At 42.9% G+C, this 144,179-nt stretch overlaps 1 protein-coding gene and 2 pseudogenes across 7 annotated transcripts; 2 read left to right on the top strand and 1 right to left on the bottom strand.

Moving 5' to 3' along the window:
- The first annotated feature begins 37,980 nt into the window (after positions 1 to 37,980).
- Positions 37,981 to 38,097, top strand: LOC136650152 (5S ribosomal RNA; annotated as a pseudogene).
- Positions 38,098 to 67,299: 29,202 nt separating this feature from the next.
- Positions 67,300 to 129,540, bottom strand: ZNF644 (zinc finger protein 644). 7 transcript variants are annotated; one of them, XM_066626267.1, is made up of 9 exons: positions 129,475 to 129,540; positions 127,779 to 127,841; positions 111,948 to 112,003; positions 86,158 to 88,200; positions 85,191 to 85,737; positions 84,398 to 85,000; positions 81,807 to 81,929; positions 70,255 to 70,357; positions 67,300 to 68,938 (listed from the first exon to the last, which is right to left on the bottom strand). In XM_066626267.1, the coding sequence occupies exons 4-9, from the start codon at positions 88,162 to 88,164 to the stop codon at positions 68,746 to 68,748; spliced, it is 3,576 nt and encodes a 1,191-aa protein (XP_066482364.1). In that variant the 5' UTR covers positions 88,165 to 88,200; positions 111,948 to 112,003; positions 127,779 to 127,841; positions 129,475 to 129,540; the 3' UTR covers positions 67,300 to 68,745. The 7 variants fall into 7 exon arrangements, with proteins under 7 accessions (XP_066482364.1, XP_066482358.1, XP_066482360.1 ...); XM_066626261.1 differs by having other exon boundaries at positions 85,191 to 88,200; XM_066626263.1 differs by having other exon boundaries at positions 85,191 to 88,200; positions 127,779 to 127,837; positions 129,475 to 129,509.
- Positions 108,329 to 108,448, top strand: LOC136650070 (5S ribosomal RNA; annotated as a pseudogene).
- Positions 129,541 to 144,179: the final 14,639 nt, after the last annotated feature.

Below are 144,179 nucleotides of genomic sequence, written 5' to 3'. Positions count from 1 at the left end.
TGTAAACGTTACTGAGCCATTGGGGAACAGTGATCATGCTGCGATCCGTTTTGACGTGCATGTTGGGGGAAGAATACCAGGCAAATCTCTAACAAAAACCCTTGACTTCCGACGGGCGGACTTCCCTCAAATGAGGAGGCTGGTTAGAAGGAGGTTGAAAGGGAGGGTAAAAAGAGTCCAGTCTCTCCAGAGTGCATGGAGGCTGCTTAAAACAACAGTAATAGAGGCCCAGCAGAGGTGTATACCGCAAAGAAAGAAGGGTTCCACTAAATCCAGGAGAGTGTCCGCATGGCTAACCAGCCAAGTTAGAGAGGCTGTGAAGGGCAAGGAAGCTTCCTTCCGTAAGTGGAAGTCTTGCCCTAATGAAGAGAATAAAAAGGAACATAAACTGTGGCAAAAGAAATGTAAGAAGGTGATAGGGGAGGCCAAGCGAGACTATGAGGAACGCATGGCCAGCAACATTAAGGGGAATAATAAAAGCTTCTTCAAATATGTTAGAAGCAGGAAACCCGCCAGAGAAGCGGTTGGCCCTCTGGATGGTGAGGGAGGGAAAGGGGAGATAAAAGGAGACTTAGAGATGGCAGAGAAATTAAATGAGTTCTTTGCATCTGTCTTCACGGCAGAAGACCTCGGGCAGATACCGCTGCCCGAACGGCCCCTCCAGACCGAGGAGTTAAGTCAGATAGAGGTTAAAAGAGAAGATGTTTCAGACCTCATTGATAAATTAAAGATCAATAAGTCACCGGGCCCTGATGGCATACACCCAAGGGTTATTAAGGAATTGAAGAATGAAGTTGCAGATCTCTTGACTAAGGTATGCAACTTGTCCCTCAAAACGGCCATGGTGCCAGAAGATTGGAGGATAGCAAATGTCACGCCTATTTTTAAAAAGGGAAAGAGGGGGGACCCGGGAAACTATAGGCCGGTCAGCCTAACATCTATACCGGGTAAGATGGTGGAATGCCTCATCAAAGATAGGATCTCAAAACACATAGACGAACAGGCCTTGCTGAGGGAGAGTCAGCATGGCTTCTGTAAGGGTAAGTCTTGCCTCACAAACCTTATAGAATTCTTTGAAAAGGTCAACAGGCATGTGGATGCGGGAGAACCCGTGGACATTATATATCTGGACTTTCAGAAGGCGTTTGACACGGTCCCTCACCAAAGGCTACTGAAAAAACTCCACAGTCAGGGAATTAGAGGACAGGTCCTCTCGTGGATTGAGAACTGGTTGGAGGCCAGGAAGCAGAGAGTGGGTGTCAATGGGCAATTTTCACAATGGAGAGAGGTGAAAAGCGGTGTCCCCCAAGGATCTGTCCTGGGACCGGTGCTTTTCAACCTCTTCATAAATGACCTGGAGACAGGGTTGAGCAGTGAAGTGGCTAAGTTTGCAGACGACACCAAACTTTTCCGAGGGGTAAAGACCAGAAGTGATTGTGAGGAGCTCCAGAAGGATCTCTCCAGACTGGCAGAATGGGCAACAAAATGGCAGATGCGCTTCAATGTCAGTAAGTGTAAAGTCATGCACATTGGGGCAAAAAATCAAAACTTTAGATATAGGCTGATGGGTTCTGAGCTGTCTGTGACAGATCAGGAGAGAGATCTTGGGGTGGTGGTGGACAGGTCGATGAAAGTGTCGACCCAATGTGCGGCGGCAGTGAAGAAGGCCAATTCTATGCTTGGGATCATTAGGAAGGGTATTGAGAACAAAACGGTTAGTATTATAATGCCGTTGTACAAATCGATGGTAAGGCCACACCTGGAGTATTGTGTCCAGTTCTGGTCGCCACATCTCAAAAAAGACATAGTGGAAATGGAAAAGGTGCAAAAGAGAGCAACTAAGATGATTACGGGGCTGGGGCACCTTCCTTATGAGGAAAGGCTATGGCGTTTGGGCCTCTTCAGCCTAGAAAAGAGACGCTTGAGGGGGGACATGATTGAGACATACAAAATTATGCAGGGGATGGACAGAGTGGATAGGGAGATGCTCTTTACACTCTCACATAATACCAGAACCAGGGGACATCCACTAAAATTGAGTGTTGGGCGGGTTAGGACAGACAAAAGAAAATATTTCTTTACTCAGCGTGTGGTCGGTCTGTGGAACTCCTTGCCACAGGATGTGGTGCTGGCGTCTAGCCTAGACGCCTTTAAAAGGGGATTGGACGAGTTTCTGGAGGAAAAATCCATTATGGGGTACAAGCCATGATGTGTATGCGCAACCTCCTGATTTTAGGAATGGGTTAATCAGAATGCCAGATGTAGGGGAGAGCACCAGGATGAGGTCTCTTGTTATCTGGTGTGCTCCCTGGGGCATTTGGTGGGCCGCTGTGAGATACAGGAAGCTGGACTAGATGGGCCTATGGCCTGATCCAGTGGGGCTGTTCTTATGTTCTTATGTTATGTTCTTAAGATGCCGCTGAGGAAGTGCCAGAAATTCACAATGCTGGAGAACCAAGAGCCCAATCCTCTGGAAGTCTACTCAGAAGTAAGTCCCAGTATAGTCTTACTCCCAGATAAGTGTGGCTAAGATTGTGGCCCAAGATAGCCAAATCACCCAAAATGAGTGACAACAGCATTCCTGTTATATCCCAAAAATTAGCACTTACAAACCCAAAGGTGTGAGCACTCTTTAGAAAAAAGCCCTTCTTTCACTGTATAGTACAGTACAGGTATGCATCACTCAATGAGGGGATATGTTCTAGGCTCCCCGCTATTATGCAATTACATTGTTAAGTGAACATTTAGCCCAGTCTAGTCCCTTTATTGTGTAAAAAGATACTCCCGGCCAGACACTCGCTGGTTGCGCAGGTGAGACCAATTGCTTCTTCCTTGCATTAAGAGCCTCTTTGTTGTATAAACAGACACTCTGCTGCCGGCTATGGGAGACATGACTGCCTCATTAAAAGCTTCTTTGTTGTGCTTAGACTGCCGTTGTATATGCAGTCCGTTGTTAAGCGAAGAGTTGTTAAGTGACATACGCCTGTATTCTATATACAGGTGTGCACCACTTAACAACAGGGATACATTCTCTGATCCCCGTTAAGCGAACATTCAGCCCAATCTTGTGCCTTTGTTATGTAAACAGACACTCCCTGCCAGACACACTGGCTGCACAGGCTACTGGAGACCAATTGCCTTTTCTTTGCATTAAGATCCTCTTTGTTGTGTTTATTATTATTATTATTATTATTATTAACAGTATTTATATACCGCTTTTGTGTTTACAGTCTATGGGAGTCCCAACTGCCTCATTACAAGCCTCTTTTTTGTGCTTTGACCACTGTTGTATATGCGGCCCATTGTTAAGCAGAGTGTATTCTATGTACAGCTGTGTACCACTTCACGACGGTGAAGAGCCTCTTTGGTGTGCTCTTACCACCGTCATATATGCGGTCCGTCATTAAGCGGGGGGTTGTTAAGTGGTGCACGCCTGTAATACGCTCTCACATAGGAGACATAATGTAAAAGACGAATACTGCACTACTGCTAATTTATTACTGTTATTGATTATGAAAGGCTATTTTTAATTGGCTTTCAATCGTTTGGGATCCAGGGTGGGGAGGAAGGAAAGAGCTCCTGCTGAAACTCCATTTCCAGCTATTTTTCCTCCTGTCAATCCACAAGTCTCCCTGGCTGCTTTTGTCAGGGGGTTAATTTAGCAGGAAGGTCTGAGAAAAACAGTTTTTGAAGAGAGGCTTCAGATTTTAGTGCGGATCTTCTGACTGCGGCTTCCCCCCCCCCTTCCGTCACCCCCTTGTCAGAGACAGAGGCTAATGGGACGTGTGGTCAAGATTTGGGGGGATCCATCACTGCCTCTGCCTCTCCCCTCTCCAGGCGAGAAACGAGCCTGGCCCCGATGCAGCAGCAGCAGCAGCTGCCAGAGCTGTCAGGCTCTCCTGCTCTCATCTTCATTAGAGCTTCCCGGCGCGCTGCTGCCTGTCTTCCGCGGCTGCTCCTCCAGCCCTGACAAAAGGGGCCGCCACGCCCTTCAGATGTCAGCCCGGGGAGGGGAGGGGAGGGCAGGAGGTGGCGCTGCGGTTTTCCCACGCCAGCCCTGCTGCTGCTGCTGCTGCTGTGGCCCCTCTCCACGGAGAGGTGGGGCGCTCGCTGCAGCGCAGCCTCCACCTCCCAAAGCTTTACAGTGGGAATTAGCCCATTAAAAGCCATTAACATAATTAGGGAGCTCCCCTGCCCTCGCCACCGCAGCCGTGGTGAGAACTGGGGTCTCATTTGCACCGCCTGACCCTCCTTGGCTCATGGGGGGGGGGGGGAGCTGCTTGCTGGGGGCTGCTGCTTTCCCTTCCTCCTTCTGTGTGTGTGTGTGTGTGTGTGTGTGTGTGTGATTCCCCCCCCCTTCTCCTCCTTCTCCCTCCACAGATGATCTCAGCAACAGCTAAGAAGGTCATGATGAAATGAAAAGGCTGCACCGGCGAGAGCTACAGCTGGGGACTTCCCTGCTCTCTCCCTTCCCCCTGATTAGCCAATCAAAGCCGCCTGAATGATGCACACTTTTCACCTGATTTTTGTCCTTTTCACTAATCATGTAGCCATTTTCCCTTGACTGACAGTTTTCTTTATAATTGGCCCTGATCTCGTCGGGTTCTAATAACCAGAAAATCCCCTCTGAGGTCCCAGAGCCCTCCAAACGAGGCGCCTCTCCCTGGGCCATCTGTGGGCTGCGGTGGGAAGGCAGGCAGGCAGGCTGCCTCCTCTCCATGCTGGGGGGGGGGGGGAGAGAATATTGGAGAGAGGACTTGGAGGGAGCAGATTCTAATTACTGTTCATTTGCTAGAGTATCAAAGCCTAATTACTGTTCAGTTGATGCTCCTGAGGAAAGCAGGAGTCAAAGCAGGGTTCTGGGAGCTCCCCCGGAGAGCTGCAAGCAAGGCCTTGATCCGCCTCTCGGTTGAAATCGGCGCAGTGCCATCCCGGGAGCAGGCGCGCCTCTGCAAACAAACCCGCGTGTTCCGCAGCATCTGTGGTCCTGGACGGGCCCCTGCGCCTGGTTTGAGCGCCTGCAAGAAATCTCCGGCAGAAACTCAGCCCACTGCAGCCTGCTCCTCTCCCTGCTTAAAGGCAGCAGTTCATCTTTGAAAGGATGTTCACACCTTCGGCGGGGGAAGCTCCCCCCAGTCGCGATCTGCCGCTTATTTGACAATTTCTGTCACCAATTAGCAGCTAAATCAACATCAGCACAAACAAGAGCTCGGAAGCGGGCTGGGGCGCCTTCCCCCCCCCCCCATATATTATCCAGCGTGGCTGTGTTTTCCCATTGCCCCATTAGGAAAGCATCATATTGCTATCAATTCACCGCAGCCCTCAGCAATAGATCAGTGTGCGAGGAGGGGGATTGATGGGCCGGATTGAATTGTCTCCTCGCCTCGCCTCCCCTCCCCTCCCCATCAGGAACTTTGTCAGGTAATCTGCTGGCTGCAGCCAGGAATTTACAAGCCGCCGACAACAACCTAATGAGGCAGGCAAGCTGTTAGGCGGGCTGCTCGCTCCATGATGAGATGCTAAATGAAAAGCTGGTGCGACACACGCCGTTTGTTATCATTCAATCTGCTTGGAACCGCAAACTGGTCATTATCCAGCCATTATTTTGCGTTGATTTACAATCGGAGGAAGCCATCGCGGTGGCTTGTTCCCAGTCCCCTGGCGGGGAGATGGGAACCAGCTTGTAATTTGCATTTACACGATCTGACTGAGCAGCTTATTAGATCTGGATATTTATTTTCCACTTAACCGATGTTTGATTACACTTTAATAAAGTACAAGAAAACTGTCTGGCTGCATGCGGCTGATTGATCCTGCCGGGTGGCTTCAGCTGGGAATTGGGGATAATGAAACCAGAGAGAGAGAGAGAGAGAGAGACCAGCCAAGGACTGTTGCCTTTTTTTATAGACATAAGACAAAGTGACAATGAAATGAAATAAAAGTCAAGGACTCGGGGTGGGGAGGGGGGAAAGAGGGAGGGAGAGCACTCCTGGGGAGGTGAGAAAGGCCAAGTGTCAATCATGGCACCACACGCCCATCCAGTCACCATCCAGTTCTAGTAAGCACCAGGGATGTGGGGAGGCAGGTGAGGCAGAGCCTCCCCACGGGTGTCCTTCAAAAAGCACCCAAGCACCAACACCCACGCACCCCGTACTCCCTCCCTCCTCGCTCTGTGCATGAGTTGTGGGTGCTTGGGAGCCTCATAGGACTCCCACACTTACTTACCTCCCCACTTACTTACTGTGCACTAAAGGAGCAGTTCCCTGATGGCATCCACCAATCCTCCTTTCACAAAGGGCTTGCCCATCACAGTGTATTTGGAAAGGGGACCAGCAGGGGGCGCCCTGTCAATGCAATAGATCAGTGGTTCTCAAACTTTTTAGCCTGGGACCCACTTTTTAGAATGACAATCTGTCCAGGACCCTGGAAGTGATGTCATTAATCTGGAAGTGATGTCATGGCCAGAAGTGACATCATCATGCATGATCCACATTGGGGCAAAAAATCAAAACTTCACATCTAGGCTGATGGGTTCTGAGCTGTCTGTGACAGATCAGGAGAGAGATCTTGGGGTGGTGGTGGAGAGGTCGATTTTAGACAGGTCCTGATTTTAGAAATGGGCTATGTCAGAAAGCCACATGCAAGGGAATGTCAGAATGTCAGAAGGCTATGTCAGAATGCCAGATGCAAGGGAGGGCACCAGAATGAGGTCTCTTGTATCTGGTGTGCTCCCTGGGACATTTGGTGGGCCGCTGTGAGATACAGGAAGCTGGACTAGATGGGCCTATGGTCTGATCCAGTGGGGCTGTTCTTATGTTCATGCAGGAAAAAAATGTTTAGCAATCCTAGGCTGCAATCCTAGCCACACTGACCCAGGAGTAAGCCCCATTGACTATCACTGTTAAAGGCATATACACTGTAGCCTGTTCAGAGTACAGATCTCCCCAAATACAGTCACATGTCATTTTGGCATCAAGCCTACTATACTAAAAGTAAAATACTGAAATGAATGGGGACCCACCTGAAATTGGTTCGCAACCCACCTAGTGGGTCCTGACCTACTGTTTGAGAAACAGTGAACTAGATAGAATGCCTAAACCAAGAGTTATTATGGAGTATTTATATACCATTTTTCAACCAAAAGTAGTTCATAAAGCAGTTTTATGTAGAAGAAATCAGCATTTCCCAACGTTTGTCATATCACTTCACATGATCCACTTAATCAAAGTACCACTGAAGTAACTGGTGATGACATCATTGCCAGCTACTTCTGGATTGAGAGGCCAGATGCAATGTGACAAACACTAGTAAGAGGCTCAGGGTGGTCGGGAGGACTTTTTTTGAGCCCAGAAGGCATGATTTGGAGCATCCTAACAGTTTGTTGTGCCATGTTCAAGTCTCGCTGCTGGGTAGCAGGTATCCAGGGGTCCCGTAAGTACCACCAGACACCACCGCAAGTACCACTGTTGGTACCCGTACCACTGGCTGAAAAACACTGGCATAAATGGTTCTGTCCCCAAAGAACTCACAATCTTTAAAAAAAAAAAAAAAAGACAAGGCAGAGTCACCAGCAACCACCACAAGATAAGACTCCATGTTTCTCTCCCTCTGCTATATATAACAGGACACCACTTTCAAAGGTGCAATTTGGCCCAGTTAGCAAGGTCAGTTACCATGTTACGTGAAAATCCCCTTTTTCCTTTTAAGTTGTGATTTTTTAATATCTGGTTATGTTTCAAAAACATCATGCAGGCCACATCTCCCCCAGCACATGTTTCCAAAGGCCCTGGTCCAGCCACAAGCACATGAATTACACAACCCCCATTTCCTTGCAGGTCAATGTATTGTTTTAAGAGCTTGCAGGTCAATGTATTGTTTTAAGAGCTATATGCAAAAATGCCTCCTGATCCAAACACTGTTATGCAAAACAAGAATGCACCTCCGGAGGAAGAAGTCTATTGTTCTATTGATGTAGCTTAATCACTCTTAAGTACCGTACTCGAACAGCCAGCCTCTCCCAGAAAGCCAGCCTTTGCTGATAGCTGCTTTCTGGACCCTTCCACTGTTTTACATACTCCACGTGTCCCACTGTGTATACTGAGCATGCGCATCTAGATCAGCTCTAGGACACATCCGGGTCATTCTAGGTCAGCCACAGCCCTTTAAGAGAAAGCTCCGGCCACATGGTCTCTCTCTCTGACTGCCCTCCAAGGCACAGGTCCTCCATAGGACTCTTCCCCCCTCCTATCCAACTGCTCCTCAGGACAGGTAACTATATCTTGCGTCTGGAACCTTTTCCCTGCTTCCCCCCCTTTTCTCCCCTTCTCTCCCCATCTTAGTTAGCAACTGGGTTATGCAGACCAGGGACCCCTAAAATCCTTCCCTACAACCTATCCTTTTCTGATTCCTTCTCGGATGCACCGAATACACAGCACATGCAACCACCATAAAGCTAGGTACACAAGATCCAAGTACTAGGAACCAAGAAACATATACTTACCATTTTCCATGTGCATTATGTTTACCTGTGTGTTTTTTGTAATAAAAATATAATCGTTGATTGAAAGTTATTTCTCCCAGTCTCCTCTTTAAGCTGCAAGGGATTATCTCTGCATTACGCTGTTTTGTTATCTAGCCTGCGATCCTGAGGTTTCCAAAAGGGTAATATAATAATTCCCCTTAAAACATAACAGCCGTTTTTGGTTACAACCAGAGTTTCTAAATCAGGCCCAGGGCTCACCAGCAGGGCCACAGATCAAGGGGCGTTGTTTTCAGGAGCAAGTGGATCTCTTCCCCCATGGGTTCTGGTAGTCATAACCCCAGTAGCTGATGGAGATCTCTCAATTCTAGCTGATGACGTCCTACCTGGATTCAAATGTGAAGTTAGTTACCACTTGACGTGGAGTCTCTATCTGTGCAAGTTATTAACAGTTTGCCATCTATAAATTATTATTATTATACAGGATGTATTTACCACCTTTCTCTCTGACTACTTGTGACCTGTCTCTAGAGTTGTCACATCTTAACTCGAGGGCTTCTGTGCCTTCTGCAGTTGCATAACTGGCTTAGAGGAGAAAAGCTGTACCAGTGTCATTGCTGGAGCCTGGCAGTTTGACTTTGTTGACCCACTCCTTCAGCAGCTGCACTGGCTCTTTTCCGGGCCCAATTCAGGTTGCTGGTTTTGACCTTTAAAGCACTTTATGGCTTGTGCCTACCATATTTGAGAGACTGCCTCCTTCAGTAAAATCCAGTCCATCCACTTTGGTCATCTGAGAGGAACCTTTTGGAAGTGTTGCCATTGAGAGAGGTTTGGGGATGGCAGGCAGAAATAGGGCCTTCTTGGTAGTGGCTCCCGTTCTGTGGAATTCCCTCCTCTTTGAGTTGAGAACTGCTCCTTCTTTGGAAGCCTTCTTCTGGTGGAACCCAAAGATTTTCCTGTTTAAAAATGTTTTCTGGACTAGTATTTTTACAGATATGTCTGCTGATTACACACTAGTGTTTGATTTTTTTTTTTTAATTAACTGCTGCATATTTTCAGACCAATGGGTTCTTTTAGTTGCTGCTTGCCACTGGTAGGCTTTTAACACTATGTTCTGTATCTATGTATTTTTTAAAATGTGTTTTACAGTATATACATATAGTTTTAGTGTTTTTCTAAGCCACCTTGGGTGCCCTTTGGGGAGAAAGGCAAGATATAAATAAAATAAATAAATAAAAATAATTTCAAGAGAATTTGCGTGTGTGTGTGATTATGATGACAGCCTAGGAGGGTTTGACACAGGACAGCAGAAAATGAGCCCCTTTGAGAAAAGATCTGCATCAGGTTACTAGAGTAAGGCATGATTTAAAACATACACACAATTAAAAACCCAGTTTAACACTTCATGTCTGAAACTTCAATGATGCTTAGATCAATGGAAGATGTTTATCACCTTTGCGAATTCAGGTCTAGGATATTGTAAAAGATAGGAGCCAAAGCAGTCAGGTAACCAAAATTCAGGGACACTCGGCATGTTGAGCCTAGTTATTACCTCAGAGGCCTCAAGTGCACACAATTCCCACTGAAGCCCATGGAGAACAAAGCCCCATGTTGCTGCTGAGGGATTGTGATCATTGTTGTTATTTATGTTAACTCCCCAAAGATCCTAGTCAAGATCAAGCTAGGCGCTGTGGAAACATGTGAAAGAAACATCACCATAAATCCCAGCTTCATTGAAGTCAGTGACACAGCTTTAGCAGAAATAGGGTTTCACCTGCATAATACAACGAAGTAGAACATCAATATCACAGAACATAATATGTAGCACATGCAAACCAATGATGGTGACAAACAAAAGGCAGAGGAAGGGAGAATTATAGAGCCAATGATACACAGTAAAGAATCTTAGTGCACACACAAGGCAGGTTCAGAACAACCAAAGAATGGGTCATGCCAAATTATATCAAAGGCTCCTCTTCCTTTTGTGGAGAAAGGGTATCTATTTTGAACCAGACAACCCATGCTGTGAGATCAAATGTTTAAATAAGTACATAAATAAGAAACCCTGTGATGAAATTGACTCTGGGCTCAAGTCACTACAGTGATGATCCTCCATTCAGCAAGTGAGCCACAAGTCAAGCCCAAAGCTAATGATATTTTAGTGCATATAGAATATATGCAGTCCTTTTGCCTTTAGTCAACTGAATTGGGGGTAGCAGAACAGCTGTTACAGAAGCAGAAGCTTGGCATCGCCAGGTCAATGGATCCTCCATTTATTGTCCACAGGATCAAACCACATGTTTCTGCAGCCATGTGATTGGCCCTTGTGTGCTTAGGTTTTTTTCTTTTCTAAAATTAATTAATTTTTAAATTAACCTTTTATATATAGATATAGATATATATATAAACAGGAACAATAGAAAGGGCTTTCCCATTGGGAAATAAGAATAAGGGTCCAATTCAGTCCAACTTGCCAGTGCTAATATAGCCATAGTGCAACCCTGAAGTAAGGAACAAACATTCCCTTACCTTGAGGAGGCTTCCGTGTCTCTCCCCCCCCCCTTTGCAGGATGCAGCCATGATGGCATGGCTGCATCAGCCCTGGAGAGTTGGATAGGATTGTTCCCCTAAGAGTCCTGGAAAATTAAATGTTCAGGGATGGAAGACAAGTAACTTGGGTCCTTCCACTACTAGGTGATGTCTAGCATCACCAGAGCATTGACTTTTGATACAGCCCCACAACACCCAGCAGACTTCTCTAATCAGAGTTCCTGAGCACCATGGCAAGTGCTGTTGACTCATGGCAAGGCTGCAAATAAGCTGCACAGGTGAGCTATTTGAAGGAAGCACACATCACTATAGCAGCTATGCATGTAGATGCCAAAAGTCAGAACTGACCCTTAGGAAGGGGAACACAAGAAACTTCTTTGCAATCAACAAAGCCTTGGTAGGCAGCCCTTGGTAGGCTTTGATAGATACTTTAATTTGATAGGCCTCTTTCATTATCTGTCTGTATTGGACCCAGGGGTGGAACTAGTGTCTGTGTTGGGGGGGCCATGAGCACTACCCATTTTTCCCCAGCCCACAGGTGTACACATTTGGTCCCTGTTGCATATATGCAACGTTGGGCAGATATGGCCTAACTCCAGAGCCCAGGTCAACCAGGCAGGTAGACTTGGGCTCATGGTTGAACTCTGGCCTCCGCAGCCAAAGTTTGCTGGGTGCGTAGACCTGGGCTCCTGCCCAGACTTGGAACCCAGATCTACCTGCCAAGTAGACCTGGGCTCCCATTCTGCCTTTTCCAGGCAAGTTGCTGGAAGGTTCCCAGCTGTGCTTGGGCTGCTCCTCATCTGGGTGGGCACCCTTCCCTACTGGCATGACATTTGGGGGGTTCACACACCCATGGCCCCCCTTTGATCTGCCCCTGATTGGACCTGTGACATTTCCAAGGTGAGCTCTCCTGACTGAAACACAGCGCCTGAACTCTTTTTATATATTGCAGGGGTTTATTTATCACCCTATTTATCCCTTTTACTCTGTTTAACACTCAGAAATTTAAGACTTGGCTACAATTAGCAATTCCTTGCCTCTTCTCCCTCCAGACCCTTGCAAACCAAACACTTAATAGAGCTGAATCATACGTTAGTTGTGGATAAGATTTTGAGTTCTGGGTGATAAATAGGTGGCAGGCTTTCCATTAGGGAAGCTTAATTACAGCAGCTTTGTGAAGGAAAAAAAAGCTCTGAGGGCTAATATTTCTCAGGCTTCTTCTCAGCCAAAAGGTGTTTTTTTACAGTTTTTGGCACAGACGGGAATAAATATTCTATTTTGCTTTTTTAAAATTGGGAGTGTTTCTCAGTGAGGGTTTTCTATGCAGACGTGCCGCTGAAGTGAGTGGGAGCTCGTCAATGATTGGATTGGGCCCCAGAAAGTGAAAAAGGCATTTTCACACTTTCACACATTTGCTGATGCTTTCTTTGCATTCAGAGAGCTATAGCAGTTTTATTTTTAACATGCCATTCTTGGCAAAGTCTTAGGGTCTGATCCTACATTTAGGAAAACAAAATATTTCATTCACCACAGCAGCATTTGTTTTAGCAAAAACTATTGCCCATGTTTATACTGGAAACCAGGATGGTATAGTAGTTTGGGAGTTGAATTTAGACATGGAAGATCCAGGTTCAGATATCTGTTCGGCCATGAAGCTTCCTGGGTGATGTTAAGCTAGTCACTATCTCTCAGCCTTACCTACCTCACAGGGTTCTCGTGAGGACAAAAGGAGGAAAAGCACCATGTATACCACCCTCCACTCCTTGGGAGAAGGGTGGTATAAAAATGTGAAAAATAAAATAAATAAACCCGTCCCCTGAATCAACAGGGACTTATGACAAAAACTTCGATTTGGTTCACAAATATGCATGTACATCACTTGTCTTCTCTCTAACCTTGATGACTGAATATGTGCACTGACTTCACTGAAAAGCACCAAGGTTTGTGTAATGTGATATAAGTTTGATCTAAGGCTGTGATGTGTGAGGATGACTTAAACAGTGAGGTCAGAAACCCAACTGTCTTTTAACCCCCACTGAACAAATACCATGAAATGATTCCAAAATCCCACCCACTTTCTTAAATGTAAGGTAATTTCTTTTTAATGGTAATGGAGGAGGGACTCCTACCCAAAAAATCAAACAAACAAACCAACAAACAAAAAAAACCCAAAAACCCTTTCTTCCCCTACTCTGGACTCTTTTGTTCATCCCCCACTGCCACCATATACTAAAATTATTTCCCCTAGTAAGCTGGAAGGGCACAGATATGGGAGTGATCACACAACTCAGTATTATATGGAACCAACAAAACAAACTTTTTTTCTAAAAATAAAAAACAGGTAGATTTATTGGCTTTGATGTGTTTGTGAGATTATTCTAATACCAGCTCTCACAGATTACTAGACCTTGTGACTAATTCAATTCGTTGAATAACTTAGGTAGCCAATTGCCCCCTACTGTTTCTACCCCATCACACTGATCCACTGGAGGACATCGCAGCCCAGCAGGCTGGCTCCAAACTTCAGACAAGCTCAGGACTTAGGAAGCTCCTTCCTGAAGTCTTCATTCAGGTTCTCACACCAAAGATCTCAGGAAATTCACACTCCTGCTGAATCACAACTTGAAGTAGTAGTCACCTAGTAGTCACCTAGTAGTCAACTCTTGGCTCTTTATTCAGAAGCAACTTCTGGAAAGCCCTCCTTAAGCTTCCTCCCACAGCTTCTTTGGTGATTTTCAGCCACAAGTTCTGATCTTTATGACTTCTGCCTCTTCCTCCTGGGAACACTGTCTTATTGCCTGCCTCTCAATTACTGCTAACCAACAGACACTGGCCCTGCAGTCACTTTTATTTACTCCTTCTCAGCATCTGTGACCAGTCACATGATGCATTATCTTAATACTATTGACCATTGCTCTATAGTTATAAGACAATAAGAACCCTTGAAGAGAATTTGGAATAACCCATTGGAAGTGGTCACCTATGGACCGATTAGAACTGCAGATTTACAATGCCTTTTGGACCATATAAATAGTGTCAAGGTGTTCAAGCCTCCACAGTAGTGTCACCTTTGAGTAGTAGTTGTAGTACATTAGTATGACAAAAACTCTACCTTCTCTCTCCCTTCGCAAAACCTGTCAGCAGAAGGTCCATTGAATGTACACACTTTCTCACAATCCTCACCTATTCAATTTGGACTTTTCAGCCATTTCTGCCCAATGTTGCATATACACAACAGGGACCAAATGTGTACACCTGTGGGCTGGGCAGAAACAGGTTAACCTGAGGTTCTGTTTACAGAGTTACATCCAAAACCAATTCCTTCATAATGACCCATTGACACATGTGACATTACCAGCTGCAAGTGAGGAACATGCATGCAAGAACCCTTCCTTGTCTTCCTGAGAGTGACATGAAAGGCATTCTCAAGCAAGAGTCTTCAGCTCAATTACTTTGGGATTAGTCCAACTTCTTAGGAGATGGCTTCTTGATTAGGGCCTGGATATCTGAAAGGTTAAGGCATCCAGTATCACAATCCTCCTGCATAAGGCTCCCATTTTTAAGGTGTCTGGCCCCAAGTTATTTGGTTCTACATTTCCTCGCTCCCAATACACACTACTGAATGTAGAGCCAGTAACAGAAATCACAGGTATTTTATTTATTCTCTGGTATTGCATTATATATCATAGTGCATTTAAAATCTCTCTCTCTCTCCCTTCTACTCCTGAATGGTTTAGTGTGAACTGGGACCAGGCCCTCCAGATACATCAAGAGGAAAAAATAAGAACCATAGCACAAAACCTGCAAACACCAGTATCAGCACACTATGAAAAGATACCCAATTGAGATTAGATCACAGACATTCACCTTTCCCTCCCAGATACATTTATTCGTGCCACTCATCACTATAGAGTTTTAGGCACAATGGATTATGCACGGATCCTTCCATGTCCAATTCAGGCTTCATTGTAATGCTTCTCATTTGGTTCCAGGGGACAAAATTCACAGGTTGTAATCTAGGGAGGAGTAAATATTTTATTCTCCCTGCCCCCACCCAAAAAAAAGACAGGGGTCACCAAGAATAGCAAAAAAAAAATTAGCTTCCATGTCAGCAGTGTTCTTGAGTACACACATTTAGTTTCTCTCCCTGAAAGTTCACAGCTGGCCCACACGTAAAGGAAAAAGTATAACACTTGGAGACCAACTATAAGGAAAGAAGGGGGTAAAGCGGGTACAGCACCTAGCAGTTAGCAATGCCCTCACCACCCTGCTTCAACTGGGCAAACTGGGATTTGATTGGGGAAAGGCAGTCCTTTCTACCACCACCCAAAGCTAACAAGTTCAGATATCATCATCAACAACAATTCAAGAGAGGTGCAAGAGGTTCCATCCCTGAAGGACCTCCACTGGTTAATGAAGGTGTTTTATACCATCTTGCTTTTAATGTGCAGGTGCTGTCTTTTACCTAATTTTAATAGTGGGATCTGAGTTTTTTTTTAAGCTTTTTTTTTTTTTTTTTTGCTGCAACGGCCTCACTGCAGCTTTATTGCCTATTTGTTTTATATAAGATTATTTGGTATATAAATGCCCACTAAATAAATACATTCAGGGCCCAATCCCTTCCAACTTCCCTGCAGTGATTTAGCTGTGCCAATGTGGCATCAGCTGCATCCTGCAGTGGTGGTGGGCACTCACAGGTAAGGGAACACCTATTGCCTTACTTTGGAGTGGCACTGCAGCTGCACCATTGCTAGAAAGTTGGATAGGATTGGACCCCAAATAACATATATTGTACAAATGTATTGTACAAAAGACACTGAAAAATATTTTAAACCTTAGAATATGTGTTGCTAGTACTGTTCTTGCAACTCTTTAGGCTAGTTATAGTCACACTAATTGAGCAGAAGAAATATTTCAGTTAACACGAAATATTAACATCTCCAACAATTATCAATATGGTTGTTTTGTCAAACAGGGATTGGAAAAAAATGCATCTTTTGGGTGCTTCTAAAACTCCTGATCTCAGATTTCTTATCTGAATTGTTAAAGTTTTACTCTCTGGCTACATGCATGTTCCTTTGTACATGCAGAACTGTCTCCTTCCTGGAAATGATGAGAACAGTCTACATGCATAGGAGCTCCAGATGCATACGGGTGTACCTGCAGAACATTTCAATGGAAGAGGTAGCTCTGCATATGCAAAGGGATGCGTATGAAGAGATGGTCTCTCCATTGAAGTGAATGGGGCAGCCCTCATGCACAAGATACATGCACGCATGCATGCTTAGAATTTAGTTAAGAGTCATGAGGAAGGTGCTTTTGACAGAAAAGAAATAATACTGTCCAACGTTCATCATTCCATTGCCTGAGGATGGTGAACTGCAGTTTCATGTGGAGTGATGGACCTGCACTGTTCATACTGGAGGCTGACAAGCAGAGAATCTACACTGTTGGAATTCTGTGAAAAAAGACTCAAACATGGAAAACTGGCAGCTACATGCATTCACATCTCTCTTTCAGCAGCAGACATGGTGTCTACCTAAATAAGGATAAATGAATGGAAGTTGGGATCTCTATTGTCTCGTATGGGGCTTGAGTCTGATGCACTCAAATCAGTGGAAGTTTGGCCATTGACTTCAGTGGACTGTGGGCTGCACATCCACATTTGAGTCTCCAAACAGAAACTGTACCTCACATTTCTGTAAATCATAATGTTGTTTAAACTTGTCCAAAATACAAACCCTTTAATTCCATATTTTAACACTGTGATATTTACAAGATTCAACATGCCAAGCTACTCTCTCATGTAAGTGCTGGGATTTCAGAATTCCAAGGGCTGAACATCACCAAACTTGTTAGGAAGACTGCATATATACATGTGAGGCAGCCAGCACATGTTCTCCTCACAACAAAGATCCTGGGGGTTGGGTAAGTTTCATGAAGTGGTGACAAGCCATATGAGGTGGTGATGAGCCACAAAAGACTCCATTGTTTATGCTGAATTTGAACCAGTCTCCCTAGCCTGATGCTCTGTATTCTATGACCATACTAGTCCGTTGGCGCGACTTTATTTCCAGTCTCAGGAAAGCCTCCCAAATATGATAACAACCAAGGGTCATCAATGTACTAAAACATTTCAGGGGAAATGATCCTGTATGTAAAAGGACTGAGTGCTTCAGAAAGGCTAGAGAACAATGCACAAATCTCCAGGCTTTCCCTTTCAAATGTCATTCTTCTAATGTCTTTCCTCCTTTACTACTAGGGCCACAGATCTCCCTCATTAACGCCTCTCAATTCTGTAGTTGTTTCTGTTTAAGGAGTCTTTGGGATGAATTGTTTCTTTTGTTTACGATCTAGCAAACGAGTCTTGCTAATCCTTATATTTTATCTCCCCAACATATGGAAAAGCTATTTATTCCAGCCAATCACAATAAAGTGAAAGAAAACCCCATTTTATGGAAAGGTATATATCACAAGTTTGTTCATCATTAAAGATATGATTACCAGGGAAAAGCCTCCAAAAGTGGCACATTTATGATGCTGCGAACAGATGGGGACATCCATTTTCCTTGCAAATACTTTGGAAATTGCTCTACTGGTAGCCATATAAAAATGATATACAGATGTAGTTCCAACGGGGCTGGGACAAGAGGTCCAGATTTACACAGTAAAAGCTTCACATGCACCCTGTCAGCTGTGATTGATCTGTCCTCTACCGCAGGAAAACTTGTTGACAGGAGAAGAAGAGCTGGCAAATAATTCACAACAACAAGCCACCTCCTTCACCTGCTTTGTTGAGCTGCTGGCTACAAATCCTCATTCCCAGCAAGGGCAGTGGTTAATTTTTCGTGATCAAAGGGATACCTGGCAGTGTTTAATTTCTAAAAAGAAAGGTGTGGGATACTAGGCCTTTAGGCTCAGAAGCAGGCTGTGATTTGTTGACAGTGAGGAAAAAATACTTTGTACGTATTCAGAGACCATGCCATTTATTACTTCAAGAGAAAGCAACTGGGCACTTTAAAAAAAGTATCTAGTTCTAGGTCGGTTTCATACGAATCATACCTGACTCAGTTAAATTCTGTTACTGGGCATTATTTATTTATTGCATTTATGTCATGCCTTTTTTTCCATGACGGAAGGTTTCATAATGTTCCTAGCCAAGTAGAAAGCAGGCCTGTCTGCTCAGCTTCTGCAAAGAGGTTGTAGCTTGCATTCTTGGCACACATGTTGGCCGTGCACCCTGGTACACAAAAACTTAAACCCCCCTATACCCAATATCCTCATAATACTCCCCCCCATAAGACATGTTAGAGGCCTCTGAAAGGCACTTCCAGAGTTCACTGAAAACCAGAAGTACCTTTTGGAGGCCTCCAGGAGGCCTTCTGAGGCCCTGGGTATCAAGCTTTGAGGGAATATCTTAGAGCCCAATCCTATCCAACTTTCCAGTACTGATGCAGCTGTGTCAATGGGCTAAGTGCTGCATTCTGCGCTGGGGGGCAATCATGGAGGCCTCCACATGATAAGGGAATCTTTGTTCCCTTACCTCAGGGCTGTATGGCAGCTGCATCGGTGCGGGAAAATTGGATAGGATTGTGCCCTTAAGGGCCTCCAAAAGGTACTTCTGGCTTTCATGTGGAACCCAGGACAATGTACCCCCTTGCCCCTCTTAGTTACATCACTGCGTGCTGGCACCTTGCCTGCATGGTTTGTGCAGCCTGACAGCGCTGCCCACCCTACTCCCAGGCAAATGGACTAAAATGGACATTTTGGTCCAACATGGACTCAAATGCTCAAGGGCTCTCTTTTCTGTGTATATGTATTATTTTGTCAGTATGTTCCAGGCCTCAGATGAAGGCCTCCTTCTAAGATGTCTTCCTCAGATCCAAGGTCACTGAGGAAGGCTTGGTACGGGGAAAAAGAAAAGGGTACTAGATAACCTGCACCCCAAAACACAAAGGCGAGCCAAGGAGAAGTGACTCGGAAGAATGAGTGCAAGTCACTGTACCTGAGCCTCTTCTCTTCGATGCATACACAAACACACACACACCCAGGCCAGCCAGTAAGCCCCAATTGTCATTATCATATTGATGAAGTTCATCAGAGTGCAATTTTGGGTTTAACACCAACAGATTGGGAAAAAGGAGCAAAGAATTATCTAAGAAGAGAGGAGCATTCTTGCCCAGGGACGTTTCCCTGTTCCAGTTCATTGATGGAGTTGATTAAGTTTAAATGAAGCAGACACTGGATAAAAGTAAGGGTATTGACCACTGGGGCAGCGCCGGGCTGTGCTTGAAAAGGCCTGATACATGCAGAAAAGCAAGATTTGCTAAATGCTCTAATCTTCAATCAAATCTTACATCAATACAGACAAAGTTTGGTAATGAGAGATTCAATGAAGCATGCGGGAGAAAGAATTAATCCTCTTGGTCTAAACTGGGTTCAACTTTGAAGCCTGCTCCAAAAGGCAAGGCAGTTATCTAAATGCTAAATAAGAAACTTATTGTACTTTTCAGGGCAGCCTAATCTTTTGTCTATTTCATCTCCATGATTTGTATGCTCATAGATGACAAGTTGTCATGGTGATTATATCAAGCTACTCTGCAGCCCAGGGGCCTACAAACGCCAACCAAGCACAAACTGGGATGAGGGAAGCCCATCTGGCCAATCCCTCAAAATTAGCTGGAGGAGGGAAGGTGGGATTCTCCATGATAGCTCCCTATACCTTCCCCCCCAAGACCACCATGTTCCCTCCAAGGAGGGCATTAGCTCTCAAGCTCGCCCTTCCAGTCAATCCATGGTACCTTTAGGGTTTGCTCTTCCTATGATTTTGAAGATGTGTCTCAATCAAACGCTGGTCTGGGAGGAAAGAGGTTTCTTTGGAAAATGACAAATACCCACATCCTTTGACTTGTGGCCCTGATACCTCACCCCAGCTGGGGGAAGGAGCTGATTGTGACACTCACTGGTAAGTGATAGTTTCTCAGCAGCAGTCACTCCTCTGAATTCCAGACAAGGCTTGTTTGGTCAGGAGGAACAGTTGGGAAGCTTCACCTTGGGAGCTAGTATAGCATGGGGGTATCAAGGAGCCAGCAGGTACATATATTCAAGATTAGATTTGGAATAGGAGTCTGTTTTAAGGGCATTTGTTTGCTATGCTTATTGTTCAAGTAAGATAACATTCAGTCCTGAGGAGAGACATTCAAATGAGGAAGAACTGGCTTGATATTCAGAATGCCACAGGCCTCAAGATAGAGGGGGTCTTGGAAAAGAGCAAATGGTCTCCACTTGGGGCTTCCTTTTTTCTCAGATGTTTTCCTGCTCTCTTCGGATCACGAGCGCTCAAAGCTCTAAAGCAGGGGTGGCCAAACTTTTTGGCAGGAGGACCACATCATCTCTCTCACACTATGTCAGATGCTGGGGAAAAAAAGAATTAATTTACAATTTAAATTTGAATAAATTTACATAAATGAATATATTAGAGATGGAACATGTGAATGAATGAAGGTCTTGCAGCAGCTCAAGGCTTCTAAAAGGCCTTGTAGAAAGCAAGGCTGGCCTTTCCGTCATTGCCGCTGCTGCATCACAGATGTGACACAGCAAGTAGTGAGGGGAGCCCTCATCCCACAGCTCACACAAGAGGTTGAACAGTCGCCCTCATGCTGAGAGCAGTTGCATCCAGCCAGCACAGGCTCCAACAAGTCTCTGGAGGGCCAAAGGCTCATTGGAGACTGGGGGTTCCCTGTGGGCCAGATTGGGAGTCCGCTACAAGTGGCCTCTGAGCCAGGATTTGGGCACCTTACTCTAAAGAGTTTGAAAGGGCCAGAGGGTTGGAGTGGTCATTGGTAGGAGGGAGGGAGAGAGAGAGAGAGAGGGATGGGGTGGAGGATGAGCAGGGAGGGCAGGAATGGAGCTGACCAGGAACCTGAGAAAATGGGTCATTTCTAGCCACTGCCCACCGTCAAGAAAAGGGTTTGCCTGCCTCAGCCGACTCTTCAGAAATGCAGGAGAAGTTCAGGCCATTGTGCAAAGCTTAGGCTTGCTGGTGATGCCGGATGTTGGTTTTGTGCCATCAGGTGTATGTTAAGGATTGCTGGCAGGGCATAGATATTCTTGGTTGGTGCAGTGAGATATGGTGTTTAGAAATTGTGTTATTTACCTTACTCAAATGTAAGCCCATTGTGTTCAGTAAGGCTTAGGCCTGTGGTTTTCAAACTCTCCGGGAGTTTGAAACCCGCAGTAAGTCTTTGCAGGGGGGGAGGCAGCAGGGGCAGGGGGAAGGCTGTGACGTGATCCCCAGGATCGTATTGCTTAGGGGGCTGCAGAGACTGGGATGCACTCACCAGTCCCTGCAGCAGCCGTCCCTGTGTGCGGGGAGCCCTGCGTGAGCGTCTGCAGGGCACCCCAGGTCAGGGAAAGGGAGAGTGGAGCAATCTGCTCTGCCTCCGCAAAAGCGGAAGTGGAGTGCGATCGCTCCACTCTCCCTTTCCCTGACCTGTGGCACCCTGCAGGCGCTCACGCAGGGCTCCCTGCACACAGGGACAGCTGCTGCAGGGACTGGAGAATGCATCCCAGTCCCTGCAGCCCCGTCAGAAAGGAAAGTGGAGCAATCGTGCTCCACTTCCTGTTTTGCGGAGCAGGGCGCAATTGCTCCGCTTTCACTTTTCCTGACCTAGGGAGCCCTGCCGAAGGTTGCGCAGGGCTCCCCGCCTCCCCAGGAGGCTGCAGGAGGCTTGGGCAAGTGCACTCAAGCCCCTGCAGCCCCCTGAGCAGCGCGATCTGTCTCCTGGCTGCTCCCGCCCCTTAAGGGGGCAGAGGCCAGGACCCACAGGCTGGGGTGTCTTGATGCCCCAGTTTGAATACCACTGGCTTAGGCTGTAATCCTATCTTGCTCACTAGAATCAAACGCCTCTGGCTAAGTCACAAAGTCCCCAGTTCAAAATGCAGTTCAACCACTGTGCTATCTCTATGTTGTGTAGATGGAGGGTGCCACTGTAAGGACAACTGAAATTACTGATGGCAAGTATAGCGTAATGACCCGTGGACTTAGACCAGGGAGACTTGGATTAAAATCTCTGCTCGTTTGTCCAGAATTGTCTTGTACTAGTCTTTCATTCTCAGTCTAACCTCACAAGGCTGTTGTGAACATAGAAGGGCAGGGGAGAACATGTATGTCATCCTGAGCTCCTTAAGAAGAAAGGCAGAATCAAAATGTAATAGTGTTCATAATGGCTCTGAAGCACAATGAACATGTGAAATAGCCTAAGCTGTTGTTCAATATCACAATTTTTAGGGATCTTTCATTTTATTAAAAGGTAAAATCACAATTACCAGTAGCAAAGGCACCCTGGAACCTTACTATAGGTTGGCACCAAGGAAAGCATACTTTGAAAGGTTCCTTGAGTGGTTCAAATCACATGATCCAACTGCATTGGATCCAAGGGAAAAACAGAAGTCACTTGGGCAAGAAGACAGAAAAATCACTAATACCTTTTGTGAAACTTTCAGAAGTACCGGAGTTTGGAGCATTTGACACTATTTATTCCAAATTTACATATGTTTACTCTTTCTGTATCTGGCGTACTGTCCTCAGCCTTTATCCAATGTACTCACTTCAGCCAATTTACAACTCTGGTGTTCCTCCTACAGTCAGTCTTCCATTTCATACCCACTTTTGATCAAATCAATGTACCTGACCATTTCAAAATCAAAATATTGGATCACATAGAAGGATCCAAAATATTGGATCCCAAAACAGGACTAAGATGGACAAATAACTGGCCCTTGCTAATCACACATGGGCCCTGCTGACTACATTGGTGTGTGTGTTAAATGCTGCCCACCCTTCCCAGGCAATGTGCCAACCTCTGCAGTCCCTAGATTAGATGAGGATGGAGCAGAGTCCCCCTCTTCCTTTTCCAATCCAGAACGAGAGGGAGGAGCAGGGCAGGTAAGTGGGCAGACTACAGTGGGCACCCACTGCCAATTTGCTGCCTGAGAAGATCACCTCAGCTGGCCTCATGGATGGGCCATTCCTGATGCATTCTCATGAATGGAAGGAGGATGGGGCAGGCAGATTGACTGTTGCAAAAAAAAAACAAGCTCTCCTCTCTGTAAAGCTGGATGTATAGATCAGATTTCAGATGCCAACACCAGGTGAGACAAGGGCTAGCTAGAGCAGCACAAGTGACAAACACACCAAGTAGGGATGTCATGGCATATTCTGGGGATTCTTTCTAAAAAAAGAAGGATCAGGTGCATACTGAACAAATGCTCTACACACCAAAGATCCCAGACTCCATCCCCTGACTTCAAATCAGGCAGCTTCATATCTTCAACACCATGCCACCAAACATGGCGAATGATCCCAATCCAGCCAAGCACTGATCCACAAGCAGTTCTGGCATCACATGGAGAAACTCCATTTCTCTGCTCCAGTGTACTACGACCACTTGAAGGCACATGGAAAGTCCATGCAGTAACTGTATCTAAACTACAGGGCCTTGGAGGGATTACTTGCCCCAGTGATGCTATCTGGCAGCAACCCTGTGGTGACAGCCCCAGAAACACAAACAAACCAGATCAGAATGGAAAAAAAGAGAAGGGGGGGGGGAGAGGAGAGATAACTATGCAAAGCCCCACATTCTTTTCCTAGGTCAGCCCCACATTCCCTCCCTTGGAGGTGGCATTCCTTCCCTCCACCCCACACCATCTTTTAGAAGAAACTCTAAAATGTAAACTGGATTCTCTCATATCCAAGCCAGAGAAAGTGAGCCAGCAAGACAGCAATGAGAACTTGTGGGGTGGCAGAGGTGGGGAGGGGAGAACCTTCCTGTGGGTCTTTTCTTGGCTCTGATGGAGTCATTTGAGCACACAAAAGTTGAACCCAGGCTTTCATGTGTTTTACAAAAGTTGCCAAATTAAGGTTGGATTAAGGGTCCCTTCCATCCAAACTTTGGGGGCGGGGGGAGCCATGGCTCTAACCAGGGAATGGATCTGAAAGTTAATCAAAGGGGGGGAGGGAAGGAAAGAAAGAGAGAAAGTAACATGTATAATTCTTTATTAAAGGAGGAGTGAGCAGGGCCATTGCTGTGAACTTGAATAACAGGTTGAACTTTAATTTGTTCATTAACAGGATTTGCCCCTCACTGTGAATGTTATTAGTTTCCCTAAAAGCAGAAGGACAAACTGCAAAGCCACAGTGAAAGCGCCTGGCAAAAAGTTAAATGCCCCCTAATTCCACTTGTCGCCTTGTAAAGAAGCCAATGTGATGGGGGGGGGGGAGATCCCAGGGCTAGGGCAGGGCCTTACCCCATCCTCAGCCAGAGAAGCTGAAAGCTTAAGGGCTTCTCAACGGGAGCCTCAACTGAGTTCAAAAGGAGCACAGAAAGTGGATGCAGGAATTACAAAGGCTCCCTCCCGTGCAGGTAAGCACAAGCCACCTTGTATCAGTGTGGACACATACAGTACACTGACTATAAACCCAAGTGGCCAAGTGCTGATTAAATGATCTTCCTCTCTCCCTCTCCAGATATATCTATTTAAACAGCTTTTGCACATGGAGACATAAACATGTGCCCTCTTTCATCCATGTGCCCTCTTTCCATGATACTGGCGCATCCAAGCTGCCTCTGCTATAAAGAGACTGATAGGTTTGAATGTAGCTTCCTACACTGCTTTCAGTTATCCACAAGGCAGCCAGCCAACAATCTAAAGCACAAAACATTCATAAACACACAAACCAACCACACAAAAAGAACCCACAAGGCAATCCCTTTGAAAGTAGACATTAGCCGGTGCATGTAAGAATACACTCTATCATATGTAGCAGGGATGCCAAACTCATTTCATACAGAGGGCCAAATAGCATTCATTGTGTCTGCTGAGGGTCAGAAGTGATGTCATTAAGCAGGCCATGACCCAAAATTAGCACTTCAGAACTCGGCTGCAAATGACAGAAGAGAAAATTCGCAAATCTTGATCAAGTTTTCAAGATATGGGAGAGTCCGATTATTGTGCGGGCTGCCCTCTCAGCAGTGACAGCTGAGCACAGCTCAGCAGCTGAGAGCAGCTGATGGTGGCGCTGGGAGAGCCCAAGGGCCAGATAAAGAGGCTCTGTGGGCCACATCCAATCTCCAAGCCTTGTTTGATACCCATGATATATAGCATGCAAAGGCATATATACACAGCACAGCGCCCAAATTACAGGGGGGGGGGGCAAACTCCTTAGCTTGCCAGTTAGCTACTGTTTTTGAAGGGAGGCGCCAGATTTAGCTAAGACTAGAAGGTATCAATGGTAAGATTTGTGGGTTGTTCTCAGGCCTTCCCTATCTACCTTTCCCCTTACAATTCATGGAGTGACACAGCGCATAACGATTATGGATACATGTTTGGGGCATTTGGGGATTGTCCCTGAAGAACTACGAGTGCTAAAAAGTTTGCAGAAGTCAATTTTCTCTCCTCTCTACAGCAGCCCCAGTGCCTGAAAAGGCTCCCTTAACAATCAGGTGATCTTGGACAGGGGGTAGAAAGGGGCAGAGGGTCTGCGGGGGGGGGGGGGAAATGTATGAAAATCAAGTAGAGGCACTGTGGCATACTTCATCTCACTCCCAGGGTTTTGGGGTGCTCAGAGTTGTTTGTTCTGAACCCTAGAGCCCTCAAATATCCCTGTTCAGTAGTACTGCCACCACCCGTAAGAGCCAGTGTCTCAGTCAAGGGATACTGAGACCCTCTAGGCTTAACTATATCCCTTGTAGGCACTGAGAACTTTCTTTACTTAAAGTCTCAGTACTCAAGTTACTAGTCCACAATGAGGATTTTTGGTAGCTTGCTGAACGGCTAGGCAGGATTCTGAACCTTTGTCCCCAACAGACAATGAACCAACATGGTAAAAGGATTTTTACTTTATTAAGAACATAGGGTTACAAAAAGTTACAAAAGGCAGCAAATGCTAGAGGCATAAAAACTTCTAGGAAACATATCATCATAAAATAATAAAGCTAACTGGCTATCTCTGTTATTTCCTAACTCTCACCTGGGTCAGCTTCTTTTGTAGATCCTCAGTTACCTAAGAGGCCACATGGTCCTGGCAGGGCAGGATGTGCACCCACCTCCTATCTCACCAAGAGACAAAGACCAAAGACCCTGTCCTCTGGAAGTGGGGCTGGATGCTAGCCCTCTCAGCTCTTCCCTCCCCCCTGGAGATCTACAGCTGCATTCCATCCTTGATGGGCGTCTTTCTGGCTGCCTAGGTGCTACATTATCACCTTCCATTGAGTTGTAAATTCCTAGCAGCTAGGAACTGCAAGCCACTTCTGTGTTACTGTTTTAGCTTAGTTCAGGCTTTACATGTTACTAGGCCTAAACTGTACAATTCATGACAGGCACTTTCAGAGGAAGCATTAAAATATCTTTCTCTTTGGGCAGACCTTTTAGGACAAGAGATTACAGCAGTTGGCAAGGGTTTTACAAGTGTGTTTTTAGCTCTGAAATGTATTTTACTCAACTTTTAATGTACTGTAATAGGATACACAATTAATTTATCTTTATTTGCCCCAGGTCATCAGGATGGAACACATGATAAAATGTGAAGAAATAAGGGAAATGCCAAGTTAATCTACGTTAAATCAAACAAACATCCTATAGTTGTCCTGACCTTGGCTAAATATGTATTTGTGTATACAAGGTAGTTATGTGACATGGTGCAAGCAGATAACATTTTTTAATATCACATGCACGTGGATGGATAAATAGACACACACACATTATAAGCTGAAGAATTTAGGCTGCAATATGCCCACTTACTTGAGAGTAAGCCTTACTGAATTGAAGGCCCAATGCTATCCAACTTTCCAGCACCGGTGCAGCCGCAATGCAACCCCAAAGTAAGGGAACAAATGTTCCCAAACCTTAAGGAGACCTCTGGGACTGCCTCCCCACCACAGGATGCAGTGCATGCCCCATTGGCACGACTGCACTGGCACTGGAAAATTGGATAGGATTGGACCCTGAATAAGTAAATACGCATAGGATCAGGCTACAGGTATTTTTATTTATTTATTTTTAATGCCACTTTCTCTTTTTGGTTTTCCTTCTCCACAGCAGGAGGAAGCTTGTTTTATTCCACTGTTTAAAATCCTGAGTGAGACACAGTGTCAGATCTCTGATCTCATCTGCATGTTTATCTCCTAAACTGGGTACATTCACTCTTCCCTTTTTCCTCTCTTCCTTGCCCATCACACAGACAGTAGATAAAACTCAGGAGATGCCGCATAAAACAAACCCCTGCTCTCCCCACAGAAGGTAGGTGACTTTGTACTGATGTGTTTGCCTGTTAACTCAGCATTGGCTGTCTTTTCATCTGTCAGTTCTTTCCTTCCTGGTTTTGTCAACTTTACAGATAGATAGATATATAAATATAATTCACTTGTCATCTGCATCCTCCCTCAACAGGAACGTACAACTGGGTCGCAATTAAATATACAGATCTGTGCGTTGTTAGCAAGAGCTCACCCTTGCGTCCCAATCAGAAAGCAGCCGGGTTGGACATACAATTGCCACATCTCTTCTTCTTTCGGCTTAAAGAATAATTCCCCTCACATAAAATGTATTTGCTATTCAGTCGCTTTCTTTTGTTAGTGTCCCTTTTGCCATTGCCATCTTCTGTGAAGTATTAAACTTTACCTTCTTCTTCTGCTCATAAATCTTTACAAATAAAAATAAGGCACAGAGCCTCCAAAGCAATATTTTCTTCCAGCTGCTCTTATCCACTACTTTGTAATAAGGAAAATGTGTTTTCTCATCAGAGTCTGCACAAGCAGTGTGGGGGGACAGAAATGTCAAGATCCACATGTGGGCAGGCACGTATTATTCCATGTTTGTTTTTAATCAAGGTGCAAAGAAACTGAAAGGCAATCAAGATATGCAAGGCTGTATATGTGTTCACTGAATAGCTGGAATCTGACACAGAGATGCCCGTCGTATGGGTTGCATTTAGTATTGTCAGTAAATGCCACCCAAAATTGAACCCGGTGTGAAATCTATTGTTCCAGCAAGGTAAAACCATGTACTGAAATGATGTTTATGTAGTCCAATTCCTTCAATAATAATACTGAGCATTTGTACAGTACTTTCAAGTGTTAAAAGTACTTCACTTGGATTGCATTCTTGTAACTCTTACAATAACCAGGTATTATTATACTCATACTGATGATGGGAGGGGGGAGAGAGGATGAGAGAACAATGGTTTGCTTAAGGAGAACAAATAATGATACAGATAAGATTAGAACTAGGGGATTTCTGGTACATAGCTCAGTCTCATAACCACTGTGCTACACCTGTTCATCAACTTCCTTCTGCTCCCATTTTGTACAGCCATCTTTCTCTCTGTTATACAGGCCCTGGCTCGTCTCTCAAATGCATACTTCACTCTCTGTAATTTTGCATCATGGTTTTTATAGTCTAGTAAACTATGGAACCCTTGATGCAGTGTGACCATGATTGAAATGTCCATTCAGGAGCCTATTTGACATTAAAAATAGGAAGAGATATCAGCCCAAATAGAAACATATAGAATCCAATGGGCCAAACCAATTTTCAGGAAGAAAAAAAAATGGCCATTAAAAAATAAGGCAGAATATTGGCAGGTGATTTGGATATTCACTCTAGCAGAGAGCCCATGCCCATCAGAGGGCACACATGACCAGCTAGCCCCTGAAATTTCAGTACTGGTGGCAATGGCAGGCTCAATGTGTGATAGGGGAGAGGTGGGGGTACCACAAGGAGCACTGGTGCTAGCACTGGATTTCTGACATATATGTCAATGAGTGATCTTCTAATGAGACAATTGGTTCGTCTAGTTCATTGTTGTCTCATCCTGGACAATATTGTCTCATCTCCTGATCAGTGCAGTCTACCCTGATAGACAGCAGCACTCCAGGGCTCCAGATGGTTCAGCCTATTTGCTGTACCCCATATTTGGTTTATTCTCTTGCCTGACAACAGCCTCAGCCCTTTGTTCTAATACTCTGCATTTGTATGGCACTCCTTGCATGTGCAAAATACTTTGCATATATTATCTCAATGCAGTCCTTACAACAACCCTGTAAGGCAAGTATTCTTGTCCATGTATTGCAGCTGAGACTTGGGGGAAGTGACTGGCCTGAGGTCACCTAATTCATGGCTGAGCCAGGTTGGAACTGGGGAAGTTCTGATTCACAGCTCAGCCTCTTCACTGCCACATGGTTTCAGCTCTCTGATACGCCTCACAGCATGGAGTCTCTTTCCAGTTGCAGAGGGGAGTGAAGGGGACCCTTCCTACAGAAAAATCATTTTCAATAGCTTTAAGGGGTATAATTTCTCCCTGGCCTGTAGCTTGGAAAATGTCAGGCATAGCTTCTGACCCAGCTGGCTGGTAGAGGTGGGAAGAATTCACCAAAGCTGCTGGAGGTACCAGAAAAGCGCTCATGTGGGAACATACATACACCAAGAGGCTAGAGCTCTTTGGTAGGAGAGTGGAAATAGCTGAGAAAGCCTCCCCCCACCACCAGACCAAGAGTATGGCATTCACCTCTGGGCCTGCTGACAAGAACGGAACAGACCTCCAGCTCTGTCACACCAGGAGCTCTGTGATCAGAGGTCAGTGAGTCTTCCCAGAAGGGGGAGCTTGAGCATGATAAGGCCTCTGTGGTATTAGGAAGATGGGAACACAGCCAGCAACTTTCCCCCCAGCTAGCCATCCCGAGGGAGGCTGCACTCCTCCATCAGGGGGGAGAAAGTAGCAGACTTGGGGCTCTCTCTTCTTGGATATGGGGGCTGGAGGTGGATTTACATACATGAAAGATTGGAGTGAGGCCTGAATAATTTATTTGGAAGCGCCTGCAACATCTCCCAATCCCTGCTCCAGGGGGAGGGGGAGAGAAATTACTTTCTCACAACGAAAAAAAAAAATCCTATAATTACAAAAAGAAATTTTAATGGAGCCGCAGCCAATTAAAGCAATTAGCTCCCATCAGCCTTCTCTCCCCACATCCATGTTCATTAGAAAACTATCAGAAAACAGCCCATCCCACTGGCTTGCTCTGATGCAGCCCATAACAGTTATTGCTAGGGCAACTGATTGGTGGGCTGGAAAGACATGCAGCCAGGCAAGTCAGGCCAAGAAGCTGTAATCTCAGTGCTCTCCAGAATTTTCTAGAAGGCCAGGGGCATTTGAATCTAGTTGAAACAGAGTCCGTATAACCAAGGCTCTGTACACAGTGCACTGAGCCAGAAAAGCTAAATTCTGCAACTCACTGAATTTGCATACATGCTCATCTGCAATGCACATGTGCATCGGTTTGCTTATTTTGAAAAAATAAACAGATATGTCTCTGGTATTCATGGGAGGGAGGCAAAGAGCTGTGAAGGACACTGAAATTCCTATATCACTTTTGTGCCTACCTTTACAGCCCTAAAGATTAAGCACTTAATAATTAAAAAACAACACAGAGATTCTCTATATGTTACATCTGGTACCGAGTTCCAGTTTTTGCATTTGCACATAGTGATCACTGAATACACTGGCCAACGGGGAGAGTGGCTTTGAAATGAAAACCAGTACAGAATGAGGAACTCTTGGGTATTCTGTGACTTGAACTCATTGCTAGCTTCTGGACAAATGCTCAGTATGCCCCAAATGGTTAAAAATAAATGCATCTTTCTCATATTGTCCTTTTTAACATAGGAGTCATTTCACAATGGCATTTCAATGAATGTAACTGCCCAGTCCTATCCATGGGAACCATTAGTGTACCATTAGGTAGGACAGCACAAAAACAACCCCACCATTGCAGAACCCAGCCACTCCACCAGTGGCTGCTACACAGATTTGGAAAGTCATGAACCACTGTCAATGGGACGCAGACCAGCCACCTGCACAATGCTGCCAGCAGAGAGCAGTGTGATACAAGGTAAAGGCAGCAGCTGCTGGAATTTGAACCCCATTCCCGCGTTGGACATGCCCCCCAAAGGCTCCAAAGTGCCACACCAGCAACAGAAACAGTGTAGCTCAGAGGAGTCCCATAGGGGGGCTATGTGGCTGCTGGAACACACAGGTAAGCCCTCTCCCTCTCACCACCCTTGAGTGGCCTCCCCACCAGGATGGCACACTGAATTTGGCAGACAGCACACCAGCAGCCCTTAGATGTCACTGCAGCAGCCACATAGGATTGGGCTGTAAGTCTAGTTCTTACAAATAAAAGATGAACTAGTTAACTTGTTTCTGGAGAGTACAAAAGTTTATACTACAGGTGGGAAGGGCTCATATGATTGACTCCTCCTCCATACACATTCCCATAGAAAAAATGCATGTCAGGGAGAAGTCTAGGCTAGAACCCCTCACAGCTTATTTCCTATAGGCAGGGACTTGGGAAGAGCAGCATCCAGTCTTGTGGACATCCACCTGCAGTATGCATTTTGGTACAGCTGAGACACTGGCCAGCACTTGATGATGTCAGTAGAAACAACCCTCCTCTGGTCTCAGCAGTGGCACTATCTTGGGGATTGTGTCACTGCCATCCCCCCAACACAAAAACTTATTGTGGTCCTATTTGGACTTTGGTACATGTTTACACCATCAACTCTTTGAGGAACTCTGGGTTGTTTACAGGGTACCTTCACCCACTTTCATCTTAAGTTTGAAATTTAGAAACCCAGGAAGAAAAGAATATTAAGGAAAATCTGTGCTAGTAATTTGAATGGCATTAAAACCAGTTTTCACCATCATGAATTCTTGCAACTAGGAAGAAACTGGGAATTGTAGTTTAGCAAGAGTGCACCAAACTATAGTTCACAGCATAGTGTACTTCGTTTCCTTCGTTTCCCCTGTACAACGTGACTATAGCCAAGTATGGCAGATCTATTTATCGGGACCGGATTATTCACATTTGTTAGATGTTCCCCAGGCCCCTATTGCATTTGATTAGTCAAAAATCAGGAATGGAAAAATGCAGGGAAAAGTTTAATCGCTGTCTCGCAGAACATTTTATGCCCTCTTTCCTGGTTATATAGAGCTCTGTTAAGACATGAAAGCTATGGCTTTAAACTCCAGGGACTAATACTCGGGTTAAATATCTAAAATACCTTTTTTAAACTATGTGTCATTCCACACTGGAATAAACCAGGGTGGTAGTGAACTCTCCTCCCTTCAGCATGGTCAAACGAAGACAAGAAAAAGCTCTTCATCCAACACGGATATAGGTGAACTATATGGTATCATGTATAGGGAGAAGGTGATTATGCACATTAGGTTTCTTTCAGCTTGACCATTTTGGATAGTCTGTTTTTGTAAAACTCCTTGTGGATACTTACAATGGTACAAATTTTTGGAAGGGATTCGGCCATGAGAATTTAAATTATAGGGTCCCTAATGCATTCATACAATGAACATAAGTTGTATCTTAACCTCTTTAATATGCTAGCCAACATAATAAAAACACTTAGCATTTGTAGAGCTTTCAAGTATGCAAACTGCTTCCTGTGTATTTTCTTGGGGTAATCTTTACAACAACCCTGCAAGGCATATAAATATTATTATCCCCCCCCCCCGAACTGCAGCTGATGCTGAGGGAGCAGCTTGCTTAAGGACACCCATTTAGTCCACAGCAGAGGCAAGATTTGAACTGGGAAATGTTCTGATTTACAGCTCATTCTTGGGATGGAATCCTGTAGAAACCACACTTACTTGAGAGTAAGTCCCATTGAGCTTAATGAGACTCACTTCTGAGTTGATACTGTGCCACACTAGCTCTCTTGACTGGTAGGAATTACAGGCATCTACACCTTGATCCCATAGTAACACAGAGGCAAAATCAAACACTGACACCATATAAATGTATGCCAATACAAAGAGATCCTGGATTAAGAATTATGCTGCTGAAAAATAATAAAAAGATAGCTGTACATGAAACACACCGACATGTATGTTTTTAATAATGGCACATTATTGGGGGGTTACACCCCCCCCCTGGATCTGTAAATTTACCTCCTTTCTAAACAAGTCTCCATTATGCTCATAAGCAAACAGTGTAAAAATGTTTGCATTTTGTGAATGCAGATTAGATGGTTGCTACAATTATAGGTATCAAGGTCCTTTAGTCTTCAGGGCATTTTACTGACAAAACCCCGGTAACCACTGCCCTGGAGTTCTCATAGTCTAGAGGATAATTTCTCATTAGCACAGCATGTATAATCAGAGATGGAATTATGCTTCTTAGCAATACATACAGATAACAGCAGTCTTTCGACTGATATAAATGTTAACAGTAAGTCAACGAGAGCGTTGCCCGTGTTAATAAATGAGGAAGTGGCAATGTATTGTTATGGATTATCTTTGCTAGCTCGGAAATTCTTGTATCTGGGCATCTACTTATTGTCAAAATTTTGCACGCCATATGGACCCCATGTTGCAGCTCAGAATATAGTGCTTGCCGTACAGTGGATGCGCTCCCTTCTTACTGCGAGCTGCTAAGGACAACTGCCCTATTGTGCTATCCAAAAGGGATCAACACACAAACCCCCATAATTCCAGTATTGCTTCTTGCCCAAAAGTGCACAGGATCAAGCACAATGACATTTATAACAGATTTGCCTAGATGTGACTGTGGAAGGCAGTATGAGCCAGGTGGCAAGGGAAGCGGGGAATTTACTCACACAGAAAAACTGGTTCAGCTTATGCTTTAAAACACCTAGTTAACTCAGGCCAAGTGACAGAGAAAAATCCTCTAATGTGCACCCTTCCCCCCCCCCTAACAGATTGAAAATGTTGTATCTTTTCAGGACCTTGCAAGGTTACTCCAGTCGTATTCCAAATGGATGTCTGAAATATTTATTGGTAGGTATAATCATTTGTAACTAATCAAAAGCTATCCACTCCATTCTTTGGCTAGCTGATCAGTTCTTCTAAGCCCAACTTTGGCCCACTTTATGCATCAGTTTAGGAGATGGATGATAAACTAAAGACAGAAAGTTGATACCTTAATCAGCTGAAGTATTATTTGAACCAATGCATCATGGGCAGTGCAATCCTAAGCATGTCTACTCAGAAGGGAGTCCCACTGCACTCAGTGGGACTTCCTCCCAGATCAGTGTGCTTCCAATTGCAGCTTTAAGAAAGGCATGATTTCTCATCAAGGGCTTGGAGAGAAATAATTCATTCCTTTATTTTCATTTACAAAACAAGCTCTTCTATACTAATCATAGTTTACCTTTTAATACAGTTTTAGGGGTAAACATTACTTACCAATGAGGCACATCTGGTCGAATTTCATTTGGGTATTGGATCCAATTTAAGCATTTTCTTCAAATATACACTGTTGCTGTGAAATGCTCTAAGGCCACATATTTGTGTGTGCATGGATGCACGTTTGTGTTTTATTTCCATTTTACAAAGAAACAGGACAGGAACAGGAAGGAAACTAAACCAATTTTTCCTAGACCATTTAAAGGCCTTATTAGGACAGGATTAATCTCTAACTCACTTGTGTGCTCTTTGATCACTCAACAGAATTGAAAATTGAAGGGATTCTCATTTAAAAACATTTTTCTTTTTTTTTTTTTTCCTCCTGCTAACTTGGAAAATGAAGACAGTGTAGACAGTAGTTGCTGGCTTATATAATCCTGCCCTTCTCCAAAAGATCCAGAACCTTTTCCAGGTAGGGTTTCAGATTCATTCCCATTCAGATAACAGGCAAGGCAAGGAGTTCCTTCTTTTGCTGAAGGATGCAAATTGAGCACCCCCTTGTGGTCATTTGTAGAGCTGTCTGAATAGCAGACACAAAATCTAGTAACAGAAGAGACACAGCACATTGGGTTAATGCGGCTTATTCAACAAAAGATGAACAAGAAGCGACACAGCTACCGTTCTACAAAAATGAACTGTGATATCCTTTTGATGGCTGTAATTTATTCTGCATAGTCCCTGGACTGAAACGATCAATTAGCAGCCTGAAACGCACTGTGAAGTAAATTGTCACACTCCCTATTACAGGGTGGTTATCATATATTTATAAGGTGTGTTTTCTGCAATCAGAGCCAACAAGGTGTTGAGTGATCAGTCATAAAAGCAATTCTTCAAAGAAAAAAAACCCTCGCATTGTGTACAGGAAGGAGAAATCTTTGTGACAGTCTGATATTACACCTTTCTTCAGTGGGTGTTCGATCTTATATGGAGAATGTAAAAGTGAACTCAAAACAGGAGCCCAGCTATTACTAAAAAGAGATTCCACACATTACGTCAATACAGCAGGATATGTGGGGTGTTTTTGAAGAAAGCCAACGGAGTTGATTGGGTCTTGTTCTAGAAGCCACATGCCTTTGGCAGAGCAGGCTCCCCTTGAAGGAACTACTCTTATTTTCTAGAGTTTGGCTATTAAAAGAAATGGATGCAGTCATCTGATCAATCAAATATTGGCCAAAAGTAGTCATTTAGAACATTTATTTCCTGCAACGAGAGAGAGAGAGCAACAGGAGCTATATTAATTTTTAAAAGTGCCTTCTAAAATACTCCAGATTCTAGCTCCTCCCAGCAGCTTTACAGCTTGCCAAGCAATATAGTGGTCTCTCCTCCCCAGCCAACACAGTGAATTCAATAGCAGTCCTCACTCCTGGGCATTGGCAATCTGTGCCATTGTGATGACCGTGGGCTCATTCCTATGGTCGCCCTGCGCTGCTGGAACTCACATTCCGGCACAGCAGGGCACTTTCTGGCAGCGTGAAAGCTGCTGTCACAAACTGCCCCAAACACCTCTGTCAGTGCTAGTAAGTTGGCAGAAGAGGCATGTCATAGGCCATGAGGAGATGGATCCTTGAATCAGCAAATTGAGCAAAGAACCTGTCCCTTCTTTCCCAGGCCACTGCATCCCTTTCCTGTCCTTAGACAGAAAAATGGCTGCTCCATATCCAAGAAGACCCATTGTTTTATTTTTAATTAAAAAATATAGTTACCTCCTGCTGGCTGTCTGATCACCCTCCCTACCAGCATGGCTGCATTGGTGGGGGACAGTATATGTGTTACATACAACTGAGCAGTATGCAAGTTAACTTCATGCCCCTTGAACCCTGTGATCCCTTTTTTGTACAGCAATGTCTATCATTAATGTATATGGCCTGAATCCCAAAGAATTGCACAACTAGTTCAGTGCATCTCCTTGGAGTTGTGTTATTTGAACAGTGAGCAAGCACTCTCTCTCTCACTCTCTCTCTCTCTCTCTTTCCCCCCCCCTCTCTCACCCCTCCCCCCCACAAGAAAAAGTCATGAATCTAATATGGTGTATATAACCTTTAAGGCACCTCTCAGTTCTTTGGAGTGAATCCCAGGCATAGCATATAAAAGCCAGGCTATGTGGCTTCATTGTGAATAAAAAGCATTTCTTCCTTATCAAGGTGGTGCTTCCAATCCCAAATCCTTCAAGATTGGGAAGACCAAAGGGCCCTCATTTCTGCCACTACCATCAGCAAACACTGCAACAGAATATAAGAAATAAGATAGACCACCATGTACTAAAAACATATTGACAATATTGACCACAGTTTGAAACAAAAACAACAAAGGCTACCAGCTGGTGGATCAGTTTACTGGCAACCAAAGCCTACCACCTCCTCAATGTAATAACATGGGGCACCGAACACATTTAATTTATTTGAACACATTCCTGATCTTGTCTGATCTTGGAAGCTAAGCAGGGTCAGGCCTGGTTAGTACTTAGATGGGAGACCACTTGGGAACACCGGGTGCTGTAGGCTTATACCATAGTCTTTCGAGACTGAAGGTTGCCAACCATATATTTAATTCAATGGTACCTATTATTTGGTGGGGTAACAAAGTACAGAAGTGAAAAGTTTTGGGGGGATTTTTTCCACATTCAGCAGGTTTAAGTTCTCCTCCTTTCAGATTCACATGTGTAGGGTATTTATCAAAGGACTAAAAACACCTGAAGAGTTAAGAATTGATCTATTTGTAAAACCTTAAATCTGAAATACCCCCAGCTAAAGGTTAAAACACCAAAACTCAGGCAGTTCAAGTTTAAAAGTCCAGACTTCTGAAATAAAACTCCTCTCCAGACTTTCACAACTTTTTAACTTGAACTGGCTGGGTTTTGGTGTTTTCACTTTTAGCTGGGGATATCTGAGTTTTAAGTTTTTACCAGTAGATCAATTTTTAACTTTTCAGGTGATTTTAGTATGACATAGATCATTTGGGAATGGCATTATTATTAGACAAGGAGAGATGATTTCCTTGAACAGCATGGATGTGCTTTAACTCACTTTCCTTCAGAAATTTAGCTTCCCCCCCCCCCCCATGTAGTTTTCAGATACAATGTACCAGGGACTACAGTGCATTCTGTCCAGCCAGTACTGAATTAATTGGGTCACTTACTTTTACCTCTCCGTATTGTGAGTGTGCCCCACCTGTACAATTTCAGTAAGAATTCTAAATACTGCAGAAAACTACCATTTTCCGATAGCCTTGTGCTTCCCCCAGGCTTCCACTCCCCTTTACACCCATTGCTTTGGAGGACCCAAAACTAGAGGGCCGGTTCCTTCTTATCTGGGATCTTGTCATACGTTCTATAGAAAACAGCCCTGAACAAAGTTTCCTGTGATCAACTAACATGGGCATCTTCACCACTTGACTGCAGAATTGCTGGACAACTTGGTCGTCAGGGATCAAACATTACAGACAAAACTTATGTACAGAGTTATCTCAAACAGAAGGTTTTGCAAAGGTCTGAGTTCACACAATCTCCTGAGTCCTCGTTCTGATTTATCAAATGATGCTCACTAAATCCCGTCATGCATTGGTTCTGTTCTGAAGGTTTGTTCATGTTGGAACATACAGAAGTCAAAACAGCTGGCTCTTGCTGCCTCAGCACTATCACAAGTGCACCACAATGGATGGACTGTTCCTCCACAAAAGTGCAAACAACTGTTACTCTGCACATGCCTGATCTCGTCTGATCTTGGAAGCTAAGCAGGATCAGGCCTGGTTAGTACTTGGATGGGAGACCACCTGGGAATACCGGGTGCTGTAGGCTTATACCATAGTCTTTCGAGACTGAAGGTTGCCAACCAGCCAGCCATAACTCAGATGTCCGTAATTCAGGAACCCAGTGTATATGTATGTGTGAACTGATGCTAGAAGATGAACAAGGGAACAAAAGAACAGACATTCTCTTCACTGGACAGCACTGTGAAAAGGACGTCCAGTCACTTCAGTCATGTTATGGTCCCTTAGAGCTGTAGGGACTCTGCCAATAGAACAGAAGGAAACTTTTTGATAAATCATAACCAAGGTTCTCTTTCCAAAGGGGCCTTAGATTAACAAGAGGCTAGCTAAACAAGAATCTTGTTCCCTGGAGGCAAGGAAAGGTCTGGTCTAGAGGGTAGAGCCTCCATTTGCCTGAAGATTGCCATCCACAAGGTCGCCAGTTCGAGGCCACCGGCACCGTGCGACCTTGAAGCAGCTGGCAAGCTGCAGCTGAGCTGTTCCATCTGCTCGGAGCGTGGGAGGATGGAGGCCAGAATGTTAAACCAGATCGGAGCGTAACATCTTGAATGTGGTGGTTCTTGAAAGAGAGAACCTTCTTTCAATTTGTAAAAATCCCTGCGTGGATTTAATAAGCCTGCCTGTGTAAACCGCCTTGAATAAAGTCTTGAATAAAGACCAAGAAAGGCGGTATATAAATACTGTATATTATATTATTATATATTATTAAAGGTCAGTTCCACCTCTTCAAGAAACTGTGGAAGAACCACAGGAGAAAGACCAGTCCAAGAAAAGCAACCAATAGCAATGCAAAAGGCAAATCCTCAGCTGCAGGGTCCTAATGAATAGAGTGGATCCACACAGATCACAAGGGATATCACCCAGGTCCATTGGAAATATGATCAACAATATCTAGCTCTGTGAATCACTCATGGCAACAGTTTCCAGGTCTCTCTTGGAGCACCATTATTTAGTCAAGAGGTTCTTAACCCTTTTGCAATTACAGACCCCCAATGGATTGCTCAATATGTCCACAGATCCTCTTCACCAGACTGTCAAAATCATCAGCAGCACTAGCCCTATTAGGTACCTGTATGACTTCAAAATATGTCAATATGTTGTTTTTACTTCACAGATGGATAGCTAGGAACTGAACACTTCAATCCAAATTGATAATGGTGATAGTTAATAATCTAATCTAAAAAAAATTTTTTTTTAAGTGCTTAGAGATTGAGTTCCATACTCCCATCATTTGGTTCCCATGCTCCCAAGACAAATGAATACCCCCAGGTTAAGAATCCCTGATCTTCAATAGACCTTCAAATACTCCAAGACGAATTGCAGCACCTGTCCCTTCATTTATCCCTTTGACTATCCTCCTCCTCTTCCTTGGAAGGGGGGCGGGGAGGTTCTGTTGGCCACAGCAGGCAATGGAGGAGAATGATCAAGTGAATCATTGAATGGCATAAGCTGTAGCAGCTGTTCCCATGTGACAACCAACCAATCTGTTCAAGAATGCTCAGGGGCACATGGTACAGCCCCAAATGGTGCTATCACTGTCTGAAATGAAGCAGGAACTACTTATTAATTTAATTTACAGTATTTTTACCAACATTTACAGTATTTTTATATAATTTTTACAGTACGGCCAACGCCTGCTAGAGTTTTGCGGATATCACGGTCTCTCTGTCAGCAACACATTCTTCAACAAGAAGCCCCAACATAGAGTCTATTGGAGACACCCACAATCAAAGCACTGGCACCAGCTCGACCTGATTCTCACCAGACGCTCCAGACTTCCCAGCATCAAGATCACAAGCAGTTATCAGGGTGCTGCCTGCGACACTGACCACTCCCTGGTGTGCAGCAGAGTGAAACTGTGAGCAAAGCGAATGTATCACACGAAAAAGGAAGGCAGACCTCGCACTGACACCAGCAAGATCCGGGATCAGGGAAAAGTGGAGAAATTTGCACAAGCGCTTGAGGAAATTCTCCCAGGCCCAGCCGATGCAAATACATCCAACAGATGGGAACATTTCAAGAATGCTGTTTACAACACTGCCTTGTCCATATTTGGTAAGAAGACCAACAAGACAGCAGACTGCTTTGAATCCCACTCTGAGAAGTTGACACCAGTCATCGAGAAAAAGGAGGGCTCTAGCAGCATACAAAGCTTGTCCCAGTGAGCGCAACCTGCAGGTCCTCTGAACTGCTCGCAGCAAAGTTCAGCAGACTGCCAGGAGATGTGCTAACGTCTACTGGCTCCAGCTCTGTTCCCAGATACAGATAGCAGCTGACACAGGCAACATCAAGGGGATGTATGATGGTATCAAGCAGGCCCTAGGTCCGACACAGAACTGCCCCTCTGAAGTCTGCCATCCAGGACTGGGCGCAGCAGATGGAACGCTGGGTGCAGCACTACTCTGAGCTGTATTCCAGAGAAAATGTGGTTACCAAAGAAGCGCTGAACAACATCGAGTGCCTGCCTGTGTTGGAGGAGCCTGACAGAGAACCAACCTTAGAAGAACTTCATGTGGCCCTGGAGTCCCTTGCTTCTGGCAAGGCACCTGGGAAAGACAGCATCCCTGCTGAGGTCCTAAAGTGCTGCAAAGAGATCATCACCACTGAGCTGCATGAAATCTTCTATCTCTGCTGGAGAGAAGGTAGAGTACTTCAGGACATGAGGGATGCAAACATCGTCACGCTGTACAAGAACAAAGGCGGCAGGGGCGACTGCAATAACTATCGTGGCGTCTCTCTCCTTAGCGTTGTAGGAAAGCTGTTTGCCCAAGTTGCACTAAAGAGGCTCCCGGTACTTGCAGAGAGAGCCTATTCAGAATCGCAGTGCGGATTCTGAGCCAACAGGTTCACCACTGATATAGTATTCTCCCTTAGACAGCTGCAGGAGAAATGCAGGGAACGACAGCAGCCACTCTTTATAGCCTTCATAGATCTCACGAAGGCTTTCAACCTGGTCAGCAGGGATGGCCTCTTCAAGATTCTCCTCAAGATCAGATGTCCACCCAGGCTCCTCAGCATCATCAGGTCTTTCCACAAGGACATGAAGGGCACTGTAGTCTTTGATGGCTCCACATCAGACCCCTTTGACATCCGAAGCGGAGTGAAGCAGGGCTGTGTTCTTGCGCCAACCTTGTTTGGGATTTTCTTCGCTGTCCTGCTGAAGCATTCCTTTGGAACTGCAACAGAAGGCATCTATCTCCGGACCAGAACAGACGGAAAGCTCTTCAACCTCTCCAGACTGAGAGCAAAGTCCAAAGTCCAGCTGAAATGTCTGTGTGACTTCCTCTTTGCCAATGATGCAGCTGTCACCGCCCACTCTGCCACAGATCTTCAGCAGCTCATGAATCGTTTTAGCAAGGCCTGACAAGACTTTGGACTGACAATCAGCCTGAAGAAAACACAGGTCATGGCTCAGGATGTGGATTCACCTCCCTGCATTACAATCTCTGTGCATGAACTGGAGATTGTCCATGACTTTGTGTACCTTGGCTCAACCATCTCCAACACACTTTCTCTCAATACCGAGCTAAACAAATGTATCGGTAAAGCAGCTACCAGGTTTTTCAGACTCACAAAGAGAGTCTGGTCCAACAAGAAGCTGACGGAACATACCAAGATCCAGGTCTACAGAGCTTGCGTCTTGAGTACACTTGTGTATTGCAGAGAGTCATGGACTCTTCACTCACGAGAGGAAGCTGAACGCTTTCCACAAGTGCTGCCTCTGACACATCCTCGGTGTCACCTGGCAGGACAAAGTTCCAAACAACACAGTCCTGGAACGAGCTGGAATCCCTAGCATGTATGCACTGCTGAAACAGAGACGCCTGCGTTGGCTCGGTCATGTCGTGAGAATGGGTGATGGCCGGATCCCAAAGGATCTCCTCTATGGAGAACTCATGCAGGGAAAGCGCCCTACAGGTAGACCACAGCTGCGATACAAGGACATCTGCAAGAGGGATCTGAAGGCCTTAGGAATGGACCTCAACAGATGGGAAACCTTGGCCTCTGAGCATCCCGCTTGGAGGCAAGCTGTGCAGCATGGCCTCTCCCAGTTTGAAGAGACACTTCCCCAACAGACTGAGGCAAAGAGGCAAAGAAGGAAGGCCTGTAGCCAGGGAGACACACCAGGAACAGACTACATTTGCTCCCAGTGTGGAAGGAATTGTCACTCCCGAATTGGCCTTTTCAGCCACACTAGATGCTGTTCCAGAACCACCATTCAGAGTGCGATGCCATAGTCTTTCGAGACTGAAGGATGCCAACTGATTGATTTTTATCCCACCTTTCTCCTCGAGGAAACCCAAGTTGGCATTATTGTCCATTCCCTGCATATGAAATGCACTGCTGAAAGTGGGTTCCAGTGTCCCTTTAATGCGCACCAAATTACTCACGTTGCTAAACTCTCTCCTAATAGACTCCTAAAGAGCCGCTTTCCTCGCTACCTTGCCCTGACTCTCCTCCTCTCCCTCCCTCCGCCCCAAACTCATTTCTCTCAACTCTGTAATCAAGAGCCCAATTTTGTCATTTGGAAATACTAATTATCTAATCACACCATGCTGCTGAAAACTCACTTGTCTGCCCAATTAGCTAGGACAATTATTAAAATTCGGAAGCCTAATTATGTCTCAATTTAATGCTGGCAAAGCTTGGGCTGGAGCAGTAATTAAAATCCCTCTCTTTTGCCTCTGCCTTTAGGGCAGTGGCTGATTAGGAACCTGTCAGAGGCGGTGCTCAAGCAAGGCAGTCAAGCGTACGGTGCAACATGACCCTACATTGTTAAGTGTGTCAACATATTAACCTGAATTCCCTTCAGCCCACAGACTCACATGGGAGAGGAGGGGGGAGGAAGGAGAGAGGGGGCTTAAACCATGCATTTTATTAAAAAAATAAATTCTTTTTAATTAATGCTATAAGGGATCTGATACAGGTTTTGAGCTACCAAGTGCTGCAAGTCATATGGCTGCTTTTCATCTAATTATGAGTATTCCTAAGAAAGAACACTTTATTCGGCTCTGTTTCTAAAAGACCTTTTTCCTCCTCTAAAAAAAACACACACACACAATTTCTTTTTTGGAACTGTCTCCACCCCCATGATTTGGCTTCCAGTGATGGCTCATTTTTTGCGGCTGTTTGAGGAGAGAGACACACCAGTGAATATTATTGACTTCCAGAAAAAAGAACTAAACAGGACTAAAGGCATAAACGGATGAACAGCCCAGGATTTAATACTTGAAAGGAGCTAATAAAGGTTGAAAATTAAATATCACAATATTGAGATAATTTCTGCACATTTATTTTTTAATGCCAACTGAGAAACTTGAAGTGTTAAACATGGGGAGCTGAGACACAATGGGATGTCACCCCCCTTGGCTGTACGCTACATGTGGTTTCAGTGGCTTAGTGGAAGTTCCAGCGCGACCCACCCCAAGGGAGCTTCAAAGGTAGCATCTCTCAGATATCACGAGAGTCATGTCCACAAGATCAAATGGCACAAGTGCTTGTAAAATGCATGATTTGATCACTGTTTCCCCAGTGCCTGCATGTTCCTAGCTGGCGCTGGTGCAGGGCTTAGTTCCCTGAAAGGTTATGTGCCTTTGTGTGCTGCGGAGCACAAACTATGCATGCCCTACATCTCATCAATGGCCTTGCTCTAAGCCTCTTTCGATGTAGTGCAAATCTGTGTTCTGACTTGTTCTATTGGCTGTCAGCATGTTTTCCTCTTGTCAGCAGCAATTGACTGGTCATGTTCACCCTTGTACGGCAATTGTAACAGCTCATTGACAGACCAGTGACCCAGCCAGACCTGATAATGGAAAACTATTGATTTTCATGGGGCTCGGCAGATTTGAAACCAACGACCACTGTAATGTCATCAATTGCCTTAGAGCCTGATAGACATAGTACCAAAGATCTTCTGCCGGGCCTGACAGTTCACTTGTGAAAAACACAAACTAGACTTTATCAGCTTGTCCCAGAAGTAAACCATGAACAATCAATTCCTGGTTAAACAACAAGGGTGAAGTCACACATTACTTGTTGCAAGGGAAAATAGCTGGAGCTTTCCCATATGGCATCTTGCAAACAGAAACACAGGTACTTAGTGCAGCAACCACAAAGTCTTTGGAAAACCCAAGCTACTATAGATATATAGTAATTCCCCTCAGGGATTTAGAAACAGCCTGCCTATTTAAACCGCCTTGAATAAAGTCAGAGGAGTAATCTGATGACCAGAAAGGCAGTATATAAACACCCAGTTATTATTATTATATAATGCATATTGATGAGGCATGGGAGACTGGATTAATTTAAACTGGAGCATTTGACAACACAACATTTACAGACCACTTAGACAAGTCTGATTGCATAAAGTACTTCTTAAATTGAGTAGGTGTATGGCTCAATACTGGAGCCAAATAATGAGAGCTTAGGTCCCATGTGAAATAACGTCAGTCGTGCATTTCTCTTAAAGCTTATTTCTGGTACGTTTCACATTAGCTTCTGCAAAACAAAACTTTATTTCACTGGAGTTTGCTCATTACTACATGTACAGTATTTCCGTACCAAAAACGTGATCGGTTCTGTGACCAAATTGGCTTTGTTCTGATTGATTGCACTGAGGCATTTCTCATGGGCAATTAATTATTTTATTAAAAATAAAGCAGCACAATCCTATTGCAAAGTTCCGCTGTTGTAAAATGGCTGCTAATTGAGCGCACAGCCTTCTGTTGCTGGCCAATTTTCTAAGCACTGTTGCAGGAGACCGCAGCGCTCCACCTTCACCAGCAGACCCTGCTGCACCCACCAGAGAAGGTAAGACTGCAGTAGAGGAACTGTGAGTGCGGGGAAAGAGCAGGGAGGCTGCAGGAGAGGTGGATCCAGTGGTGATGGTGCACACTCAAACCTAGCCCCTCTTCTGCAAACCTCCTCACTTCCTTTCTCTCCTCTGACTTGCGCCAACTACACAGCTGGGGCAGGTCTGAGGTCACATTGCAGAATGGGAGGCTTATGGAGGGTTAAGGGAAAATAATTTCCCTTTTCCCTCCCAAGCCTCCTGACTCCCCCCCCCCCTCCACACTGGACATGGCTCACACTTTTTTCGAATGGCTGCATCAGGGGGGGGCAGGACTGGGCTCTAAGAAAGCTTTGATTTCTATGCCTATTTCTATGTCTGTTCATTTCACTGAATGACTAATTCACCCTGGGAGTGATGATACACAGGAATGTATATTTTTTTTTAGTTTAAATGTTCAATATTCAAGCACTTTACAAGGTAAAAAGAGCTGTTGCCCTTGATGCATTAAAAAATCATTGTCAGAGCCATTCAGTATCTTAATCTGTTCAGTTAGTAAGCCAAATTGCTGGAGGAATAACTATTGGGAATTTCTTGCTGTCTTACACCTTCAGTGGTTCTAGTGAACCAGTAATATTTGCTGACAAGTACAACATTCTGTGCCACAAAGAGCCCCATTCCCACCATGAGAAAGTTTTCCTTCCTGGCTTCCAATCCAAAAGATGTTTGGAAAAGAAGCCCATCATATGGTTAGACCAGCAATTTTCAACCCTTTCCATCAAAACGACACACTGACAAGGAATTAAAATTGTCAAGGCACACCATCAGTTCTTTGACAATTGACAAGACACACCACACTGACAGCACGAGCTTGCATCCCCCAGTGGCCCTACTAACAAATTATCTTCTCCCAAACACCCGTGGCACACCTGCAGACCATCCATGGCACACCAATGTGCCACGGCACAGTGGTTGAAAAATATCTGGGTTAGACTCTGCTACTGTCACCTAGAGGTAAGCTTTTAAAAACCTGCTTCTCCTGTGGTCTCTGCTCCAGCACTCATGCAAGGACAGGATACCCAAGTACAGCTGCTGCTTCAGAAACAGCCTAATCCTATTCAGGGCCCATGCTGGTGGAAAAGTTCCAACAGTGCGCACTGTTGCAAAAGTGTTGCCAGTCTTCCCACTGTCACTGGCGATCATCAGGACACCTGCCAGAGAAGGTAAGTCCAGTGCAGGAGTAGGGGAGGGTGGGGAGGAGATGGTAGTGGGTCTGGGTGAATCACGCCAGGGAGAGGGAGAGGGGTGGGATTGGTGGTGCCAATGTGTGCCATATTCACACACCCCTCCTGGGCCTGAACCGCCTGCAAGGAACAATACTGACTTGCACCAGCAATATTGCTGGTGCAGGTCTGAGTTGACCTGCTGCAGCTGCTGGGGTCAAACAAATGTCCCCTTATCCCAAGGAGATCTCCAGCAGCCAAAAAACCCCTGCAGGGTACAGTGGTAAATGTGCTGGCACCACTGTATTGCTACACAGGGATTTAGATAGGATTGGGCTGTAAATTCCATAATATTTACAGATGGCAGAAGCAACTTCGGCAGAAGCAAAGTCAGCTGAAGTACTGGCACTAGGTTAGTAGCCATATTTATCATGAGATTTCTTACACTTGTAAAAAATGCCACCTCCCACGCTTGACTCTGAGGACTGGAACAGGGATCTGAGCAGCATTCCACCATGTGGAAACAGACTACAATCCTTGACACTGTTTATTCCAGCCTTTGAAACCTCAGTTTCTGGAATTGGCTATGTGTGTCAAGTTCATCTTTAGTACTGTTGACAGCTGGTGTCCAGAGGAGGCTGGGAATCTAGGACAGAATGCATCTGTGCATAAATTATCCCACGGAAATTAATAGAATAAAACAAACAATTTTTTTAATGATTGGAACAAAGCCAAGATCAAACCTAGGGAATGTACAAGTAGGGGCAATCCATATCTTGCTCTCCACCCATTTCATGGGAAATTTGTATACATGGCACATTGGCTATAAGGGCAAAAACACCACACATACCATCTCATGTTAGTGCATGCTAAAAAAACTAGATATTATACATCTAGACTTTCAGAAGGCATTTGACACACAGAATAAGAGGGCAAATCCTTTTATGGATTAGGAACTGGATGAAGACCAAGAAACAGGGAGTGAGTATCAATGAACAATTTTCACAATGGAGAGAGGTGAGAAGTGGTGTGCCAAGAATCTGTCCTGGGACTGGTGATTTTCAAATTGTTCATAAATGACCTGAAGTTAGGAATAAGCAATGAGCTGGACAAGTTTGTGGATGACACTACACTTCTTCAGGTGGTGAAGTCAAGAAGGGTTGTGAACAGCTCCAGAAGGTTCTCGCTGAATTGGGGAAATGAGCTGCAACATGGCAGATGCACTTCAGTGTAAGTGCAAAGTGATACACACTGGAGCAAGAATTCAAAATTTCAGATACAGCAGGGCCTCCTTATCTGTAGGTTTGGCAACTGTGGGATTTGACTCAATGCGAGTGCTGACCCATACTGGAGGACCTCACATGACCTCCTGGATGCAACCAGAAGCACCTTCCGGTCATGTCTGCAAGGTGGAAATCGATATCCTTGGGGGGTCATGGAACAGATCCATTCACCATTTACCTTACTTAATATATGAGTAACTGATACTAAATAAGTCAGAAGAAGGTGAGACATACACACATAGATCTTCTGAATCCTGGGCTGGAGTTAGTCCCCTGACCCCTTCTTTATGTCTTCTAATGATCTCCTTTCATGAGTAATCTTAGAAGAGAAACAAGAACCTTATGGAAATACTCTTCCCTCTCATAACAGGATCAAACCAGCTAGACCAAATTGGCTTGCAAGTCACGCACATACATACAATGTATGTGCTCTTTGACATACAATGTGTGGCTTGTAGAAATTTGTTGGCAGAGTTCTTTTATGCATAAAAAGTAAAAAAAAAATCAACCTTTATAATTATTTACCTGGTATAAACTTACAAGCTTCTTAAATACTGCAGTTCTCAAACATCTGTCTTGCAGCTCTCAAATATCTGAAGTGTATCTTATGTGGCTCTTACGTTAAGCAACTTTGGCCATCCCTGAACTAGTCTAGCATCTTGTTCTGTTCCAAACAGTGGCAAACAGGTGCCCCTGGAAATGCACAACAGGATATGATGGTGATGGCATACACTTCCTCTGAAAACTAACTTCATTCATTCAATGGATAATATGGCTTATATTCATGGATGGACTTCTCTCATTTTAATCAGATCTTTTGTGCGCTTTAATTGCACAGCCACTGTTAGAAAGAAAGAGAGATGGAAAGGAAAAGAGATATCTATAATGTGAAATATGTCTAAAGCAAAGTAGTAAGGTACTACAATCATTAAGCACTAATAAAAGAATTTAAAATGGGAATGTCAAAATGCACAAGGGAACAAAAAGAATTCTTGCAAATCAGCATTATTTTGCTGTCTAAATCAGGGGTCTCCAAACTTTTTGGCCAGAGGGCCACATCAAATAACTGGCATGGTGTGGAAGGCCGGGGAAAAAAATTTAAATATAAAATTTAAATAAATACATTAGAGATGGAACATAGATGAGTGAATAAATGAATGAATGGGTTCATTTATTCAACCCTCAGAAGACCCTCCAGAAACAATCAGAGCACAGTTCTGGTCATGTTCAGTTGAGTGGGCCAGAGGCTTTCAGGGGACGAGTTTGGTTGTGGGCCGGAAAGAGGCTTGCTGTGGGCAGCATCTCACCCCCGGGCCGGGGTTTGGAGACCCCTGGTCTAAAGCAACAGAATGCCTAGCAACTCCTCAAAGACACCTAAATGGGAAAATAAAGTATAATTTTGATGTACAGCACTTATGCACCTGTATTTAATGTATTCTCTATGGGCGCAATCCTAACCAACTTTCCAGCACCAAGGTAAGGGCAATGCAACTCTGAGGTAAGGGAGCAAGCATTTCCTTACTTCGAGGCCTCTGTGACTGCTCTCCACCTGCAGGATTCAGCACATGTCCTATTGGCACAGCTATGCCATGGCTGGAAATTTGGTTAGGACTGTGCCCTATAGCAATGATTTTTCAACCACTGTGCCATGGCACACTAGTGTGCCACAAATGGTCCGTAGGTGTGCCGCAGGCATTTGGGGGAGTGCCATATATTAGTAGGGTCATTGGAGATGTGAGGCCCTGGCTGGCAGTGCAATATGCTTGTCAATTGTGTAAAAATAAAAAACCGATGGTGTGCCCATCAGTAGCGTGCCCTGAAGTTTTCTTGTAGAACTACTAGAATGTATGTGTTTGTGTCTGATGTGAAGATGGACATTTCAAGGAAAAGTCAAATTTCTATCATTTGATACAAACAGATTTTCACAGACAGACATTAGTATCTCACAAATGTTTCAGTTTCCTAATTGATATGTTTCCCATTATTCATCTATAAAATATTTAGATACACAGTGGCCTCACTAACTATTTAAATTTGAGAAACTTTCTGAATAGCCAAGGGTAGACTGAACAGGTACAATGATGGAGTATATTTAGTTCAGTTCTCATCCAGAAGCTTCAAATGTACCGCAGACACTCGCCTATAAGTCAACCCCACAGACAAGTCGAGGGCAGGTTTTGAGCCAACAATCATGGAATTTTCTATGACCCTCGGAAAAGTCGGGGGTTAAACTTAGAAGGGTGTCTGACTTTAGTTTTGTCTGATTTTACCCGAGGCCAGATCCTGAAAAATAACCTACCACTAATTGTTACCTAAGAACTGTAGCCTCTAATTTATTAAAAACATAGTAAAAGATCATAAGATACATTTTTATTCTTTTTAAATTCTGGTCTTCACCACCTTTTTGTAAACACTGTCAGAGTAAGTGCACTGTAAGCAACATAGCAGTAAATCAGTGGTTCCCAACCTGGTATTCATGTACTCCCAGAGATACTCAACAGGACCTTTAGGGGTACTTAAAAAAGAATGGAATAATGGTAGAAAAAAGCAGGTCATGCTCCAGAATGCCTTGCAAGGACCAGCAAGGCAGGAAGGGAGGTAGCTAGTTGGCTTTGAAAGGCCCACCAACATCAATTCATGTATGAACCAGTGATTGAAAACCAGCACAGTAAAAAAGCTGAAACATAATATGTAAAGTGATCAATCACCCAGAATTTTGTCAGAACTTCTGGTGCAAAACAGTACAAAGGCAGAGTCTTCTGTTCCTCAAACAGATAAAAAGAGAAAACACTGTAATGAATACATGAAGTCTGGGTTTTCATAGAGAGGAGATGAGGGCTTGTATTATTACAAACATTTTGCTGATACGAAGGGTACAATTTATTATTACCAAGGGATATGCAAGTGAAAAAGGTTGGCAAGCACTGCAGGAGAACCATGAATCAAATCCACCTTTAAGGTGTCTGGTGTGTTAAGCCAGAAGCTCTACATACAACATACAACCCATAACACATAACTGACAGTGTGCAATTCAATTCACAGCAGAGAGATGCAGCTGCATATATTTGCAATCCTTTTTACTCAGAAGTAGACCGGCTGCTTTCCATGGGTGTTATTCTTAAGTAATACTGCATTGAATTGTAGCCTGGGAATTGTTGCTTGACCTCTGCCAAATGCAAAGCCTTTGCAAAAGGGAATCGGGTTGCAGCAGCAAAAGGGAACGGAGGGGAATAAAAGGTTAACTTTGGCTGAAACATCCCAGGAAAGCAACTATAGCAACTAACCAGCTGCCTGCCTAAGCTTAGCAGAGAAAGAACCTGTTCAGAGTTGAAAGGCTCTGCCCTCTGATTGACCCGGAGATAAGGTGAAGTGAGAATTGGAGCTTGATTACTTGGCAAAAATTTCACCTGGAAACGTAAATAGTTTCACAAGAGTCATTGGAGGATCTATTGGCACTACCTTAAGATTACTATACATTATTATATTGATCAGTTAACGAAAACAATAATCTAATAACTTGGTTTCCTTCCTCATATGGGCACACCTAATCTAGTTTTACTTCAACAGATGCTTCAATTGCACCATTTTCATCTTTTATAAGTTAAATTAAGACCAGTTAAGTTAAACATTGGGAAATGTTTGCAAGGAAACAATTGGGGGGGGGGAATATTCTGTATTACCACTACTCAAAAGGTAGTGGATCAATCAGATGGTGGGTCTTCATCAGCATATAAGGCCATGAATATTGCTTGACCATCTGTTATGTGAAAATCCCCTTTTCCCTTCCAAGTTGTGTTTTTATATCTAGTTATGTATTTTGGACTAAAATGCAGGCCTAAAACTTCTCTTTCAGGCCACAAAAGGAGTCAAATCTTAAGCTCACTCATTTCTCATGTTGTTTGTCAGTCTGGGAAGACTCATTTTTCTCTAGAGACACTGGAAACGTCTTTATTGTTTAAGTCAATCACTGAATATGCAAACACCTTAAAGGAGGAGGACTTTGGCAGCAAAGTCTATCACCTATTGTTAATTAAATCACAGCCATTAAACCACCTCCAGACTCCAAAATCCAATAGCAACAGGAAGTAAGCTACTCCCCCTCCCCCAGAGTCAGGTTTTGCTGATAGCTGGTTCTGGACCCTTCCACCTTTTCTTTACATACTCCACGTATACTGAGCATGTGCAAAGCTCTGGGATACTTCCGGTCAGTTTAGGTCAACTTCCAGGTCAAAGACAACTCTTATAAGAGAGAACTCAGAGCACATGCTCTCTCTCTCTCTGACTGCCCTCCTGCCAGAGTGGCCATACTCTCTCCCATCCAACTGCCCCCCCCCGGACAGGTAAATATAATTTGCGTCTAAACTCCCTCCCTTCTTCCCTATCTGTTCCTCCCTTCTCCCCCATCTTTAGTCAGCAACTGGGTTTAGCAGATTAAGGAACCCCTAAATACTTCCCTACACCCTATCCGTTTCTGATTCCTTTTCGGATGCACCCAAATACATAGCACATGCAGCCACCACTAGCTAGGTACACTATACATAAGTACTAGAAATCTATACTTATCAATTATCCATGTGTATTATGTTTACCTTTGTGTGTTTTTGCAATAAAATATAATCCTTTGATTGAAAGTTACCTTCCTCCCAGTCTCCTCATTAAGCTAGGCAAGGGATCTCTTTGCTTAATGCTGTCTTGGTATCCAGCCTATGGTCCCAAAAGTTTCCAAAAGGCTAATATACTAATTCCCCTAAACAAAGCAGCCTTTTTGGTAACATTATTATTGGTGGAGAACGGCGGGCAGGCATGTGTTGGTGATGCCAGTGTGACAGAGCTAACACAGGCTCAGACAGTAGTTCTGCAAAGATCCTTTTGGAGATGCTAGGAAAAACCTTGCTGAATGTTAAAGGAAGAAAAAGCATAGAGAGTAGGAACATAGATTTGAGAAACGCTAGACTCACAGATTTGTGATTTTTGGAGTTGGGTGGACTACCTGAATGCAGACCAGGAAAATTTTACACCCGTGGCTCTGGTTAACAGTCTGCAAGAAGCAGACCCTCCAGTATTCACTTTTTGCTCTTGATCCTGCTAAAAGGAGTCTGCTCCTTATGAGTAAACAAGCCTCAATAAAAATTCCTTCCCAGTGTGCTTTTAACTGAAGCAATTAGCAAGCACAATATATGAGAGGGAAAAACAAGACTATGAAAATGAATGAAGCAGAAGCTAAAGAAACCCAGAACTTGTACACAAGTTCAGGAGTTAATTGTCTAGAGAAATGGTTAGGAAAAAAAGGACAGAGTCCATGGAAATTTGGCTGCTTCGAAAGCAATGATGATTTTTGTGGGAAAATGATTGATCTTTGTGAAGAATATAAAAAGAAATACAGACCAAGAGGAGCTAAGAAGGATGCAGTTTTTGCTCATGCTTTGTGGAATGGTATTTTGACCTTCCAGAAAAGCATACAAATCTTGAAGAAGGAGTTTGATGAAAAACAGGATCAGTGGAATAAAGAAAAGGAGAAGAAAGAGGATAAAATAGAAAGACTAGAATGTAGGACAGAGGATCTTAAAAGAGAGCTAGAAACACGGTTAGCAGAATTAGCAGAAATTAAAAGAGATCAGGAGATTCAACTGGCAGAATTCAGAAGAGATCAGAAGCTGAAAGAGGAGAGTTTACATTTCCAGCTTACTGAGCTTGCACGGGATAAAGCCAGGCAGGAAGCAGACAAAGAGGCTAGGATAACTGATCTGAACAGGCAGTTACAACATTACACAAATGAACTTGCCATTTACACCCTAGAAAGGAAAAAGTCAATAGAAGAGTATGATCAGGTTCTTAAATATGAACGAGACAATAGAAAGCTAGAGGAGGATCTTGAACAAACCAGAAACTTAGTGTTAAAACTCATGACCCAGGCCCAACAAAACAAAGTCTGTAAGCCACGTGAGTTGCCAGAAGGAAATACAGCAATTAAAAGAGGCTCTAAATTCAGCAATTGCAGGCTCTAATAAAGCAGCAATTGCAGCAGTCTATGGGAATGGAGCTGAAGAAATCTTTGAATCAGAGCAAACTTTGCCCTCTGATGCAGTGCCTGCGTCTCCACTTAACCCTCAATGGGAAGGAGAGACAGTGTCCAGTTAATCCCGTTACCACAAAGGAGATAGTGGCTAATAATAATGTCACCAGGGAACTAGTATATGCCCCATGGAAACCCTTAGAATTAGAAGCTGTTGCCAGGGAACTAGGTACCTTATCAAGAGGTAGCTGCCTTGACTGGATGTTCAAAGTTCACAGGCGCTATCCCCATTTAACTGGTGTAGACCTCACTCCCCTAGCACAAAAATGTGCACAGGGTCAAGACACTGTAGCTCTGGACAGTCTTGTGGCTGCTCAGGACCTACATGGTTTAGAAATGCTCCCTTGGATGAGGTTCGTCTGGTACACCTTTGTACCAGACAGCTCAATGATAAAAATCTACTGTAACACTGAACAATATGAAAATGAGAGCCCAGCTGCTTTCTTAGAAAGAAGGAAATTAATGGCCCAGCTAGTTGGTGCAGTTCCTCAGGTAGAGGGCCAGTATGACTTCGATAGACCAGATTTCATATCTGGAGTTTATGATGCTTTAAATAAGCAAACTAAAATTCATCTTGGCCTAATCAATACTGCCCATCTGACCTACGCTCTTCTGCAGCGTAAGCTTGCTCAAGTATCTGAATTGATGAGAGTTACTGGAACGGGGTTTGCAACACATGAATAAGAGGAGATCCAAGAGGAACCAATCCAGGCAGTAGCCTTCTCTAATTATAGCCCTCACTCCCTATATGAAAACGATAGTCAAAATTGGGAGAGAAATGGGAACCAGGATTTCAATCCATTTTACAGTCAGAATCAGGGCATAGAAATAGCCAACTCCCCTGAAGAAAAAGAAATAGAGGAATTTAAAGCTCACCTCAGGAAAGACCTAGCAGAGAGAAGAGTCCCTACAGAGCTTTGGGACAGAGCTACTCTGCAAGAGTGAATAGAATTAGCAACAGAATACAAGCCCAAAACTCCTGAGCCTGTAGCAATGAGCTATAGCAATGAGCCTGCAGCAGCAGTTCAACAGGTAGAGCCATCTGCCTCAGAACCAGTTTTCCCCATGATGTTCTTCAATGCTTGCACTCCCAAGCCCCCTCCTAGCAAAAATCAAGTTTTTTTGACTATTAATGGGAAAAAGATATGTGGACACATAGATTCTGGAGCCAGACTGACCTCAATTCATAGAAACTTAGTGAAAGAATGTCAGATTTTACCTGGAGAAACATATAAGGTAAAGCCTTATGAAAGTCCAGAGATTTTTGTACCTAAAGCAAAGGTGCATTTAGAATTTAAAGGATGGAAAGGTACACGTGTTGTGGCTGTACATTCAGACACGCCTACATCATTTCTTTTAGGACAGGATTTTTCTGATGTTTTGAACAGGCAGAAGTATAATAGAAAAGCTCCAGTAGGCAGAAGTCCATATGGACACATGGCTGCTAAAGCAGGAAGAGAGCAGTCTTCAGTCATCTCTTCCATCAGCCAAGAAGAAATAACTTTCAAACCTAGAATTAGGGAAAAAGGAACAGTAGGGAGTGGAAGATTTCCACCCCAAAGAAGACATTATCTTTGGAACAAGGACTGAACCATGTGTGTGTAAAATGCATTTTAAAACCTATTAACATTTTTTTCTTCTTCTTTGATGCTAAAAATTTATATTATAGTGGCTGTTGGAACTCCCTGCCACTGTGCCAGCAACAAAAATTTTTTATCTCATGTAAGCAATGCAAGAAGCCAATGCATTGGTCCTAATCAAAAGAAAAGCAGGAGGAACCCTCCTAATCTTGGTGCCTCAGGGCATGCACAGAGTGCAAACTAGTAGCAATCTTTTGTTTTAATTTTTTTTTGTCTGCTTCATAAATTTGAAGCCTTACTGCAACAAACAGTAGATGAGCTGTAGCTGATCAGCTGCTTCTTATCCTTAATTTTTCTGAAGATTGAGCCCAAGCCTGTTATCAGACTATTTGATTCCATCTTCATAGAGATATAACAAAGGGCACCTGAATTCCTCCATCATCTTTGGTTCCTTTTTTAGAAATGTTTAGAAAAGCTGCTTAAATTTAATTCCATGAAGTCTGTCACTGCTCTCTCACCCTCAAATGCTGAATTAACTTTAGAATCTTAAACACCATCAAAGTTCTACAAGTTTACCATAAGACCCCAAACCCGCTGTCCCAACCCCCCTCTCAGGCCTAAATACTGATGGTGAATGCCTGCGAATGCAACTCAGAAGTAAACTGGGAGTTGCGTACACATATCAGAAGTTGCTTCCTTAAGGCATTCTGAGACCCGCGGAGGCCAATGGAGTGGGTCTCAGGTCTGGCATGACTTGGAAGCGGCCTCCAGAAGCTCCCAGGAAAGCTTTTTAGTGTGGCAGAGAGCATCTGGTCATGTCCCGCTGCACATCACACACCCACAAATTTGGGAAATGCTGTCCCTAGCAGGTGGTCAGTGTGATTGTCTCTATCTGGGTTGACTAACTGTTGCAGGAAGATGAACTGAATGCTACTATGGTACTGCTCACAATAAGACTCTCTCATCTGCAACCCCTCCCCCCACATCAAAGTGCTACTACCATACTCACTGTAATACAAAGAACACTGAAGGGTCTTCTAGGTAGCTGTATGGCTTTTTCACACAATTTGTAGTGCAACAAAGGAACAGCATTAGACCCCAAAAAATCACACTGTTTCAGAACTCAAAACTGATGTCAGGAAAAATTCTCAACTTCACTGTCTTTTTGTGTTAAAGTCAAAATCAAGTTAGATAATCCCCCAAACAAAATTTAAAACAATATTTTCATAAGATCTCTGACTGAAATGTAGCAGTGGTAAAATCAGTAGATATGTCAAGTCTAAGACGGACAGTACATGATTATATCAAATAAAAATTTTGTAAGATTTACAAAAAAGGTGCCGTCTAGATTTTCCCCCTTTCTGTGGAGCAGTTTTGCAACATAACTACTATTTCATTTTTTCTAGCTGCCAAGATCTCAATGTGCATTAGCTTGCTATCACACCATCCATAGACTGCTCTATAGAATAGCACCTCAAGCAAATTGAAATGTAAAGCCAGCATTTTTTCACTCCTAATTAAATCATTTGCCATCTGCTTCATACTGCAAAATAAATTTTGTTAGCCTGCAGGTTGCTTAATTTGTTTGCTTCTAGTGATGGTAGTTTGAGCTTAACTGGCATGTTTCCAGGTAAAATCAGAACTGTCTTATTTTTGTATGAAAAGTTTTGTGACATATATTGCAGTCATTATTAACCAGAACACCTTGCTTTTGAGCTCCAGTACGTTTGTACCAGAGTGGTCTTCACTTAAGATTTCCCTATGAAAAGCTACATCTTACCTTAGTTAAAAGATATAACCAGTTGTGCACTTATAGAAATGTTAGAGTCAAATTTTTTTTGTCGGGAAAAGCAAACGCTCTTCGTTCTTCCTCATTAATCATTTCAGCCAACAATTCTGAAACTATACAAGGGAGAGGAAGAAGATCTATTCACATGTGTTCATTCTACATATGTGAGAGCCAGTAGGCGAGAAATTTGGACGATTCACAGTATTAAAGTTGTCACTTGTGTCTTAGCCTTTTCATTACTAAGTGCCCATTTCTACCTGGGCCTTGAGCTACTGGAACTTGCATTTCAGCAAAACAAGGCCCTTCAGGGCAACATGAAAGTTGGGCTTCTGTCATGTGCTTCTGGGCCACTGTCGCAAACAGAGAGGCATGGCAGCAGCTCCCAGAGGCTCCACTGCTTGTGGTAAGTTGGCAGTAGTAGTATGCCATGGGAGTTTCCAGGCGGGGAGGGAAGGGTGGATCCCAGCAACAATTTGCATCAAGATCCTAGCCCTTCTTTTTGAACCTGTCCTGTCTTTTTTCACTCCAAATTTATGTCAGCTGTATGGCTGGTATAGTTCTGAGGTGACCCACTGGCCACCAGGAGGCTTACAAGAGAGGTAAAGGAAAAATATTTTTCTTTACCTCTCCCAGGCCTTCTGATTCTCCTCCCCCACCACTGGATGCAACATGCACCCTGTTGGCATGGTTACACTGTCACCAATGGAGGGGGATAGGATTGGGTTGTTGATTTATTCATAACCTACATCTACTGACCTTCAGCAGAATTAAATTCAAGAAATTTGAATTTAAGAATTCAAGAAATTCAAGAAACATGAAAATAAGAGTTGGAAAGGGATTATGCATCAATGATGAGAAATGACAAATCAAAGTAGCAACAAGGAAACAGAAGAAGTACGTACTAACCTTGTTTTCTGCTTTCTTGTGTTTCTTATTCAATTTTGAGTTGTGTTCCCTGCAGTTTCTACATCCAACTAAGTAGATATGCTATTTCATACATTATTTTACAAGATATAATTGGCTTCTTCGTGAAAGAAGCAGATGAAAGGCATTTCTAGAGAGTGGTATTTACACCACGTTGACATGCAATTCCTCACTCCAGTAAAATACAGTTTAATCTTGTTAACTCATACTCTGCTTTGTCAGTCAATTCTTTTACACTCCAGTCAGAATGAGTGGAAGAAATCAGGACTGTGGCATTTGCCACTTCAGCACAGACTTAAAGTATTAACAAGTTGGGTTGCATTTCACAAACATACAGAAACATGATTTGTGTCTGTAGCTGGTTAAGATATACAGCAGCAACACTAACAAGTGCAGCTAACCCAAACGAATAAATCATCACACACAATGAATTCCAGAAAGGCTGCATTACAAAACATTGTTTCCATTTAAGAGGAGATTTTAGCTTACTTGGGAATTCCTCATCTTGGTGGTCTCCATGGCAGGGTCAGTCCTTGTCATCTGGGAAGCTCCTCCCTTCTCAAGCAGGCAGGTCGGTCAGATTACAAAGTCTTCCTGAGGTGAGGGCTCCCTTTGATTCTCCAGACTACAAAAGCCTCAATAGCCCCTCCCCAGATCCGTTCTGCCTTGGACTTGCTCTGGTAGATGTCCATCCTTGAAGTCTGATTTGTCAAAAGGCCATCCGGATGAACTCTGACAACCTAAATCTAACCGTTCTGAACCAAGAAAGACTAGAACCATACTGTACACAAGTTCAGGGACCTAATGAGGACCTGTTAGAGATGTTTCATCCTTATCTTCTACCACCCAGTAAATGAGCAACTATGCCCTGAGGCGGCTCCTTTTCAAAAGCCTTGTAGGTCTCCATTATTGCATCCCTTACCCATCTGGAGATCTTGAATGGTGAAATCTTAAGTTCCTGTTTGCTTTGTGCAACACAAACATAGCTTCCATGTGTCTGAAGGTAAAGGTTCTGGAGATACTCACTGCCCCATGCTCATCCAAAGTGTGCCAATTCTGTTCTATAGGATGAAGGGTTTGGGAAGGAAGACAGGAGTACAATCTCTTCCGATGTGTGGATCACAGAATTAACCTTGGGGAGGAAGGTAGTGTTGGTGTGGAGAAGCACCCTGATCTCCTGAAACACAGGTCCTAGCTATAGAAAAATCTGCCAATTCAGACACCCACCTAACTGATGTTATTCCCACTAAAAAGGCTCTGGGAAAGAACCTGTAAAGGACAGGTAGCTATGGGTTCAAAAGGAGGCCGTGTTAATGACTTGAGAACTAGACCTAAGTCCTACAAAGGAGCCCTGGTCACCAGAAGAGAGTTGATCAAAGCCACTCCCCTGATGAATTCTCTAACATGAGGATGTGGAGACAGGAACCAAACCTTGGGATACCCCAACATAGATGAAACTGCAGATACCTATCTTTTCAGAGTGGCCATACTCAGACCCTTATTCAGACCCAACTGAGCTCTCTCACCTTAACTTTTTCTGGTTGGACCTGGTTTCCATATCTAACTCAGCCTGGCCCCAATATGCATTAGAAGGGATTGGAACAGCAATAGAGACTAGTAATCTTTTGAGGGTGGCCATGCCAAGGAGATATTGGCCTGAACCATGCTCTGAATTGTGGCCATTAATTCCTCCCAGTTGATAGAGGCAGGGGGCAGACTCAGAGTCTCAGATGCCTCTCTAGAGGGACTTGCCATCTTGCATAAATTGACCCTACTGAATTGTAAAAATGCCTCAACCAGAGACTAGGGCTTCAGGTCTTCATCACAACTCTGACATGCCCTTACAGCAGTGGTTCTCAAACTCTCTGGGAGAGTTTGAGAGCCACTAAGTACTTGTGAGGGCGGGGGGGGGGGGAGGCAGTGGGGGGGGGAGCAGCGTGATCCCCAGGATCACACCGTCCAGGGGGGCTGCAGGGGCTTGGGTGCACTTACCCAAGCCTCCTGCAGCCTCCCCAGGCTGCGGGAAGCCCGGCGCGACCTGCAGCAGGGCTCCCCGCAGCAGTGAAAGTAAATGCAGAGGTGGGGCGCGATCGCTCCGCATTTACTTTCACTGCTGCGGGGAGCCCTGCTGCAGGTCCCACTGGGCTCCCCGCAGCCTGGGGAGGCTGCAGGAGGCTTGGGTAAGTGCACCTAAGCCCCTGCAGCCCTCCTGCATGGCGCGATCCTGGGGATCGCACCGCTGCCTCCTCCCTGCCTCCAGGCTGTCTCCACCCCTTAAGGGGGCAGAGGTCAGGGCTCACAGGGTGGGACGTCGCAACGCCCCAGTTTGAAAAGCCCTGCCTTATAGCATCTTCGGCATCACCCTGCCTGCTGTGTGGTGTTTGGCTTATTTTGTCAAACCAAACAAGCTCTTTAAGTGGGACTTGGGAGAGTAGTCCTGCCTTTTCCACACAGCTTCTGGGCAGCAGCCTACTGTTGTAGTGCAGTCTGCAGTTCTGGCAAGGAAGTGTGAAGGTGTCAGCCACTGCTGAGAATCGCCCTGCAGCTAGGTTCCTATGCTGTTCCCCACATTGGGTGTGTGAGCCCGAAAGTTGTCCAACTGCTGGGGGGAGGGGGCAAGAAGCAACCCCATTTTCTGCCTCAAGAAGGAAGGCTCAGGTAGAACAGCCACAATCCATTCCTTCACAGCTTGTGGAACACTCTCAGAATGGCTGCTGCTCCTTGAGAGGGAGATCCAAGTGTAGGGTTTTAAAGGTAGCTTATCTCTGAATGCCAGATGCAAGGGAGTGGTCACAAGATTCAAGTATCTTGTGTGCTCCCAGAAACTTCCGGTGGGCCACTATGAAATACAGGGAGCTGGACTAATGGGCCCTTGGTCTGATCCAACAAAGTTCTTATACAGAGAATCCCCAGATAGGCCCAAGCATCCATAGCCCTTGCAAGAAGCAACAGGAACAGGAACAAGAAACAAAACAGGAACAGGAGTCAGCCGATGGTGGTTCAGCCTTGAACATCTGGGATATATTTAAGCAATTTTTCCCAAAGGCCCCTGGGTCACCTTCTGGAACATCCAACTACAGAAGGCAATATTGTCCAGTCTAAACATCAACCCTGTCGTGCTTAGTGAAAGTATGCACTGAACTCTAGGTGGCTGCCCTGCACATGGCCTCAGAAGATGAGCAGGCTCTGCAGGCTACTGAGGATGTCAGCAAGTGGACCAAAATGTCCAGTGGGGCCATCTTACCCTGGGTCTTGTAGGCATCTTACCCTATGCATCCCCTGATCCACCATGGTACAGTGGAGGAATGAATCTTGGACCCCAAGGGCACAAGCCTAACCAGGTCTACTCAGAAGGAAGTCCTTTATGTTTAATGTTACTTACACCCAGGAAAGTGAGGTTAGGATTGCAGCCCAAGTTGGAAAGTTTGTAAAACACAAACAAACCCTTGGACTTCTTAAAGTTCTTGGTCTGAGAAAGGCAGAAACTAAGTGCCTGACCATCATCCAGGGTGTGCTAATCCTGCTCCCTGAAGTGAACACAACTGGGGCAAAAGGAGGGGGGGAATGATATCTTCTGACCTGTGGGAGGTAGAATTGACCTTCAGGATGAAGGCAGGGCCAGTTTGGAGTATGACCCTAACTTCATTAAAGATGCAGAGTACTTTATTCACCAGTACAATGTTGATCTCCTAGCTCAGGAAGACTGGTTTCTGTGTCAGCTTCCTCAGTGGACAGGTGGCTCTAAATGGGGAACACGTAAGGGCCTTCAGGACTAGATTAAGGTCCCAGAAGGGAAACTGGTGGACTGGGGAAACATTCAGTACAGTTGCCTATCACAGAAGTGTGACAGGCCCCGCCCCTGGAGATATCCCAGGACAGAGGTTATGGTTGAGACCCGACACTTCAAGGTTCTGGTGCTCAGTCCCTTCTCCAAACCTGTATAAATTCAAGCAGGTGGCTGACAGATGGTGGATCAAGGAGTACCCCCTCTGTCATGGCACCTTTGATGAAGACCTGCCATGTCAAGTTGTAGACTGTTTGTGGAGGCTCTCGTGCCTGAGAGCAAGGTAGACAATGACAGTATCAGAGTAGCCTAAGGAAGACAGACTCTTCTGCTCAGCCTCCATGCAGTGAATTGGAGGATGTCTGCTGGTGGATGGAGAACTGGTCCCTCTGTGAGATCTTTCCTGTGTGGCAGGCTCCACGGTGGTTGAGATTACATCTCTATCAGGTCTGTGAGCCAGTAGGGTGCTATGAAGAACAGTTCAACCTCCTCTGATCTTGCCTTTCAGAGAGCTCTTAGAATGAGACAGAAGAAGGGGAGGTGTACAGAACCCCCTGTGGGGTCATAGTTGGTGAACGATATCAATGCCTGAAGACATAAAGAACCTCTTCTTCTGTTGGTTGGAGGCTGATGAGAACATGTCCAACTCCAGGGAACCAAAGCATTGGGGAAGTGCTTAGAACACTTCCTGGTCCAGGTACTATTCTGATTGGTTGATTGCTTATCAGGTGAGCCAGTCTGTTATTTCAGTTTTCAGGGTACATGTTCAGCTCTGATGGAGCACAGGTGCTTATTCAACCAGAAAAAGAGCCTGTGGATCTCTTAGTAGAAGGGACTGGGTTCCTCCCTGTCTATGTACATTTATGATGGAGATGACTGTGTAAACCAGGACATCTTAGTGGGTGACCTGCAAGCGGATGAATAGCAGCACCACACTCTAGGAAGGTGCCTGTAGGCTTTAGTGGACCAGTGGGTCCTTGAGACCATGGGGAAGGGATGCATTCTGGAGCTACCTTCATTTATGAGGGACAGGTTTGCAAACTCCCACAGAGTGAGGTGCAAGACCAAAACACATCCTCATCCTTGGAGCAATCAATCACCTTCAGATTGGCACCATACAGCCTGTTCCTTAGGACAAACTAGCTCCGGCATATATGCTCACTTCATCACACTCAAGAACGGGGATGTCAGGGCAATACTGAATCTAAAGTGGCTTAACATGTGGATGAAGAAACCATGCTTCAAGATGGAGACACCTTACTTGATACTGATGGCACTCAGAAGAGGCGACTTCCTCGGTCCATATACCTACAGAAGCCTACCTGCACATCCTGATCAGATCTTCTCATAGGAGATTCCTCCACTTCACTTACATGAAAAATCACTTCCAGTACTGGGCACTACCATTCAAGCTGTTTGTCTTCACTCTTCCCCAAGGTACTGGTAATTCATCTGTCTCTGGCAGGTAGTGGTCTACCCAATCTAGACAGTATCTAGTAGCCACCAGCAGGGGATCCAGGAGTTCTACAAATAGTGGAGCAGTTACAGCAGCATGGATTTGTAGTCAGCTCGTGCAAATCCATAGGTAGATGATTTGTTGTTCAATTCTACCCAAACTACAGAGCACTTGGGGTAGTCTTGAACATGGAAGCCTTCAGATTCTTCCTCTCAGAGGAGGCGCTCCAAGATAACTGCCCCCCACTATTGGTCCTGTACGCCTATCTGTCAGATGCTATGGTTCTGGCACAGATTCTAGAGATGCTAATCTCATGCCATGATGCAATAGCATGGGCAAGATTCCAACGCTTACTTCCATACCAGACCAACATCATCATAAGGAGTCATTAGTAAGATTCATCTCCTGTGGCCTGTGTGCTATGGCCTGACATGACAGTTGAGTAACAACTGCTTGCCCTTGGGATTCCCAAACCAGGACACATCATCAATCCTTATTTTCTTGGATACTAGCTTCCAGGAGTGGGGAGCCCCCCAAGTACCAGAAGCCCAAGGTACTTGGTTGACACTGTGGTTGGAGAGCTGCACACCTTCCTAGCAGTCACATGTTGGAGCCATGCAATGAGCCCATCCTCTTTGGGTAGGGTGAAGCTTTGGTTCCTGCTATCCCTTAGAGTTATCAATCCAGCTAGGTCTAGGAGAGTGAAGTGACCAGGGTGTTTGGGAAAACATGGAGTGCTGGTGGTAAGGTGGAGTCTTCCTCTTGGTTGCTCATCTCTGAGACAAATGATACCAAGGGCCTTGTACCTCCTCACCTTTGGGTCCCTCTGGGGGTATAAGGAGAGACTGGTGGGGTTTTTTTTGGGCTGGGCTTCACTCACAGAAGGCACTCACTGTGTTTCCTTAAGGCAGCTTATCAGCTCTGGCCCAAGGAGTTGAGCATCTTCTTGGAAGCACTGAACAGTATATTGGGCCTGCTCTACCAAAGTGTCCACACTGCTGGTGATGTCACCATGTGCTTCCCACTCTTCAGAGCTTGCATGTGTGGGCACAACAGCAGTGATGAAGCACACTCTATTCCCCTGCATGGGGGAAGGACGAGGAGCTGTATGAGGAGCTCCTGGTCCAACCCACTTTCCTGAAGTCATCCCTGCCACAGGTGGGGTGAAAATAACCACCTCATTGCCGAGGCCTGTGTTCAATTTTCATCCTTCCTGGGCTAGCTTCTTTTGGCCTGCCTGGGGCAGGCTACCAACACTGCCATTCCAATGGCAGTGGAGGGAGAGGGTCTGAGCCACTTGACCAAGTGAGGTTTGCTGCCTAAAGATTTTGTTGCTCAGCAGTACTGAACAAGAATTCTATACCTCGCAAAAAACAATTTAGATCAGCTGATTCTGCCTGTACATGAGCGAGGAGCTTCCCAGATACTCAGACTAAGCCATACTGGAAACATTGAATTATTATTCTATGACTCAGAGGTATCAAAAAGTTAATTATTTTGATTACTGTTCTCTATCCATAGAGTGCTATTGCTCCAATATTTGACCAACTCTTCAACTACAAACACTGGTTACTAATGTAATAATCCAAGCAGATCAAAGACACTCCCAACTGCAGTTCACGCAGTTTGTTTTCATCTGCAGAGAAAGTGTATCCAAGTTTACTGGCCTCAATTACTGGAGATTACCTTTCAAATAATTGAGTGTTGACTTGTACCTTGATCCAAGTATTTTAGTTGATTTATGAAACAACAATGAACAATGCACTTGACACTTTCCTCTAACTTTGTCATCATAGATCAGAAAACAGCAGGAATTCCTACAATCAAACTATGGTTAATTAAAAGTGCATGAGTTCTGAAAAGGAGAAGCTTATAAACAAGGTTTCACTGAAGAAGCAGACCTGCTCGCCCAGCTCAACTTAAGAAAAAAACTCTGATTAATTTTTTTTTTCAATAGACATTGTGGTTATGTAAGAATCTAACATATTTTTATAATTTGAGCATATAAACACAACAGACTCTCAAGGTATATGATTAACGAATCCATGTTCTGCACTCATGCTACATACCAGAAGAGATTAATACCTTCCAGTAGATGTCAGAGAAATGAGGTTGGAACAGAGACACGGTAGTCTGAGTATGACCAAGAAGCAGAAACAATACAAAAGCTAAAAGCTACAACTTAAGAGTGCAGCAGCAGCACACAACAACTGCACAGCAGTCAGAAATGGGAAACTGTATGAAAGTGATTGACTATCATACTGAGGAAGGAAGGCAAAACAGATGAGCTACCAAAATAATTTGGCCTTGAGACAGGTTAACAAGGGAGAAATAGTGGCTAAGGGAATACAGCTCTAGTTCAGCTACTGAAGGAAGGTCAGATCAAAGCTCCCTTCATGGGAAAGTTTGGACATTAGTTAGAGACTGGAATATCCAAACCCCGACTCAATTACAGATAGGTGTATGTAAATAACCTCATCATAGAACTGGCAACTGCACCAACAGCTGTTTGGTGAGGAAAACACTAAATCCAAACCAGATGATCAATGTTAGAAGTTATTTTCTGATAGGGCTATAACATGTACAGCCTTAAACACCTGTCTAAGGCCATCTAAAGTCAAGCTTTAGAGGAGGAGCCATAGTTCAATCACAGACGAAATACTTTGCATTGCCTAGTAAGGCAGCGAAAAATTCGTATCTGAAATTGGAGATTTGCTGCCAATCAGTGTTGACAATATTGAGTTATATGGACCAATTTAACTCAATATAAGGAAACTTCCTAAGTTTCCAAGTCTGCTTCCACACTTACATGGTTCCTGCTTGAACTGGTGGCACTTAAGCAAGAACTGTTAGCGTCATATATGCACATTTGTTGTAGCTTACAGGTTCATCAAGGACCCAAAAACAGAGGAATCAGTTCTTCACTGTACCATCCATCTCCTTGTAGGCACTAGAGAACCATTCACATCACTTAGCCCAACCTGATTGAAACTGTATGATTAAAAATAGATTAAATAGCATATTAAACAGCTAGAATTCAATACTCCAGAATACACAAATTTAGCAACTTAATATATATCAGATTAACTGTATCTGGCAGACATTTGGGAAATAAATTTAATTCAGTTTGTGTTTTTCACATCTTCACCCATCAGCGTGAAATAGATTCTCAGTACACACACAAGGGAAAGAATAATTCTATGACTGTGCTTCAAGTAATAAGTTGATATTCCCACACAAATGGGTGTCAGTGTGGTGTAGAGGATAGCATGTTCATCTTGGGAAAGACAAAGATTCACATTCCTGCTCAGCCTTGAAGCTTCAGGGGTAGATGTGGGAACAAAATCTCCCTCTTGGCCTAAATTGCCATATGAAGTTGCTGCAAGGATAAAATCCATGCATCATGCCCAGGGTAAGATACATATGTTATTAGAAATCATGCCACTTGAACACTAGAGGGTATTAACTCAAAGGAGCTGGCCCATTCATACTGTTTTTTTCTATCCTCCCCATGTGGTTAAAAACTCTTGAGAGCCAGAGTGTACAATGAATACAAAACTGGACTTTGATGGGAACAACTTGGGTTAGAATCCCTTTTGGGCAATGGTTAAGGACAGAAAACAAGGCAAAGATAGGTTGCAGGAAGCAACAAGAGATCTAGCTACTAAGGCCAAATGCAACATGAAGCATTGTAGTTAATTGCCACCATGACTGACATAGCTAGTCTTCCTGCAGATTTTTTTCTGTGGTTGGAGTGAGGCTGAATTGCATAGCAAACCAGTCCAAAAAGCAATTTAAGCTCAAGTGCTAATAAAGGGCATGTAAGTGCAAAAACAAATACTGCAAAACTGATCTTACTGTATCAAGCATACAAACAGGGCATACAAAGAAAGTGTGCCAATTTCAATCTTTGGGTCGTATTTTAAGAAAGGTAGTCAGTAACACTAAAATCAATAAAACACATTAGTCATGCAAGACTTGTGACTAACTTAAGTTCCACTAATTTCCATGGACACAACCCTTTATATTTGGTACTTCTAATCTAAGAAACAAACAAATAACCATCTTGTCTTCTAGACACTAAACACTGTTTTTCCTATAGGAATGCATGAGTGCAGTTTAAGTTCCAATTCACCAGCTTGGGCCTGCAAAAAACATTTTTTTTGTAAGTGACACTAACTATGCACAGTAAACATGATTTTTTTTCTTCCAAGGACTCATCCATGCTACAATTTTCTATAGTTTTTTCTTAAAATGGAAAACTCACATAAATTAACTTTATACACATAATCCCGTAAGAAATACTTCACATTACAGACATTACAATGTTTTCTTGTAACCTTTTTTATTTAGAGAGATATATTCTTGGTAAGGAGATATACCATGAGGAAAGCAATTTCACTGGCTGTGAGGTATGTATATTCTCCACCAAAATACTCCTCACATCTCAACTGCTTTTATAACTTTATTTACACGCAAAACAATACCAATGCATTTTCTTGGCTTTACTACAGTATTAGTCACCCTACATGAATAAAATGAAACATTACTTGCATTACAGAACCAGTTTTCAAAGAGGAATTTGCTTATTTGTTGAAAAGTGACATTTCACTTTTGTTGACAGCCAATATCTATTGTGACCAAGACACCTGCACCATATTTTTCCATCCTCACAGCACATTTATTTCAATAACTCTGTAAATAGGTCCTTAGCATGAGCATAGTGTTACAGTTTTCATACATATAATTACATCCAAAACAAGTTCTAAATCTGAATTGTAAACATTCTCTTCATATGTAGAAACTTTTCTATGTGTCAAATGGTGTCGTGATTTCTTTAAACAGAAAAATGAAACATCGAGGCTACGCCATGTAGTGAGCAATGCTTCTTAGTACAATTCTACAGGATTAAATAAAAGGCCAAGATGTCCCGTAAGCAACTCATACCTTTAAGCAAAGAATAAAACGGAAGAGACTTGTTTACAAAAAGATGTCTTATAACAAAGGAAATTGTGAGTGTTTGATGCGACAAATGGAAAGGGTAAATACCATTACTGCTGACAAAGTTGGAGGTAGCATGGATGCACCATTTTATTGTCAGTGAGAAATGCAAGTGAAGTAAAGGTTATTTCCTTACCACAAATAATTTTCCAGTATTATGTACATAGTTTTTAGAAATTTGTTTAACAAGTTTCCCTCCACTTTTAGTACAAAAGAGTTGTGTGCTTAAAAAACACTTACACAGCTAAATAGAATAGTACTAATTGCCCTATTTGAATGGAACAGTCTCTTGAACTATGAAGTACATGATATTTAATGCCCTAAATTGAGTAAATTGCATTAGCATTTCTTGGTATTGTACAAAACACTACATACATACAAACAAAATATAATATTTTACTAAGCAAGGGTTCTTGTTTAATAAACAGAGCATTGATTCTGGTAACACTGTAAATAATGTTTTCTTTTCATAAAACCTGTCTTAAGTACCCATGTGCAACGATTTAAAAACTGCTGCTTATGCGTAATGGGCTTGTATCAATAGTGAACACAGTAATTGACAAAAAAACATAGTAAACTTTAAAAACACATCTTCCACCCTATATAAAATATAAAGACTACTTACGGTAACTGTTTTAAGTACTCAATTGTTTGGATGTTAACTGTCATTCTTTTTACAATTTTCCTGCTTCGGATATTTTTCAACTTTAAAAAAAACTAACAAAAGTATTTCAAAATGTACATCCAATGCAAATTTAAAGTGTTTCAATGTTCTATGAAGCTGCTTCGGCCATCAGGAAAGAAAACGAAGTTTCTGTAATTGAGGCAGGTTTTTTAAGCAGTGATGTGACTTCCACCATGCCAGCCCCAGTCCTAGGAAGATTTGCGTTGACAATGTGGCGCTGCAGATGCTTTATCCAGTCTTCTTGAACAGACAAGGGTCCTCGAAAGACCAGACCACAAAACCTGTACAGTTTTTAAAACCATCCAAACAAGGTGCATTAGCATAGATGAACAACTTCATGAACTGTAGTGAGTTCACAAAATAGGTTTACAGAAAAGCTTGCCTCCATATATACTGTATATAGCTGATAAACCTTTCCTAGGTGATAAATCCAACAAGTTTTGATAATAGTGTCAAACAGCTCTTCTTCAACAGAGAAGGCTACAAATTTACAACACATATTTAAAACAGGATACCACCAATGGCCATATCCAAAACATGATAGATGAACTATAAATTTTAATTCAAGAAAGATGGAACAGATCATGACTGGGGGTTCCTGCAGGCTGAGAATAAATCCAGAATGAGGATTACCTTAGGATACCCAGGCTGCACCTTTTATCTATGAGCTTGTTTTTACCTTACAGCCTGCATAGGTATCTCCCTCAGTAAGTGCTTCAGGCATGTACATGTTCCTTCTTCCAATGCAAACTAACTAGTGAACAAGACTATACCACATTTATTGAAACATGACATCCACCTGACCACACAATCCAGACCACATCTTAACTGTGACAAATCACTTAGTAGGTGTTACTATGTTCTGCTTAAGATAAATTTTCACTTTCTCCCTGCCGTGCAAGGTGGGGAGAGGTGAGCAAGATTCATACCAGGCTAAGATTTTTCAGAGGAACAGAACTAACAAACAGGTCTTTAAAATGCTTTTTACCAACTACAGAGAAAGAATATAGTAACTGTTACATTGAGGATTGACAACTAACCTGCTTGTATTGCAACCTATCTTAACAGTTGGGGAAGAATTTTACAAGATACTCATTAATTTCTGAATCCAATTCAGGGTGCTGGCTACTATCCGAAGCAGCCTATATTAGGTACAACTCAGAGAAAAGCTCTTTTCAAAAACTTAAACTGTCATAATACGGACGAAAGAAACTGATCTTGGTCACCTGCCCTTTCACGGGAGATGAAGGCAGGATGGGATACAGGTGAAGATCTTTTAAGCTGTGGCTCCTACCAAACAGATGAGCCTTCCCAAACCTAATTCTGCAGACAATTTGTTGGCACTGCAAAACTTGCTTGTTTAGTCCGCTTTCAGTCAATAGCCATCTGCAAAGTTTGCACGTGAAAAGGGAGTGACAATTCCAAACACGTTTCAAATCTTCTTTTGTACAGCTTAAAACCAAAATACTAAAAACACATGCCTCAATTCTGATTAATGTTCTTGTCACAAATACACACATAGAACACAAATCCATCTATTCATCAACAACTTAAAGCTGCAACTTTTTTAGGTTACCAATCACAATCCCATATATACCTGCACCGGAGTATGTAAACTTCATCAGCACCATGAGGTAATGGCAGAATTTTTTTCTTGCTCCCAGATCTTGATCTTGATTTTTTTTGCTTACAATCTATGGCTAGTAAAAGAAAAAAGTTCATATATATGTATACAGAGATACAAGAATTGAGCACAAACTTTTTTCCTCAAAAAATAATTTCTTCCTTGAAATATGCTAAAAATAATTGTGTTTTCAGTTATTTAATGACATCCAATTACAAAAGCAGGATAATCTACAAATTAATGTTCTTCATAAAGCTAAGGTGTACTTGTCATCTGCACACACAAAATTTGCAGGCTGTATTTCTACTGTACAAGCTTCCCATTACAAATTTTATACTCAAACAATTTATTCAGAACATTAAGCCAAATCTACCTAGTTGCTCTATCACACAAACATTCTTTGTTTGCAAACAAGTACATACTGAGGTCTTTTATTATACCGGAAGTAGCAAAGTCATTTGCTTTCATCATGCAGTCGTAAGACCAATTATTAAAATAAGTATTGATGAACTTCATCACTGGAACATCTGTAAATACAGTTGCTACTTCACAACAGGGATCAGGACCGCAATCTCTGTTGTCAACTGGGACCTGACGCAATTCAGATCCTCTGCAGGGAAGAGGATGCCCTGCTCCCCTCCCCTCTGGACAGTCATCTGAGCTTCCCAGCATGCGTCCACCCGCTGCCTCTGCAGAGCTCAGTCTGAGGGATATCATGTCTCTCATATGACTTCCCGTTTCATGGAGGAAACGAAATCACGTGAGACATACGATTTCCCTCAGTCTGAGCCTAACTGAGGCAGTGCGCGGATGTGCGCTGCCTCTAGGAGGCTCAGAAAACCCTCCAGAGGGGAGCAGAAATTCCCTGGCTTTCAGAGGTTTGGGATGGGCGCCCCTGATGACCACATGACCACACATGGTCATCAGTTATGCAATTCTGCCATAATCCGGAAGGTCGCAAAGTGGCGCACACCTGTATTACATTGTCATGACTGAAGTACAGTGCCATTTGGCATGCTAAAGGAGTCTCAAAATATTGGCTATACTTCTTGATAAGTTCTGATAAGAATGTGAGAAATACCTGCAGTCAAAGGCAATGAAATCCGATATGCATTAGGATACCCCAAAAAATGACATTCAAATTAGCTAGTACATTTAGTATCAAGGGAGTGTGGACATTTTTCTCGGGTACAGGAGAAAGTAAAGGCCAAACTATATGGTGTACATTCCACACCAACTGACCTGATATTTTTATTTTAACACACTCACACACCCCACTAGGACGGGGGGGGGGGGAAGCACTCAACAGGAAAAATTACAGAGGGATGGGTAGGGGAATTTTAGCACTTTGCACTGCAATCCTGACTGCATCCTCCATGTGTTGTTCTTAACTAAAAAACAGTTTCTACCTGCTTTCATTTGAAACTTCAAAGAACCACCTATAATACTGTGGGGAGATGAGCTGTAATCAGGACCATGGCTAAAGTGCTCTGCCCATGGTTTCATCCAATTTTGAGTAATCCCCCAGCACTATGCTTAGTACCCAATGTAATAAAACCTCAAACATCTAAGAGAAGGGTATCTAGAAAGTGTTCTGTCCCTTCTACACCCCTCCGTCCCTCAAAATCACACACATAAACACATACAAGAGAAAACAAGAATTCTAATTGCTACTTAATGGCTTATAATTAATGTAAATCTATTTCTGCAGAGAAGAATGGTAAGAATGGTATAAAGTTCCACAGCTTTAGAACTGTGGAACTCATTGCCACAGGATGTGATTATGGCATCTAGCCTAGATGCCTTTAAAAGAGGATTTGATAGATTCATAGAAGAAAAGTCCATCGTAGATTACAAGCCATGAGGAGTATATGCAACCCACAAGTTTTAGAAGCAGCCTATCTCTAAATGCCAGATGGAAGGGAGCAGCAACAAGATACAGGTATCATGATGTCTTGAGTGCTCCCTGAGGGATCTGGTTGGCCACTGTGAGACACAGAAAGTTGGACTAGATGGACCATTGGCCTAACCCAGCAGGGCTCTTTTTATGTTCTTAAAACATAAGAACTCTGTGGCACCTTCAAAGACCTACATTACAAGCACTCTTTCATTCTTTTAATAAAATTTTTAGAGATAAAAGTGCCATGTACCAATAGACAGGTCCAAACTGTTTCCTGTTAACTACCAGATTATAGTAAAGAAAAAATAGCAGAAAAGCATTCAGTTGCCTGCATTCATAGTGCTATCAGCTAATTCCTTCTTTAGAATGCAACAAGGTAATCTGTTAAAGAACTGCATCGATCAAGATAGCACCAGATCTGTACAAAAATTATTTTCCAGTCACCATTTAAAGACTGGCAAAAGCTAGAGAATTCATCGTTCCCAACAGAATCTATATTCATATATCCCTGGGATAAGAATGGAAAAACTCAGATAAAGGAACATTCAAGACCATTCCTTTCTGGATAGCAAGACCAAGGATAGACAAAAATCTCACTATTGTGAACTGCTTCATTGCTCACATTTTCTTAGACTTGATTTCCCAAGATAGCTAGCTTTCAAAACAAGATTTCCACTCCTCTTCCCAATTCTCATTAAATGATTAGACTTTTGCCACAGGCAAATGCTCAAGGGGTTTGGGATTACACCAGCTATCTGTCCTAACGCTAGTTTCTCTTGCAGTGGATTACTGAAAGTTAAAATGGTTCAGGGACTCTGAAGTGCAATATTCTCCTAGAGGCAAAACAAAAAACAAAAAACTGTCACAACGCACTAACCATACCAAATGATTGCAGAAGGCTTCTATAGGCTACAGAGGACAAGCAGTCAAGGACAGTAGTAATTCCTGAAACATAATCCTGTGCAAAGATGTAACACCAAAGACTAGAACCTGATATTGAAAAGCAATGCCAAGTGGTATTGCCAAATATCAGATATGAAGACAGTATATTCATGTTCTGTATCTCAATGGTCTTCAACCTTTTTTGGGCCACAATCCCAATAAATAAAGAGACTGGAGACCCACTGCAATCCTGCCCCCCACCAGGACCTGATCCTGTGCAATCCTGCCCCGTTTCCCCCACCTCTATTGTCTTCACAACAACCCTGTGAGGTAACAGCTGACCAGGAATGCCTTTAGAAGCTGCAGGGCAAGAGACTAAGAAGAGGTTGTGCAGTATTAAATCAAGAACTCAGTTTTAAGAAGGTAGAAGCATTACTGGATTGGATCCAAGTCCTCTCTTGCACAGGATTTGAAAGGTTGCTGTCACCACTCAAATAAGGCTCTGCGACCCCGACCCACAGGTTGAAGAACACTGCTGCATCGCATGTTATCCTATAGCCCCGTCATCTGTACATGAAAACTTGGTCCACTGAATTTGTAAAACTGAAAGTAATTAGTTAAGACACCACTATCTGTTGTGACATAGTCTAACAATAGGCTGCTTGTGTTCACCAAATTTGGTAATCCAAAAGTTATTCTCTGTATAATCTCAAACTCTTCTACAAAAAAATCCTGGGTAACAGAGCTTAGATAAAAATTAGAGGAGACAAAGATCACACTATTAAGTAGTGGAACTCAAGTCATTCTACAAGATGAACAAACCAAATTTCCATTTCTGAATTTTTTAAAGGCACAAATGTAGCAGTGTAATAATAATAATAATAATAATAATAATAATAATAATAATAATAATAATAATAATAATAATAATGCAGAAGCACTGGGTTTCAGAGCTTTCGGGCAAGACATGGCAACTTTTGGGAGTGGGCACATCCTCCTCTTCTCATCCAAAGTTTCAGTATGTTCCTTTGCTCATAGGAAGCTGGAAGCCTGGGGCCCAGTGCAAGGGAAAACACAGGGATGAGTCATAGTTTTTAGATAAGGCTCAGAAGTGAGGAATGTGCTTTTGCCTGAGAGTTTTTTTATGAGTGGCCAAAAAGTAACCTGGGCATCGCTTTTGTTTTGTTAATGAGAGACAATAAAAGCTAAGGGGGCTGGCTTAGTAGAAGCAGCTGCATTTCACTCAAATTGAAACTCTGGCTCCCTGTCTTTCTTGGTGTCAATTGATTCATTGCTTCAACAAAGAACTATGGGTGTATGATAAATTTCTATAAGACACTTGCATGCAGTACTTCTATTTGTGCAGTTGAAGAAAAGATCATACAGAGATCAGTGCACCACAACAATAGATGTTTCTATCCAGTACAGGTGCCCCTTCTGTATCAGAGGATTCACACTTATCCATGGTTCTCATCTATTACTTAACTGTTTTCCTTTACTGTGTGCCAAGCACTCATCTCTCTTCCTTTGTAGCCTGCTATAGAATGCTAGAGGAGGAACATGAGAAGCAGTCAGCCATAATGCTGGAGGAAAACTGAAAGAATGCAAACAGAAAACAGGAAGCTTCTTGCCTTCCTGTTAGCATTCTCTCAGCCTCCTTCCTCAGCAATTCCAGCTGCCTGCTTCTCACATTCCTCCTCTAGCACTCTTTATCAGGCTTTGAAGGAAGAGAGGAGAGTGCTTGGCACCACTGTAAGCATAGGATTCCCTTTTATCCGCAGATTTGGTATCTACAAGAGGGGTGGGAATGTATCCCAAATAGACACAGGGGGAGACACCCGTATATACATCAGCAACTACTTTAATATGAAACTACATAAGGTAAAAACATTTAACAATGCATGTTGTGCTCTAGACACATCTGGTTTTTCGGGGAAAACTGAAAGTGACTTTCTAAAGTCTTCTAGAGGCCTCAGAAGACCTTAAAAAATTGGAGGGTTTTTATTTTCCTGAAAAACTGGTAGTGATGTTCTGAGGCCTCAGAACACCCTCCAAAGGTATGGCATTCAAAAGTGTGGAATGCCCTGACCCGCAGATTTCACTATCCATAGGTACAGGTGTTTGAAAATGGTGTTTATCTTACTCAGAAGTAAGCCCACTGTGTTCTGTAAGATTTAGGCTGTAAGCCCATCTTACTCACCAGAAACAAACATTTCTATCCATGCAGGTTCCGGGAATGGAACCCCTGAGGATGGTGAGGCTGGACTGTACTAGTTAACCTATCTGTTTCACAGATATTTTACATTTTAATGACATCTGCAAAGCACTACGGAAACAAACAAAAACAAGATAATGTGTAAAGCTAGAGCAAAAAGAATGGCTTCATCGTTACTCTGCATAAAACCAATTCCACTGCATTCTTGAATTGTTACAAAACAGCAGATTTGGGGGCTTGTCCATCATACCTTCCCTGTCTGGCTTAATATTCAGCTCCGCGAGGAAGTCTGAGAACTTGGTCATTATTTTGTGACATTTTAGTTGGTCCAAATAAAAGATATTATCCTATTGTGCTGCTGGGGCACCTATAATGCATTATATGGCATTATCTGTATCGAGACCAGTGTTTCTCAAACTATGGGTCAGGACCCACTAGGTGGGTGGTGAACCAATTTCAGGTGGGTTCCCATTCATTATTTTATTTTAGTATACAAGACCTGATGCTACCATGGTATGTGTCTGCATTTCGGGAAATGTTACAGACCTGTACTCTTAACAAGCTACTATATATATTCTTTTAACAATGATAGTAAATGGGACATACTCCTGGGTAAGCGTGCGTAAGATTGCAGACTAGGATTATTAAAAATTTTCCTGCATGATGATGTTACTTCTGGTCATGACATCACTCCTGGTGGATCCTGACAGATTCTCATTCTAAAAATTGGGTCCTGTTGCTAAATGTGTGAGAACCACTGATCTAGACTATTCTACCCAACAAATCACAACAGTGTGGATAAAGCTATAACAAAAACGTTCTGATTTACTAATACACAATCCTCTAGATCAGGGGTGTCCAAAGCTTTTGGCAGCTCTGACACTGTGTCAGGGGCTGGGGAAGAAAATAATTTACATTTAAAATTTGAATAAATTTACATAAGTTTACATAAATGAATATATTAAAGATGAACATATGAATGAATGAAGATCTTGCAATAGCTCAAGGCCTATAAAAGGCCTTGCACAAAGCAAGGCTGGCCTTTCCTATGCTGCCACTACTGCATCACAGACATGAAACAACAAGCAGTGGAGGGAGCCCTCATCACACAGCTCACGCGAGAGGTCAAACAGTTGCCCTCACACTGAGAGCAGTTGCATCGGGCCAGTGTGGGCTCCAACAAATCTCCGGAGGACCAGAGGCTCATTAGAGACTGGGGGCTCCCTGAGGGCCACACTGAGAGGCCCTGAGGGCAGCAAGTGGCCCCAGGGCCGGGGTTTGGGCAACCCTGCTCTAGATTAGAACAGTTTCTCAAACCTTTTTTAAAGTGTTACCAGAGACTGGTACCATATCTGTGCCATATTACGACCACTGTTTCTTTTCTGGTCACCACCAGCAGCTGATGGCTGATGCACTAGTGCCAATCTGTGGACAACCACTTTGAACAGCATGGCTCTGGAACATGTTTACCCCAGAAGCTCCCTCAAAATGATTTTTCTACTTTTATACAGAATGTGCATCAGTGTCTTTTGTAGTTTATTACACAAGATACTGGTGCACATTCTGTATAAAAGTAGAAAAATAAAACAGATGAAGGATATGAATGCATTCCTTTCTTCTAGAAATATCCGCTCACTTCTTGCTTCACCAAAATCATCTGCAAGCTATATCTGATAAAAGAATAAATCAAATATTTAACCACAATAAATTTACATAGTGAGGAGCTCAACATTTTTGTTTCATTCATGGTCTCCAGATCAATGGCAGAAAATATTCTCTTATAGATTTACCTCCTGGCTTACACTGTATTTCTCTGTCTCATTATATCAGCCCAAGCAATAACTGTAAGAGGATCTACCATTAAAGCAGAGACAAATTAAAGAAAGGAGTGTCAGCTACTGGAAAGTACCAAAAAAAAAAAAAAGAGGCAAAAGGCAGAACAGAACAAAAATGCTAGGCTGACAGTGAAGAAACTCAAGAACAGCAGACGAGTGAAGTGACAACTAGGGATACAAGAGAAGTCTCTTTGCCATTCCTGAATATGCCAGGATGATGAAAAAAAGCTGTCAGAGAAAAGACCATTTAATGAGACCGTTTCTCATAAGGAGAAGCTAGGTTCAAAGTTACTAGAAGACCACTACTGACAGTGAGCCATGTAAAATCCTAGAGAATTACAAAAGCTGTGTGATATATAGTCACATTTTCCATGAAATCCAGTTTTCAAATGTTAAGTGTAGAATTTTATAACTTGTCATTTGCAAATAAAATGTCCAGTATAGAAAACTGCACAGACTAGAGGCATGTATTTACCAAGACTTATTACTGCTGGATGAAAAGACTAATCAATTAGCAATTTCAAATATCATGTTTCTTAACAAATGATTAAATTTGTTAAGAAATTCTCAACATCAGATGATTTTTGTTACCACTTTGGGTTTGTCACCCAAACAACTACACCTCCTATACAAATAGGAAATGAAGGAAGAGTAATAAAATGCAGTTACACCTCCACATTGTTCAAATCTAAATAAGCTCTTTACAACTTGAGAAAAAAATTATCAGGATCAGTGCACAGAACTCTCCTCAAAGTAGCACAAACATGCACTGCAACCATCAAAAAGGCAATGGAAATTGCAGGGAGACTATTAAAATGACAAAAAACAAAATACCTATATAAAATGGAACCTGATCTGATCGTCTCAACTAAAGCGGAAAAAGTAAGAGGACACTGCTTGACTAGCAGGCACCTATCTGAGAAATACAAGAGATCACACTATTAAACTCCCTCCATCAAACAGTGCAGACACCTCTGTAGCAACCTCCAATAAACCAATGGAGAAAAGCCTGCCAAGATGAAAGCAGCATGAAACTCATTCCTCAACACAGATTCTTGAGATGTGTTTGCTACTGGGGTTAATTTTAACTTCTGCCTGGAAAGCAGAACTCCCTTCTCCTTGATAGGAAAAGTGTGGGATGTCAGTCCTTGAGCAGTTTAGCTAGGAGGAATTCAGGGGCCCAGACTAAAGGTTGGCCACTGCTTCCCTAAAATCTTATCCTTTTCACAGTATCATCTGGATCTACTGGGTACAACTGACCACTAGAGGAAAAGATATTTCCATGCTCTTAACAGGTCACTATTAAAAATACAGACAGAAAGGCAAGAATAGTGAAGAAAGCCAATGTCTTGCCCTGAAGCTAAAGTAGCCCTGGGAAAATATTCCTTTCAGCTTCAATGAGTTTGATAGTTGATAGTATTTTTTTATTCAACAGCAAAATACAAAAGGTCCCATAGCAATTGTCACATATAAAAATAAAGGTCATTTACGCATACAATTATGTAACTAGGGCAGAAAACCAACAGAATGCTCAAAGGAATTTATGGTCATGGCATTTCCTTTGAAAATACATAAAAAATAAACAGAAGTAGCACAAGGTATTTAAAGATAAAGTCAGAATGAGCAAAAATAGTTGAGCTGCATCCAAGCATGCATATAAGGAAGGAATCCTGCAGAGGAAACTTCTTACTTGCTCGTCTTCGTTGCAGTTCCTTGCCCCCTGGAAAATAATTTCTGAAGGTTGAGGAATACTCATGGGGGGCTGCAAGAAAAAGGACGGAACTGCCAAAATTGGGCTGTGACACCTGGCTCTACCCAACACTGACCATGAACATTAACCACCACCACAGAATCATCATTTTAAAGAACATGGTTTCTTCCTCAAATGTAGCTGCCTCTCTTCTAGAGAAAGACAGGAAACACAGATTTGCAAAGGGGTCTCAAACTAATCAAGCTTTAAAAGGATGCTACTTTCAAACCTGACTAAGGAGTAAGTGCAAGTAATTTTGAATTAGCCACCTCCAGTTCTTCATTTACATCGCTAGTTACTGAATGCTCAAGCACAATCTACAACAGATAGACCTACAGTAATGGTTTCCAAACACTTTAGCAATGGGGCCCACTTTTTAAAACTGGGACCATCGGACACCTGGGGTCGGAAATGATGCCATTAAGTAGGAATTAAGATAGTGATGGCCAGAAATAAGCACAATTCTCAGCTAGGAACTGATTAACTGCCAACAGAAGAGTGAGATGCTCAGGAAGTCCATAGCAATAATCTACTACTGCATCTCATAAACCCAAGCATACATTTGAATCAGTTAAATGTTGCCATGGATCAGAAATGCCAATCCAAAATTCTAAAAAACTGGCCAGCAGAACTACATAAAGGCCTGATTTAGGACAGCCAATTAATATACATATTACAAATGAGGAACTATTGGAAACTGAAAGAAAAATATTAATATTACATTATTTTAGAGGAAGACAAAGTTCATCTTGTAATTTTACTCACTGTTTTTAACTACTGTGACTCAGAAAGCCTTGCTAATCTAATGCAAAATAACCCAAGCAGCTACCAGGAGATTATGAACTACCTCGTGTAGTCTGAAACAGTTTTTCACAAATTAGAAGTATTGCCATTTATTTGAAGAGTATCAATCTACAAATGTGAAGTCAAACCATGACTCCCAATAAGAGAAATCTAGTATAAGATCCTGTAACAGGAAGCTCTAAGCACTACCTGACAACAATTAAAAGTGCTTTGTTTATCTTTTTTCATAAACTACAGCAAACAGCTTGTGCAGATGCAATGCTCCCAATACCTTAAGGGATCTGGAACATGCATTGGAACTACTTATCCCCAGTCCCTACTCTCTCCCATGCCAATTACCCTATTGACCTTGACAGACAGTTATATTGGCAAGACACTAACAACTGCTAACACGAACCAGGTTTCGCTTTTAACCAGGAATGCTGAAAAATGGCATGTGCACTGGGCAAATAGCTACTTTTAGCTATTTCACCTACATTAGCAACTTTGAGCACCTCTTCAAAGGGGAAAAACACATTTCTTTCACAAAACAAATAGGCTGCATCATCCTATCCCCATGAAACACCATCACAAGCAATGGTTACTGTCACAAAAATATTCATGTTCTACAAGAGATTCTCCTCCTTTGTTCAAACTTCTCACTGCAATCAACAGGAAAATCTTTGTGATTCAAAGATTTGTGATGGCTGATAATATAATCATCGTCATCCCAGAGATCTGAAACTAGGAAACAGGTTAACAGCCAAGATTTCCCATTCGTAAAACAGGAATGCCATCAAGAAATATCCTCTAGAAAAAAAGGTGCCTGAAAGGGGACATGATTGAGACATACAAAATTATGCAGGGGATGGATAGAATATGCTTTTCCCTTACACAGCAAATAGAACCAGGGAACATCCACTAAAACTGAGTGTCGGGAGAGTTAGACAAAAAAGAAAATATTTCTTTACTTGGGGTGTAATTCATTTGTGGAACTCCTCGCCACAGGATATGATGATGGCATCTGGCCTAGATACCTTTAAAAGGAGATTTCTAGCAGAAAATTCTATCACAGGTTAAAAACTGTAATGGATATGTGCAAACCCCTGTTCTAGAGTTAATTCAGAATGCCAGGTGTGAGGAAGTGGCATCATGATGCAGGTATCTTATTGTCTTCTGTGCTCCCTGAGACATCTGGTGGGCCACTGTGAGATACAGGAAGTTGGACTAGATGGGCCTTTGACCTGATCCAGCAGGGGCTCTTTTTGAGTCAATATAAGGTACTCTAAGGACTCTACTAATTATTTTTAAAGACTTGGCTTTCTAACAGTAGTTTCTACAAGTCACTTAAATAGCTTGCTTGCACTTAAGCCAGCTTAACCTCACTGAGCAGTCTCTCACTGGTTTTCTATATGAGAGTGCTGTGGTTTTAGGAAGTGCCATTAGAAGAAATTCTATATTGTGGTTGTTTCTTTATACATTGCAGATTGGATTGCTCCAACTCCTCCAAGCCCCAATCTTCATGAACTCTTAGTGTCGCAGAAACGTCTTTATCCTCCATGACTTTACTGGAATTGTGTGAATTGCTTTACATGAGGTCCCAGAGCCAGCAAAATCTAAGATACAGTACAAAATATCCAAACAAAACACAAGAACAGAGCTGCCCTTTGGTGTTACCATATAATTTAATTTTGTAGAAGATCAACATAATAATACATATGGGAGAAAAGTAATGGGACTTGAATTAAACAATGTGCTAAAAACTATAAAAACCACATAGAGTTGCCTACACTGAGCCTAATTTGGTTCTAATTCACCCAAAGAATGGGTTGTAATAACTGATAGGTAAAAAGAGGCTAAGCTGAGAAAACTCTTATAAAAAAAGTAGCTGCTTTTGCCGTTTAATCAGAAAACAAAAAGCATTTAGCTCTCAACTGTTTACATACATGAAATAATGCTGGATCAAAAAAAATCAATGAGAATAAAAAAATCAGGCATGAAAAAATGGACAATAGCAACATAAGGTTACACGTTGCTAAAGTTTTGTTTCTCAAATTCAATTTCTGTCAAATGTCAACTGAATTAGCATATGAATTTGTCAAGTCTGATGAGAAAAAACGTAAACAGACAGACTTGATTTTATATCTGTAACAAACATACCTGTCCCAGTCAAAAGTCCAGCACTCTTCTTTCGTGCATAAGCGCGCAAGTGGTTGGACAGGCTAACAGCACTTGTAAACGCCGTATTGCAATGCACACACGTTCTAAGCTTCACAGGCATACCTATCATTCAAAAGAAAACTATAATCCAGTTCTCTCTAAAAATGAAACTCTCAAAGCGTTTTGAAAAATTTGGTATTCAAAATTGCTTTCAAGTATGTTTCATATACTAGAAGGATCCAAGCTCATGGCTTTTACTTTCATATGTGGCATTTAGCACAAAACATGCGACTGTTAGAAAAATGGAAGGCGTGATCTGAATCCCAAAGCTTCTCTGAATTTAACACCTATTATCACTTTCCTGCTGATCTTCACATTATTTCCTAACCCCAAAATACAATCTGCAATTTGAATAGCACAGTTCTGTTAAGAAGTTTCTAAGCTTGCAATGTTCCCAATAAAGAGAATTAGAAAGTCTAGTTGACAAAGTGGTAATTAAAGTGTTTTACCCACAAGACTGTAAAAGGCTCAATACTAAATTAGGTTGCTGATGAAGGCTGGGAGAAAAAGGTGGTAAAACACACCATTGCACAGCTGTTAGACAAAACATTTTATTCAGTGCATTTTATCTTCATTACTTTGAATGCGCAATCAATAATGAAAGTTAATGATTTGTAGTTTTTGCTAAAATCTTTGTGCTAAATAAATGATCAACAAACATCTTAGTTATCACCGGAAAAAACACACAGTGCCACAATACCAAACTCCACTAAACAAAGAAATCACTACAAATAGCTTCTTCTCTACTTCTATACAACATAAAAAGTTTTCATTGCATTTCTAGGAAAATATTGACTTAAACACAGTCTGCAACTTCTTCATGCGTTTTTATATTAGAACAGGGCTTCTAAATTATTTGATAGCCTGTCTATTAAGAGGAAAGAAATCTATAGGTTAATTGAGAAATAAAGTATTTTTAGAAATCTATTGCAATACAACAACTAGACACTAACACTAAAACTGCACATATTTGAAGAAAATGCAATACTAATTGAAAACAAGCTTAAGATATATAAATTTTAGAAAATTAACAGTGCACATTAATTGCCAAATTGTATGTTGATCAAAATTAGTTTAGGGGTCCTATTTATAACAATATTATGCAAGTGGCTTTTTATTTGAGGGAAGCCTAGAAAACATGCCACCTACCATTAAGCAGCACTAATGCAAAGAAAATCTTCCATGTTCATTATTTTCTTAATTTATGTGACACCTGACTCAAATGACAAGCTTTACTGGAAAATATTCTACTGCAGAGGAAGCTACAAAAATATTAAAAATGTACCATATGTAGTTGTATAACTCATCTCATTCCTTTCTTTTGTAAACCACGTTGAGAATTCTTTGATTAAAAGTTGTAGATAAATACACTGAATAAATACCACTTAACTAATCTTTTCAGTTCCTCACAGTCACCTAAGTCGTAAAACCTCTTTAAAGAGTCAAAAATAAGAGCTGGAACATAGCCAGCAGATTCTCAAAGTGTTCCTGTTGCCATACTATACAACTTTAGACTACAGGTAGAGAACAGAACATTTGAGTGCTCTCCCATAACAAATCCCCAAGCTGTATACATGCAGGAAGTTTTAAAGTATGAACATTTGATCTCTCACCTACAGTCTAAAAATCATACAGAACAGCAACAGACTCACAACGTGTGCTTGCTGATCACGTAACTTGTTTCCCAATGGAGAAGAATTAATCAGTAGCCCAACTACTATACCATACTGCAGTACTGAAAGAACCAGGAAAATGATAACAGTATAACACAAGATCATGCTGGTTAATCTTAGAAGAAATTATATATATGTTTATCTCCAACTACAAGAAATGACAGCTGCAACAACGTTTGTGCAGAGGTGTTGTCAAAGGATTCCAGCAGAGTTTCCCTGAGCCTTGAGAGCCAAGACAGAAAAAAACATTTACAAGAGTTCTAAAACTATGCCATGGATTGTGAAGAAAATAGTCTAAATGTACAGGATTGTCCATATAAAAGAAAATTCAGTTCATAAACTTCAGGGATTTGTATCAGAACCCTGACAACAACTGTGTCAAACAGAACTATGGCTACCACTGTTACTCTTGCAGAACAGATAAAACCTAGAAGAAGAGCAGTCCAAATATCAACTGAACCAATGAAGCATGCATTAATTTAGGAAAACATTTATGGTCTTATCACATATTAGAAATAATCAGAACAGTACGAGATTACACATCATCACCACTTATAGTCTATGAAAACTCAAGGGGTTTCCCAGGATGTGACAGCTACCTAAGTACTATTTTATCATGTTTGATACTTACATGCATTCTCGATCACAACAGAGCTACTTTTATTTAGATCTCATAAAACTGAAGAAATTTTATATAAAACATTTATCTCATTCTTATTTCTCTTGCTATAACTTTGCAAGAAAAAGACTTTAATGAGAAGAATTATCTTCCAGAATATTGTTTTAAAAATTCTATATGGCAATGTATTTTGGAGTCACTAAAATAATAGCTGAGTCAGCTATAAACAAACCTCTTACCTGACTGCATAGTCAAGTCCATTTTTTGCGGCTGATATATCAGAGGACTGTCTTCATCTAACGGAAGAACACATTTCTGAACAAATCTCTTTCTTGCAGTTTGATTATGGATCTTTTGTGGAGAGAGATCACGATTTCTCTCTTCTCCTAACCTTTTATTTTTCAAGAGTTCTATCAGTGTAAGTGACTGTTTTTTTTCATCATGTAGTACTGATTTTGCTTCATCACATTCATTGAGGAATCTGAGACCTTCTTCCTCTGATACAGACACTGATATATCTTCAGTTTTTAGGCCATTGCGGTATGCCTCAAGAGGTATAACATTTTGAGATAAAAAGTCATCGTTTGATGAAAGTTTCTGAGCAACAAATGGTCTGGGAATAACACGCCGACTGTTCAATGCCTTCAAGATCTTTTCATATTTTTCTTCATTTTGCATCATCTCATTTAGAACGCAGATCGGAGATTTGTGTGCGTCCCACTTGGTTTTACCAAGTCTTTTAAGATGTCCTCGAACATGATTCGATAATCCAATTTTAGTGTCAAACCAACCTCCACAGAGCTGGCATGTGTGCTCTGAAGAACTTTCTGACTTCTCAATAGCTAAAAAGAAAAAATGATTGATTTATCAATTTGTCAGCCACTAGGGACTCGGCTATCTTTCACATATATAGTTGAAGTTTCAACCAGGCTGCAAATAAAAGCTATGAAAAAGAAACAGGATGTTACAAAACCAGATTTATACTCAACACATTCTATTTCCCCTTCACAGAATATCAGAAAAAGATCTTACCTTTTCTAACTCGTTTAACAGGAGTTCCGGTCACAGTTCTTTTGAAATGCTGCATTTTGTCACTGGTTGCTATCTGTTCAGGTGAAACAACATGACGGGCTTCATAGCTTAACCCAGCTCTGTGAAGATGCCCACGGACATGATTAGACAATCCAACACCAGTTTCAAAAGTTGCTGGACAATATGGACAGGTTTTTTTCTCAAGTGATAAATCAGTCCAATGAAAAACTGAGTTATGCTTTGGCAATGTGGTGCCTATGCTTTCTAAATTATGAGCATCTTGAAGATCATGCAAGTAATTGCTACCTTCGCCATCTTCATAATACTCAAAATAAAATCCATCATTTTGCTCATATCTAAGAGAAGATTTACCGCCAACTTCTTCTTCCATTTTACCTTTAAATAAAGGGAACAGGTTTACATGCTCCTGATTAATATCACTGTAAGAGCCATCCTCCACAGAGCGTGTAGTGTAATCACACAGTTCAACATTATCCCAAGAACTTTCATCCTCCGTTTCATAGCTGTCTTTTTTTCCAGCAAGTTTCTGCAAAACAACAACAGTCATTTTATGTAGAAAGTCTGGATAACTGTCCAAATCATCTCTTGTTACAGAGCCTTCCCTTTGGGGTCTTTTACCCAATCTTTTTACAGTTACATGCTTATCTCTTGGGTTTTCTGCATCATAGTTAAGAGAATCCACAATAAATCTATTATGAGAATTACTTGTAGACAATAAAGGTACGGACCTGACAGATCTTGTAGCTTCCCTTTTTAAGTGTAAAAGATAAGGGCTGCTAAATTTTTTAATCCTATGTTTTTCATGTTTGTACCTATATAAATAATTACTGCTAGCTCTGATATTAGCCCTTTGCTTTCCTGCAAGATGTAAATATTTAGACTTCTGACCAGTGCTATTCCTATTCAAAATAGGCTGGTCTCTAGAGCTTTGATTGTACACACTTACAGCTGACTGTGCAACGCTTTTCCGAGCCTTCTGTATCCTGGAGGGTCTCTTGTGAAGTTTTGCAAAGTTACTTGACTGGAATGCAGAGCCATATGGTCTTTTAATATCTTGTTTTAAAACAGAGTTCTTTGGAAAGGTAGATGATTGTTTAAGCAAATGTTTAGTCCCAAAATCTAAAGGTTCTTCTGTGAGACTTTTCCTTTTTTCTAGTCTAAATCTGCTATCAAAAGGATCTATGCATGATGCTGGATGCAAGTATTCCATGTGTTTTTTTAAAATGCTTCTGGCTGATGTAGCAAATGGACATAATTTGCACATATAGTCAGCTGACTTTTTCGACGATTCCATATAGGAATCCTTCACTAACGCCTTTTTCTGCACTTTTCTCTGGGATATATCTGTAGTGATCATTGAACATTTCACCACTGCCCCATGAGCAATCCCTCGATGACATTCAAGTTCATTCTCTGTCACTGCCATGAAGTTACATTCTTCACAGCAATAGTACCTTTTATCTTTCTCATGTGTTTTGGCATGCTGCACAAAGGTTTTGGGACAATTTGTACCAAACACACATTGCGGACACTGCAACCGTGCACTTCTACCCTCATCCTGAAGTTCTTTCAATTCACGAATTTCTTCCATCAGCTTCTGTCTCCTTTCCTGGTGAATAATCATATGTTTAAGAAGGGAATTGCGGTCTCGAAAGGTCCGACCACATTCCCTACATGCATAAGGCCTTGGAACATTTAAATGACGAAAGTGACTATTGCCATCCAAGTGATACATCATGTGCCTGTGCAGATGCTTTTTTTCCCTAAAATTCACATTGCACTTTGTACAGGGATAAAAAGATGGCTCATCAGTACTAAAATTAGACTGTGATTCTAAATCATCTTGTTCACATTTGTTTAATAGAGTACTAGAAAGAAAAGTGCTAGTGTGAACAGGAGAAGCATCACCTGCACATTTATTATTTGGATTATAAATCAACTGTTGGATGGTGTCCACTACTTCAAACTCCTCATCAGTTGATTCCGGTTTGACTTTCGCTAATGAATATTTCTGTGGTTCTACTACTCGCAGGTTTTCACTCTGCTCCAAAAACTCAACATCTAACGATTCTGCGTTGTCTGGGATATAACTTGTTTCATTAAAACAGTCCTCTGTATAACGTGTTATTTTGCTAACATCCATTTTTCTTTTTCTCCTTTTCTGTACGCCCACTTTAGGTGGGACTGATGACTTATCTACAGTCTCTTCATTTGTCATTAGAAATTCTATGAACTCCTTCTGTGGATCCCAGTTTGTATCACTTTCTGTTCTGAAATCACCCGTGCCTGAGGAAGTGCCAGTTAATGATTTGTTACTATCATTTTTTTCTGAAGAACTTTTGCTATCCTCACACACATCTACTTGGCTTACTAAAGTGCTGTCTGATTTTACGCTTTTTCCTATTGAGGGGTGTACATCACAAGCAACTGAAGCAGAGGGAGGTAGATTTTTTATGGAATGTGAAAGGTTCTTAGCATGAGCTGCTTCAGGTAACAAAAACAAAACTTTGTGTTGATTTGAATTTTGGGTTGAAGTCTTTGTGGAAAGCTGGGGATCAGGTACCACTGTCATAGTTGAACAAGAATCGGCTTGATGGCCCAAAGTCTGTGCAGTGGTTAGTGAAATGCTGCCTTTATTCATACTGGAAGTCTTCGTTAAAGCGGAGTGTGAAATAGGTCCATTAACAGCAATTCCGGTAGGCAGGAGAAAGTTTTCACTAGAAACAGTAGAAGCACCAGTGTGTATAAAGAGAGACGTCTGGCCTCCACTTAAGGCTTTTTCAGACTTGTCCCTTAATAGCTCTTCAGGCAGAGTTAACGTATTCTTCTGAAATGACGTTTCACTCTCTTGTGATTTGGGAATGTCACTCTTTTTTTCAGAGATGAAATTGCTGTCATCTAGAGGTCCTTCTTTAGCACCAATACTCTCAGTATTTGTTTTTGTATCATCCATACTGCTGGTCTGCTCTACCCATTGAACACATTTATGCTAAAACAAAAACAAAGAGATCCTTATTAGAATTTCTATCTACAAAATAGAGAAACAGTTTTTAGATTAATATTTAATTACTTCAGGTTTAAATGCTGTGTGGTTAACAGCATGTTTATAGCTGGGAAGAGCACTTACTGCTTTATAATAAAAATATATATTTCAAAAAAGGCAACTGCAACAAAAATTATGCCAATTCCAAAATTTAGCCTCAATTGCTATAGACCTAGGGTGCAATGCTAACCCACTTTGCATCAACAACATAAGGGCAATGCAACTCCAAGGTAAGGAACAAACACTCCCATACCTTGAGGAGACCTCCATGACTGCCACCCACCTACAGGATGCAGCACACATCCCATTGGCTATCCCAGCGCTGGAAAGTTGGTTAGGATTTGAACCCTAGTTAGTTATCCCTAAGCTAAGTAAAATTTTGAACACATTATCAAAAAAGGGGGGGGGATTATAACACACCAAAAAACTGAATTCAACAAACTTGCATTTTATTCTCCCTTGGTCTAATGAAGCCTACTTCTATATAAATATGAAATTTCTAAAATAATTTCTATGATTTGCATGTACAGTCTAGAACAGGGGTGCCCAAACCCTGGCCCTGGGGCCACATGCGGCCCTTGAGGCCTCTCAATGTGGCCCTCAGGGAGCCCCCAGTCTCCAATGAGCCTCTCGCCCTCCGGAGATTTGTTGGAGCCTGCACTGGCCCCACACAACTATTCTCAGCATGAGGACAACTGTTTGACCTCTCACGTGAGCTGTGGGATGAGGACTCCCTCCACTGCTTGTTGTTTCACGTCTGTGATGCAGCAGCGGCAGCAAAGGAAAGGCCGGCCTTACCTTTTTAGGCCTTTTATAGGCCTTGAGCTATTGCAGGACCTTCATTCATTCATATAAGTTCAACTTTAATATATTCATTTATGTATACTTATGTAAATGTATTCAAATTTTAAATGTAAATTAATTCTTTTTCTCCCCGGCCCCCGACACAGTGTCAGACAGATGATGTGGCCCTCCTGTCAAAAACTTTGGACACTCCTGGTCTAGAACACACACAGCACCTAAAAATTATCCATTTGCCAGCAGGAGTTGCACTAGCACAAGCTCATGCATGAGGTATGAATATTATAGATGTCAAAGCAGCTGCATGGGATGCCACAGCAGATTTTTCAGGAACACAGTACATGGGAGAGGATGTGTCTAAACTGGACCTAGGTTTCCACAACAAAAATCAATGGTCCAGACTTTTTTCCCCATACAAAATTGTATTACTTTAAGCCAGACTAGCCAAAATTAAGGTTTCCATGAGCTTTTTTATGGAGGGGAGACCGCTTTGGGAGCTACCAGCAGAAAATGATAGCTTGGGGAGGCAAAGTGTATCACAAAATTATTATCAGCATTAAAGCTTGGAGAGGGGGAACAAGTTGTAAATTGTACACTTTCACACTATGAGGGTCTGTTTTATACACAAACATACCCAATGACTCAGAAGTGCAGTCTAATATTCTGCCATATGCCAAACAAGACTGGACTAGGATTTGATCCTGAAAACAAGGACCCAGCACAACACATAAACAGTTTCAAACTGCTGAGCCAGATGGGAAAAAGAAGGTTTAGAAGCAATTTTATACCACAGTAGCTACCAATAACTCCAGAGTGACCTTGTGGCAGTCCCTGCTATAGCCGTTACTACAGACAAGTACGGGAGAGCCAACATGATGTAGTCGTCAGTTTGTTGGGCTAGGACTGGGAATGTGCTCCATTCTCACAAAAGTGTTTTAGGTACTAAGCCTATGTAAGTAATGAGTTGTATCCTAAATTAAGTTAGTTATGAGAAAAGAAGTTAATCACTAAAACTTCACTGAAATTCAAAAGTGTATTTTAAATGCAAACTAAGAAGTTTTAGTTATGGGACAAACAAATCCATTTGTAGTTGGCAAAAACTTTTTTTTAATTACAGAAGCACACAGTATTTGTTCAAAACAACTGGCTCAGTACCAGACATTCTTTCACGAATTTCAGCTTGACGAAAATATAATGGGCAAAAACCGAACAGTAAATAAGTTGGATTTCAACTACTACTTCCACAGTTGGAAGAAGTTCATAACGGGGGGAGGCAATTTTTCATCAATCTCCCTTCCTTCTGCTAGCCTCTGATCAACCCTGGTGTGCTCCCTGGGGCATTTGGAGGCCTGCTGTGAGATACAGGAAGCTGGACTAGATGGACCTATGGCCTGATCCAGTGGGGCTGTTCTTATGTAATCCCCCCAATCTGCTCCAGGAGGTCCCCCAAACCTTCAGGGAGCATAGCTGGTTGTGGAAAAACTATAAGAATCAGTACAGATCACACCCTTCCACTGGAACTTCGTGAAAGTACTGGTTAAGATCCAATTCAATATTTCCATAATGATGAAAGGCTGTAAACCAAGTAAAACATTTAAGCCTACAATATCTTGTTGAAGCTGATTTCTGTCCAGTTCTTAATGAAACCTTTTAAATGAGACAAATCCAGAAGTTTTAAGGTTTCAACTTTTTATATCCATTGCATTTTAATATTAACAAAAGGAATAAAAAGACCACCTATAAATCATATCCAGTATTGTCACCCTAAAATGGTGACAATGCAGCACCCAATAGGAACCATAATGTCACATACACAGAGGTTAACAACAGGCCATTCCATCCTATTAAGGAGAAGTGCAAAATATTACTGAAATGAAATGCAAAGTCCAAGATACCTCATTGCATTTACTACCTTTGAAGACATAAGGACCAAAATGAAGCTACAGATCTGAGGATGTTATACAGAAGGTAGATTTTTATTTTCTCCATCTTATTAACTCACAGAAGTAGACAAATGTATGCTCAGTCAATTTGAGAGTCTATATTAGCTTTTCTCAACAGGAAGCAATGTTGCTAACGAAGTGGTAAATTCAGTGTTAATGAGTGGCTTCACTGTTGCCACCTCTGAGGTAAAACCTTTCATGCTCCATGTTCCACCCATCTGTTCTGGTGTTAGGGGTTCAGAGAAAGAACAGACGTTTCCCATTTAAAGCAACTTTGTTGGTACCCCCTGAACAGCAGGGTGGAAAACTAAGAATATCATGTTTGCTTGAAGATTGCAATTCTCATTATCAGAATGACTTCAAGAAAACCTTCCACAAGTTTCATGGATACCAATCTGTGTTGCTTCTGTATACTTTTTATTTTAATTTATAATCTACTAAAGAGTAGATTGCTTTTAGAAAATTCTATAAAACCTATCTATACTATATGCAATTTTGTCTCCATGTAATGAGGTCTATTCAACTTACTTAGAATTTTAAATATAACTACTTGTAGATAGTGTTTACGCAGATCAAGCAATCAGAAAAGGGCAGCTAGACGTTCAGATTTCCCCATGATTCCATCCCCCCAGCAACAAGTCATTTATTTCAGATATCAGATACATTCATGAAGAACATGAAATCTCAACAATCTGCATGGGTCAGAAGGTTCAACTGCTGCCATCTCCTTGGGCTAAGGCCTACAGACTCAAGGCTGGATACGAAGACTATGGAATCAAGGCTGGATATGAAGTCGAAATGAAGGACTTTATTGTGTAATGCAGGCATGCTTCAAGGAAAAGTTACCTGCCTTGCCCAAGAACATTTCCTACAGTCTTCATTATAAGTTAAAGCACTAAACCGATTTATGGGACACTGATGTAATAATATTCATCTAATGGCAGGGTCTGTACAATATTACAATCCCAAGTGAAACCCACCATCAGAAGGTACTGCTCACTTTCTAGTAGGCAGTAAATGCACATTTTCTTCAGCAGACTTTTTCAGTCGTGCACTTTAATGCTATTCTACTGTTATCAAAAAAAAACGCTCATTACTGATGTTTTAGAATTGTTTGTGTATGTGCACATACCTAAAGCTTAAATTTACTATTGTAGTGTTGATCTGCTTACTGTTAGAAACTTTGGGGTATTTCTCTTATATGCAGTGTAGAATAAAAACCACTTTGAAACAAATAACTGTTTTGAGGAAAAACTGGATTTTTTCCCCCGCAATGGGTTTGAGTCAAAAGTTTAATATTCAATATATTTAAAAGGTATCTTACAAAAGTCAGTAAATAAAGTGCAACTCAGTTCTATGCATGTTTACGTAAGTTCCACTTTCAATGTGACTTACTATTACTAATATTACAGTAATAGTAATTACTCACAATTACACCACCTCACAATTACAGAGATTCAATATGTTCATTTTTCAGTGTGCAGGGCCTGATGTGATTTTATTTTTTCTTACTAAGCTTTTTCATCTGAGGTTATTAATCTATTTCAAATTCACAAAATCAGCTAAAATTCCATATGACAACTTCTTATGCTAAGCCTGTATATACAAGTGCAAGGAGACATTTGCTCAATATTTGAGAAAAATACTTTCAAATTAAGTGCACACTATGAAACAAGACTCATTTAAACCAGACTATTTAGTTCTACAGGCATCAATGGTAATAAAATTCAAGAGTAACTATAATACTGGATATGCACTGTATCAAAATGTGGAATCTTTTCTTCAAATTGTAAATATATGCTTGAATCAAGTATTACTTGGGGCTAGCTATTAAAATTACTTCAGAGTTCTATCAGTATAAGAGTAGTCTATGATGCTGTGCTTGAACTAACAGTTGTTTTTCCTAGTTCCTCCTTTTTGTAAACCAAAACAAGTTCCTCTAAAATATATCCTTAGCCTTTTCTTGGATTTTTTGCATAAGCATTTCGTTATCTAGAAAAAATTATAATGAGTTCCGCAACCATAGCTGCCTATAGCCATATAAGCTTTAAGAAATGAAGCACAAAGGTCAGATCCATCTTCAAGATGACAGATCATCACTTAAGTGCCTCAGGCTAGTCTTATTGTCTCAGAAATCTCAAACATCAGTATTTTTGCAAACTATCAGCACTTGCTACAACACCCTTAGTACACTACATCTTGAGGTTACTACAGAAGAAATGAGGTGATAATTGCATATTAACATAATTATTCTGTAATCCCCTCTGAGCAAACTTAGGTCACTCAGTAATTCAGATTAGATTCAACCTTCCTGTCATATATGTTGCCCATTTTCTGTTCATTAAGAATTATTTGAAACAAAATGCACTTAATTTTATTCTTTTATGTACATTATTAATTGTATTTATTACAAGCAGGTTAATATTCATTGAATACTGGTTTCATAATGGCAACCTTTCCTTGTACTATGGCTAAAATTATAATGGTATCCTCTTTCAAATGCTACCTCATTTAACCACATAACCAAATTAAATGGTATGCCAGTGCCTACGAGCAAAGATATAGTTAATGGTTTGTCAGATTTAATTAGCAAGTACAACGGGTTGGATCCAAGCAACCATAAGCATAAGGAATAGAGCTACTGGTGTTCAGCAAATGCTTACACAAGTGCTAGAGCAGTGGTTCCCAACCTTTAGGAGCTCAAAGACCACTAAGGCAAAAATTGGAATTATTGTGAACCAAATGGTCTGGTCTCCACCATCTCTGGTGGCCTGTCTCCCAAGCACTCCCCCATGGACCAACAAAAGGGATGAAGAATGGGCCACCCACAGCTGACACTTCAGTGGCTGTGGGCAGTCTGTTCTCTGCCCTCTTTGGTGGTTCGTAGGAGACCGCTTGCTTGGCAAGACACTAAAAGTGATAAAAGGTGATCCCCCCCGAGACCTCACGGACTACTTTTCACGGTCTTGCAGACCACAGGTTGGGAACCATTGTCCTAGAGAACAATGCAGTGTTTGAACATGTAGAATCTACAGCAGTTCTCATGCTTCCTAGAGAACAATGCAGTGTTTGAACATGTAGAATCTACAGCAGTTCTCATGCTTCCTCTTGCACAAACAAAATGCCACCTTGGACCCCAATTCACTGTTTTCATGTTCTGGTCAAATGTGAGCCTTTCATACATGGAAGGGCTCCTCTGGACCCAGTCCTATATCCTAGACAACAGACTAGACTAGGATAGTCTATATCCTAGACTATATCTCTAGTCTCTATAAAGACTAGAGACATTACTCTGTAGTACTGATATCAGACTGGTATTATAATACCACCATTTGGATCTTCAAAAGATAAAAATGGTCAAAACTGTTAAGCAATGGAATAGTCTGTCTCAGAAGGTGGTAGACTATCCATCACTGGAAGTTTTTAAGCAAAGTCTGGATAGACATCTATCAGGGACATAGTAGTTGTGGAATCAATCTAGGAAGTCCTTTCAAACTCTACATTTCAATGAATATTATGCTCTTTCAACTAATATTAATAGCACTTCTGTATGGGCATTAACACTATAAAACAGAGGCTCCCAAACTGGGAGCCATGGCTTCCCAGGGAGCTGAGGAAACCAGCCAAGGAATCCTTGCAAAAAACGCACTATCCTATACAATGTATAGGATTGTAGTCCTAATGGGGAGCCACAGCCAACAGCCCAGTAGATCAAGGGAGCCACCACTCAAAATAGTTTGGGAACCACTGGTATAATAGAACCAAAATAGGGGTATTAGCAGATTCGGAAAAAATCCTGGAGAAGGTTGGCTTGCAGTTTCAAACACCACATGACAGATTAAAGCTGCAGGCACACTGACAGATTAGATAAAATCCAAAAGTAGAAGTAGCATAATACTTATTAGCACCTACACAAAAGAGTAAGCATTCACCCATGCTCTATCAAGCTGGATAAGAAGAAACAGATACTGCTGAGCATGTTAGAAAGCTCAAGTTCCAAATCACTCAAGGTGGAATGAAGGAGATGTTCAGATTTAGGTTAGACTGGACTTAGTGCAAAAAAAACCTCACGCTGCAAATACAGAGAATAGTCAGGAATAAAATAAGAATACTCAATACACACAGCTTTTGGCAAAGCTCAGAGTGGACCTTGTCCATTATCAGTCAAATGTCATGGTTAAAATGTTTTCGTGTGAAGCACCCCCTTAGTACTTTGGATGAAAAATTCCAAGATACTGATGTAGAAATAGCAAACCTCTCCCAATAGCCTATGTCACTACTATCTACATACTGCCATATTCACATAAAATCTAACATAGCCTTAAAACCACCCAGATGACCTTCAATTGCTTTAAAAACATTCCAATTTCCTACCACAAACTTGGACATGAACTGTAACAATGGGAAAAATCAAGTGAACTACAATGGAGCAGACAACGGAAGGAGGAAAGAGTTCAGTTAATATGCAAGAGATTTTGGACATACAGACGAGGCCTCTTTATCCGCCAACTCGGGATCTGTGATTTTATCTGCAGGTCCCAAACCCACAGATCTCCTCAGCTATTTTCCTCCAAACTAGACAGGAGTAGTGCTCCAGGTGCATTAAGAGGCCCTTTTAAGGGCTAGGGAGGCCATGCGCGGAAAGACCTCTAAGGCCTCCAGAAAGCCAAAGGACACATTCAGAGGACAGCAGGCAAGGAGATCTGCAGACTTGACTATCCACAAATTTATGTATCCACAAGCGATCTGGAAACAGATCCCCCATGGATACTGAGGCCCCACCTGTATATCATATTCATTTTCAGAAGTACTTCAGTGGTGAAAATATAGTTCACTTAAGAATCTCTGAAGCATATATCAAAAATAATTTTCCCCTAAAATAAAAATATTTCCATCTTCTCCTAAAAATGAGACTACAGAGACAACTGACAATAGCTTTTTAAAGTTATTAAAAAGAACCTATCATTCATTTGAACCCATGGTCCAAAGAACACCACAAAATCATTTTTAAACAGATACAAGCACTTTAAAGTCCAACAAAACCAGAGCCTTTAAAGTTTAACTATAAAAAAATAGGTTCTTCGCTGATCTTAGCATAAATTATGTATGTTCCATTAACAATACCACCCTATTTGTTAAAGGTAGAAGTGCCCCAAGCTAAATTAACACTATAGAGTTTTCCATTTAGTTTAGCGAAATGTCAAGAACGAGAAAATTTGTTTTCTGAACTAAGAACTTACTTAGTATACACCTTTGTCACATGACTATCTTTAAAATGAATCTATTTTTCAGTGGCAAACAACCAGTTTCCTCTAGCTGCGATTCAACACTCATTAAAGCTGCTAACAAGTTTTTGTTTTTGCTTATTACATACTCAATTTTTGTTTCACTTACTATTGCTGAGAGATCCGTTTAGTATAAATTTCAATAATTTAAAGTCACATCCACAGATAAATCTTTTTCAAAAAACCTTTTAGGCATTATTATTAGACAAAAAAACAGACATACAAACAAAGCAAAATATACACAAACTCTCTGCCTAAAAAATAGAATTGTTACGGTGAATGGGGAATATGGTTCTGTGTTTAGTTAGAATGTCATGCAAAAACTTAGCCAGTTGGTTTATGACCAGAGTGTCAGTGGAGGCTAAAAGCAAGCGTAGCGTTTCATCATCCCGTGCCCATAAAGGGCCATCTGAAAGTAGATTGAGAAACTTGCTTCTGATGTTCATAGAACAAGGACAATTCAGTACTATATGAGCTAGGGATTCAATAACCCCCAGATTACATGCACATTTGGTTGAAATCTGAGTGTGCTTGCAAAATCTAGCATCTAGCTCACGAGATGGAAACAAAAATAAATTCAAAATACCTCTAGAATGGTAACAGTAGCTTCAATATTAGCACCTGACAAACAGAAATCAAAACCTATATATTCTTTGTACAGTATACTCTAAAAATATAAGGCATAAAAATTGCCTGCCAACTGCAGAAAGTACCGCACTCTCTGGCCTCTTACATCAACCAGAAAACTAAGGACCATTGCTAGCTAGGTCCCTACCTCTCAAAAAGAACACACTGTATTGGCAAAGAGAAGATCAGTTGGGCCCTAGACTTCAGCCAGAGAAGGAGCAGCTCGCTTCCTCCCACCTAGCCAGACAGAACTCCGCTCAAAGTGCCAGTTGCCCAGGGACTACTGATCAACAGGGAGGAACCCTTTGCCATCAGTTAATGATTTGTCATGAGTCAGAGCACTAAAGACTGCTTTATTGCATTTGCGTGCTTTATTTATTATTGCATCTATTAGTTGCCTTGAGAATCACTTGATTAAAAGACTGGGTATAAATTTTCTAAGTAAATAAAAAGCAGAATGCTTCCACCCATGTACACTGTCTGCTAAGAAAAGGCTGACAAGCACAAACAAATTTTGATTTGATTTTAGGATTCAACTTTAAAAAAAACCATGGTCACCTTTTACCAAAAAAATTTTTTCTTTCCAATGGTCACTTCTTTCTCCAGCCAAAAGCAGATCAAGATTAATTTCTTGGAAACAGATACCTTTGTGATCAGACTGACACTTGTCAAAACTAAGTACGCTTGCTTGGAAGAATTTCCATTGAATCTACACATAGTTAGGCATACTTAGACATACTAATTCAGACACATAGTAATTTAACATTTGATGACTCTGCTGAACTAGCAAGTTGGTTCTACAGACAACTTTGTTTTAAATGATGCAGAAGTTATCATATGGAGTTTGATCATAATGGCCACTTCACAAATACAAGTCATCTACATTGCAGTTATTGAACAAAGAGCATTCAACATATGTGAACTTATTTTCACTTTTAAGCACAATGTGTGCAGGACCACTCCACAACAGAGTGGACAAAAATCAGACAACCATCATAACCTGAGGTCAACAAAATATAACGTTTCATTAAGAGACTTCATTTATCCATGCCTTTCTTTTCAATGTACAGTACAGTCAGACCCCAGTATTCATGGACTTGGCATGGGCAGATTTGACTCACTGAAGATGCTAGCATATACCAGGGTCCGAATTTAAATAGCTTTAAAAACAAAAAAAAGTGCACCAGAATCATGGTTCCTACCTTTCCATGGCCAAAACATGCTGTTTCCAAGCTTCTTCAGCTACTTTTAGGACTAAAAGACCCATTTCCAGGACACGCTTAGGTTCCTTTCTCCTCTCAGCCTAGCCTCAGAATGCATTGCTCATTTGTAAATGCTTTGCAAAAGGGAGCATTTTATTCCTTTGCAACAGGAAGTAGGCAATCAGAGCCTAGGCTAGCCATTTTCACTGTGCCGTGGCACACTGCTGTGCCGCGAGTGGTCCACAGGTGTGCCATAGGAATTTGGGGGAAGGTCATTTATTAACAGGGCCAGTGGGAGATGTGAGCCCCACTGGCAGTGCCTTGTCAATTGTCAACAACTTGGTGGTGTGCCTTGACCATTTTAGTCCCTTGTCAGTGTGCCGGGAGATGAAAAAGGTTGAAAATCATTGGCATAGATTCACAGCTGCTAGACTAGAGGAACACTACAGGAGGCTACAGTGAGAATGCTAACAGGAAGTGGACAGCAGAGGACTTCCTGTTAGACCTCACTATCGCCTCCTCTAGCTATAAGCCTAGGTCAGTTGAAAAAAACCCAAATTTTTTCAACAGGCAGCTCCCTTGATCCACTGGCCATGGCTCTCCATTAGGGCTACAATCCTATACATTATATAGGCTGGTGAGTTTTTTGCAAGGATTCTGTGGCTCCCCTGGCTGGCTTCTGTGATTCCAGGGAGCCACAGCTCATAGTCTGGGAACCACTGGCCTAGGTTCTTGCTGCCTACTTCCTGTTTCAAAAAAAAAGGAAGAAAAATCTTTTTTTTTTTTTTGCAGTGTTTGCAATTAAAGAGAGACGAGTCATGAGAGCAAGGAGGGGAATTTGAGAACTGCAGATAGATGAAACCACAGATATGGGACTTGTGGATACAGGGGTATACCAGTGGTTCCCAAACTAGTGGGTCACAACCCACCCAGGGAACCAGAAGCAGAGAATTCCAAGAGGCTTTTTACTTACGTGGAGAGCAGTGCTGGCCTACTGCAAGGTCCTGGAGGTTTGCAGCCCCCTCTGATCTCCTCTGCAGCTGCTGTAAAAAGCCCTCATATCCAATCTAAAGCTACTTCCTGTTTTCCCCATAAAAACAGGAAGTAGCTTTAGATCAAATAAGGGCTGTTTAGAGCATCCATAAAGGAAATCAGAGGGGGCTGAAAGCTTCCAGGACCCTGAAGGATGCCAGCGCTACCCCCCCCCCCCCCGATTAGCAAAAAAGCATCTTGGAAATGGTCGCACTGCGATCCCTGTGGCGCTGTTGCTGTCTCCTCCCCACCCCTCTTCCTACCCATGTCAACACTTGCCTTGTTCCTAACTTCCCTGTAGGAGTTTGGGAACCACTGCTGTACACAGAGTAGCTGAGAAGCCATTCTTAACAAGCTTTCCTTCTCATTTACCCACACGAACCAGTATCTGCTGCTATCATGTCCAAAGTGTTTTAAGAAAACTGGGAATGCAAATGGAGCTGAAAAAGAGAATGTGATGAGTGGTGCCTAGTTTCTTTCATTCTTGAGTAAAGACTCCCTGTTCAAAAGGAAAAGAACAACTGTGGGTGCCATCCAATATGAGAACTACTATTTGAAATGGACGCTGATTACAGCAACAATCAAAATGAGATTAAACAGCTCTAGATCAGTTTCATCAGAATCCTGGAATTTCAGAAAAATGGTGGTAGGCAAGCTGTGATCATACTAACTCAAAATTTTCTTAGTTTTAAAGGAAGCTGCATGCTGAAATCCATTAGCTGAACAAAAGGAGATGAGGAAGGAAAAGAGGCCACGTTCCCCTGTTTAAAGGCGAACAAGTGCTACTGGAATGAGTAGTGGTGATCATCCATTAGTGCAGAGGTCTCCAAACCCTGGCCCGGGGGCCAGATGCAGACCGCAGCAAGCCTCTTTCTGGCCCGTGGCCACCCTCTTGTCCCCTGAAAGCCTCTGGCCCACTTAACTGAGCATGACCAGAACTGTGCTCTGATTGTGTCTGGAGGACTGAGGACCAGAGAGGTTGAATGAATGAGCCCATCCATTCATTTATTCACTCATCTAAGTTCCATCTCTAATTCATTTACTTAAATTTTATATTTGAATATTTTTCCCGGCCCTCCACACCACGCCAGATATTTGATGTGGCCCTCTGGCCAAAAAGTTTGGAGATCCCTGCATTAGTGTGAAAGACTGTGGCTCTCAAAATCCAAGTCCTTGAAAAAAAGCAGATTTACTACCACAGTAACTTCATACAAAGGGAACTGCAGGTAATTCAACTTAGCCAGAAACCACATCTGAAAAATTGGAATTAATTCTACCACTTCAAATGAACCTCAAGTTCCAACAGAATGACACTCATGCTATATCTTGGAGTGTGCCTCTCCATGATAGGGAAAGTTGGAAGCCTTGTTAACAAAATTCTGCATTATTCACACACATTTTTGTTTTGCTTTATCCCAAATGGAAATCTCCTTGTACAAATCAATGCTTAATTTCAAGAATTAAGATTTTACATATTTAAAGAACTTGTCTTGAAGCAAGGTACTGCCACCAAGTGGTAATCACATATAGTATCTAGCAGTCACTTCACCCCAAAAAGCAGAACTCGCTCTCTAAAGTAGCACTAAAAGTGTTTCATTGTTAACAAAGAGTTGTTAATGAAACACTTTCAATGCCACTTAACAGAGAGCTAGTTCTGCTTTGGGGGGCTAAAAAAAGGCCATAAGAGCATAATGAACCAAGAGCATTTCCAGTCAACCATCACACAGCCAAACCCTACCCACCCCAAAAAATCAGAAAAATTTAACTCAACACACCATGTTGATATTTTAAGAGTTCTGCAACTAATGAAAACAGAGTACATTGTCAATATTGTCAAAGATATACAAGTCAATTAAATTCAGAAACTGTTCAAAAAATTTCAGATTAAGAACATTTGACAATTAATCTATAAATAACCAACATTCTTCTACATATCTTTGCGGTAACTAGCATCTTCCAAATCACTATTTTATTATGTTTCGAAGTCATCCAGGGAGTCACATAATGATGCATGCTAGAAGTTCTACACTGACGTTTTCATAATATGATCTCCAAAATGTGTCAGAACTCTGCCTAACTAGTTTACCCAATAGTCACAAAAACTGTTTTCAGTTCACATCTGAGGCCAAAAACAAAGCCTTCTACAATCAGAGGCATGCTACCAACATACATATCCAATTACCACAAGTCCATAAAACTCTATTCCATATTTTAAACATGTCAGATAATTTGATCTAACCAATCAGAGCATCAAGGCCTTGCATCACAGTTTCTACTGGCATAATTCTGTTCTAGTACGTTAAGAATACCTTTGTTAATGTTAATTATGTTAATGTTAAGTATGTTAATACCTTTATCACTAAAAAGAGTTGGTTCTCTTCCCAACACCTTTTGGCCAGAACCATGACATGCCAACACCTTTGTAACCACACTCTCATAGTAGAAATCTCATTTTGACACTACAAGCTTACAACAAAAATTCTTGCAAGGATAGTTATACATGGAGTTATACGCTATACTCTTTATTTACAAAATTTCTATTCGCGAATCTGGCTTAACGAGAGTCCCTAGGACCTGCATGGAGCCAGACTTGGTCCCACCTGAGCCCTCCAGAGGCAATGGAAGCTATGCTCCAGTCACCTCCAGAGGCTCTTCCGAGGCCCATGAACGCCATACGCAGCCTCCATGAGCCCCAGAATGGCTCTGGAGGTCCCAGAGAGGCACTTCCAGTTTTGGGCAAAGTGGCCACCAAAGCTTTCAGGGGCCTTTCTGAGGTCCATGGAGGCCGCACACAGCCTTCACGGGCCTCTGAAAGGTCTCCGGAGGTCCTAGAAGGGCACTTCTGGTTTTTGAGCAAAAACCGGAAGTGCCCTTCTAGGATTTCCAGAGGCCATTTTGAGGCTTGTGGAGGTTGCGTGCGGAGCTCCACAGGCCTCAGAACAGCTCAGGCCACAACCGGAGGAAGGCTCCGATCGCATTCAGAGATGGATGGACTCCAAATTTTGCATGACTTGGTTTCACGCAAAATTCGGTGTTCGAGGGGATTCCAGGAACGGAACCCTCACAAATAATGAGGGTCCACCTGTACTTTCATTACCAATACACAACATTTTGACCTAACATAGAAACAAACATATCCCAATATACAAACTTCTGATTCTGATACTTCCTCCAACTATCGTATCTCAAAGAAATATTCTGTGAAGATGGAGGCTTGCCTGGTTTCTTCTCCATAACAATAATGCTCAAAATGTTTGACAATTTGCAAACATACTAAGGCTTTCATGGCTTCATGAGTTTAAAATACAATTTAAAATGTTGCTTGAATCTTGACTATTTGCTTCAGAAAAATTCAATATCATAAGAACATAAGAACAGCCCCACTGGATCAGGCCATAGGCCCATCTAGTCCAGCTTCCTGTATCTCACAGCGGCCCACCAAATGCCCCAGGGAGCACACCAGATAACAAGAGACCTCATCCTGGTGCCCTCCCTTGCATCTGGCATTCTGACATAACCCATTTCTAAAATCAGGAGGTTGCGCATACACATCATGGCTTGTACTCCATAATGGATTTTTCCTACAGAAACTTGTCCAATTCCCTTTTAAAGGCGTCTAGGCTAGACGCCATCACCACATCCTGTGGCAAGGAGTTCCACAGACCGACCACGCGCTGAGTAAAGAAATATTTTCTTTTGTCTGTCCTAACCCGCCCAACACTCAATTTTAGTGGATGTCCCCTGGTTCTGCTATTATGTGAGAGTGTAAAGAGCATCTCCCTATCCACTCTGTCCATCCCCTGCATAATTTTGTATGTCTCAATCATGTCCCCCCTCAGGCGTCTCTTTTCTAGGCTGAAGAGGCCCAAACACCGCAGCCTTTCCTCATAAGGAAGGTGCCCCAGCCCCGTAATCATCTTAGTCGCTCTCTTTTGCACCTTTTCCATTTCCACTATGTCTTTTTTGAGATGCGGCGACCAGAACTGGACACAATACTCCAGGTGTGGCCTTACCATCGATTTGTACAACGGCATTATAATACTAGCCGTTTTGTTCTCAATACCCTTGCTAATGATCCCAAGCATAGAATTGGTCTTCTTCACTGCCGCCGCACATTGGGTCGACACTTTCATCAACCTGTCCACCACCACCCCAAGATCTCTCTCCTGATCTGTCACAGACAGCTCAGAACCCATCAGCCTATATGTGAAGTTTTGATTTTTTGCCCCAATGTGCATGACTTTACACTTACTGACATTGAAGCGCATCTGCCACTTTGCTGCCCATTCTGCCAGTCTGGAGAGATCCTTCTGGAGCTCCTCACAATCACTTCTGGTCTTCACCACTCGGAAAAGTTTGGTGTCGTCTGCAAACTTAGCCACTTCACTGCTCAACCCTGTCTCCAGGTCATTTATGAAGAGGTTGAAAAGCACCGGTCCCAGGACAGATCCTTGGGGCACACCGCTTTTCACCTCTCTCCATTGTGAAAATTGCCCATTGACACCCACTCTCTGCTTCCTGGCCTCCAACCAGTTCTCAATCCATGAGAGGACCTGTCCTCTAATTCCCTGACTGTGGAGTTTTTTCAGTAGTCTTTGGTGAGGGACCGTGTCAAACGCCTTCTGAAAGTCCAGATATATAATGTCCACGGGTTCTCCCGCATCCACATGCCTGTTGACCTTTTCAAAGAATTCTATAAGGTTCGTGAGGCAAGACTTACCCTTACAGAAGGCATGCTGACTCTCCCTCAGCAAGGCCTGTTCGTCTATGTGTTTTGAGATCCTATCTTTGATGAGGCATTCCACCATCTTACCCGGTATGGATGTTAGGCTGACCGGCCTATAGTTTCCCGGGTCCCCCCTCTTTCCCTTTTTAAAAATAGGCGTGACATTTGCTATCCTCCAATCTTCTGGCACCACGGCCATTTTGAGGGACAAGTTGCATACCTTAGTCAAGAGGTCTGCAACTTCATTCTTCAATTCCTTAATAACTCTTGGGTGGATGCCATCAGGGCCTGGTGACTTATTGATCTTTAATTTATCAAAGAGGTCTGAAACATCTTCTCTTTTAACCTCTATCTGACTTAACTCCTCGGTCTGGAGGGGCCGTTCGGGCAGCGGTATCTGCCCGAGGTCTTCTGCCGTGAAGACAGATGCAAAGAACTCATTTAATTTCTCTGCCATCTCTAAGTCTCCTTTTATCTCCCCTTTCCCTCCCTCACCATCCAGAGAGCCAACCGCTTCTCTGGCGGGTTTCCTGCTTCTAACATATTTGAAGAAGCTTTTATTATGCCCCTTAATGTTGCTGGCCATGCGTTCCTCATAGTCTCGCTTGGCCTCCAGTATCACCTTCTTACATTTCTTTTGCCACAGTTTATGTTCCTTTTTATTCTCTTCATTAGGGCAAGACTTCCATTTATGGAAGGAAGCTTCCTTGCCCTTCACAGCCTCTCTAACTTGGCTGGTTAGCCATGCGGGCACCCTCCTGGATTTAGTGGAACCCTTCTTTCTTTGCGGTATACACCTCTGCTGGGCCTCTATTACTGTTGTTTTAAGCACTCTGACAGAGTGCACTCCATGCACTCTGGAGAGATTGGACTCTTTTTACCCTCCCTTTCAACCTCCTTCTAACTAGCCTCCTCATTTGAGGGAAGTCCGCCCGTCGGAAGTCAAGGGTTTTTGTTAGAGATTTGCCTGGTATTCTTCCCCCAACGTGCACGTCAAAACGGATCGCAGCATGATCACTATTCCCCAATGGCTCAGTAACCTTTACATCTCTAACCAGGTCCTGCGTACCGCACAATATTAGATCCAGAGTCACCTGTCCTCTGGTGGGCTCCGTGACTAGCTGATCTAAGCCACAGTCATTTAGCACGTCAAGAAATCCGGTTTCCTTATCGTGACCAGAACACAAATTGACCCAGTCAATATGAGGATAATTGAAGTCCCCCATGATTACAACCCTGTCCCTCCTTGTCACCTCCCTGATCTGTTTCCTCATTTCAAGGTCCCCATCAGATTTCTGGTCTGGAGGACAATAGCACGCCCCCAGTATTACATCGCTGCACAAGCCTGGTAATTTAACCCACAGAGATCCTACGGTGGAGTCGGACCCACCTTCAATCTCTACTTTGCTGGATTCTATCCCTTCCTTAACATAAACGGCCACCCCACCTCCAACACGCCCCTGCCTGTCCCTCCTGTAGAGTTTATAGCCCAGGATTGCGGTATCCCACTGATTCTCCGCATTCCACCAGGTTTCCGTTATGCCCACTATGTCAATATTTTCCCTTGTCACCAGACATTCTAGTTCTCCCACCTTTGCTCGTAGAATTCGGGCATTCGCATAAAAGCATTTGTACACGGAATGCCCCAGGATGCGCTGCTTATTCGCTCCTTTGTCCCCGCATCCTCTCATTGTGCCAAACCGTCTATCACATCCCATCACACTACCTTTCCCAATTTCTTCTCCTACTCTGCCTTTGTCTTGTTGTTCTCTAACCTCCCCATCCTCATCCCATAGGGATGAGGAGTCCCGAACCGGATGCCCCTCGGCTCCTGTCGGCCTTCCCCCAGGGATCAGTTTAAAAGCTGCTCTGCCACCTTTTTAACGTTATGCGCCAGCAGTCTGGGTACATTATCTTGCCAGGGTACAATATCTTGCCAGGGTACATTATAGTACGGTCTATAATTTATATGTCATTGTGTCCCAAAATGGAAGGGCTTATTTATAGTAAGCCAAATCTCAATACACTGGCCTAGATTCACAGAACTACTTTAGACAGGCTCAAAGGCCAGAGCATGTTCAGCAGAATTTTTCACTTCTTTCCTTGATAAACAGATTCTTATGACATATCAAATTGCTTTTGAAAGACCCCTCAGCTTCAAAAGCAATTCCCCATGTACAATGAAGGGACTGATATTTGGGAAAAACAAACGTCCCTTTGGCCAAGATCCAAAAATCTGCACATCCCCAAAGTTGGATCTTAAGATGGATCTAAAGTGGATCTAAAGATCCTAGCAATAACAAATTAAAACCTGCTATGAAGCCCTAGAGTCATCAGAAAGCACAACACATATGAGCTCTTATGGATATTTACGCTTAGTGCAAACACTGCTCCTATAAGTCAATAGCTCTTCACTTTTCAGATATGAATCATGGTACTGGCCATGGTTCAATGTCAAAGGTCTCTGTAGTAGAGTCTTCTTTTGCTAAACGTTGGTATCTAAGCTTTTTCTTTACATAATTTGTATACACAAAAATAGATATATAGAACTTCTGTGAGATCAAGAGGATCTGAAAATGATACATAGGGACTGGATGACGAGGAACAAATATCAGAAACATTTTAACAGCAGTAACATACTATTATAAATGCCTGTGAGCTCCATCACCCTGTATGAGCCTCAGCAAGGCTGCAAAAAGTCCTCAGGGCCAGATATGGCCTAAAAGACAGCAGTACAATTACATCACTTGGTACCTTGGGGGAGGGAATGCTGGCAGCCAAGCAGCTGTTGGCGATTCAGGAGGGCAGGAGCTAGGTCAGGTGCAGGAAGGACAAAAGAAAGGAAAGATACAGCCAAGGGAGGCAAGCAAAAGGGAAGGTACAGAGTGATAGAAGAAGAAAGTAAGACAGCAAACAGAGGAGAAACATAACACCAAGGAGGAGGAAGGGGTGAGTTCAGAAAAGGTGAAGGGAAAAGTTGGAGAAGCCCCAGATCAGGGAAGGAGGAAAGAGAAGACAGTAAGATTCAGAGGGGCTGAGAAAGAAAGGCAGGGCAGCCCCTTTCAATGGAGGAAAGCCTCCAGACGGAAAAAACCTTTAACTTTTTTGGCCAATTGTTCTGGGGACTATTGCCTTTGGAAGGTGCATCAGAAGAGCTGCATGAGATCCTTTCCCACTGGGGAAGAGATAAATTGTCAGGAACAGGGAAAAATCTAAGCAGATGGGAGGGGGAGGAGTGTTCAACTATATACTAGAAGATGTTCATTGTACAAGAAATCCCAAAAAGGCTCACTGTACAACCACCTGGGTACAGGTATGCTTAAACTCGAACTCTTCTCTCTTTACAGGTGTCTATATATGCACCAAAAGACTTAAGTAAAGAACCCCTGAGCAGCAATTCCTTCATCCTTTGGGCCAGTTTGTTTCCACTTAAGGGACATAGCTGGGAGGGATTGAGATGTCCTACCCAACTCCATATGGTGTAGATCTGCTCCCCTGAAACAATCTTGAGGTGCAGAGAACACCACAATGCCCATGAACTATCCCAGTGATACCGCTGTAAGTAAAGATGAATGAGGGATGGATCAACGTTCTGTCAAAAAAGGTTTTATTATGTTTCTCAGAGACTTCTTATATTCAGATTAAACCACCTTTGGAAGTGAATAAATTAATTTTAACATCAAAAATCGTCTCTGGAAAAGAACAATGATGTGAATTTTATAAAACAAACCCTTCTAAGCTCCCAAAAAATGTATTATGTAGTAAGGCAAGCCTCCCCAACTTCCAAACTTCATGCAGAAGACCAAAATTGTAAATGCACATTTCCAAAGGGTCAGCCCAGGGGTGCCCAAACCCCAGCCCTGGGCCACTTGTGGCTCTCGAGGACTTCCAATGCGGCCCTCAGGGAGCCCCCAGTCTCCAGTGAGCCTCCGGCCTTCCGGAGACTTGCTGGAGCCCGTACTGGCCTGACTCAACTGCTCTCAGCGGGAGGGCAACTGTTTGACCTCACGCATGAGCTGTGGGATGAGGGCTCCCTCCACTGCTTGCTGTTTCACATCCGTGATGCAGTAGCGGCAGCAAAGGAAATGCCAGTCATGCTTTGTGCAAGGCCTTTTATAGGCCTTGAGCTATTGCAAGACCTTCATTAACTCATATAAAGTTCATCCTTAATATATTCATTTATGTAAACTTATGTAAATTTGTTCAAATTTTAAATGTAAGCAAATTATTTTCTTCACCAGCCCCCAACACAGTGTCAGAGAGATGATGTGGCCCTCCTGCCAAAAACTTTGGACACTCCTGGGTTAGCCTGTAGCAGGAAACCCTATAAAGAGTTTTTTGACCCCTTAAAGGCTAACAAATGTATTGTACCATAAGTTTTCAGGGGCTAGTCTTACTTCATCAGAAGAATGAAATACTACCCTCAGCTGACAGATTTGTATATATTTATCCTGCCTATCTTATAAAGCTAGTTACCCTGCACATGCCCGATCTCGTCTGATCTTGGAAGCTAAGCAGGGTCAGGCCTGGTTAATACTTGGATGGGAGACCACCTAGGAATACCAGGTGCTGTAAGCTTAGACTATAGTCTTTCGGGACTGAAGGTTGCCAACCAGAACACAAAATCAAAGTTTGCTTTGCACCACTTACACAAGTTTCTGAAACCAAAAATTCTATTAACACTAAACTTCCATCTATCTTCAATTAATTTATTCTATGTCAGTGGTCTCCAAACCCTGGCCCACAAGCCACATATGGCCAATGGAATGTTTTTATCCGGCCCACATGTCACCCTGACACCTGAATGATGGGGTTGCCCTCAACAGCTCCCAGAGTGTGAATGTATGGGGGCTTTCTGCAGCAAGAGCAGGACTGCCCAGCAGCTGAGGCCTCGCTAAAGTATGAGAAGCACACGCCTGGCATGGCTAAAAACAGGCTGCCAGGTTCACACTGGCCCTCGCTCTTGCAGGAGCCAGGAGTGAGGCAGCAGCCAGAGGGGGTGGGGCTTCAACAGCAGGCACAGGCCTCAAATGGGGCCAGCCAGCCTGCTGGATGCTCGCTGAGTGACTTGCAGCTCCAGGTAAGAAAAACAAAACAGTAGCACGGCTTGAGAGAGCTTGGAGGGTGTAGGGGGGGCAGGGAAGCCAGTTCGATTCAGACTATGCTCAAGAGTGGAGTTAGAAGAAGGAGGGACTGGCTGGAGGAGGTGGCTTGTTGACTCTTGGAGCACTGGGTGACTTCAAGCTCAGAGTGAGAGGGGGAAACAACTGCAGTAGCTGCTGGACACTTGGTTCCTTTGCTATCTTACCATGGGGGGGGAGATAGTGAGTGAAGGCACTTGGAGGGTGCATATGTGTGTTTGGAGGGGGTGGGGAAGCTGTCCAGGCTATGCTCAGGAGTGGAGCTGGAAAGAGGGGGGATTTCTCAAAATCCATTCCCCCTCTTCTGTATTTAATTTATTTATTTTGCAGCCCTTGACACTGTGTCAGATAGACAGTGAAGCCCTTGCGCCAAAAAGTTTGGAGACCCCTGTTCTATGCAGTGGCTCACAAATACCAGGTTTACATAGATTCCATTACTTGTACCTGTTCTCTTCCCCTGACCCCAACATATAGTTTAGGCTTTGAATAACAATCCAGTATGTGGAAAAATAGGAATACAGCAAGCATTTGGTATATATACTCGCCAGGCAACTGCTTTTCTAAACACCAGGTTAACACATATTTTACCTGATATGTTAATAGTGCTTCAACAATTTATATCACACTGCTTGTATTTTTCTCTTCAGCAGCTTTTAGCTATGTCTACCTTTATTTTTCAGTACTGTTTTGTTTTGTGATTTAGTGTTTTTAATAATGTTGTAAAACAATGTTTCCCAAACTGTGGATCGCAACCTGCTTGTTGGTGGGTCCTGAACTGACAAGCTGCCAACTAAAGAGGAAAATGTATTGCACCCTATGGAAAGTGAAACAGAGCCCCACATGCACATTTCTCATGAGTAGGCAAATATGCCTCAGTCCACTTAGAACAGCAGGCAAAGAGGAATGCAACACCACCAGAATGGTTCAGACCTGATAAACACAGGGCTCAAAAAAATACTCCAGAAAGAAGTCCCCTCCACCACTGATAAGAAAAATGTATTGAGCCTTGTGTAAACCAAAACAGAGTCTCACATGTGTGTTTACTGACAAATAGGCAAGCGTGCCTTGGCTCCTATTGAAGGGCAAGCAAAAGGGAACACAAGGACACTAGAATGGTCCTGATCATGGAGCTCAACGAATGGTTCAGAAAGTGACCCATCCCACCACAGTAAAAAGAATTAAAACAGAGGCTTGAGTAGTTGGTAAGATTAAACTTTTTTCCAATATCTCAAAGCTAGGTAGGTCCTGATAGAGTGACATTTTAAAAAGTGGGTCCTGGTGCTGAAAAATTTGGGAACCCTGTTGTAAGCTATCCTTGTGGCTGAAAGGCAGGGAAGGAATATTTTAAGTACACATGGCACAGATAAATGAACGCAAGTACTGTGTTCCCCCTTTGCCTGCAGCCTATCTTAAGTACTCCAATGAGTTCCAAGATGAACCAGGCCTCATACCCAATCTCCCATGCTCAGGTAACCCTAATGGGTTTTTTCCTGATTTAGTTTCCCTTAAGCATTTCATTGGGCCTCAGATCAAATACCCAATCCTGACTCTCAAAGTCCATGTCACAATATGTGACCTAACTCTGCATTGCTTTCCCCTCTGCTCTGTCATCTTTTGTGCACTACATCAGTGGTTCCCAAACTATGGGACAGGGCCCACAGATGGGCCTCAATCTAATTTTTGGTGAGTCTTGTAAGGCTGATAAAAGTTTAGATAACTAATTGACTCAAGCCCTGAAGCTATTCAAAAACCAGACAGCTGCTAACTGCACTGCAAGGACTTGAGCTCCTGAAGTTTACAAGCATGTGTAAATATAGGGAGATAAATGTTTGAGGATCTTTTTCTTATTACTACTTGTAAACAAACCAAACATTTATTTTTAGATCTCCTTTAAAAAAAAGAAGAAGAAGAAGAAGTCTGTTAAACCTTGGTGGGTCACAATTCAGTGTCATTTTAAGAAGTGGGACCTGGTGCTAAGAAGTTTGGGAACCACTGCCCTACACTCCTTTTCTTCCCTTCTTATTGTGGGAGATTCTGAACAGAATTGCCATTGTACCCTATTTCTTTTGTTACCACCAATCTGAGATTTCCCAGACAGCAACAGCGGCAAAATTAGCAGCTGCTCCACATGTTCTTATATTGTGATGAGAGCCATCTTTTACAATACCATGAATGTCTCTTTTCAATATACTTTGAGTCAAACAATGAAATATAATACAAGCTTTCTCTAGCCACTCAACCATGTTGGGTCCAGATATTTTGATCCAAAGATGGGCATGCCCAATGGAATCCCTGACTTCTTCCATTTGAGTGACAGATCCCCATGTCATATCAACATGTTTTTTCAAACTTCAAAGAAATATAGTATGGGAATCTGTCGCTCAAAAGGAAGAAGTCAAAATCCCATTGAGCATGCCCAAGCCTATCTTTGGATCCAAGTCTGTGGTTTATGTAATTCCAACACTAACAAGTGTTAAAAGTTTACCATTATCATAGAGAAACAATTCCTTCTAGGAAAGTAGCCAACCAAATCAACAACTCAATTTACAATGACACACAGCTACATTTCCAGTGTAGTACAAAGTTTTTGTACTTACCTGCAAAACTGAAGAAAAATGAAAACCTAGAAAAACTATTGAGTAGAGCAAATGATATTCTAAACCTTTTTTATTTAGATGAAATATACATAAGGACATTGATGACATATGTAAAGACATTTGTTTTGTTCCATGCATTTTCATTTTTCAGTTGCACAGGCTTCCATTATGAATTATTACTCCATTATGGATTATTTAACAGAATATTGGAACACCAACAATAATGTAGTAGAAAAGAGCACACTAATCACACAAAAGAAACCTCACTGTGAATAACTGTTACAGGTGATTAACACTGCACAGCTAAGGTGAAGATTTATATATGTTTTTGCTACTTACCTTAGTTTGCTTTATTTTCTCCTAGCTGCAAGTCTGGATCCAAAACTGAGAAAAACCTTCAAACAGGAAACAAAAGACTTCAATAAAGTGATCTTTTTATTATATCTTTGATTGGGAGCCAGCATAGCAGCTCATTATTTCTTTCTTCTTACAGAGCAACACATATGGAACTCAAATGTATGGCCAGTTTTTATCCAATTTATGATATCTCTTCATAGCTTATTTGCTCACAACTTCTCCAATTACCAACTAAAAAGCTAGGTTTAAAAGAGAAATACTGTAATTAGTGTTCAAATACGTATCTGCAGGTCTTTTACCCTGGTGAAATACATACAAGTTATACTACAAAATAAAAATACATTTCCAACTTACAAGGACTGTAGTTACTCAAATACAAGGTATGAATAGAACACAGTAAAGCATTCTGAAATATATAAACAGTGAGTCAAGATACTAATGGTCAGAGCAAAACAGAAAGCCTTTCAAAGCTTGTTAATTTATACATAGTACAAATCTGAAATCTGTTTATACAAAGTGGGTTTGAGTTTTCTGAAGATATGTGGAGAAACATCTCTTCTTCTGTGACAAGACTTGCAAAGCTTCAAGCTCATGAACTGTTTGGTCTGACAGACACCCTGATCATAATTATTGGGATCAAAATGTAAACAGAAAACAATTTTATTCAACATCAGGAATGCTGAAAGCCTTTGCCTAACTCAACAATAATTGCGCTTACAGCAGAATTATCACAGCAAGAAAAACACGAACACAAAGAAAGAAGAAAACTTAGTACAGGTGCAACCTATTTATCCATGGATTTTTTATACACAAATTGAGCTTTGAGGGTGGGGGGAATTCAAAGTCGAACACACCTTTGCCCTTCGCTGGTGTCTCCCTCTATTTCAAGGCAGCCCAAAACACTGCAAAAAGGCTCTGCCTGACACAGGCAGGGAAACAGCCCTGGAGCCATGGAAGAGGTTCCCCTTGCAAAGGAACAGTAAGATTCCTGGAACCCCTGAGTCAGCAAAGAGGCTGAAGAGGGGAAAGGGGGGGGGGCGGAAAATCTCTGTAGCCAGCACATGTGCAGCAAGGTGGAACATGCTCTCTCTCTCTCTCTCACACACACACACACACACACACACACACACACACACACACACACACACTCTCTCTCTCTCTCTCTCTCACACACACACACACACACACAGGCAGTAGTAACAGAGGGGATTGTTTAATGCCAATAAAGGTTTATGGATGGAACAGAGGGGATTGCTTTAAAAAACCCAGGGAGTGTTTGCTGAATTCCCCCCTTCAGACTGAGATGGTGCAGGCTCTAGCCTACACAAACAAAACAGCCCAGCAAGCAAGTCTTCCGATCCACACTTTCCTGGGAGTAAGCTCCATTGCCTAGAATGGGACTTACTTCTGAGCAGGCAGGCATTGGACTGGACTCTTAAAAGCTTAGAATCCCACCTGTGAAAGAAGCGGGGACAGCTGGTAAGGGGGGAGGACTGAGTACAGAGCAGAGGAGGGGGAGGCAACTGAGAACCTCTGCCTTAGTTTCCTTCCAGCCCCAAGTGTCAGGCTGCAGCACATTTGTGTAACTCTATTCGTTTTTTCTTAATCAGGTCATGGAACGGAACTCACACGCATAAATAGGCTACACTTGTATGTCTTTTCTCTCTTTGCTGCATTCATTAAAAGTTCTACCTTCCTTTGACTTACACTGGAGACATCCATCACAGGTAACTTGGAGCACAGCACTAACTTTCAGTTAGGATCCAGCCCTGATACTGTTGCAAACGAGTAAGTTTGCACCGGCCTAGGCAAGCCCACGCAGAGGGCGGGAGAGGGTCAGAACAGAGATGGGGAGGAGTGTTTTGGGCAGGACAGTAGACGGAGCAGGCCTGGGAGGGGATGGGATTGGCAGTGGCAGCCTGTGCCATATCCTAACCCCTACTACTTGGCCCCACTGCCTTACACAGGCTGCTCAGATTTCACTGGCACACATCTGAGTAACCCCTAGCAGTCTCTTCTTCCCAGCACTGATAAGAGAGAAATATCCAAGATGGCTGCACCCGGAAGAGCTCGAAGCAGCCGCCAAGAAAGAAGAGTGATATGACCATGAAAAATTTGGCAACTGCTTGATCTATTCTAACAACAGGTGGTCAGATATGCAGGAAGGGCAACAGAAGTGTGTTTGAAACCACTAGTAAGCAGGATTTTTCAAGGGTTATAGTATAACAACCTTCATTTTTACCTCCGCATTTTTAATTCTGAACAACATATGCCACATAAACTTTCATTTTCTTAAAACATTTAGAATGTTTAGAAATCATTTAGTAATACGCCTAGCTCTTATTTTGGAAGATGAAGTTTACAGCTCAACCCTATACACATCTATTGGGAAGAGAGTCTCATTTTGTTCAACAGGGTATACTCCCAAGTAAGTGTGTTTAGGATTGCAGTCTAGGTATGTTATTTGGATATCCAGCATCCTTTAGAGCTTAGTATGAGTTTTTCATATATATTAATAGGATTTGAATCAGAGATGTCTGTCACCATCATAAATATTTTCAGGGCAGGGAATGAACGTCATTCCTCCTATTTAAAAAATCAGATTATTGAACTAAATATATAATGCCTTTCAAATATTTACAACAGAATTACTAGACAGAGAAGTAGCACATAAAAACATGCCAGCAAGCCATGCTGCTGCACCGGCACTGATATCTGGTAGCCATTTTGTTTTTATATCAAACACTGACGATTCTGCATTTCTTAGTGCACTCTATCTTTAAACCTGAAGGTGGCAATGATTAACCTGTGCTCTTTTCCATTTTTCTATAGCATACACCAAAATAAACTGTCTAGTGCAACATTAATCTGCATTTCAGCTACATCTCACTCTAGAACAGATAGTTTAATTTAAAAATTAAATCATTTTCCTATTTTTCACCATTCCTGCCAACTAAGAAAATTAAACACAGTTAGTCATAATGCCCAAAGATTCAAAAATAGGTGACAATATCCCAAAACAAACACACAACATCTTAATGTCTTACAACTGGATGACTGCAAATATCCACAAGGAAGTTTCTTCCAAATTCAGGCCTTCCATGCGTGCTATTAGATAGACAAGAAGAAGCCATAGCCCAGAACATTTCCAGTCAACTAACAGGGCAAGCCTATCTTGCACCGTATCCAGCACAAGATAGGGCACCAAAGTGCCTCAGCAAGAGGTAAGGGGAACTCTTCCCCTTACCCCTAGGTAAGCCACTGCAGCTCCTGCGGGCCTCCTCAGACTCCACGCAAGACGTGACACAAGTGCAAGGAGAGTGGAGTGGTTTGAAGCTGCTCTGCGCTGCTTGGGAACAGGGGTTGGGATCCAGCATAAGAGCCAGGTCCCAGCCCCACCTCCCACTCCCTGCCCGTCTGACCCCAGGACCATCCTCTGCCCGCCTTCCCCCCAACTCAGAACACCTCCCTTCTACCCCCTCCCCACCCACCCCAGAACCTTGCAAAAGCTGAGCTTGGCCAATGCAAGGCTCCCCAGAAAAATCAGCACGAAGGCTGGATGCAGCCTCCACATGCCGGCCTAGCCTATTCTCAAGGAGGTGCAAACATGCCTTATGGCACATTTGCAACCCTCCTGGCCCAAGGGCAAGCTAGGACTGCACCCTAAGTTATCTACCTTAGGGTAACCTTCTGTTTCTCACAGCATCCTACATTTCTTAACTTTATTCCTGACTTCTTATTTCAATCTTTCCCCCTACCACTCCTCATTACCCTATTTTACCTGCCTTTTGTAACATCAAAGCTGCTTAGCCATTTGCTTGAGTGCTATGAGGTTTGCATCAGGTTTTATCATTTTCTTATGGTCATTTGGCTTTTCAGACAAATTAGCAAAAGCTGAACTTCTCAATTTTTGGCCATGGTTGGTAGCCAGCCAAAATTATGCTCTCCTAAGACCTTACTAAGTAGAGAGATCTTCTTTGGAGGTACTCTGATAACGTCCAAAATATGGTGCCACAACACACTTGAGGACCCACACTTCGCCATATCCTAACCCCTTTCCCAGACCCAATCTGCCTGCAAGGATCAACTCAAACTTGTGCCAGCAATATTGCTGTCACAGGTCTAAGTTGACCCATAGATGCTGGGGCTTACCCTGGGACAAAGGGACAAATGTCCCCTTATCCTGAAGAGAACTCCAGCAGCCAAAAATCCTCCACAGGATACAGTGTCAGCTGTGCCAGCACATTGCCATGTGGGGATTTAGATAGGATTGGGCTGCTTGCCATTGAAAAATATTTGCCAAAATGTTCTTCCACCATTTCCAGGAACCACACTTATATACTACTGGATTTTATTACTGAGTATTTATAAGCTTATATTAATTTATTGACCATTTAATATTAAAAGACCCAAGTGCGATCCCTCTCCCCCAACCATTTAATATGCAAGAACAATCAGTTATTACTCTCCTTGTCATCTCAACATAACAAAATCCTACATCATCTTAACATTATCAAGTGCCGGTTTGACAGTTCTCTTCTCTCATCCAAACAATTAATTTGTATTTTTCAGTAAAGTCCCATATGAACTACATTCTGTCCATAAACAGAGAACAACTTCCTTCCTTAAACTCATAAAGTAGTGGTTCCCAAACAACTCACAAGGGGAACTGGAAGAGGGCCATTCCCACTTAAATAGAGTGGCCCATAAATGGGTGCCCCGATAGTGGGACACCAATCACACTGCTGTCGGGAAGTTTTTTTTTAACTTGCCCATCTACACTGGCCTCTGGGAAGCTCACAGTCCCCTTTGTGCACCTCCTCACTGCTTTAAATAGCTCCAATCAGTGATTGGAGCACACTTCCCATTTCTGTTGGGGCCTCCCCCCACCAATACTTACCACAGTCCCAAAGAGCAAGTAGGACTTTGGGAACCACTGTCATAAAGGATGCTGCCGGGGGGTGGGGGTGCATTTTGAGGAAAAAATCATGCAAAATCTTCTTGAGTGATGAAATCATAGAACAGTTGGGGAAATTTTTATTTTGCTCATAATGTAGCAGTTCCCAGAATAGGGCAAATAGCTTTAAGAATACAAAACACAATGCGGGATAGGATTAATGTTGAACTGAATAAGAATGTACTTTGTCTAAGGTACATAAAAGGTGTCTCCAAAAATGTACACATATTTTAATGAGCTCTAATTCATACAAACAAGGGGGGCACACAGGCAACCAGAAGTGCCTCTCCAAAGTGACCCGACTGCACAGTCTCCCCACACCTCAGAAGGCCTCCAAGATGCTTTTCAGAAGTGCCTTTCAGTAGCCTCTGGGAAGCCTGCTGAGGTGCGGGGAAGCCAAACGTGACATTCCTGTGCCTCACAACACTTCCCTGATACAACCTGAAGGCCCTTCTGATTGCGCCCAGCAGGTCCTGGAGGCCCTCTAGACTAGGGCTCAGCACCTGTGCTGAATCGAATCTGCAAATGCCAAACCATAAGGAGGGTTCACTGTACTTCATTGTAAAAATCTTGCCACACTCAAACTTTTAAGACTCCGGGAGTTTGAAACCCGCAGTAAGTCTTTGCAGGGGCGGGGGGGGAGAGAGTAGAAGCGGGGGAAGGCAGCAACGCGATCCCCAGGATCGCGTCGCTAAGGGGGAAAAGTGGAAGCGGAGTGCAAACGCCCCACTCTCCCTTTCCCTGACCTGGGGCGCCCTGCAGGCGCTCGTGCAGGGCCCCCCGCACACAGGGATGGCTGCTGCAGGGACTGGAGGGTGCACCCCAGTCCCTGTAGCCCCGTCAGAAGGGAAAGTGGAGTGATTGTGCTCCGCTTCCGGTTTTGCGGGGCAGGGCGCGATCGCTCCGCTTTCACTTTTCCTGACCTGGGGAGCCCTGCCGAAGGTTGCACAGGGCTCCCCGCACCCCCGGGGAGGCTGCAGGAGGCTTGGGCAAGTGCACCCAATGCCACTGTTCTAAGGTAAACAATTGAAGAGATGTGCAGAACCAACACAGCAAGCACGTTGATGGATGTCTGCAGGTCCCTTCGTCAACCGTGTCAGTAGTGTATAGATTCCAATGAGGAACATTAATTAAACCAGGTGAAACAACTGCTTCTGTCTACATGATATGCAGTGCATATTTGAATTATAGAATAATAAATTTGACATACTTTTTTTTTTAGAGGCCCCATAGTTTATGTAACTTGTACACTGCTTTTCCATTCATTTTCAGGAAAATGACATCTGACAATGTCAGTAAGCTGCTGGATAGCCTTGCCTTACCTCTTCAGTAACAGAACCAAATTTCTTTTTAGGAACAACATCAAGTGGAAGGGAAATTACTTTGTAATTCTCAGAAAAGAAAAATCACTTCACTGTATTTATTATTTATATGTTCAATTTATATCCTGCACTATCCAATGGGCTCAGAACAGCTTATGGTGTTCTTTTTTGTATCTGAACAGTTCTCTACCTAAGAGATTTACAATCTTAAAAGTAATAGCAGCTTGGGGGGAATAGAAAGAGACAAATGAACACAAAATGACATAGTAAACATAGTAACTATTTAAAAAGAAAAAAAGGGCTCAGTTTTAAGATCAGCAGTGATACACCCACTTCTCATTCCACAAGTTTGATTTAGACATTTTGGAAGAACACATTTGTTTAATATAAAAATCTACTTCCGGCTCACAATTTTCTTTAAAATTTACCCAGTCAAACTTCCCTCACACTCCTGCATGTTCAGCTGGCAATGTAGTCAAGTGGGATGCCTGGCAAGGTACTGAGCAGTACATCAGTGATAGGCATTCACAGAGCTGCCACTTACCTAGGAGAGCTTGCTTATGTGGCATGTTTGCTTTCATCTTTGCTTTGTGTGTGTTCCTTTTGAGTTGCTGTAGTTCATGCATTCCCAGTTGAATCCCTCCTCAACTGTCTGCCTATGACAGTGTTGGTGAACCTATGGCACGCATGCCAGAGAGGGCACTCCGAGCCGTCTCTATGGGCATGCGTGCTGGCCAGGCAGCCTGGAGAGGGGCGCTGAAGCTGCTGTCGCTCTAAAGAAAATGGAGGCTCTCTCCGAGACTCCCTGTGTGGTGAGGGCGGGCTGCTTCCCTCCGCCTCCTGAGCTCACCCTCCTCTCCCTTCACTCCATTGCCCCACCTGCCCCGAGTTTGTTTCCCTTTTCAATTTTGCCCGAACTGCAGGCTTAAGATCCCTGCTTTTCCCTTCCCCAACTCTCCAGCAGGCTCAGCCAATCAGCATCCAGCAGGCTCCTGGCTTTTTCTGTTGGAATGGCTTAGGACCCTTCACTGGTTGACCACCAGCCAATCCTGAGCTGCCCTCCTCCTCAGTCATTTCGTGACTTTCCGTGAACAGCTCCGTGAACAGCGACAGGAGAGGCTTTTCCTCCACAGCACAGGCACAGCTGGGGGTTAGCAGCGCAGCCAGAGACAAATCCTGCTTATCTACTCAAAAGTAAGCCCCATTACAGTGGATGAGGCTTACTCCCAGGAAAGAGTGGCTGGGATTGAAGCCTTGGAGCCCGCTCCTGTGCATGTCTACTCAGAAGTAAACCCAATTACAGTGGATGAGGCTTACTCCCAGGAAAGGGTGGCTGGCCCTGCAGCCTTGGAGCCTGCTCCTGTGCGTGTCAATGAGGCTTACTCCCAGGAAGGAGTGGCTGGGATTGCAGCCTTAGAGCCCACTTCTGTGGGTGGGATATATATATAATTGTTTGAGAAAATGAGCAGTGGCAAGGTCTTGCAGCCACCCCCTCCCTGCCAATATTTCTTTACCCAGCATGTAATTAGTCTGTGGAACTCTTTGCCACAGGAAGCAATGATGACAACTTGCCTAGATGCCTTTAAAAAGGGATTGGACAAATTTTTAGAGAAAAAGTTCATTATGGGTTACAAGTAATAGTAGGTAGAAGATGTTAATGTACGAGTTGTTTTTTTCTAAACTAAAACCTCAGTATTCAGGTTAAATTGCCGTGTTGGCACTTTGTGATAAAAAAGTGGGTTTGGGGTTGCGGTTTGGGCACTCGGTCTCTAAAAGGTTTGCCATCACTGGCCTATGACATATTGGGCAAGTAGAAGTCACTAGTCATCAATAAGTGTTACTATTTATATTCAAAGAGAGATATTAAAGAAATAATGTTTAACTATTTACTTTTTCTTCCTTTATTGTTCTTACTTAATTAGCAAGTTAAATGAATAATGGCAGTCATAAACTAACTGCTTACTTTGTGATCTAGACAGTTATATGGCTATTCCCCTAACCTGTACCATTTACATGCATTCTTATGGCAAAAATATTTTTAATTTACACATTTTTGAGATACATGCTGCTTCTCAAAAACATGACCCGTCTGTAAAACAAGAGGCGAGTTTACTCTCTCCAGAGCACTGCCTGAAAGTAATTAGAAGTTTAACTCCCAGGTCCTGGAATGCTTCTTCCATCCACTAGCACCAGCTGCCAAGAGCAACTGATCAAGAAGATGCTGTAGAGCGGACAGAGCTGGTTGTGGGCAGAACTGGGATTCACTAGGGCTCTGCCAGGAGGCTCGCAGATCTTAGAATGCTCCCAGATCTTGGAATGCTCCTCCAACACCACCACCAACTGCCAACACATACTTACAACCTCAACAATTTAGAAACAGGTAGCAACTCTTGTTCTTTCTATGAAACGTTTACAAGCTGTTAAAAGGAGAAACAGGAGTCAGGGAAATGGAGAGACCACCAAGATGTATTTAAAATACGTATATGCTGCGTTTCTAAAGCTCAAAATACCACACAACACTGAGTAACTATATTTAAACCAGACTCACATTAGAGCACTACTTTCACATCAAAGTTTGCAGATCATATTTTCTGCCAGATGTCCACACAGCTCCTCCTATAGATATGCCCTCACCCATTTTTACCACAAAATCCCCACTCACGCTTATGTAAGATATCAAATTGTACAGTACTACCTGCTGCCAAAGTGACATGCTGTAGCTCTTCGTCTATCTGCTTTGGTATATGAATCACATGCTGGTTATAGCAGACAATCCAATCAAAGCTACATGTAGGACTGTAATACTATTTGTTACTCTTTTCCCAATGAAGACAAAAGGATTCAAGTGTATGTTAGTTATGTGGTGGCTCTTGAAAAACACAGGTGCCAATCCACATACAAAGTTGTTTATATGAAGCAGTTTTGGGCCCCCATATCTGCAGATTCAGTTATCCACAGATTTGGAACTCCCCCACACCTCTATTAACGTTGTTTAGATACTTACCACAGCAAAAATGTTTTTGCTTTTACAGGTCATTATAAGCATTCAAACTTATAGCAACTCGCAGGCAGGCTGGTATCAGCCTGAATCAGTGATTTTCAACCTTTTTCGTCTCACGGCACACTGACAAGGTACTAAAATGGTCAATGAACACCTTCAATTTTTTGACAAATGACAGGACACACCATGCTGCTGGTGGGTGGCTCATATCCCCCATTGGCCCTACTAATAAATGACTCTCCCCCAACTCCCGTGGCACACCTGCAGACCATTTGCAGCACACCAGTGTACCACGGCACAGAGGTTGAAAATGGCTAGTCTGAATGCTTGAAGAGATTCAGCTAATACCAATACAAAGCAGTTAATGTCCTGCTCCGTTACCAAAGACCTAGTCTTTTTAAGCATTCAGGCTGCTGGACACCTACCTGCAGATCACTATAAACTTGAATGTTTATAGCGACCTGTAAAAGTAAGAACATTTTCACCCCGATCAAGATCTAAACAACGTTAACGGCTGAGCAGAGAGGGGGTGCACACTGGCGCAGAGTCAGGGTTCCCTCATATTCATGGTTTTCATATCCACAGAAGGGCACTGGAATAGAACCCCCACAGATATGGAGCCCACCTGTACTCAAAATTATGTTGAAAATCCCTGATGCCAGAAAAATAGGTATTGTCTCTTTAAAAACTAAGAGAAGCAGGCATGAACTGAGGGAACAGCAGCTTCATTCTCTGATCCCAGGCTTACTTTCAGTCATGTAATAAGTAAGTGGAATCCACTATTTAAACTGTTTTGCCAAACGCATATAGTAAAACTTGTGTAAGTCAACTGCGCCCAAGACAAGGGGCAACTACAGGTGCAACCTTGTTATACACGGATTTTTTAAACACTCGACACAAATGGCCACTGCAAATGAGAAGGAATGCACTGATCCATGGAGAAGACAAAATATGCATCCCTTTAAAATCAGTTTTAAAAACTGCTTTTCTTATTATTGTAGAGAGAGTCATGCAAGGGATTGCAGGTATAACCTAATTATCCACAGATTTTTCTATCTCAAGTTGATGAGAAGGGCCCTTTAAATTAAAGGAAAACAGTCCTTTAACAATAGACCACTGATTCTCTATCCAAGGCAAAGCGATCCCTCCCTTCCCTGAATTGACCCCCCCTTCTCTGAACCAGGAAAGAAAGATCACTTTGCTCTGGGTGAAGGAAGGAGTCCCTTGCTTGCCTGGAGAGACTGAATGATGAATTGTCTGCCTAACGACTCTGTCTTATCAGCAAGGTTGTTTTTAAATCAGAAAAGAGACTTTGTTTTTTAAAGTGATTTGCTTTGGTGTGTTTTTTGCCATTTACTGGAGTTCTGGGAACAGAACCCTCTCTAATAATGAGACTCAACCTGTATATAGTTTTGTTTTTTTCTACTGAAATCATGTAAGAAGCTGCTTGACACAGTTTTTCAGTTTTCATGCACCACAGAGTTTCAACTACAAATAACCACTAAAACACTGCTAGTGTAGCATTGATCTGTATGGCACCATCCGCATACATATCATTTCACACAGACCCCATTCCAATTCTCTTGGAATGGACCCCATTCCAAGAGTGACACAAGGGAGAGAGAAATCAATAAAAAAAGACGGAGGAAGAAAATAAAATTATCTATCACATATACTTAGGCTTAACACTGTGTAGTAAGGGGACTAGGAGGCTACTTAAAAGGAAAATTTTGAAAAAGAATTTAAAGGAAATAAGAAAGGACCAAAAACAGATATTCATGCAGCAAACAAACATCACTCAGACAATTCACATTACTTTGGATCACTGTTTTCACTCAGCACTGAATAGCATTAGCCATCAACTGTCAAACATACTGTATTAAAGATTAATAATTTATACATATTCATCATACACATTTCTATGACCTGCAAGACCCAAACTGATCTTAACAATAGCATAAATGTCTGAATTGGAGAGCCATAAATAGCATTTCACAATTCCTCATTCACTGTGGATACACAACTCCCACAAGTGGGAAATGCACCAAAGTTACCCTCACGTCAACTGACAAAATCAGGGTCAGTTGTTCTCTTATGTAGGATAATCACCTAGTGCAGTGTTTCTCAAACTGTGGGTCGGGACCCACTAGGTGGGTCGTGAGCCAATTTCAATAGGTGGGGCCCTATTCGCTTCAATATTTTATTTTTAATATTTTAGACTTGATGTTCCCTCTGTACATGCTTGCATTTGGGGAAACGTTACTGACCTGTACTTTTAACAAGCTACTATGTATATTATTTTAACAATGATAGCATAGGCCTACAAAATTGAGGGTCAGAAAAGTTTTTCCCAAACTTTATGATGGTTTGATATGAATTTGGGGTGCTGCTTCAAAAAATGGCATCCATTTTGTCCTATCACGTCTAGTTTTGGAGATATAGTATAGCCTCATTAGTGAATGATTCAAGCAGCTTCCTCATGAGGAAGCCATGGTGTAGGCTTCCTCATGAGGAAGCTGCTTGAACCATTCATTAAAGAGGCTATGCCGTGTTTCCAAAGCTAGATGTGACTGGGCAAAACGGATGCCATTTTTGGAATTGGCCCCCCAAATATACCCAGGAATTGGGGTAATGTTTAAGGAAGCAAAATGTGTGTTGGCCTGTGTCGTCAATGGGACTTACTCCTGGGTAAGTGTGGGTAGGATTGCAGCCTAGGATTGTTCCTGCTTGATGATATCACTTCCAGCCATGTCATCACTTCCAGCGGCTCCTGACAGATTCTCATTCTAAAAAGTGGGTCCCAGTGCTAAATATGTGAGAACCACTGAACTAGTGTCAATCAATGCACTATGTAACCACATGCTGGCTTTTGTAGTTTCAGAAATATACCCGGGAGGAGGTCAAGCAAGAGATTTATGTCACCTTTTTCCAAGTCATGAACATCCACATTTCACTCATCTGAATATAGGTGCAGTTCTTGGGTCACAATCTGAATTTTGATATTAAAAATATTTTCTGAATTTCTGCTCTGCTGTTAGTTTTGTAGAAAATGAATTCAAGATGAGATGGAAGCACTGCTAACCATTCATACAACTACAGCAACTTTAACAACTGTCAAAACTTACTGGGCAATGGCTGAAATTTTATGTGACAAAAGAATAAAGAGCCCAATGTTATGAACATAAAACAATTATGAAGAACCAGCTCAATATGGTTTAGAGATGATGCACACAATACCTATTTTATGAGGGAACAAATGATATTGCCTCAGCCTTTACTGGCCTCTAAGAACCTTAGTGACCAACAGACATAGTAGAAGTAGCAGCTAACTTCCAACACCTGCCTACCCACTGTCCTGCCCTGCTGGTAGTAACAGATTCCCCAGCTGCTGCTTCACACCTGTCCCAGAACAGGTGCATTCTATTTGCACTGTTAACAGCAGCTGCTCTACTTCCAATGGCTTTCAAGGATAAGATGTCAAGGAGAAGGCAGGAAAATTAAGCCCACTCTTCTTCCTCTGAGGAGATCAAATGCCACCAATGCAAGCTGTTACTAGAGGAAAGGTGCACGTTGAACACACAGTGACAAAAATTAGAGCAGTAATTTTCAACTTTTTTCATCTCATTGCATATTGACAAGGCACTAAAATCATCAAGGCACACCATCACTATTTGACAATTGATAAAGCACACCACACTGCTGGCTGGGGGCTCACATCCCCTAATGGCCCTAATATACAACCTTCCCCGAAACTCCTATGACATACCTATGAACCATTTGCAGCACATTGAAAGGGCAGTTCCTCTCACCTTTCCAAAATCAAGTAATCATTCAAAAGGGGACCTTAATTTCACATATCCTTTCATTAAGAGTATAGTATTAACTTCTCCAGTTCCTTTTGCCAATAACACTGGGTCAGTATCTGAAATTCCAATGAATCTGTAAAACCGACACTACAAATAAGCAATGAAGATTCATGATTTCTTAAGTGAATAGAAACACCACCATCATTTTCTACAGCCAACACCTCCTAGAGCAGGGGCATCAAACATAAGGCCCACGGGTCAACGCGGCCCTCAGAAGCAATTTATCCTGCCCTCACTGTAATTGGATTCTCCCACTGTAATAACTGGGCTCCCTCATATCCAGAAAATCTGAACAAGATTTGCACATTTTCTTTTTCTGTCATTTGCAGCTAATGAGTTTTATGTGAGAACAAAGTGCATATTACTGCCCCCATCTGCTTAATGATGTCACTTCCTCCCCTCAGCAGGCACTATGAATGCAAAATGTGGCCCTCTGTATGAAATGAGTTTGACACTCCTGTCCTTGAGCATATGATGTGATTTTTCACATCAGAGGAGAACCCAACTCAAATTCTGCTGGCATCCTATCACACACTAAGCACTACTTGAAGATATTCCTGAGTCATTCCTAAATCAAAAGAATGTGTCACCTGGTGCCAGAACAACTGATCATAGCAGGTATACACAAAGGTTAACATAATCCTTACTTTACAAGCATGAGTTGGAAGTTTCAAGAGTCCAACACTTCCCAGACAACCACTACAGATACCATGAGAAACACTGGTTAATTTGAGAGCTATTCAAAGTGTGGATATTTACATAAAACAAGACAAATGTGGAGAGATACAAATTCATTCCTACACAAACCACCCATCTGCAAACTGAGATATTTATTAAAGTCACTTGCCACACTTCAGTAGCAGTTGGAGAAAGGAAAAAAAGTAAAAACCATCCTTCAGCTTACACAGGAAAAAAGTTACACTTCAACAACTCCAAGACAGAGACAAAATTAGGGAAACCAGCTTTCCAGAGTCCACATTTTTACCCTTAAGAGTATAAAGTTTGACATTATCTAGAAAGAAATTCTAGCAACTTAACAAAACAATTTGTTATGGACAGTGGATATTTACAAACAATAAATTTACTACATTTTAAACTAAGCTTTTTTAAAGAATAAACAAGCCTGAACATTAAGCTCTGCAATAAGCTAGCTAAGCACTACAGCAGCTGAACTCTACTGCACTTGAAAGTATCTGGCAGGGATTCAGAGAAGTCTGTATGTGCAGGAAAAGCATTGTGAATCCATGAGGAGAGGTTTCCTATTTCGCCTTCTGACAGCAGCATGCTGCTCCAAAGGGTCTCTGCTCCTTAGAATAAACTGTTTTCAACGGTGTAGAGCAGTGTTCCCAAAGTGCAGGTTGTAAACCCAAGTACAGCAGGTTAGCAATCTGGGCCCTCCCAACTGTCCTTGTGCTGGTTTGGTTCCAAATAGGAGCCATACCAGAAGTCAAATTACTTACCAGAGCCTCTGGAGGCCTCTCCCAGCCCAGCGTTCCTCAGAAGCCTCCATAAGCAACTTCCGATTTTCAGAAGCCACTTCCAATTTGCTTTCAAAAACCTAATTTGGTTCGTGGAGGCTCCCAAGGGACATTCTGAGGCCCCACAGAAGCCTATAGAGTGGGTTGCAGGGCTGAGAAGAGGCCTCCAGTATCTCCAGGGGCATCATGATGCACCACAGAGGATGAGATGGGTCATAGCGCCACTAAGTTTGGGAATCCCTGGGGTAGAGAAATACTGCTACCAAATAGGCAAGTAGGGTACTTTAGATCCCAGTCTCTGCTCCCTGAATGTCTTCTCTACTCTGATATCTCAGGCCCAGTCACTCAGGTTGCAGTAAAGTCACCTCTGACTTGCCACTCACCTATGACAAGTAAGAATTAGCCCAACTACCAGCTAAATTCCCGTTCTCCTTCCTAGCCTTGATAAGCTACTGGCTCTTTGAGATGAGAGGACCACACCATGTAATCATTTGTTTTTGCTGAAATGGCAAAAGAAACAGCCCTGTCTCCAGAAAGCAATCTTGTATTAGGCAGCTATATTCTGGAAACTTAAACAGTGGACCTCACTTTACAATGGTAATCCGTTCCAGAGAAAGCTGTTATGAAAATATTATAATGTGAATCTAATAATGCATTTTCTTTGGTAATTCATTCCAAAACCTCAGAATTTGACATTTTTTGCTACAAAACTATTCTCTCTTTAAAAGTGATTTTAAAAGGTGCCTCAACTGCTTTGCAAACCTTATTAAATTCATCCTCACAATACACCAGAGAAAAGAATTACTATTCTCATTTTACAGACAGAAATCTGAGTGCCAACAATGTATACTAATTTTGCTTACTTGTGTCATGCTTCAGGAGCCTGACAAATATCATACGTCAGAATCACATCTGATCATTAAGCACAAGTATTGCTGTCACAAACCAGATCTCTTACAACCATCAAGATGTGCTGAGTCACCAAGGGTGGTATAAAAAGACCATCATGCTGAAATTTTCTCTGTAGAGTTCTCCTATAAGAAAAGTGTTCTCATTTTGGTGCACCAACAACTTTCTCAGGGTATTTTGTTCTGCCCACTACGTCTTTGCAAGTTTTCCTTACCATACTGATTTCATACCCATGGATGCAAACAGTATGTAGCCGAACTGAGGAATCTCTGGGGCTTACCTATGCTGAAGCAGCACAAATCTTCTGCCCCAAATTCTTTCACATCTTGAATCTGGCATCTATCTAAGAGAAACAAAGAGAAAGGAATTCCAAAGGTGAATTCTTCTATCAACACCTAATGCAAGTGAATTGGGGGGCCCAATCCTATCCCATTTTTCAGTGCACAGTGTGACCCATTGCCGCAGCTGTGCCAATGGGGCGTGCACTGCGTTCTGTGATGGTGAGGCAGTCACAGAGGCCTCCTCAAGCTATGGGAAAATCTGTTCCCTTACCTTGGGGCTGCACTGCAGCAACACTGGTGCTAGAAATTTTTCAGTGCTGGTGCAGCTGTGCCAATGGGGCATGCGCTACATCCTGTGGTGAGGAGGCAGTCACAGAGGCCTCCTCAAGGTAGAAGAACATCTTTTCCCTTACCTTGGGCTGCATTGCATAGCACTGGTGCTAGAAACTTGGACAGGCCCTCCTGTAGCACAAAAGATTTGCTAAAGCAAACATATTAAAGCTCTTCTCTTGCAGCATAACTACAGTAACAAAAAAAAGGCAACAGGTGTATAAGAGCTTGAAAACCAACTCCATACGCAACAGATACAGATCCCTAGAGCCACTGATTCATGTTCTTTACACCCACAGGATCCATCCTCCCCTCCTATTGCATGTCACAGAAGCCTCCTCTCTGTTGCATTTTTGGAAGCTGCAGAGCAAGTGTCAGTCCAATCATCTCCATGCTTCCCTGGGAGTAAGCCCCATTAACTCTAATGGGACTTACTTCTGAGTAGACACGTATAGGCTTCGGCTGTGTGTCACACAAGGACAGGCTTTCGGCTCGACTGCCACAGGAAAGGAAGGTGCAGGAGCTGCACAGCTGAGCAGAGCACTCTCTCCTCCCAAGAGTGGAGCCCAGAGAAGTCACTCCAGTGTGTGCCCCCCTCCCTCCGGTCCTAAAAGAGCCAGCATCAATGGGGCTCCCTGCCAAGCGACAGGCACTGGCTGGCCCTGGGCCCGGTGACACTGCTCGGGAGAGGCTTGCCAAGGGGGTCAGAGGCAGGGCGGCACTAGAGCGACGCCCAAGCCCCAGATCCTCCGCCCGGGGCTGGGAAGAAGCCGTTCCGGATCTGGGAGGGGGGCGAGGCTGGCCTGCGCTTCACCCTTGGAGGAAGTGCTGGCCCGCCCGCCGCCGGGGTGACCTCACTCGCTGCGCGGCCTTGCCGGTGCGGCCTCAGCTGTTCTGCCCCGGGTTTCCCCTCGCCCTCCACGTCTCGCCGCTCGGCGTTCACTGGCTGCGCCGCTTCATGTGACTCCGCCGAGCAGCGGCCCTTTGTGCCCGGCCCAGCCAGACCCGCAGAAGCGAGGCCTGGAGAGGGTCCTCTCGTCCGCCCCCCCCGTCAGGCGCCGGCGAAGGCCGGGCTGTGAGGCCCTCTTCCCGGCCGGCCGGCCGGCCACTCACCCTGGTGGACGCGGCCCGGCCTGCCCGAACCCCTCTGCCGCACTAGCGGCAGCCGCCATGTTCCCTGATGCGCCAGGACGAGGCAGAGACCCCTCCCCCAACAGCCGTCGCTCGGCCCCCGCGCGCGCGCGCGCGCGTCCCCCGCCGCCTCACAGAACCTGCTCCCCCCTCCCTCGCTGGTACTGCTGCGCGCGCCGCACTCCCCTCCCCCACCAATAAAATAATAATAACCCCCCCTAACGGAATACTCACGGGCTCGCCAGGGCGTGCGTCACAGCGAGGGGGGAGGTGACGTGGGGCGTCATGACGACATCACGCCACCTTTCGGCCTGATGGTTTGGAGTCTCTAGCGCGCAGGCACACGCCCTCCGCCGCGTTCGGAGGTTAGTGCGCATGCGCGTGCTGCTCTCTTCACCAGGCTTTGCCCTCCTTTCTGGGCGCTGTCCTGCCGCTGAGCTCTCGCGCTGTGGTGTCAGCTGTGCGTTCCATGCTCGCTGCCCTGAGCAGGAACCCCCACCTGCACCTGCTCTAGGGAGAGTCAGTGCAATGCCATGCCCTGACTTGGTTTAATGGTGGAGAAACACAAGTTGTGGGTCCTCAGCCACGACCCTCACAGCCCAATCCTATCCAAACTTTCCTGGGAGTAAGCCCCATTGACTCAAATGGGACTTACTTCTGAGTAGACAAGCAGAGATTGGGCTCTCACTGGGTGGCTTTTTCCCTCTCACACTACACCAGCACCAGGGGACAGCGGAAGGAAATGCATGGCCCCATTGGCACAGATGCATCAGTGCTGGAAAGTTGGATAGGATTGGGCTCTGATGGCCCAGATTCAAATGGAACTAGACAGAACACTGAACTCCCCAATGGCTGAAAGATTATCACTTTTCTTAGTTTGAATGTAAACATGCATTTCCTTCCACTGGACAATGTAATAAAAATGTGGGCCCTAGGGACTATAATTCCCCATGGCCCCTGATGTGATCCTGACTTGGAAAAAGAGATGGTGGCCTTACTGAAAGGAATTTTTTTTTTTTAAAGGAGGAAATGAAGACAGAGCACACTACAGTCTGGGAGTGGTCTGGAGAAGTCTTAGTATAGAATTACATTCTATTAGATTGGAAGATTCTAGCTTACTACATTCTAATAGATTGGAAGGTCTAGTAGATTGGAAGTAGATTGGAAGATTCTAGATTACTACATTCTAGTAGATTGGAAGGTCCTTAGCTCTAGAGAAGCAACAAAGGTCACCCCTGGTGTGTTGCACACAAAATACTAGGAAAGCCTTAGAAAATAAGGGCTGATATACTGCTGAGCCTGTGAGGCCTACGTTTGAATAAGTACCCATAGAAGCCCAGTTTTACAGCCCAATTGTAACCCCCACACACATCAATGCATCAGTGATTGCTTGCACAAGTGCAAGTGGACACAGGAAGATGGATCAAGGCCAGGAAGGGGGTTAGGATATCAACAGTGCTACTGTCAACAATACTACCCCTGTATCAACTGTATCAATAATACTACCCCTTTCCTGACATTCATACGCCCCCTCTTGTCTCAGTCTCCACCTTGATCCTCCATTGACCCCTTCTGCCCACCCCTTGTGATGCTTTACTGCCTCAGGGGCTCCTTGGTGGGCCACTGGCACATGGCCACAGCCACTTGTCACTTGTGGCTGTGGCCTGGCTATACTCGCAGAGTTTCTCAAACTGTGGGGACCCACTAGGTGGGTCGCAAGTCAATTTCAGGTAGACCCCCAATCTTTTCAATATTTTATTTTTAATATATGATGCTACCAAGGTATGTGACTGCATTTGGGGAAATGTTACAGACTTGTACTTTTAACAAGCTACTATATAAACAATTTTAACAATGATAGTAAATGGGACTTACTCCTGGGTAAGTGTGAGAAGGATTGCAGCCTAGGATTGTTAAAAATGTCCCTGCTTGATGATGTCACTTCTGGTCATGACATCACTTCCAGTGGGTCCTGACAGATAAAAAGTGGGTCCCGGTGCTAAATGTGTGAGAACCACTGCTCTGTGGCATGTTGCCATTTGTGACAGCCATATAGCATGCTGCACTGTTGGAACATGAGTTCCAACACTGCAGTGGCCCAATAAGATTGGGCTCTTAATGTACCTCCTTTTTGAACCCTGTTCTTAAGTGCCATGCCCAAGCTTCCCTGTTTTACCTATTCCAATAAATTACCTGTTGATAACTGTCTGTGTGATTGCTGAAACTCAAAGTGTTCCCTTAGAGACTACTGATACCACTAATCCTAGCTGCACAAGTGTGCTACTGATTTGTCCTCTGCATTACGCTCCTGATAAAGCACAGATGAAGTTATAATAACACTGTTCAACAATGAAATTTTTACAAGAATTGAAGTAGTTTTTCTTTATAGATTTTTGGGCACTGAACACGAAAATAACAGTAAAAATCCTCTATTAGCTACAGTTCCAGATTAATTTGACCATTTACATTGCGTATATATATCACATATATTTCAATGGGATATCCAGACTGGATGGATCCGGTTCAACTATCCGGTTCTTCACTATGATCACGTGATTCACGAGGCAAAGACACGTGATCCAACTCACCCGGACCAGAATTAAACGTTTGCCATGCTGACTTATGAGTGTTGCTATTATAACATCCCATTGAAATATATGTGAAACAGAAATGGTCTATTTACTCGGAAATTTGAGCTAGGAGAGTATTTTAACTGTGCTTTTCGTGTTCAGTGACCAAATCTATAAAGAATGGCTAACTTCATTTTTGTAAAAAAAAAAAAAAAGGTAACGTTTGTTGAACAGTATAATCTATTATCATACATACAGCCGTTATAAGTCATTGTCTTCCTTATCATATCAAGCAATAATCCTGTAGTGAGTGTCAGCTAACAACTGATAAACCTACCGCACATTGACATTCAATTACCATGCCCTGGATTTCATTTAACTGAACCTGGTAATACATCCTATGCCATTTGAGAGCTATGATAACCTGAATAAAAATTGAGGATTCCAGGAAAAGCTATAAAATAAGTTCTGAACTTCCACTTCTTGAGACTAGGAGGAGCAGCCCAAATAATCACTAGGGATCTATAATCAGCTTAGCATATTGTACTGATAGGATTTTTGAAATTCACAATATTCATTTCAATGATTATCTGATTACTGTACTTTGTACAGTCAGGGCCTCATCCTATCCAACTTTCCAGGATGGATGCAGCCACAATGCTGCTTCAAGGAGGAGGCCTCTGTGACTGCCTCTCCCCACTGCAGGATGCAGCACATGCCCCATTGGCAGGGCTGCATCAGCACTGAAAAGTTGGGTTGGATTAAGTGCTCAGAATAGGTTCTCATCTCCAGCACATGGACCAGATCTTATTGTTTTTAAGCAAACTTTATTGCTGCATTGATTTCCACATTCAAGTTTATTGTAGATCTTGCTGACAGTATGAGAACTTCCTATAACAGCACAATTCCATGCATCTCTACTCAGGAGTAAGGCACAGTCAGTTCAGTGGGTCTTATTTTCAAGTAACTATAGGATTGCAGCCTAATAGGATATTTGTCAAATGACATATGTTATCCAAAGAAACAGAGGGTTCTTTTTGTTGTAGTTTTAAACATGACTCCTTAAAACCTTCACAACTCTAGTAAAAACTACTAGAGAAAAATAAGCTCTTAGTCAAAGCTGAAGCTGTTAAAACATCAGTCATACTGATACTATTGCACATGTTTATTTATTGTCAAGAATAATGCAAACTGCTTTGCAGACTTTCAGGAAGTATCCAATCTGCTCTATCTTTCAAGCTCAAGGCTGGTGACAACAATTTTAAAATGTAATTACAGTGGGCCTCCATATCCATGAAGGTTTGGTTCCAGAACCCCATGCAAATACTGTACCAAAATCCATGGATGATCAAGTTCACAGAGGTCACACTCTCAAAATGGCATAAATTTGTGGAAAATGCATGAATTTTCCACTACATAAATTTACAAAAGTTGCATAAATCATGTACATTTGTGCAAATTGCATGCACTGTTTAAAGCAGGGGTCTCTAAACTTTTCAGCTGAAGGGTTGCATCAAATATCTGGCAGAGTGTTGAGGGCCGGAAAAAAAATTAAATATAAAATTTAAATAAATACATTAGAGATGGAACTGAATAAATAAATGGGCTCAAATGTCAAGGATTTCTCCAAGTATCAACACAGCCCAAGAAATAAAGCACACACTTAAATGGACTCCCATTCCCCTACTCCACAAGCACAACTCTGGCTGTGTTTCGTCAACTGGCCCAGAGACTCTCAGGAGATCAGAGGCTGGCTGCGGGCCGGATAAAGGCTCACCGTGGGCCGCATCTGGCTCCCAGGCCGGGGTTTGGAGACCCCTGGTTTAAAGCACTGGTTCCCAACCTGTGGTCTCTTGGACTACAGGTGGTCCGTGGGATCCAGAGAAATGGTCTGCAAGGTCTCAGGAAAGAAAAAAATCACCTTTGATCACTTCTAGTGTCTCACCAAGCAAGCAATCTCCCATGGACCACCAATGAGGACGGAGAATGGACAGCCCACAGCCACAACCACTGAAGTGTCAGCTGTGGCTGTGGGCAGTCCATTCTTGCTCCTCTCTGATAGTCCATGGGGGAACGCTGGGGGACAGACCACCAGAGTGGGTGGAGACCAGACCAGACAGCCACATAGTGGTCCATGGGTTCCTAAAGGTTGGGAACCACTGGTTTAAAGCACGCATAAATTGCCTAAACTAGCATAAATGGGCAGGCATGAGATGAACAAAGCTACAGCAGGGTTTGTGAATTTTTAAAATACTTTTTCAATCTGCAGTTCATTCAATCCACAGATGTGGAACCTGTGCATAAAACAGGCCTACTGTACTAGGTGTACTGCTTTCAGCTTAGGTATGCATGCGTTTGTACCTGATTCTCTTTTTTGGTGTCAGATTCCTTCTGTTGTGAGTTTTCTTGGCCCAGACTGAATGCAGAAGTGGTCAGCCGAGTGCTTCAATTAAGCGTGCCAAAAAAGATTAGCAGCTTCACCACTTCCACATTCAGTCCATGCTGGCCAAAGCATGTTTGTGTGTGTGCCGAAAACAGTGAAGACTTGATCCTTTCTATTGCTGTGGTAGGCTGGAGTCCCAATCCTATCCAATTTTTTCCAGTGCCGGTGCAACTGTACCAATGGGGCACGAGCTGCATCCTGTGGTGGAGAGGCAGTCACAGAGGCCTCCTTAAGATATGGGAACATTTGTTCCCTTGCCATGGAGTTGCATTGCAGCTGCACCAGTGCTGGAAAATTTGATAGAATTGGGCCCTCGGTAGAGCAGTGCTCTAAATTACAGTGGAGCCAAAGGAAGCCTGGCCCCTCTCCCTGACCCCACAACTGCCTTACTTACTCTGATGGGTACTGGGCGGTCTGGCAACAGTCAGTTTTTTGGCTGTACCTTTTGTTATAACACAGATATTTCAATGTGGGTTATTTCATTGCATTCTGCATGAAATTACGCATTGATTGATATATAACATGATGATATTAGTCCTCCAAACTCTGATTTTAGTGATTTTGAAAACCTATAGAGTCACAGACACACACACACACACACCGTGTCAACTTGCTAACACCTTATTGCAGAAGTTCTCGAACTTTTAGCACTGGGACCCACTTTTTAGAATGACAGTCTGTCCAGGACCCATTGGAAGTGATGTCATGGCCAGAAGTGACATCATCAAGCAAATTAAAATAAATAATTATAAATAATTAAATTAAAATAAAAGAAATAATTAAATAAGGGGAGCCAGTCCTGTTCCACCAAGTGAATCTACTCTGAAGTAAATTCTATTGTGGTCAATGGGGCTTACTCTCAGGAAAGTGTGGGTAGGATTGCAGCCCGTGAGCCCCAGCCTATGCATGTCTACTCTGAAGTAAGTCCCATAGTGGTCAATGGAGCTTACTCTGTAGCCTGCCTGCAATAACAACCCCCCAAAAAGAATCAGTGAGATTTCCAGCCCTCCCCAGTGCCCAGTTTAGAGTTCAATTTCAAGCATATCAATACAAAGACCCACCTGGCTTTGCGAGTGCAAAATAGAAAACTTTCCTCTTACTAGTTCAAGCCTCTTTTTTTGGTCCTTTTTAGTGGGGGGAGGCTGCCTTCTGGAGCATTTGTAGCACTCCAGCTCCATCAGATCGGGACCATTCTGGTGGCCTCACATTCCCCTTTGCCTGGCCTGACCACCAGCCAAGGCACATCTGTCTACACGCGAGTAAACGCAACGTGAGGCTGCTTCACTTTCCATAGGGCTCCATAGACTCGCAGCTGGGAGGGGGCACCTCCTTCTCTGTGTTTTTGGGGGCTGCATTCATTGGATCAGGACCTTTCTGACATCCTTGGAGCCTCTCAGCCTGCCTCAATGAAGGCAAGTCCGTCTACTCACGAGTAAACACAGCCACGTGGCTTCGTTTCCGGCTCAGACTTGCAGCTGGGAGGGGGGAGCATCTCGGATGTTTTTTGGGGACCGCATTCACTGGATCGGGACCATTCCAGTGTCGTTGGATTCCTCTAAGCCTGCCCTTTCCAATGGACTATGGCAAGTACACCTACTTGCGAGTAAACGCGTGCTAGGGCTCACTTTCACTTTCCATAGGGCTCCATGCATTTTTTCCTTCCGGTTTTTTGGCCATAACCTTTGAACGAAAGGAGCTATTGCAATTCTTTTTTTTGCATTGCACTTCACTGGCCATTCCTCATCCGATGGAGTATGGCATGACGCGGTAGCTCCTAATGCCACGGTTTTAGCACATCACCCCCCAGGGCGCATCATCCCCCCGGCGCGTCACCCGGTGCAGCCCGCACCCCCCGCACCCCCCTAGCAACACCAGTGTGCTGACACCTCCTGCAGCAGCCATTTTACAACAGTGGAACTGTATACCACTGTCGTAAAGTCCAGAGCGCACCAGCCCAATTCTAGATAGGATAGGGCTATTAATATTGTTTTGTTGATTATATTAACAATTGTATATTTAAGGTTTATACTTGCTTTGCTGTCAGCTAACAGACGTTCACTTTGCAGTGGGGCATATATATTCACCGGGTTGGTACTTCCATGAAGCAAGGTGAGGCAGTCACCTCAGGTGGCAGGCACAAAAGGACAGCAGGGATGCTGCACTACCCCCCACCACAAGACAACCCCCCTATCTGCTTTCCTACCTGTCCACCACCACCTTTCTCTCCCCAATGTACCCTCGCATTCCCTTCCTCCTCCACCCAACTGACTATCTCCTGTCTCTCCCCAACTCTTGTTCCTGACCTAGCAGAACTCCAGGAACATGGCACCTCAGGCATTACCACAGCATCACCAAATAAAGGGGAAAGAGTGGAGACTGGCACATGACACACTAACCGGGGTAGGGGGAAGCAGCTCCTGGCCACACCACCTCCGTCTCTGGGAAGACTTGGATGAGCCCTGAACTTTCAAATAAACAACCATGGCAAGCAGTGTACTCATGGCAAGTAAATTAATAAACAACCCATCAGCTGTGTAATCTAACACCTCTTGAAATGAAAAGTCAGAAAAGGTGGGCATAGAAAAGGGGACGAGCTACATGATGCACTTATACAGAAATGAGAGTTGGGGTATTGCATCATAATTTTGTCTTATTTTCTTCAACCCCTGCATCCATCTTCCTTCTTTGTCAGAATGCAGTAGCCTAAATTTTCCAAGAAGTTTATTCCACCCATAGATATAGATAGAGCTATTTCACACTTCAGCTGAAGGAAATGTAAATGTGTTTGTGCTAAAGAAAGAAACTGGTTTATAAGTTTAAGAATTCTCTCAACAGATAGTTCTATTTATAGCGAATGAGTACTGCCAGTGAAAACCCTCCTATATAATCTTTATAATCTCAACAATAACCCTGCCCTCTTTTAGATGAAGTGTTTAATTTTCTTGAAAGATTTGCTCTGTGTTTAGTTATTACTGGAGAGGATTTAATTTTACCCCAACACTTTAATGGCTCAGTCTTGCATATCCATTATTTCAAAAAGGGATATATTCGTTCATCTCAGTAAATAGTTCAAGGTTTTCATCTTGATAGGTTGGAAATTTTCAAAGCAAAACAAAGTCAAAACTGGAATTTTTCTTTGCTGTTTCAGAGAACAAGTTTCTCAAAGCAACCTGCGACTGCACTGGGATAAGAAATTAATATCTTATTTGAATGTCTGTGTTATCAATCCATAATGACAATACTCTGTGTCATATTATTTAGCTGGTTATTTTATCTGCAGCTGATCAAAGATAAAAACATATAAAGAAAAACAAAAGGATTTTAGAATAGTCACTACTGTCTTATTTGTTTGATTAGTCTGGGGTGCAAGTAGATATTATTTCTAAATTCCCTTTCATTAACATCATAGTCAAAAATAAACCTTGAATTGTTTTTTAAAATGAGGTTTCAGTGAAGAGCAATATTAATAGGCTTACAGCACAATCCGATGCATGTCTACTTGGAAGCAAGCCTCACTGAATTACAACCCAATCCTATGGGCCTGCTGCACCTCTGGAGCTCGTGTTTTACACTGCTCGCAACATGTGACCCACTGGTCTGCACAGACAGGCTGTCACCGCAAATAGTGAGCAGCCGTGGCCAAGCTACAGCAACTTCCCTGAAGCCCCTGGTGCCAGTAAGGCAGTGACAGGGCGGGCTATGGGTGGGAACGGGAAGGGAGTCAGAAGATCAGGGAAGGGGTGGGGAAGTGATAGGAACTGGAGGCAGGAGGGGGGATCTAGCAACAATGGGGCTCTCCCTGCTGCCCCTTTCCTCTCCTCAGACATATGCCTCCAAAATAGGTGGCATACATCTGAGAAGACCCATTGGCAATTGGGCAGTGATGGAAAGATTTTCAGATTCTTTTCACTGACGCAATGCCAAACAGTCACAGACTTTTTCAAAAAGCTTTCAAGGCTTTATTTACAGCTGTTTAGTAAGTTACACAAAGCCAATTGATTCAGTTTGGATACAGATGTTTACCCTTCGCTTCCCACCTTGTCCCTCAGAGAACCACACCCAGAAAAATCATATTAATAACGTGAAACAAACAAGTTACCCATGTGACACTGCATGTCACTTCCACCTCCTTATTGGGCATATTATGACACTGTTTGGTGCATGGTTCCAGCTCGAACTAGGAGGTCATTCTGCCCCGCATCACAAAAAGTTCCTGGCCCACAACTTTGGTTATACAAGACCCTGGAATTCTCCCTTTGGGAAAGTTATGATGTGCATGTTCTCTTTGTTCAGGTCACTTTGACATGACTCTCCTATCCTGTTTTTAAGAGAAACACCAGTCATTCTCTTGGCTCTTAGTTCAGTTATTTTTCTCAAACAAGAGAAGACAAGTTAACTCTCTAAAATCTCTATCAGCAGCCTACCAGGAGGTAAGTGCAAAATGTTTTCATTCTACCTCCTGCAGGCTGTCCAATCCTTGCCACTGCCGCCACCACCACCATAGGAGGCAGCAAGCACCTTTTTGGTACAGCTGTATTGGCTCTGGTTAGGGGGATAGGATTGAGCTAAAAAGACTTTATTTTTGGTAAGTACAGTATGTATAGGATTGCAACCTCATCAATCCTCAGAGTTCATTGCCTTTCCTTTCTGGATCAGAAGGTGGGGGTGTTTGGCTTAGGAGATCACACGGGCACATTCAAAACATTTTCATTAAAAAGGACAATTAATTCCCTCAAAAACTATAACAAATCAAGACATAAATCCTCTACAAGGATAAACCCCAATCTAGAGAAAATTTGAAGTGCTTAAGTTCCACTGAAATAAAAGAGACATATTAGTTTCTGACTGTCTTAAGTCCCGTTGATTGATTTCAGGGGACCAGTTCAGGCAACAGTCCTCTTCCTGGAATTTAGGAACATGGATTCATGCACTCTCCTTCTCATGAACATAATGCAATGTGTGACATGGCACCTCTGTGTGGAGGCACAATTCATGCAATCTGAACAACCTGTAGAAAGGTAGTATGTAAGGTCAGTTGAATAATAATGTTTTTGCCCTACAAGCAAAGGGAGAGGAAAAAATGCAAGAACTGGGTATATTATGGATCGGCCGCTATGTAGGGCATTCAGGCTTCACATGATAGCGTAAGTATGTGCCCACTTTTCCACCAAGGGAAAGGTATAATTGGGTAGGATCTACATGTGAACTAGTCCAATGGGATTTTAGTACAAGCAAATTTCTCTGACTGGGTCTAGGAGATGTTCATCTTATTATAATCCCAAATGAAAGGAGTACACACTTTTTTGACACGCACCAGCGTTCTGTGTTCCCTCCTTCTGCAATCCTTTCGTGTGTGGTGTTTTGAGTTTTTGCATAGTGACCACTATCCCAAGGTTCATGAATCTTAATGGATAGTGAAGACAGCAATTTTCAATACGTTCTGTGACTATTTTCAACACAGCTGTCATATATACTTGTTTTGCAGTAAGGTTGGAGTGGGAAAGGGAATAAATTCTTTTCCATGACTAAGCAAGAACACCACTAGGCTCATGGATAATTTGTACGTATTGATCTGTGCAATATTAGTTGCAATGTACTCCCCTTCCCCCAAAAAGACACATTTCTTGGATCAGACTACCATATGTGAAAGAATGACTGTATCTCTTTCTTGCTGTACAATTTCAATAGCATCCGTAAATAGTTTCATAGACTCTGTGTAGTTTCCATGAAGAAAGACGTAGCACTGCCTTCAAACAGCAATTTTCAACCGCTGTGCTGTGGCAAACTGGTGTGCTGCAGATGGTCCGCAGGTTTGCCACAGGTTGTTTGGGAAGGGTCATTTATTAATAGGCCATTGAAGAATGTGAGCTCTCCACTGACAGTGTGATGTGCCTTGTCAATTGTCATAAAAATGAGGATGGACCTTGGCAATTTTAGCGCCCTGTCAGTGTGCCGTGAGATGAAAAAGACTGAAAATTGCTGCTTTGTTCTAACATTCTCCTATATCTTAAAAGTAACTAAGGGCCTGAATTAATAAAATCTTTCTCCTGATCATACTCCTGATATCCTGATTGTACTAAGAAGCAACACTATGAAGAATGTTAATTGTTATCCTCCAAACATTCAGCTACCCAGAAGTTTGTCCCCGTTATCAGAGTGGCTGAAAAATGGGCCACCACAACTGCAGAAATCACACAACTGAGATGCAACAGACATTTCTGTGAGTAGTCTCAATAACTTCTTAAGATTCCCAGATGTATCCCTAGAGACAGTCAGGATGCATTCTCTAGAGAAAGATTCTGACTATATAAAACTTTTTGAATTTAAAAATTTCATAAATTCAGACCTCTTTCAGACATTCACCCAATGTGTGTGTGTGTGGGGGGGGGCTGTTTGTGTGTAATCCCACACCTTGGAGGAGCATGAATGAATGAATGAAACAACCTGGTAGGCAGGGAAAACTGGAGGAAATTTCCCCTGATATTTGACACTCTTCCTCCCAATGGGTGTTTTAATTTCAACATTAAACATACAATTTCAACATTTGAGATGACACCATTTCGCCATTCCATACTAGTGCACACACACATGTGTATGTACATACGTTTCTGTATGTGCATGAAGGAGGCCACGTACTAAGAATAATTAGGTGGCCTAGGGATTTCCAGAAGAGATTCTCTGAACACATAAGCAAAATAACAAAACAAAAACCCAAGGATTTTTGGGGGAAACTATGACAGTCAGTAGCAGACCTGCCTTCATTGCACCCTGGGGCAGGTCCATGACATGCTGCCACTCCAGCCTGCCACCGCTCCCAGGAAACTCATTGAGGCTCACATGGCTTCGTGCAACACTGAGCAATCAAGAAGCCTTCTGAGATTTCTCGTGCCGTTTTAAACAATACTTCTGGTTTGCCAATGAAGGTTTCTTGCATGCTGCTGAGCGCTGCGCGGAGCCTTGCCTGCCCGCTGAATGGCTTGGATGGGCAGCTGGGGCAACATGGCAGGCGGGGGCGCAGCAAGAGCAGCAAAGCACAGCACCTGGGGAATTTGCCCCCTTCCGCCCCACCTCAGGTCTGCCACTAGTGACAATTAAACTAGGATAAGATCCATTTAAATTTGTGCTTAGTGGTACCTCTCAAACGGAACCGAGCTCTTGGAGCATTCATATCCTCTGAAGCACCCACTTCTGCATTAACAATTGCGTACCTTCTCCATGTCCTCACAAGTTCCTGACGGCTTTATACTCAGTCCCTCTCTACCTGTATATCTATATAAAGAATTCCTGACAGGTCTGACACTTTTTTTAAAAGCACTGGGTCAGTGTGATCACAGGACAAACTTTCTTCACCACTTTATTTTTCTAATCTCCCAGGCTCAAGCACAAGATGCACAGAGAATATTTTTGTACTGTCCTTCACACTTAAATTCAAATTTTCTATGCATTAATGAGCTGCGGGCCGCTGCTCCAAAACAGAGAACATTAATAGTTCAAGGGGAAAAAAAACCCTGGCAGATTAATCATCTCACATCTTCATGGGCCAAATTCCAATCGGCAGGCAGAGTGCAGTTCAGATTCTCTTTTGCACACACTGCCTGGCTGATTAGGATATTAGTCATTCATGAAGTTTCACTTTGACAAATGCCTGGAGTTTGGGCCTTTTTCCTGTTAATCGTTCCAAATGCTGCCCAAGGTCTCCAGATGTTAATATCGTCATGAATACTGATAATGGATGGTTATAAAGGGATATCACTTTCTTTCTGAACCATTGACAGTCTCAAAAGCAGCTCTCGTTGGTTCTCCTTCCCCATTAGACCTGCATTAGTAAAGGAGAGATGTGTTTCATCTGTCTTTCTGATATAATTAAGAGGGTGTTTTTTTGCCCCTGAATCAAAAACAGCACCACCATCATCCATGGGGGAAACAAGTCTATGACAGAAGAGTGTTTGTAGCTATCAAAGAATTTCCCAAACAAATGGAACCTGCAAAGAAGCTCTGGGAGGAGAGGAGCCAAATGGCAGTTGGTCCACGCCAGGCGGTGACTTCCTGGTTTGCTGTCTCACTTTTCCTTCTGATGCTGAATGATCTTCCTGTAATCTTTGGCACAACATGGTAAAGTGGGCTTGTATTATTATTCCCATATGGGATCAAGATAGATAGCTAATGGCTCACCCAAGACCACTCTGCAAGTTCAATGCTGAAGTGAGATCAATCACAGGCAGCCCAATCCTAACCTGCACTGAAACAGGCAGGCCGACTGGCCTGTGTTGTATCCAGCATAGTTTAAGGTGGCTGGAGGGCATCTTGAGATAAAGGGATATTTTTCCCCTTACCCCGTGTCGAGCCCCAGCCATCCCTATGGGGCTGCTCGGATCTGCACCAGTGAAATCGTTGCTACAAATCCCAGCAGCCCATGTAAGGTTGCTCGGGCCAGGGACTGCGAGTTAGGATATGGCATGGGCTGCCACGGACAGTTCATTCCCCTCCCAGTCCTGATCCACCTCCTAGCGCACCCTCTTCCCACCCAGAAACACCCCCCCACCTCCATTCTGCTCTCCCATCACCATCTCCCACCCCCTATGTTGGCCTGCCCAGACCAGCACAAACTTACCCCTTCCAGTTGGTGCATGGATGGGAAACGGCACATCCCAGCGCCAGCATGGCTTGCTCCTGAATTGCCACAAATGTGCTAAACGGCACATTTGCAATGCTTGGGACTCAGTGCAGTGGGCTTGCACCGGCGCAAGGTAAGTATAGGATTGCACCCTTAATCACACAGATTAATCTCAGGACAAACTTTTTCCTTATGTTGAGGAACATTCTTCTCAGCAAATCAAGATCTTAATAGCTACCTAAGCCCCACAGAACAAAATGTGAAAACGTGGGACAGTGTGAGGTAATTTCTTTCATTGAACCAGGAAATTCTGATTGAACGTTCATCCTATGACAGTGTTTGAGAACCCCTAATCTGCGAAGCTTCTTTCAACATTGGGTTTCACATTCACTCAGACATAGTCCTTCATTTCTTCTCCCCAGAACCAACAAAGCTGATATAAATATGTTGAGTTTTTAAACGACACCTAAAGTCTCTGCCTACAGCCTCTCAAACAACCCACCCCCCTCGCATTTAATGGCATGCAAACAGTATGTGCTACACTGCTTAAAATGGAATGGAAATCACTTTTTCATTGCTACGAGCGCAGGTACTGTTGAAGATAAAAGCAACTGTCTCCGAAGAGCAAGCATGACATCTGGTAAGTAGTACCAAAAATAAATCTTTAACTTCCTCTCATACCTGCCAACCTTGCTCTGAGGAAACAAACCTGGGGAACACTACAAATACATGCTCATCTCAGATTTCAGATAAAGAGCTGACCTAATTTTTTTTTCTTGCCCCTTTCCTTTGAAACTGCTTTGAAGTTGTTACAATAGGATTGAAAACACAAATAAAATTACAGGGGAAGTGGTGCCATTTTATGCAGGCATTTGAAAAGGAAAACTCAGAGCCCACACCTATTCAGGTCTACTCAGGAGTCAGTCCCATTGTGTTCAATGGGGTCTACTCCCAGGAATGTGTGCATAGGATTGTAGCCTTGCTGTGCTCAGAAATTAGGAGGCGTTTTGACCTCACGCTCATCCATGTTTTTGTTGCAGCAAAACAGCACTTATATATTAAGTGCAAAGGTAAGGCATGAGTTTAGAGGCAATTAAATACCAAAAGGCAAGGAAATGAGCTACTCCAGTTTGTGCTCAATTCTACTCTTCGCTTTCAAAACAGAAAAGGAATCCATACAGCCAGTCTTATAAACCAGCAGTTCCCACACTGGTGGGTCGCAACCCACTGGACAGGGAAGCACTCAGCTCTAGCCTCTTCAGGAGAGAGGACAGGGGGTGGAAGCAATGCAATCCCCTACTTCCTTTCTTTT

This window comes from Tiliqua scincoides, chromosome 4 (genome assembly GCF_035046505.1).
Source record: "Tiliqua scincoides isolate rTilSci1 chromosome 4, rTilSci1.hap2, whole genome shotgun sequence".
In the NCBI taxonomy this organism is placed as follows: Eukaryota; Metazoa; Chordata; class Lepidosauria; order Squamata; family Scincidae; genus Tiliqua; species Tiliqua scincoides.
This window is presented reverse-complemented; position numbering and strand designations above follow the sequence as displayed.

Coding starts and splice junctions, on each gene's coding strand:
- ZNF644 (XM_066626261.1), bottom strand. CDS start 88,164: ATGGATGATACAAAAACAAATACTGAGAGTATTGGTGCTAAAGAAGGA. Junction 81,930..84,397: donor GGACTTGACTATGCAGTCAG/GTAAGAGGTTTG, acceptor TTTGAATGATAG/GTATGCCTGTGAAGCTTAGA. Junction 68,939..70,254: donor GTTTACATACTCCGGTGCAG/GTATATATGGGA, acceptor AAAACTGTACAG/GTTTTGTGGTCTGGTCTTTC.